The sequence below is a fragment of the Hippopotamus amphibius genome, chromosome 4 (assembly GCF_030028045.1).
Source record: "Hippopotamus amphibius kiboko isolate mHipAmp2 chromosome 4, mHipAmp2.hap2, whole genome shotgun sequence".
Classification (NCBI taxonomy): Eukaryota; Metazoa; Chordata; class Mammalia; order Artiodactyla; family Hippopotamidae; genus Hippopotamus; species Hippopotamus amphibius.
In genome coordinates this window covers 186,953,392-187,088,022 of record NC_080189.1, presented here as the reverse complement: position 1 = coordinate 187,088,022, position 134,631 = coordinate 186,953,392, and the positions used below count along the sequence as shown (strand labels likewise).

The 134,631-nt window shown below is 65.2% G+C and overlaps 5 protein-coding genes across 18 annotated transcripts; 1 reads left to right on the top strand and 4 right to left on the bottom strand.

Moving 5' to 3' along the window:
• Window positions 1-28,607: 28,607 nt before the first annotated feature.
• Window positions 28,608-32,727, bottom strand: ZBTB42 (zinc finger and BTB domain containing 42). Its single transcript, XM_057730386.1, has 2 exons — window positions 32,612-32,727; window positions 28,608-32,068 (listed from the first exon to the last, which is right to left on the bottom strand). The coding sequence occupies exon 2, from the start codon at window positions 32,049-32,051 to the stop codon at window positions 30,807-30,809; it is 1,245 nt and encodes a 414-aa protein (XP_057586369.1). The 5' UTR covers window positions 32,052-32,068; window positions 32,612-32,727; the 3' UTR covers window positions 28,608-30,806.
• Window positions 32,728-33,680: 953 nt separating this feature from the next.
• Window positions 33,681-60,130, top strand: AKT1 (AKT serine/threonine kinase 1). 8 transcript variants are annotated; one of them, XM_057732122.1, is made up of 14 exons: window positions 33,681-33,771; window positions 40,587-40,726; window positions 52,165-52,293; window positions 54,973-55,084; window positions 55,166-55,313; window positions 55,642-55,773; window positions 55,850-55,915; window positions 56,990-57,058; window positions 57,149-57,290; window positions 57,400-57,528; window positions 57,636-57,850; window positions 58,123-58,210; window positions 58,934-59,019; window positions 59,515-60,130. In XM_057732122.1, exons 1-13 carry the CDS (start codon window positions 33,728-33,730, stop codon window positions 58,993-58,995), a joined length of 1,476 nt encoding a protein of 491 aa, XP_057588105.1. In that variant the 5' UTR covers window positions 33,681-33,727; the 3' UTR covers window positions 58,996-59,019; window positions 59,515-60,130. The 8 variants fall into 8 exon arrangements, with proteins under 8 accessions (XP_057588105.1, XP_057588109.1, XP_057588102.1 ...); XM_057732126.1 differs by having other exon boundaries at window positions 33,713-33,771; window positions 57,165-57,290; window positions 59,199-60,130; XM_057732119.1 differs by having other exon boundaries at window positions 33,713-33,771; window positions 57,165-57,290; window positions 58,917-59,019.
• A 4,130-nt stretch (window positions 60,131-64,260) lies between these two features.
• Window positions 64,261-69,240, bottom strand: SIVA1 (SIVA1 apoptosis inducing factor). 2 transcript variants are annotated; one of them, XM_057733765.1, is made up of 4 exons: window positions 69,065-69,240; window positions 66,842-67,036; window positions 65,995-66,139; window positions 64,261-64,463 (listed from the first exon to the last, which is right to left on the bottom strand). In XM_057733765.1, exons 1-4 carry the CDS (start codon window positions 69,180-69,182, stop codon window positions 64,406-64,408), a joined length of 516 nt encoding a protein of 171 aa, XP_057589748.1. In that variant the 5' UTR covers window positions 69,183-69,240; the 3' UTR covers window positions 64,261-64,405. The 2 variants fall into 2 exon arrangements, with proteins under 2 accessions (XP_057589748.1, XP_057589749.1); XM_057733766.1 differs by having other exon boundaries at window positions 66,842-67,001; window positions 69,132-69,212.
• Window positions 69,241-74,645: 5,405 nt separating this feature from the next.
• Window positions 74,646-92,468, bottom strand: ADSS1 (adenylosuccinate synthase 1). 2 transcript variants are annotated; one of them, XM_057733759.1, is made up of 13 exons: window positions 92,210-92,468; window positions 86,153-86,255; window positions 82,422-82,484; window positions 81,607-81,657; window positions 81,312-81,378; window positions 80,587-80,694; window positions 80,411-80,492; window positions 79,756-79,882; window positions 79,148-79,302; window positions 78,293-78,417; window positions 76,428-76,525; window positions 75,093-75,242; window positions 74,646-75,023 (listed from the first exon to the last, which is right to left on the bottom strand). In XM_057733759.1, the coding sequence occupies exons 1-13, from the start codon at window positions 92,399-92,401 to the stop codon at window positions 74,971-74,973; spliced, it is 1,374 nt and encodes a 457-aa protein (XP_057589742.1). In that variant the 5' UTR covers window positions 92,402-92,468; the 3' UTR covers window positions 74,646-74,970. The 2 variants fall into 2 exon arrangements, with proteins under 2 accessions (XP_057589742.1, XP_057589743.1); XM_057733760.1 differs by having other exon boundaries at window positions 92,306-92,416.
• A 3,088-nt stretch (window positions 92,469-95,556) lies between these two features.
• INF2 (inverted formin 2) lies at window positions 95,557-130,402 on the bottom strand. 5 transcript variants are annotated; one of them, XM_057730971.1, is made up of 24 exons: window positions 130,386-130,402; window positions 127,168-127,267; window positions 111,143-111,542; window positions 109,796-109,911; window positions 109,569-109,728; window positions 109,081-109,114; window positions 108,029-108,170; window positions 107,202-107,343; window positions 106,377-107,039; window positions 105,782-105,927; window positions 105,645-105,706; window positions 104,907-105,009; window positions 104,693-104,778; window positions 104,042-104,142; window positions 103,448-103,518; window positions 103,250-103,357; window positions 102,863-102,933; window positions 102,075-102,195; window positions 101,504-101,668; window positions 101,319-101,424; window positions 101,044-101,205; window positions 99,816-100,448; window positions 99,324-99,383; window positions 95,557-96,469 (listed from the first exon to the last, which is right to left on the bottom strand). In XM_057730971.1, the coding sequence occupies exons 3-23, from the start codon at window positions 111,531-111,533 to the stop codon at window positions 99,325-99,327; spliced, it is 3,642 nt and encodes a 1,213-aa protein (XP_057586954.1). In that variant the 5' UTR covers window positions 111,534-111,542; window positions 127,168-127,267; window positions 130,386-130,402; the 3' UTR covers window positions 95,557-96,469; window position 99,324. The 5 variants fall into 5 exon arrangements, with proteins under 5 accessions (XP_057586954.1, XP_057586952.1, XP_057586950.1 ...); XM_057730969.1 differs by lacking the exons at window positions 127,168-127,267; window positions 130,386-130,402 and adding an exon at window positions 122,600-122,752; XM_057730967.1 differs by lacking the exons at window positions 127,168-127,267; window positions 130,386-130,402 and adding an exon at window positions 122,190-122,316.
• Between the last annotated feature and the right edge of the window lie 4,229 nt (window positions 130,403-134,631).

The window sequence follows — 134,631 nt, the reverse complement described above, 5'->3', positions numbered from 1 at the left end:
TTGCCCTGCAGGAACCCAGGCCGGGCAGTGAGCAAAGGCGGGGCGGGCAGCTGAAGGAGGAGCAGACCTCTGCTCTCTGCAGAGAACAGACAGTCTGAGTGCTGACTCTGTTCCGTCCCGTAGGGGACGGCGGGACCCCCTCCGCCGCAGCTGGTGACAGATGGCACAGAAAGGTAGCCATCCCACGGATGAGTGCAGAGGAGGGCGAGAGGGGCAGCGGAAACACTGGGAAGGGAGAACGAAAGGCCAGCTCTTGTGGAGGATGATGTGCTTGAACACCGGACAGTCTAAGAGACCAGTAAAAACTATTGACGGGGATGAAATAACCCGGTGAGCTGGCAGGAAGAGGAGAGCATGGAATAACGCATCATTCTTCCTATCCCAGGAATGAGCCTCTAGAAATGGGCGCTCTATTCCATTCCCTACAGTGACCAAAAAAAGCTATAAAATCTCATAGAGCTGTATCAAGCAAGATCTGAACAAAGGAGAGGAGTACCATGTAGAGCCCAGGAAGGTCTTTCCAATGGCTAAAATAATCTTAAAACTTATATGTGAGAATAAATGCCCAGGACAAAGTGAGAGAGTAGCATTGACCTATACACACAACCAACTGTAAAATAGAGAGCTAGTGGGAAGCGGCTGCATAACACAGGGAGATCCACTCAGTGATGGGTGATGACTTAGAGGGCTGGGATGGGGAGGTGGGAGGGAGTCGCGGGAGGGAGCGGACATGGGGATATGTGTATAAATACAGCTGATTCACTTTGGTGTACCTCAAAAACTGGTACAAGAGTGTAAAGCAATTATATTCCAATAAAGAGCTGAAAAAAAAAGAATAAATGCCTAATAACAGGCAAGACAAGACTGAGAAAGAGCAAGGGAGGATATGCCGTCCAAGACATGAGGCCAACCTCTAAAGCTACTAGTCCAATAAACATGGTATTGATCTAGGAACAGAAATGCTAGAAATAGTCACCATTTTGGGGGAGAATTTCATTGATGACGGAAGAGGAAGGTAAATTCAGTGGGCAAGGATGGGCTATTTACTAAGTGGTGCTGGCATGATAGATAACCATCTGTAAAAAAAATGTACGTAGTGTGTCAGTGTTACAGCCAGATTGATTAGGTAATAAATGCAGAGACCAAAAGAACTGGAAAAAACACATACATAATCAGCACATACATAATCGGAGGTCAAGAAGAATGTCTTACTCAAGCCAGGTACCCCAAAGCCATACGAGAAAGGTAAACGTATTTGACTTTGTAGAAATACTAAATTTTGTGTGGAAAAAGAAGCCACAAACAAACAATATAAAAATGATAAATTTGGAAAAATACGTATCTGTAAAGCAGACGACAGACAAAGGATATCTATAATAGACCGATGGCTCTTGGAAACTGACAAGAAACAGATTTTTAAGAACCCATAGAAAGAGGGACAAAGGATATAAATAAGCACTTCACAGAAGAACGATCCATCGACAGTCGGTCAGCAGACCCTGAAGACGTTCAAGTTCACGAGCCACCAGGGACATGCCAGCTAAGGCACCACGGACGCAGGGAGCCACCCTCAGGCTGCCGGACACTGAAAGCCGGCCTGGTGGTCCTGGGAGGGTAAGGGATGGGGGACCCTCGTATGCTGATGGCAGAAGTGAGAACCGTTACAGCACCTTGGAAAGCAGTCAGAAAACTGCTTTAATACGATTTCAGACAAGAGCACATCAATTCCCTAATGGAGAATTTCTGCCATAAAAGGAAAACCTCTTTGCAGGAAATATATGCTTACAGGTGTCTAGGGCAGCACTCTGTCGTTGCACAAGAAAAGAACTGTGGTAAACGAAGTGAATGCAGATATAGGCAAATGGCTCTGTTACTAGTGCTCTCAGCGGCTACCTACCCAACTGTGTGCCTGACACTGTTAAGATACCATGGCAATAAGCACATCCAAGCTCTAGCCCTTAGGGAAGTTTTATTCTTGTGAAGGAGATAGAAGATAAGCAATTACATATATATAAAATGTTGGGGGGGGGTACTTCCCTGGTGGCACAGTGGTTAAGAATCCACCTGCCAATGTAGGAGACACGGGTTTGGTCTCTGGTCCGGAAAGATCCCACGTGCCGTGGAGCAATGAAGCCCGTGCGCCACAACTACTGAGCCTGCATGCCACAACTACTGAAGCCAGCGCACCTAGAGCTCATGCTCCACAACGAAGAGTAGCCCCCACTCACCACAACTAGAGAAAGCCCACGTGCAGCAACGAAGACCTAATGCAGCCAAATAATTAAAAAAAGAAAAGAAAAAGCAATTCCATCTACAATAGCATCTAAAAGAATTACATACTGAGGAATAAATCTAACCTACTTGGTGAAAGCATTGCATGCTAAAAACTACAAAACGCTGCTGAAAGGAATTAAAGAAAAACTAAATAAATGGGAAGACATCCTGTGTTCACGGACAGGAAGACTGAACGCTGTTCAGATGTCAGCATGGCCCAAAGCCATCTGAAGACTCAGCACAGTCTCTGCGAAAAGGCCAGTAGCCTTTTCTCATAGAAGTAGAAAAGCCAACCCTCAAATTCACATGGGATTGCAAGGGGCCCCAAATAGCCAAAACAGTCTTGAAAAAGAATAAAGTAGGAGGATGCACACGTCCTGATTTCAAAAGTTACCACAAAGCTACAGTAATTAAAACAATACGGTACTGGCATAAGGACAGATGTATACACCAATGGAACAGCATAGAGAGCCCGGAAACAAACCCTCACGTGTATGCTCAAGTGATTTTTGACAAAGCTGCCCAGGCCATTTAACTGGGGAAAGGACAGTCTTTTCCACAAGTGGTGCTGGGAAGATTGGATATCTACATGCAAATGAATGAAGTTGGACCCCTACCTCACACCATATACTGTACAAAAATTAACTCAAAATGCATCAAAGAACTGATGCAAGAGCTAGAGCTACAAAACTCTAAGAAGAAAACATGGAGGTAAATATCCATGACCTTAGATTAGCCAGAGTTTTCTTAAATAGGACATCAAAAGCACAAGCCACAAAAGAAAAAAAAAATAGATAAATTTTACTTCCGAAAAATTAATGTTTGTTCTTCAAAGGACACTATCAAGAAAATTAAAAGACACCCCACAAAATGAGAGAAAATATCTGCAAATCTTGTATCTGATAAGTCTAATAACCAGAGTACATAAAGAACTCTTACAACTCGGCAATAATCAAATGACAAGAAACCTAATTAAAACATGGGCGAAGGATTCGAATAGACATTTCTCCAGTGAAGACACACAGATGGCCAAGGCATAGGTGCAGAGGGGATGAAATGTTCTGGAATTAGGTCTTAGTGATGGGTGATGCTTGCCCAATTCTGAATATACTGAAAACCACTGAATTATACACTTTAAAGGGGGTGAATTTCATGGTGTGTGAATTATATCTCAGTTTAAAGTTCTTAAAAAGAAAGAGAATGGAAAGAGGCATCAGAGACATTGTGTTATAGCCAATATTCTACAGGCATTTTGCAGCAGAGATCTGTGCCTGTCATTGTAAATTATACTGACTTATACTCTGACAAAAAATAAAGGAAAAAAACATAATAAAAGCAAAAAGTGTATGGCATACTCATTGATGAGATGCAAGAAGATTACATTTAATAGTAACCTATGGAAGGGAACATTTTAAAACTGAATCTGTGATCAATTAACACTGGAAATTAGAACTACAAAAAAATAAAGATGTGGTAAAAAATAGAGTCAGGGTAGAGTTATCTTTTAAAACATAGAAAGCTTGGAAATTACTTTAGCACCTCATTGGAACCTGTATCCAGATAAAGATCAGGTCTCAAAGGGAAAACAGATGAAGACTAAGTAGAAAAGTGAAAGCATTGACATTTGAGAAAAGATACCTGTTTATGAGGAGCTCTTAAAATTGGGGACTAGAGAACTACATGAAGGAGGCACGTTAAGTAGAGGCCTAAGGGAGTCCAAGTGTGAGAATCGCACGGTTATGAAAGAATAAGAGAGGAAATGGCTGTTGTTGAGAAGAAATATTAAGAAAACACCCTCTGTAAGTGGTCTTTCAATGCAAACATAAAATCTGACATTAAACTGTGATCAAAGCACAGGAAAGTCTCCATCTAACTGACAAATCAGTTATAAGTACATGAAAGACCTGCAAGTTTTTTTCCAAAACACGTGAAGAAGCTCAGCAAGGAAATTATGGACTTTGTGATCAGGAGATATAATTTGGTTTCAAATATGAGGGGCTCATCGAAATGGCTCAGATGAGGAGGATGACATAGTCGCACGCCCTCGAGGCCTCACGTTGCATACCTAGAACCCTGGAGGGTCTGCTGCTTGAAAGTCTATTTCCCAAACCTTATGAAAATGAGATTTCCTTTTTAAATGGGATATGGTTTGCATTTCCAATCCCTGGGAAGTCAGGACAGTTTATCTGCAGTCTGTTTGGTCAGTTAGGCTGTGAGCTTCTGGCGGCCCAGGATTTTGTGCTAAGGCCTCCTGTTTTCATGGCCATGTCAGTGAAACTTGCATTGGGCATTTTCTCAAAGTTTCATGAATGAATGAATAAAAATGGAGAGATTTGCAGTAAAATGAGTGAGAGTTAAGTTTAAAAAAATAAAAGGACAATAAGCACGTTTATATTCACCAAGAAAATGTACAAGAACGATGAGAGTGGCTTTATTCCTAATGAAAAACCCAAGTGTCCATGGACGCGACAGGAGAAACCAGCCACCGTCTGCGTAAATGGTGGACGCATCTCATGGACATATTACCGAGGGAAACAGAAAGGTTGGATGCAGAAGAGAATGTAGCCCGAGTCCACTTAGAGGAAGTTCAAAAACAGGCAAAGCTGGTGTGGTGTGAAGGCCAGAGAAGTGGTCCCTTTGGGGCCGCGCCGAGTGGGCACAAAGGTGTCCAGCGGATGTGTACAGGGATGTCTACACAAGTAAACATCACCTACCTGTCCACTTAAGATCTGGGCGGGTGCTGAGGGTGCAGAATACCTCAATAAAAACGCGTTACGTGAAGGAAGACACAGCATTTTAAAAAATTTTTTATCACACTGCTTCTCATGTAAGTTTGAAACACACACACAGGGAACAAGCTTCAACGTTTCTTTAACGGAGCAGCCGAGGCCGGGAGGGACCCCGGGAGGGGCCAGGGTAGAACGACGGCGGAGGCGGCTGCGGTGGGGACCCAGAGGCGCTGCCCCCGCGCGGCGGCCACGGAGGCCGGGTCGCCGCCCGTCGCTCCCCGGCCTGGCCCCGCGCACCCGCCCGGCCGACCCTCTTTCTCCCCAGGCTCACCAGGGCCCTGGACGCCCGTACCCGCCTCCGGCCTCCCCGGGTCCCCAGCCCGCTCGCTCCCGCGGCTGCGCCGGGGGCAGAGATGCGCGCGGTCCCCGCCCCGCCCCCCCAGGGCCCGGTCTCCGAAGAAGCTGCGGGCGGCTTCCCCCCGCGAGGGCGGCCGACGGGGCCTGGGGCACGCGGAGGAGCGGCTCCGGGGAGAAGGCCGCAGATGGGGGGGTCCCGCGGCGGCAGGAGGGGAGGCAGAGGCAGAGCGCGGGCTGGGTGCGGGCGCCGGCGCGTCCTTGAGGACCCCCGGCTCCCTAAGCCCCCCAACGGCCTTACACGACCCTTGCCCCGGCGCTCCTCCGGCCCAGCGCGGACGGACCCCGGGCGCCCCGGGTCTCCACCCCCTGACGCCGCGGGGCGGGAGCCCAGCTTCCCTGGCGCCGGCTGTGTTCAAAGGGCCGCGCGCGCCCACCGCGCCGCGCTCCGGGGGCCGCGGGCGTTTCCGCGGAGAAGCCCCTTCGCGGCGCGGAAAGAGGGGAGGCCCGCGACGGGCGCTATTGCGGCTCGGCGCCGCCAGGGGGCGCGCTGGCCAAGGGAACCAGGCCGGGCTGCGTCGGCCCGCGTCCCGGGAGGCCGAGAGCGCCCCGCCCCCCCACCCCACCCCCACCCCCGAGGCTGAGAGCCCTCCCTCCGCGATGCCCAGAGCGCCTGAGCGCCGCAGGAATGCGCCCCTCCACGCAGACACGCGGGTCCAGGCTGGCGCTCCGAGGCGGCCGCGCGGCCGGAGGATGACTGCGGACGCCCCGCCCAACTGTTTCAGTCCCCACAGCTTCCCAGATGGACCAAACCTTTCGCTCAGGAGCCCTCCTCTGGAAACTTTAAAGCGCTCAGTGAGTGAGCCGTGCCTCCCCCCCCAGGGGCGGTGCCCACCCAGGCCTGAGCACAAGAACGGGGTCCTCCAGCGTCGCCCACCCCCGCGCCCAGCCCTCCCTCCGGCATCCCCCCCGCACTGCTGTCCTCCGCTATCGCAGCGGCCTCCTCGCTGTCCCCTCCTCCTTCCGCCCTTGCCCTGTGTGCTGTCCACACAGCAGCCGGATGCAGTCAGAATCCAAGTCCGATCCTATCGCTCAGCGGATCGAATCCTCCAGCAGCTCCCACTCAAAGGAAAAATCGAAATCCCTACAACAGCCTCGAGGCCTGTGTGTCCGCCCCTGTCCCCCCTCCTCTCCTTCCCGCAGCTCCAGACACACTGGCCACACCCCATCTCTGCCTGGATCTTTCCCTCCTCTGCTCAAACGTCCAGGCCAGCCCTGCGCTTCCCACCCATGTGCCAGTCTGGCACCCCAAATACTTACTCTTCTATTTGCTTATTGGGCCAGGGGATTCTGCCTCCTGCCTTCATGAATCCCACCCAGAAAGGCCCTGGGGCCTTCTAGAATCATCTGGAGTGCCCAGGTGATCTTCCCCAGCGGACCCCAGACCATACCACAGATAAGAAAGAGGTGTACCTGCACCTCTTTCTTATATGTGCCTCACCTCTGCCCCTTACCCGGCCCAGGAGAAAGTTGCCCCCCTCCTGCCTTCTCGACCCACACAGCAGGTCACTCAGTCAGGGTTTCACTGACATAGGCAGAGGGTAGAGGGGAGCAGACAAGGTAGCAGAGTAATCCACTGGAGGACGTGATCGAGGTTTCTGAACCTCCCAGAGCTCTCGGGCAGCATCCCTTCTGATCCTGCATCCATCCAATCATCTTCCTGCCCACCCATCCATCCCAAACATGCATCCATCCATCCAATCTTGATTCATTCAACCATCCAAACATCTATCTGTCCATCCACCCGTCCACCCGATGGTTCACCTGTGCCAGTTCTTCTGAGCCATCTCAGCTCATTAGGGTGTAACGAGCTGTCTGTCCATCCCTGTGCTTTGTCCAATCCCCCCTTTCCCTCCCGTAATTACATCTTGGGCTCAGACAGAGTTCACAACATTTGGGCATCAAAACAGCCCAGTTCGTTGAAAATACCCATCTTCCCACTTTCAGTGCCCCCTTCCCTTGCTGATCCCTCCCCCCTGGCCACACCTGTGACTCACGGGGTCTACACTGGGGTGGGGTGGGGTCTGCTCCCGCTGCAGCACCTGGCTCTGAGGAGAAGCGCAGTGGATCTGCCTCTGGGACAGGCCTTTACCTGCCTCTCCGGGTCTTGGTCCTTCTCAGCTGGCGGCTAGAGGGGAGGTGGGGAGGCAAGGACCACGGTGGTGGGGACCCGTCCCTGCTCTTGCTCTGGCCCGGCCTTATCATCCCTACAGTTTGATGTCTCCACAGTAGTGGGGGTCATTCGTGGTTGTCCTGGGGCATGAGTCCGCTTCAGCCGGACCCCTCCATTGCTGCGCCCCCAGAGGGCAGCTGCGTGTCCCGTGGACCCCAGCAGCCGTCCTTGACTCCAGGCCCTTCTCCAAGGTGGCAGCCTCCAGTCAGCTGACCACCTGGGGGTCTCATTTCCTGGCCTCTCTTTAGCCCTCACTGGGAGCCTCTGCCTGGCTCTGTGCCCTGGGCAGCTGGCGCCTGTGGACTGCACCAGTGCGGCTCCCACGCCAGCTGGCTTCTGGCTGGTTCAGCCCGAGGGAGACACGAGCAAGTGACCGGGACAGGGAATTCTGTGGTAGTTTAGGTAATCTCTCCAAGCTCCTGCCCAGTGTTAGTGCCAAGTCTCTAGCAACAGTCACACCCCTCTGTGACGACAGCCCCTGGGCGTGGCCCAGCCGCCCCTCCATGGGTCCAGCTCCCTATGGGCTCCTCGTGGGAAACATTACCCCTTTCAGCTCGAAATCATGGTGATGGTTTCCTGATTTCAAGAGGCTCCAGGGCCTCGCCACCTCTCCTTTGCTTCCCATACCTCCAAAAATAGCGCCTTTTGTAAAGTTTCTGCACTCAAACTGTCTGGGACGAATACAGCTTCCTGACTGATCCTGTAACCAGCACTGGTTTTAGGAGTGTCCCCAGGAAGCAGACCTTCCAAATGGATCTCAGTACTGGTGAAAGCCAGAGCCCCCGTGAAGGGGCCGGGGGCAGCGGCGGCGGGGGCAGTGCTGAGACTCCGTGCACACAATGAGCTCAGTTGCTCCTGTCATCGCCAGCGGTGGGTAAGACGCAGCCGCGCTTCTGGAGAAGTGGGCCTGGCTTCCTGTGACCTCCCTTCAGTAACATCCCTGGGGTGGCCAGTCACCTGCTTCCCTGCCCAGCACGGCCGAGGGGACCACTGCAGATGTGGTCCAGGAGGAGCTAACGGGACACCAAGTGAGTGGCCAGAGCTGCCTAATTCCCATCTGCAGGAACTCTGGAATCATTCTGTCCATGAAAGGATGAGACCAAAGGGGTGAGGCCGGGGAGGGCAGGACGTGAGATTGGGTGGGGCCGCGTGCGCTCACGTGTGTGCGCAGACGGTGGGGATTTGTGGTTGCGGCCGCGTCGCTGGGAGAAGCACTAAGGGTTTGCTTGGTTGTTGGTTGAAGCAGAACCAGGTCGAGGATTCAGGACCCTCACCCAGCTCCCCAGTGTGAATCAGGCTGGAGACCCCAAGCGCCGTGACTGGAAGGGAGGTCGGGTCCCTCTGAGGGAGGGTGCTGCTGTGGGGTCACATGTGTCTGCCGCAAACCTTTCTCCAGGCCTGTCCCAGAGGACCGCGGCCACCAACCACACGAGCAGGGGATGGACAGCCACATCCTCTGGGAGTTGCTACATACTGGCTCTGAACTGGCCCCTCGGGCCTCCAAGTGCCGCCATGTCAGAGGGGAGTCTTAGGGAGGTCAAGGGATAGAAGAAATTTAACATCTCGCAGCGAGGCCACTGGGCCGCGGACTGCCCTGGTCGTTTCCCAGCTCCTGGATGTGTTGACCTTGGGCAGAGGTGGCACAGGAGTGATTTCCATATTGGCTCCCTCACCTGTGAAGTAAGAGCTGAGAAGCTGGTTTAAGGGAAACGCAATTCTCTCACGTGTGGGGGTTTTCCCACACCAGGCACTCCTCCGATTCTCAGCGGACACCCACTGGGTGCCCTACAACTCCACTCAATTCTGACCCTATCTGCCCGGAAATAGCACACATCCCACAGGGGAAGGGCTAGTCCCACAAGGTGGCCCCTCCACCGTACCATTCGCAAGTCCAGCTTGTCACCTGTGCTTTCCAGCTCAGAGGCTATAAGTTGGGGGTCCCATGATGCCCTCCTTGGGTTCAATAATTTGTAGAATGACTCACAAAGCTCAGGGCAATGCTTCTTACATTTACCAGCTTACTGTACAGGATACAGGAGCAGAGCCAGATGAGGCGGTCCAGAGGGGGAGGTCCAAAAGGGACTGGGGCGCGCCACCCTCCCAGCACCTGCGTGTGTTCCCAACCCAGACGTCCATCGCATCTTGTTGTTGGAGAGATTTCATAGAGCTTAACTGCAGCACTCCTCCCCCTTCCCGGGAGGTCAGTGGGTGGTGTGAGTGTTGCAGCCCTTTACCCCTGGGCCTTTCTGGTGACCAGCCCCATGCTGAGGTCATCTAGGGGCCCCAAGCCAAATCACCTCACTAGCATAAGGCGTTATCAAAAAGGGCTCCTTATGAAAATAAAAGACACTCCTTTCACTCAGAAAATCCCAAGGGTTTTAGGATCTCTGTGCTAGGAGTGGAGACAAAGACCAAATACATTTTCATTACACTGCGGGTAGGACGGGCCACGCAGAACATCCGGGCCTGCACGCCGGCCTCGCCCAAACCGTAATGCAAACCCACAGTACATCCCAGAGGGAGTTGAAATTAATGTCCCTGTGAAAGACTTGAAAACCACAGGGGTCGTGATTCTTTGAATAGCGGTCCCCTGAAGAGTCCATGTGCTAATCTACGGAACCCTGGAGCCGAGGCTATGGGACCTCATGTGGTAAAAGGGACTTTGCAGGAGTGATTGATGCAAGGATCTTGAGATGGGGAGATGCTTCTGGGGTTATCCAGGTGGCCCACTGTGATCGCAGGGTCCTTGCAAGAGGGGGGAGGGGTCGGAATCAGAAGACACGTGAAAGGGACCAGTGGTGAGAGGGCAGAGCCTTGAGGATGGAGAAGGGGCCTTGAGCCAGAGGATGCAGGCACCTCGAGAGGCTGGAAAAGGCAAGGGGACGGATCTTCCCTTCAGAGGCTGTGGGAGGGGGACAGCCCTGCTGACACCCTGATGGCAGACTTCTGCCCTCCAGTGCTGTGAGAGGAGAAATGTGGGCTGTGTGAAGCCCCTGAGTTTGTGGTGACTTGCTACAGCAGCAACAGGAAACTAACACACATCCTCACTCTGTGTGTGTGTTTCGCCTGTGCCTTTGCAGGCTGGGCGTGAAGAACAACAGGAGATGGCGATAATTTAATCAGGTGGCCACATCTGCAGCATCTCCGGATGTTGTGTCTTCATGGAGCAAACCACTGCCCCCCATGCACCCCGCGCGCAGCTAGTGACCTGGCTGGTGTTTTGTTTTGTTTTCCCCTCAATTGCGACTAATCTAGAAAATCAGAAGCCACCTGCTTTCACTTGGCAGGGGTATCAGTACACCCTGCTGGTCTCCTCATGGCGATGGGCCCCCCCACCCCTGCCCCGACCCCCGCCCCCCGGCTCTGTTGCGGCATGGCTCTGGGGGAGCTTGGTTACATTGGCGTCCTGCAGTTGATACCTTGCTCTGTGCTACTGCACTGACTGTCTTACACTAACTGGATCCAGTTATCAGGAAGTGGTGAGGACACCAGATGCCTTGGGAAGGCGAGTGTCAGAGGGCGGGAGGGGAGCCTCGTGGAAGTTCCAGTGGTGAGATTTCCAGGGTCCATGGAGGGTGGTGGTCAGCCCTCCCCACAAAGTGAAAGATGAGTTGCTGTCATTTGTGCCCACCTCAAAAATGGGCTGCCGTGCTTGGCGAGTCATTCTGGAACTTTTTTTTTTTGGCCGCACCGTGTGGCATGCAGGACCTTAGTTCCCCGACCAGGGACGGAACCTGTGCCCCCTGCAGCGCGAGCATGGAGTCCTGACCACTGGACCGCCAGGGACGTTCTGTGGTGAGCCATTTTGGATTTTGGAGGCATCACGTACTCTATTTGGATACGTTTCCCCAACATATTTACTGAGTGATGAGTGGGCTTCCTGGTTTGAGGGGCCCAGAGCAGGAGAGAGAGCTCTTGCGTGGGGCCAGGTGTGGTCCAGGCTGTCCTGCCATTTGGGACTTATCACCCATTGGTTAGTGCTGCTGAGGCGCCCGGAGAAGATGGGGTTCTGTGGGGAGCCTTGGGCAGCCCTACCAGGAGAATCACAGTGAAGACCCATAGATATTTGGAGTGAGGTCGTGTGCCCATCAGGTGACAGCTCTCTATGTGAGAGGCAGCTCCCGGCTGAGCTGCTGGACCCGGAGGTGAGACCACGGGCCGGGCCGTGAATGCCTGAGCTGCCCTTGCGCCCCGCTGATCCTCCATCCACGTAAAATTAAACACGCCCGCAGCATCCCCATCACTAACTGAGGACAGTGGACATGAGCCCAGGCCCACCAGGTCCAGAGGGCACAAGTGTTTGCCTGAGACCAGGGCCGCTGCTGAAACTCCTCCCTGCCGTGTGTTTATGGCCTCACGGAGTGCCCGTTTAATGGGCTAATGGAAGAGAGAAGAACAGAACGAGCTGACGTGGGGTCTGAGTGGGCAGTGGACCCCACAGCACACAGCCCTGCGCGGGGAGGCCCCGGAGGCAGTGGTGAGGCCATCAGGTGACAAGGACAGCCCGGGGCATAACTGCCCTGGTTCACGAGTTGTGGCTCACAGGTGGGGTGGCCGGCGGCGTGGAGGGCCGGGGAGGGTATTCTAAGGAGCCACCTGAAACGGGCAGAGACTGACAACACCTGTGTTCCATGGAAACGCCCCCAGAAGCATACTCTGGCCAGGAGACGCTCAACCATCAGGCCGACAGGATGGCCCCTTCTGTGGCGTTGGTCACCTCCTCACCAGGACACCGCAGACCTCGCACAGCGGCCTCAAGGCCGCAGGCAGAGTGGCCCCAGGCTCCGCACCCCGCTGGCCAGACCCCTCCAGCGGCCCTCGCTGCCAGGTGCCCACCTCACCGTCTCAGCTGCTGATGTGGCCCCGTCCCCGGGAAGGCCAGCTTCCTGGAAGCAGGGAGAATGCCACGGGCCCTCGCATCGGGGAGGAGCCAAGGCTCGTCGTGCCCCAGGGTTGTGTGTTTCCTACCTGGACCAGTCCCGCCGGCGTTGCCGTCGTGGGCTTGCAGGCTGCCTCATTCGCTGTCCTGGTGATGTGGCCTGAACGTCTGCGTCCTCCACATTCAGACACTGAAACCCAACCCCCAAGGTGATGCCTGAGGGGCCTCTGGGAGGCGATGAGGTCTGGAGGGTGTAGCCCCCACAAGTAGGGTTGGTGACCTTGTAAAACAGCCCCCGCAGAGCTCCCTGGCCCCTCCCACCACGTGAGGACACAGAGAGAAGACACATGAGGTCCGACTTCCAGCCTTGAACTGCGAGACATCAATTCCTGTTCTCTGTAAGCCATGCAGTCTGTGCATTTTGTTACAGCAGCCCGAATGGACTAAGACACTTGTAGTCCACAAACGGCACTTCTAATGAAGGGATTCATTTCAGAGGAAGGACGTGTGGCAGTGGCCTCGTGTCCATGAACTTCTCTGGGCTCGCCCCACACCCCTCACCCAGAGGCAGGTGGCCCAGCGATGCTGATGTCATCTGATAGGATGGGGCACGGTCTCACACCAGGGACCAAAGCACGAGGCGTCTGGGAACCAAGGGGCGGAGGCAGCAGGACCACTCACTGTGACATCGCATAACCTAGTGGAGGATCTTTTCCTTCCATCCTGGCCACGTGGGATCCACAGGACTGGAGGTCCCGGTCCCCCATCATCCAGGGAACGTGGGCTATTTCTGCACATGGAGCAGAGACTGCCCTCGGTCACTGCACGCCTCCTGCTGCTGGACTGACGGCTGGAGAAGGGGGCTAGTGTGCCTGCCCTTATTGCTAGGGAGCTGTGGGGTGGGAGAGAGCCCTGCACCAGGGACCCAGGGACTTGGGGGCCACATCAGCCTCCCAGGTGGTGATAAAGGGCTGTAGAAAATGAGGGTTTGGGTCCCACCATCTGGCAAAAATCTCATCCAGCTAAGTGCCAGCAGAGGGAAGAGGAAAGAGGCTGTGATGGGGTGAATTGTATCCCCAATTCATAGGGCGCAGTGCTGACCCCAGCACCTCAGCATGTGGCCTTGCTTGGGAGTAGGGTCCCTGCAGGGGAGGTTGGTTAAGACAAGATTCTGGGGCTTCCCGGGTGGTGCAGTGGTTGAGAATCCACCTGCTAATGCAGGGGACATGGGTTTCATCCCTGGTCCGGGAAGATCCCACATGCTGCAGAGCAGCTAAGCCCGTGCGCCACAACTCCTGAGCCTGTGCTCTAGAGCCCATGAGCCACAACTACTGAGCCCGTGTGCCACAGCTGCTGAAGCCTGCACACCTTGAGCCCATGCTCTGCAACAAAAGAAACCACCACAATGAGAAGCCCGTGCACCACAGTGAAGGGTAGCCCCTGCTCGCCGCAATTAGAGAAAGCCTGCGTGCAGCAACGAAGACGCAACACAGCCAAAATAAATAAATAAATAAAACTAAAAAAAAAAAAAGACAAGGACCTATTGGAGTGGGCAGCCCCTCATCCCACGTGACTGCATCCTTACAAAGCGGGAAATCGAACAAAGACACACATAGGGAGAAGACACGTGAAGATGGAGGCAGAGACCAGGGTGGTGCTTCTACCAGCCAAGGAAAACCAAAGATGCCTTGACCACCAGAATCTCAGAGGGGAGAGCGGCCCCCACGCAGCCTCAGAAGGAATCAGCCCTGCCGACAGCTTGACCTTGAAGTTCTGGCCTCGGGGACCGCAGGAGAATAAACCATAGTCCTAAGCCACGCAGGTCATAGCACTTTCTTACGACAGGCCGAGCGACCCGACAGAGACTGTTACCAGCAGTGGCCTCACGACCACCTTCTGAAGTGTGGGCAGCAGTGGACAGCATAGCCCTCAGGCCCGGAAGCTGTGGTCCCTCTGGGGCCACTCACGAGCGGCGCCTGCAGCCCGGGGGGCATGTGCCCCTCACAGCCCATCCCCCTTCTCGCCCGACCAGGCGCTGGTACTGGGGCCCCAGAATTCCTGTCCAGACGGCCCGAGCTGCTTCTCCGGTCCCCAGGCCCTTCTGCGGGTCTGGCCCGGGGCTCTGGTGTGTGAGGGCGTGACAGGCTGGGGTGCTGACACGCTTCCTGGGGGAGAGGCTCAGGGTGCAAGTTGGGACAAGGAGCTGGGCGCACTCGGTGGGACCTCCCATGTTTGCCCGGCCCTGCGCTCAGCAAACCTAGGACTGAGCCTGGCAGGACGCAGGCTTTAAGGCTAATCTGCTGTTTCTTGGACCCCTCCTTCCCCCGACATCCGAGGAGCGGGCAGTGGGGGCTGTCATTCCGCTGAGGGTCCAGTTGCACGTGCAGCCGTGCTGGCCTTGCCCTGAGACTCCGTTTCCTCCTGTGTGGTAGGGGGACGTCAGCCCAGCGAGGGGCGGGTGTGGTTGCGCAGGGCGGTGACATGCTGGGGCTCTGGCCCCCCCCTCCCGCCCCGGACCACCCCGCTGCCCGCTGCCTGCCTGGCCCCCCGCCGCTGGATTCCCACGGGGAGTGGCCAGTGGGCCTGGTGTGCACACGTTTCTGAGCTCTTCTTTAAGAAAAAAGGTTTTAATGTGTATAGAAAGAATATATAAAGATACAGTTTTAGTTATGGGATAAACTGTGTGTCCCGCAAATTGAAAAATTCATCACTGAAGCCCTAAACCCCAGCACCTCCAAATGTGAATGCATTTGGAAACAGGGTCTTTACACAGGTAATCAAGTTAAAAAGGGGTCACTAAGGTGGGCCCTGATCCCGTCTGGCTGGTGTCCTTTATTTATTTATTTATTTTGGCCACACGGCTTGCGGGATCTTAGTTCTCCACCAGGGATCGAAACTGGGCCCTCAGAAGTGACAGCACAGGGTCTTAATCACTGGACAACCAGGGAATTCCTAAGGCTGATGTCCTTATAAGAGGAGGAGATGAGGACCCAGACACGCACAGGGGGACGACCATGTGAGGACAGGAGAGAAGACAGCATCTCCACGCCACGGAGGGAGGCTTCAGGAGAAGCCACACCTGCCGACACCCTGAGCTCAGACTCCCAGTCTCCAGAGCAGGGCGACAACGGATTTCTGTTGTTTAAACCACCTAGTCTGTGGTACGTTGGCAGCCTAAGCATATATATATATATATTTTATATATAGTACACATACACACACACACATATCTTTCATATACATTTATGCTTATTTTTTATACAGCTTTTACAAATTTTCAAAAACATGTGACTATGCCAATGCAATTCTGGGGTCCCTCCCAAAGCCCTGGAAGGGTCGGTGGGGGTGAGGCCCGGAGGCTGGAACCCCACTGCCCTCAGAGCCCAGCAGCCTGGCTCCTCCGGCCCCTCCACAGAGGGGCATAAGACCTCCCCTGGTCTCTGGGCGTCCCCCACCCTGCCCTACTCCCCGCCTCTGCCCTCGCCTCTGTGAACAGCACCCCCCACTGCTGCCTCTGCGGCTGAACCGCAGAGTTAGCTGTTTTCTGCGGCCCCCAGGGCTCCCGAGAGGCAGCCAGGCCCATGTGTCACCCGTTGGGTGCCTGCTGCTCTAAGAGGCCTCTCGCTCTGGGAAGTACCTGGGGGAGGGGCACTGCGTCCCGGCGTGGGACAAGCCCAGCCCCCAAGGATGGCTCTGCTCCAACCGCGCGGGTGCGGGGGGATTCTACAGCTGGAGCGCGTGCCCGTCTCTGCCATGCAGGCATTTTGGACTTTGGAGCAGGCCCTCGCCTTGCTCCAGGGGTGGAGGAGGCGGGGACACTGCCTCTGCCTGAACGCTGCACGGCTCTGCCCTCCTTCCCAGTCCTCTCTGGGCTCGGGCAGGACAGGTCGGGGTGAGGGGAGTGGCAGGAGGCCGGCTGCCCTGGCTGGCCACGCTCAACAGAACTTGCTTTGAAAGCACAGGAGGGGAGTCTGGGCGGGCTGCTCCAGCTCTCTTCAGGGTGCGGGGGCCTCACCACCAAGCAGACCCCACCACTCGTATCTGGTTACACGTCCATCTGCTCCCCCCACCCCACCCCTGCGCCATTCCACTTGCCTGGATGCTGTTGTCTGGGGGATGGGCTGGGGTCCTCACCCATGACCTGGGGCTGCTGTAATGGAGCACCAAAAATCGGGGGGCTTAAAACCACAGAAGTGTATTCTGTCAGGCTCTGGAGGCCAGAATTCCAACATCAAGGTGTGGGCAGCACCGTGCTCCCTCTAAAGGCTGTACGGGAGGGTCCTCCCTGCTTCCTCCCACTTCTGGGGCTCCAAGCCACAGCCCCGCGATGTCTGCCTCTGCCATCATGTGGCCTTCTCACTGGGGTGTCTGTGTCCAAACTTCTGGCCTCTTATAAGGACACCAGCATGTGGGGGGACTTCCCTGGCAGCCCAGTGGTTAAGACTCTGTGCTGCCAATGCAGGGGGCACGGGTTCAATCTAAGATCCCACCCCCCACCCCCCAAAAAAGGACACGAGCACATTGGATTGAGGCCCACCCTGATAACCTCTTCGTAACCTGAATACATCTAAAGACCCTGTTTCCAAATAAGTCCCATTCACAGGTAGCGGTGGTACCAGGGATTAGGACTTCAACATAGCACTCGGGAAGACATAGTCCAACCCACAACAGTTGTGGATGAAGGAATCTGCTCTAGCTTGTTTGAGCAGATGTGGATGTATACAGAGCAGTGAGAGGGCTCGCGGATTTGGCTAAGCTTCCAGGAACAGTGCCCAGAACCCCTGCCAGGACTGGTCTGGGTACGGGCTCTGCTGCCCCCACCACGCCCAGAGCTGCTGTGTCTGCAGTAGGAGGAAGCTGACACCACTCCCGGCCCCAGAAATAAGCTGCCTTTGCTGGGACCAGTCCAGCAAAACCGTTGCCCCAGCAGCCCAGTGGGGTCCTGGTGCAGCCGCCCCCTCCCAGGTCAAGTCAGACACCTGCCCCTCGTGGTGAGGGGAGGCTCACCCACGTAACCCTTCCGGATTCCGATTGGCAGGAATAGGACTCACAACGTGGGGACTACCAAATTGCAGAGAAGATATTCAAAAAATGCTGGGTGGCCACAATGCCAGACGTCCGCCACAGTCATAACTCCACCCTCTTCATCCCTTCTCTCTGCCACTATAGACACTGGGTAACCTCAGTGCCCAATCCCCCAGCTGCAGTAGCACTGGTCATGTGACATAGCTCTGACCAGTGAGATGTTGCCGCTGGGAGCAGAATTTTGTTTCCATGATAAAAGAGATAGACATCCCTTTCACTATCCTTTCCCCTCTTTGTCCAGCCTGGAACATGGATGTGGTGTCTGGAGCTGTGGCAACCCTCTGTGAGCATGAGGGAAGCCCAGTATGATTGCTGAGATGCTAGTCTGACGTGACTGGGCTACTGAACTGATGCAGACTCGCCTGCCTCCAGGATTCTTGTTGTGGGAGAAAAATAAACCCCTATGGGTTCAAACCACTGCACACGTCATAATTTCTGCTACTTCAAGCTAAAAGTGCTTCTAACTGATATACTAGCTACCCATTCATTCAACTATCCATCCATGTATCTGTGAAAATTGATAACGGGAAGCCTCACTCAAATGGAGTCAGGAGGCCAGAAGGAGGAGCTCACAGGCACCACCCAATACATGTACCACAACAACACAGATTCCCACGGGAATCAAGCTACCTTCTTCCCCGGCAGGAAGTGGTATTGCTTTATTACCCGCAGGAGGAAGATTTTCTCCTCGCCTGGCAACAGCTCAGCCAATGAGAGACAGTCACAATTTGGCCAATGAAAACCCACTATTCTCTGATCTCCCAGTTTCCTCCAAGAGACCTTTTGTGTATAACAGCCCCTCCCAACTTCCCCTTCTCCTCTAGAAGAGAGCTTCCTCTCCTTTCCTTTGCCAGACTTTCATGTGGTTTGCCACAGTTGCAAGTCCTGAATTTCAATTCTTTACTGCTCCAGAACAAGCATGTTTTGCTGGTGAAAATAACTGGCTGTTTCGTTGTTTTTGGTTGACATATCCAACCATCCACCCATCTACGTAGAGTTAACAGTGGTTTTAAGGAAATGAGGGACAACGGCTTAAATTTACCCGAGAGACTTGGAGGAGACAGGAGGCACAGAAACCATCTGGAAGGCAGAGGTGGGAATGGAGATGGAGGTTATAAGTCCTCTGTAGCAGGTTGCTCACAGTTCGCAGTAGGATTAGGGAAATGGAAAGTACTGAAGGATTCCTAGATGCGTAGGGAACCAAGCCCTCCAGTGGGGACACCACTATGCACTACGGCCCTCTAATGCAGCGGAGGTTTTCCTCCTGGAGCTCACTTCTCTCAGGCTTTAGAGATGGGTCGGAATCCTCCTCCACCCCATTGCTGCCTCTAACGCTCCTCTGCCTCCTGCAGAGAAATCCACGTGCACGCCCACCCGAGCTTGGCGCCAGCTGGTGCCCGACTCCCCTGGGGAGCTGGGGCGAGCCCAGCTGGGGACAAAACCAAGACGTCTCCGCAAAGCTGGGCCCAGCCAGGCCATGGAAGGGTTCCTATCTAGAGAGGCTTGGACTTGGGAGTAAGAGATGCAGACCGCCTGGCTGAGGGTCAGGCCGGAGCTGCCCTGCCCCTGTGCCGCAGGGCTGAGCGCGGACCACCGGGACCACACGTCGCTGCTCATCTGTGGGACTGGGGCTGCACACGGGAAGCAGGAGGGCTCCACGGGGGCGTGAGGCCTGGGCAAAGCGCTGGACGCAGTAGACCCCGCCCGTGGGCAGGCTTTCGGCCTGTCCTGCTGTCACCCAGGCCGGGCACTGGCCGGTCCCTTGCCGTCCTGCTGTCCCACCGGGCGGCCGCAGCCTGCGTGCGGATAACGCGCCTACCGCGTCTCCTGACTCACGCCTGCAGCGTGAGCTGACCGCGCCGGGCGCCGATGTACAGGCCGGGCAAGGCCGGCCACTGCCCGCTCGGCCGGCGCCTTCCCTCCTGCAGCCGCGCACAACGAGCTTGCGGGCCGTGCCGGGCACGGCGGGAGCCCTGCGGACGGCGGCGCTCAGACCACACACCGCGGCACGCGGCGCCGTGGACGGTCCACGAGCAACGCGTACCTCACCGCCCGGCGCGGCCGGCCGGAACCCGCCGCGCCGCGGCTCGCGTTTCCGGGGGGGACTTTCCAGAGCGGCCCGCGCGCCGTCCCACGTGACGCGCGAGCGCGGGGTGGGGGTGAGGGAGCGAGCATGCGCAGCCTGCGCGGGTCACTTCCGGGCGGGCTGCGGGAGCCGGCGCGGGGGCGCGGGGGCGCGGGGCCCCCCGGCCCGCCAGGGTCCCCCGGTCCGCTGTCCTCGTCTGGACGTGTCAGGGCGCCTTCTCAAGCCGCCCGCCTGGCTGCCGGGTGCGTTCGGGGAGGGGGCGTGGCGAGCTGTCCCCTCTCGGACCTCCGCAGGTGGCCGCGGAGGGCAGGCGGGCCGTTGGTCGTGGAGAGCGAGGAGGCAGCGGGTACCGTGGGCCCTGGGGGCGAGGAGGATCGGTCCCCGCGGGCCTTCGAACCCCAGGCCCCGAATCCCAGCCCCCGGACCCCGGCCGCCCCGCGAGCCGCTGTGAGTTCCGCCTTCCCCGCCGGAAAAAACCCGGCGGGCGGGGAAGCAGCCCGCACGCCGGGGACCTGGGCCTGGGCTGCGCCCGGCCTCAGAGAGGAAAGGCTCGGGGGTGCTGGGAAGTGAGGTCAGGGGGAGGGCAGGGGCCGGGCGCCGGGGGAGGGAGGAGACTGGCTGTCTCTGCCGGTGCGGAGGCGCCGGTGGGGGGTTCTGAGGCCCTGGGGTAATTGTGTGGAGGGTGTTTGCGCCCGGACGCGGGCGTCGGCAGTGGAGGTGCAGGGGTTGGACGTCTCCTCCGCAGACGGGCTTCAGAGCTTGCTGTGGGCCGCGGGGAGGGAGGCAGAGGAAGGGCGCAGGGGTGACATCCAGGCTCCCAGCTGAACAGCAGGCTCCCTGGTGCTCCTGTATACAGAACGCGGGCAGCCGGGTGAGGAGCGGGTGTGTGGGGGGAAGTTCCAGGTTTCGTTTTGTGTTTCTGGAAGGCACTCAGGAGATGTGTGCGTGTCGCATATGTGACTGGGGTCAGAGGGGAGCTCCTGTCGGGCAGCGTCCGTGAGGAGGCCCCAGCAAGCAGGGTGGGACAGGAGGAGATTCCCTAGGGAGGGGGCACTGACAGGAGGAGTGGGGGGGCGGGTGCGGAAGTGAGGATGGAGAGCAGCCAGTGAGGTAGAAAGGAGACTGGGAGGTGCTGGGGAAGAGGTCAGCCGGGCACCTGCTGCTGAGCACGGTGACAGCAGGGCCTCTGACTTGGCAACCTGGAGTTTTGGTGGCGTGTGGGGAGAGAAGCCGATTGGAGAGGATTGAGAGCAGAGAGCAGCTCTTCCCCTTGAACTAGATGTGCTGAGGCTAGAGTTCACATGGAAAATGGACAAGCAAACACAGCCCCCCCTTCCCCCCCCCCAAAAAAAGAGAAACGAGAGCGGCTTGCCCGGCCAAGATCAAAACGTGTCAAGACGGCCATTCAGTCCAGCCGCGGAGCTCGGCTGCGGGGACCGTGGGAGAGCAGCAGGAGGGGACAGACCTGGACGCACGTGGGGCTCTGTGGAGGGGCGGCTCTCCCGTCAGCGAAGGGGGAGGTGGGCCATGTAGTGAAGTGTTGCTTATCCACATAGGGAGAGACCTAGATCCTCAGCGTGACCAGGTACCAATTAAAGCGGAAACAGTGATTAAAGGTGTAGATGTAAAAGAAGTGAAACTGTAAAAACTGCTAGAAAGAACTGGGTGAATTCCTTAGCATTGGAGTGGAAATGCCTGTGGGAAAGTGGGTCCAGGGCATGAGCACAGGAAAGGAGGGAACCTCACACGTAACAGGAGAAATGCAAATAAAACGAGAGGGACTTCCCTAGTGGTGCAGTGGTTAAGAATCCGCCTGCCAGTGCAGGAGACATGGGTTTGAGCCCCGGTCTGGGAAGATCCCACATGCCGTGAAGCAACGAAGCCCGTGTGCCACAACTACTGAGCCTGCTCACCTTGAGCCTGTGCTCCGCAACAAGAGAAGCCACCGCAATGAAGAGTAGCCCCCACTTGCCACAACTGGAGAAAGCCTGCACACAGCAACGAAGACCCAACACAGCCAAATTTAATTAATTAATTTAAAAAATAAAATGAGAAAGAGAGACTGTTTTTCAACTGTCGGATTTTTTTAAATCCAAGAATTTGCTACCACGCTGGGTTGGCAAGGTGGCAGGGAAGCAGGTGCAGGGGGTGAGGGTAGGCGCAGCCACTGGGGAGGCAGTTTGGCCCCTGATGGGATCGTAGGTTCTTTTACCCACTGGGAATGTACCCCGAATACCCCCTGTGCAGGAGGATGCACGATCAAGGTTATTAGCTGAAGCACTGTAACAGCAGAGGCTTGGAAACCACCCAGGTGTCCATCTCTAGGAGACCAAATAAATGACAGTACAGCCCTACCGGGAACACCGTGCAGCCTCTGACAAATAAAAGGGTCCGGGAAGTTTTCATGTGGTGACGTGGGGAGATTGCTGTGGTCTTTTTTTAAAGTGGAAGGAAAAAAAAGCAACATGCAGAACAGCATATATAGTATTCCACCTTTTTGGGGTGATAAGGGGGGAAAGAACATTTGCCTGCATTTAAAAAAGAAACGTTGGAGAACATACAAGTAGCGAGTAATGGTGGTGACGTGAAGATGGGGATACACAGAGCGGGCAGGGAAGATAGGTTAGTGGGGGCATTCCAGTGTATGTCTTTCAGTGACAAGGAAGGAAGATTAAAACATAGTACTTAGGGAAAAGAGGAAACAGAAGGTACACAGAACTAAGCAGTCATGTGAAAAGTTGCTGGGAACAGCGGGAACGTGGAAGGAGATGTGGGTAAAGATGTTCATATTTTAATTAACATTTGATCTGGGAACTGATGATTGATAACGTGATGCAAAATCTAAAAAGGTCCCCTGCTGCCTCCACCAGCCGCCAGTTTCCCTCCCATAAGTGACCTAAGTGTTCGACTTAGCTCTTTCTTTAGCATCCTTCCAGAGACGTTTTATGCCTACGCGAATTACATGCATGTGCCCTGTTTTTACACGGGGAGACTGGCACACCACCACACACTGCACTTCTAGCTTCACTTCACAGCGTGGAGATCACCCTGCCCCACGCAGGGAGCCTCCACACCCGTGGCTGTAGAGTATTCCGTTCAGTGTGTGGACCGTGGCGTCACTTGGCCGGTCCCCTGCCCCTGGACACACTCTGATAAACACTCTTACACGTAAGTCCTTTGGAGCGAGTATGAGCTTATCTGTAGGATAGCTTCCTAGGATTCCTCGGTCCAAGCCTTTGTGCGGTTGTGACATGGACAGCAGTTGTCAAGCTGCCTCCACACCAGATGCGTGCCAGCCTGTACCCTGCCTCTCGTGCGCCCACCTCCCCAAGAAACGGCGGTACCAGGCTGTTATCTTCGCCAGGCCGATGCAAAATGTGTGTGTGTGTGTGTGTTACCCTAACATGTATTATGGAAAGATTCAAATACTGAGGTGTCTGTTAAGTACAATAAACTCTCTGTACCTTTCACCAATTTCAGCGACCACCCTCTGCACCATTCTCGTTGAGTCTAGACCTCCATCTGCTCTTGTCCTCCCGCGACTGTTTTATAGTCTTGACAGCACGTGCGTTGAAACGCACAAAGCTTAATTGTAAATCTCGACAAATGACTACGCCTGCATAGCACACCCCCTATGAAACTCTAGAAATGTCTGTCACCCCCCAACTGTCGCTTGTCTCCTGCACAGTCAGTCCTTCTCCGCCCAGAGGCAGCTGCTGTTCTGCTGTCTCCTCCTTGGACGGCTGCGCCTGCCCTCAAGCTGCCTGCAGTCAGTGTGCGTGGCCGGCCACCTTCTCCCCTCTGAGCGGCGACATTTGCCCACGTCGCGCCTCACCTGCTGGATCCCTTCGGGTCTGTTCTACGCCATGGTGTGAGTGTGCAGTGGCCGCGTTCACGGACATTTAGGCCATTTCCACGGATAGTTTCCGGGTAACAGGGAAAAGCCACAGTGAGCATTTGAGTGGGGTCCCTTTGTGCACACGTGCGTCAGTCCTCCTGGGCCGCACCCTGGAGCGGAGCTGCTGGGTCCAGTGATGGGTGTGTGTTGACCTCGGAGAGAAATGCCATCCCTTTCCCACGCGGCGTGGGAGTGTTCAGGCCGCTCCACTCTGCCAACCACGCTCGGTGGTATCGGTCGTCGAGGTTCAGGATGGGGTGTGGTGACGGCTCGCTGTGGTTTTATCTCACACTCTCCCATGTGCCTCTCGGCCATTTATGTAACTTCCCTTGGGACCTGTCTACCGACCCTGCGGCCACAAACGCACACATCTGTCTGGTTGCAGTTTCTGTTTCTCAAGGACTGGCTCCTGTCCAGCTCCTGCCTGCATTACTCCCTCTCTGGTGCCTTCAAATTGTTATTTAAAACATATCTTCTGTGTCCAGCATTTCTCACTGTCGTCCACGGGGGTGCGCGGCCGTCCAGCCGCACTCCCTGAGCATCACAGACTCCGTGAGGTTCGTCGGCATTTCTCTCTGTTGTGACACAGGTATGAAGGAGGTCGGGCAGGTGGTGGCCCCTGTGGGCAGAATGGGGCTGGGCTTGCAGGCCCCTGAGCAGGGCGATGTCCCCAGAGCTGTGGCTCTGAGTGGGAGGTGGCCCACGGCCCGTGGGTTAGAGGGCAAAGATGGAAATACCGACAGACGTCGCCGACAAGAAAACTGCAGTGGCTTGTCTGGATCTGGACAGAGCCAGGCTGGGATCTGGGCTTCCTGGCCCTTCTGAAACCCCAAAGGTGTGGGTTGCACTGTGTGCCCCAAATTCACACATTGAAGCCCTGACCCCCAGAACCTCAGAATGTAACTGTATTTGGAGATGGGGCTCTAAAGAGGTGATTGGGTAAACTGGGGTGTCGAGGCTGGGCCCTAACCCAGCCTGACAGGGGCCCTCATCAGAGGACGAGATTAGGATGGAGACGCGCCCATGAGGCGACCACGTGAGGACACGGAGACGGTGTCTACACGCCATGGACACGGGCCTCAGGAGGAGCCAGCCCTGCCCTCCTGGACCTGGGATCCCAGCCTCCAGTGGGACAGTGGTGTCTGCTGTCCAAGCCCCTGCCTGTGGTGGTGTGTGAAGGCAGCCCTAGCAAACTAGTACCACCAATGAAGAAACCAGTGACAAGCTGTGATATTATGATTTATAATAAGAAATGCAGGGAATTCCCTGGCGGGCAAGTGGTTAAGACTCTGTGCTTTCACTGCCAAGGGCCTGGGTTTGATCCCTGATCAGGGAACTAAGATCCCACAAGCTGTGCGGCATGGCCAAAATAAAACAAACAAAAAATACACATTCGGTCTTCGTCCCCATCTCCGGCACAGAAACCCGCGCGTTTCCTAAGCGAAGAGCGTGGCCAAGGTGTCTTCTGTTGTGTGAACGAGGGGACTGCGGAAGCAGCTGCGGGTGGGGGCTGGTGTCCAGGAGGACCAACCACGTGATGACAGGGCCAGAACTTTCAGTCCCCCCACCCCCACCCTGACTTCTGGGGGGGCGCGTGGGCTGGAGGTGGAGTCAACCATCCGGGGCCCATGATCTCATCACCCGCACCCACGCATGAAGCCTCCAGGAGACCCCGAAAGGACGAGGTTGGAGGGCTTCCTGGCTGGAGAACCCGTGGAGATTCGGGGAGAGTGGCTCCTTCGGAGCCCCGGGCAGCTTGTCCACTGGTGTTCCTCCAATCTATAGCCCATGAGTCAGGAGCACAGGTGACAACTTGGTATCTCAACTGGGGGGGGGTCTTGTCGGACTGAACCCTTAATTGTGGGATCCGAGCTCCGTCTGGATAGACTGTCGGGAGCTGAATCGTAGAACACGCAGCTGGCGTTAGGGAGTTGCCTGTTGGAGGGATGGGAACGCCGCTCCCAACGCGCACGCACACACGCATGCACACACACACACACACACGCACACACAGTGGAACTGGGTCCAGATCCTAATTTTCAAGGCCTCAGCCGTCCGCTGAAGAAGGCAAGGGAACGGGTTTCTCTTTACACAGACTTCTGTTCAAATTGGTGAAAACAAACCCATTTGGGTCCAACTCAGGGAGGCGAGCCCTGGCTCCCTCAGACACCTGACTTCTCTGCGGGGCTACCTGCTGGCCTGGCTGGAGTCAGCGTGGGGGGCCTGGAAACGAAGTCAGCCCAGCCGGGTTCCTCTCTGAACTGCCCCCACCGGGCCCCAGCCCACCCGCCAGCCATCCTGGACACCTCGGTGGCTGCCGGGGTGCGCCCGCCGCCCCCACCCTCCGGAGGCCCCCCGGGGCTGCAGGGACGGCTGCGGGAGGAAGGATGCGGGGTGGCCCAGGAGGGCCCTCCCGCCACACACGACCCGGCGCGGCCGGCACGCGGGGGCGGGCTTGCCTGCTCCACGGGGCACGTGGCCAGGCCCTCCGCCCGCTGCCCCGGGAGGCGGGAGCATCGCCAGCACCGGTGCTGCCCGTGTGCCCGCTGGACGGTGCCCGGGGCTCCCTTCAGCAGCTGTCTGCCGTGGTGGCTGCTCTACAAGTAAGGACACCGAGGCGGGGGGACCTGGGGACGGGGACCCAAGAGGGCTCCTCTCCAGGCTGCTGGGAGGCCAGGCGGCCTGGGTGGGGGGGAGGCACAGACATCTTCCCTTCTGAGCGGGTAGTGGGGAGGGGTGGGGGGAGGGGGAGGGGGAGGGAGGGGAGGAGGAGCAGACTGAGAAGGTCCTGGAACTTGAGGGCACAGGAGAGGGGGACAGCTTCTGCAGTGCCACCTCTCAGCTCGCAGACGGTCCAGCACCGGCCCTCAACGGGAAACCGGCCCCGATGAGGGTCCGTTCCTGTGGGGACCTGCCACAAGGTGGTGGTGGTGGAGGCGACCGTGGACGTGGAGGAGGGGAGAGGTACAGGGACAATGACAGTGACAACGGCTGAGCAGGGTCGGGGCTGTTGAGAAGGGCACCACGGGGCCAGGGTGGGAAGGGGAGCGCCAGGGGACCAGGCGGAAGCTGGTAGGCAGGGCCGGAGCCGCACCCGAAGACCGTGCGTCTGTCCTGGGGTGTCTGAGGATGAGCCCCCTGACCTGCGGATGTGAATACGGGGAGGGGCCTGACCAGGGGTGGGTGGGCAGCGGGCTGAGCCCGGGGCGAGGGGCAGAGGAAGCTGGGGCGGGAGGCCTGAGGCCGGCCAGATCTGCCTCGGCCTCTCCCTGCCTCATAGCGGGCGGCTTCTCCGGGGCGCCCGGGCCACCACACCCCTGCACCTGCTCACACGCGACCCCTCGCTCTGACACGGCTGCGGCAGCGGCCGTCGGCCTGGCGCGCCCGTCTCCGCGTCCACCGGGAGGGTCCCGCGTGCTCATCCTGCCGGGGGCCTTGGGGACCGCTCTCGCCCCAGGGTCCAGCCCTCTGCACGCCCTGTGGGCTCCTCCTTACTGCCCCGAGTGCCGCTGTGCCCAGGGGTGGTGGCCACGTCCAGCAATGCCTGGGCTGCAGCCTGCGTTCCTGAAGTTTGTGGAAGGAGGGCCTGGCTTTACCACCCACTGGCTTTGGGGCTGCGGCCAGCGGGGCCCTCCACATGCCTCCGTTACTATCCCGCCCAGGGGCCAGGCTGGCTGGCCTCCCCACCCCCACCCGCCCCACCTACCCCAGGAGTGGGGGCCACAGCCTCGGTGACGGGTGTGGCAGTGCGCAGAGTGTGAGCGCAGCTGGGCAGAGCTGGGCTGGCAGCAGGGGTCCTGGAAGCCCCCTCCCTAGTCAGCTCTGCCCCCGGGCACCTTTTGACCTCCCTCCTCCCCTGCCCGGTTGGCATGGCAACAGCCTCCTCTGGGGTTCTGAGAAGGCCCGGGCTGAGTCATGGGCCCGACTGGGAACATGACAGGGCCTCCCTGCAGGACAGTGGCTCGAGTCCAGGAGGAATCCCGTGGGAGTCAGGCTGGGCAGGGGGGAGGGACGGTGCCAGGTACCACCTCCCAGAAGCAAGAACTTGCACTTGGGGTCAGGACGGGGAAGGCCTCAAAGGTTGGCCCAAGAACCCGCAGCCCTTCTGGCACCAGTTCAGCTTGGGACAACTTCCGGGGACCTCTCGGCAAACGAGGTCCCCCCACCCTGCCCCGCCCCGCCCCTGTGGTCTGTCTCTGCTCTTCCTGGAGGGGTGCTCTGGCCAGCACGAGGCTTGGACACCCATAAGGCCACCGGCCCACCTGCCCCGGGCCTGTTGAGGAAGGCACAGGAGGCTCAGAGAACCACCCGCTTCGAGGCCCTGCGCGAGGCCCCGGGGCTGAGGGGAGGGGGAGGGGGGTCTGGAATGCCCACACGCACCGCCCGTCAGCCCTGACACCAGCTGGGCGTGGCTCAGGGGTCCTAGAACCTCCAGGCGGCCAGGCCTGCCCAGCCACCCACCCAGCCTGACCCCACTGGGCCCTGCAGACACCCACCTGGGCTCCACGGGGCTGGGGGCGGGGGCGGCAGGCACACAACCCCCTCCCAGCCCTGCCCCTCTCCTGTGAGGGCCCGCCCCGCCCAGAGGAGGTGGGGGTGCAAGTGAGGCGAGGAGGGGCGGGGGAGGGCTCGGGGAGGGGAGGGTAGGCAAGTGGGGGTTTCCTCTGCAAGCAGGGGGACAGGAAGGCCCAGCACCACAGGACTGGGAGCCTTGGATCTGAGCCCCAGGGCCTGCGGCTGCCCAGAAGGCGCCCCCACCGCAAGCAAGAAGCCACGAGGCCTCTCACCAGGTCCCAACCTGCATCCTATTCCCCGGGATCCCCCTCCCCCAATTGACGGGGGGTGGGGGGCGGGAGGGAGCTGCAAGGCTGGGGAGAGAGGGACTGTCACCTGTCCACAGCCCTGCCCCAGCCCACCCCAGCCACGACGCACAGCCCTCTGCATCCCAGAGTGCCCACGGCCCACCTGGGCCCCCCAAGACCAGCAGCACCCCCAATTCCCACACGCGCTCCTGTGCCCAGGAATAATCACGGCCGTGTCCACCTGTGGGGCTTTATTACCACTGTCACTGAGACCACGATGCGAACACGGGAACACAGCACTGATTTCCAGCAGGCCGGCGGCGCACACAAGACCTCCCGCCACGTGCTGAGCGCCGACCGCTGTCCTCTGGGCGCCCGGAGCCGCCCCCCAGGGGCATGGAGGCACAGCAGTGGTGGCCGAGGGGCAGAGGCTGGGCCGCCCGGGAGGACCCCACACAGCAGGCTCCACCCAAAAGGCGTCTACACACGCTGCTGCTACAGGATCCCACATGATTAGTCTTAAATATATGTGTGTATATATATATATTTTAACCTGAACTGTGTCAGTTACTAAGTGTAAAGCTGACCACGTCTCTGCACATTAACTTCACAGTAACGTTTGCAAAAGACAGGGACTCCAGTGTTGATAACGCAGGGCAGGCTTCCTGCCCCAGGAAAATAAATCCCTTCCCCGGCAGAAACCCTGTGGGGAAAACCAGGGCCGATGCTTCATCTCCCGGCTGCCTGCTGGGGGGGGGTGGGCACGGCTGCTGGTCTGGCTCAGCCCTGCCTGTGTTGGACACACGTGCCCACACAGTCAGACACACACACACACACACACACACACACACACGGAAATCTGATCGTGGAGCACATCATGCTAAGCGTGAGGTCCCACCAGCCCTTCCAGAGGTGGAGGGCCGGGGGCCAGGACAACCAGAAGTGGGGTCCCCTTCCCCCAGCCCTCTCTCTGGTCGGCAGGCCAGTTGCCCACACACCGGGAGAGCCGAGGGCCTGCAGGAGACGGCCCCCGCCTGTCCACCTGCTGCAAAGGCCAACGGTCTTCTCACTCCAGACCAGGGAGACAAATAAATACGACATCAAGTGTTGTCAGGAGCTGAGAAAATAATTTAAACTTGAACTCTGACCTCGGCACCACCTCCAGTCACAGCAGAAAGAGCCCACACAGTCTGGGGAAACCAAGAGTCCACGCAGCTCTGCCACCTGCAGGACCCCCAGAAGCTGGGGTAGTCCCACCCTGCCCACCCCCTTGGGTTCCAGCAGCAAGACCTGCCCTGGGAGCAGGCAGGCGCGGCAGGGTGCCCCCACCAAGCACGGACGCGGCAGCCTTTCGCTTTCTAGGAGCATCAGGCTCCCCGGGCTGTGTGCAGCGGGGCCTGTGACCCAGCCTGGACCACCTGCCTTCCCCCCGCCCCTGCTTTCACCCAGGCCCCACCATAGGGAAGGGAAACCCTGCAAACACGGCTCCTGGTAAAGACAGCAGCTTCGGGCCCCCTGCTCAGTGTCCTGGAAATGACCAGCAGCTCCAGGGAGACCCCGAGCAGGCGGGCAAGTGACCTTCAGGGTCGGGCTTACCACTGACCTGTGATACTCGAGGCCGGGGGCTGCGTTCCCAGCCCCCTCGGCCCTATGGGGCGGGGGGCTCAGAGGCGCCCGCAGGGGAGCAGCACAGCCCATCACCCACAGGCAGACATCTGGCAACCTCCGGAGGCTCCTTCTGTATCTGAAGAGAATCGTTTCCAAACCCCCACTTTCTCTGCCCTGCGTCACGGTGCGGTCAGGATCCAGGATCGAAAGCTCCGGAGGGCCTACCTCCCCCGCCAGTGCCTGTAACTTAACTCCGGAGCTACTCAGCTTCTGGCTGCTTCTGCTCCTGCCGCCCTGTGGTCCCTGCCGGGGGCCCACACCCTGTCACACCAGCTGTGCCCCGATGGCCCCTGCTGGCTCTCCCTGTGCCCAGGGCCTCCCCCGCAGGGGCTCCCGCTGCCACCCACCAGGAGGAGCCTGCTCCGTCAGAGCTCCCCACTGGGGACTCACACTGACAGCATCTGTGAGCAGGCATCCTTCACCGAGCGTGGTACCAGGCGCACAGGGTACCCCGAGCCTGCCGGTGAGGGGGTCGGGGAAGCCCCGGGGAGGATCAAGGCTGGGGAGCCTGGGCCCACGCTCGGCGTCCCTTGGGACACTCCTCAGGACTGGCTGGAGGGGATGGACAGGAGGACGGGGTCTGGTCGGGGCACGTCCAGGAGCAGGAGTGAGCTGGTGGAGAGGCAAGGCTGTCCGTGTGGCTTCCTGGCAGCACAAGTCTGAGGCCACGTTCCCGTTTCCGGGGGCAACGGGTTCTTTACTCCAGGGTGGGGCCCCGCCTCAGGGGCTTCACGGGCTGAGCTCCGGCCCCTCACACTCCATCCGCCCCTCCCTCCACCCTCACCCCTGCAGCGATGGTCACACCAGCAGGGACTTAACCAGGCCACAGTGGAACTTGCGGACATGGCGGTAGAGGTCCCCTGACTGCGTGAAGCGGCGCTCGCACCAGCGGCAGGCGTGCGGCTTCTCGCGTGTGTGCACCACGGCGTGGCGGCTCAGGTTGTGCGAGTACTGGAAGCTCTTGCCGCACTGCACGCACGTGTAGGGCTTCTCGCCCGAGTGCGTGCGCTCGTGCCTCTTCAGCGTGTACGTGCAGGAGAAGGTCTTTCTGCAGAGTGGGCAGGTGGGCGCCATGCCGTCGGGAGAGAGCCGGGCGCGGCTGCCATCCCGCTCGCGGAAGTGGGTGCCGAGGTGCAGCCGCAGCACGTGGGCGCTGGGGAACAGCTTGCCGCACAGCGGGCAGAGGCAGAGGCGCCCACCTGGCCGCAGCGCATCCTCGATCGCCCCCCGCTCTGCCTCCAGCTCCAGCTCCCCACTGCGCACCTGGCGCTCGCGCTCGGCTGCAGGAACACAGGGTGCCTGAGGGGGCCTGTGGGGGCTCCGAGGGCTGCTGCCGTCCTCTTGCTCCGACAGTGAATCTGGCTCGTCCTTCACGACCGGCCGGGCCCCTGGCTGCACCTGGCTGCAAGGGGGTGTCCGGAGGACGCAGGGTGGGTGGACTGGCTCCAGCCTCGGGCCAGGCTTCAGCGACAGGTCCAGGGCCCGGTCCGACTCTCCAGAGGCCTGCCAGGGGGGAGGCCCCAGTGCCGGTAGAGCGCAGGCGGCCTTGACTCCAGCAGCAGGGAGCCTGGGCTTCTGGGCGGCCGGACAGAGCACAGAGGCCCAGGCAGACAGGGGGCCTGGGGGCGCGCCAGGCAGCTCTGCCCCAGGGGAGGGCGTCTCTGGGGGCAGCGCGCGCTCCTTCTCGCGGAGCCTGTTCTTGCAGACCTTGACGATGTCGTACATGTGCAGGTAGCTAGCCGCGGCCAGGACGTCCTCGACGGGCAGGCTGCGCAGGTCCAGGCGGCCCTCGTACATGAAGTCCAGCAGACGGCCGAAGGCGGGCGCCGTGACGATGTCGCCGTTGAGCCGCACCGTGTCGCGGCTGCCCGCGGGCCGGTCCCTGTAGAAGAGATGGAAGTAGACGCTGCACGCGGCCAGCACGGCGCGGTGGGCCGGGAAGCGCGCGTCGCCCACCAGCACGGTGCAGTCGCACAGGAAGCCCAGCTCGCGCTGCTGCCTCAGGCGGCCCAGCAGCCGCCCGCCGTGCTCCGGGAACTCCATGCCGCCGCGGTCATCACCTGGGCACAAACGGGACGCCCGTGAGCGCGCCTGGAGACGCCGCGGCCGCCGTCCGCCCCCGGCCGCCCGGCCGGCCCTTCCCGGCAGCGGGCAGCGGGCAGCGCGCGGCGAGGGAGCGGGGCGCCGCGCGCAACTGCCCGCCCGGAGCCGCCCTGGGCACCTGCCCGGAGCAGGAAAAACCCGCTCGAAAGTAAACAGGGGCCGCTCCGCCGCGGGGGCGGGTCCCGGGGAGCGGGCGGAGGGGGCCGGGGCCGCGCGAACCTGCGCGCGTCCCCGCCCGGGGCGCCCCTCGCCGCCCGGGCGCCCCTGAACTTCACGCCCGGGCGGCCGCCTGCCGCGTCCCCCGACGCCCGGGTCGCCGCGCCCCGCCGCCGCCCCCGGCCCGCCACTCCGCGCCGCCTCCGGCAGCCGCCCGGCCAGCCAGATGCCGCCGCCGCCGCCGCCGCCGCCGCCGCCGCGGGCCCCATTTATGGCAGCGCGGCCGCGGGGAGCGGGCCGGCGGGCGGGGCGGGCAGAGCCCGGCGCCCGCCCCCCGCGCTCACCTCCAACGCCCCGAGCTCCTCTCCGGCCGCTGCCCGCGCCGCGCGCCCTCCCCGGTGCCGCCCCGGCGCGTGCGGAGCTGCGGGCAGAGCGCCCCGGCGGGGAGGGCGCGGGGACGGGGAGGGCGCCGGGCGGGGCGCGCTCCAACTTGGCTGGCCGGGCAGCACCCGCCGCTCGCCTCGCCCCGCCCCGGAGGGAGCGAAGCTCGGGGCGGGGGCTGGAGGGGGCGGGCCGAGGCGACTTCCCGGAGCGACGGAACCGCTGAGGTCACCCACGCCGCCCCTTCCCTGTCCGCCCCGCCCGGCCGGGCCCCGCGCGCCGCCATCTGGGGCGCCGGGGTGGGAGGGGACGCGGGGCGCGGCGGGGGAGGGGGACCTCTCGCGATACTTGCCGCCTCGTCCTCTGGGTCCCCCCCATGGGGTCCCCCCCATGGGGTCCCAACTGCGCCCGTCTGTTAAGGGACCTCTTCCGAGGACCAGCTTCCCTCCCGGCCAGCGCTGGAGCAAGTTCCCCGAAGGCACAGCCGGGACGCGGCCTTTTGCCACCTCGTGGGGCGCCTGACTTGGGATGGAGGGGTGGGGGGGGAGTGGGGAGCCGTAAATATTGAAAAGATAACACCCCCTTTTCGTTGAAAGCCTCGTTTTGAATTTAAGTTAATTTAGCTGGGACTCTCTTCCGAACAGTCAGGCGGGTTCTCAACCTTGGAGTCCAGAACAGGGAACTCTCATCCCCTCAGCGGAGCCAGCGCAACGCACACCCACTGAGCTTCGTGTCCAGAAAGCCTTGGGGGCTGGGCACCTCCCGGGAGCGGTGCCGGGGTGAGGTGACCAAAGTGGAGATGGAGAGAGAGGGAAGCACACCCAGAGCCCAAAGCCCCGGCAGGAAAGTGTTCAAGGAGAGGAGACACCTTGGACGGGCTGGGTTGGGTTTGGTATCCTGGGGGCTTGGTGATTCAGGTACAAGGGCTTGGTGAAGGTGTAAGGGGACACTCAGGTCTTCTGCGTGAAGGAAAGAGCCGGAGAAAAATAGAAAGCAATGATTTTGGAGAGATTGGGGCCCCTGGGGTGGGGTGTACTGTTGGCCGGGAGTCTTTTCTCAGCGGCCCTGGACAGAGCAGGATGGAGGCACTGTGGACCACTGCTCAGCTCTCCACAACAGTCCCGTTAGTTAGGTGCTCTGATTAGCACACCCGTTTAGATGGCGTGAGGTAAGGTGCCCAGGGCCACACAGCAGGCAGTAAGTTGTTGCACCAGGATTCAGATCTGGCAGTGTCCTTCTGAATTCTCACCTGCATAGCCTAGCAGCCTCGGAGATGGAGAATAGGTGGGGGTGGGGTTCAGAGGAGGAGTAGAAAGGAGGCCTTGACTAGAAGTGGGGGTGGTATTGGGGGAGGGGCTGGATTGCAAAGGCTGGGACTCCAGCCGGCCAGGTATACAAGGACAGAGGAAGCAGCGAGAGGTGTAGGGAGCCCTCCAGCCATGCTCCTGGGAGGCTGGGGCCCCTGGGAGGAGAGGATTCCTGTCTGTGAGATGGGGGGGCCCCCAGGGGTCCTACTTAAACCCTGGTAGGTTGGGGGCCTGAGGAGTGGCCAGAGGCCCGGGACCCACCGTAGTTAGGACCTGAAGTCTGTGAGAAGGAAAGCCACATTCTTACACTAGAATACTACTCCTTGTTTATCTGAAATGCAAATTTGACTGGACAGCCGGCATTTTTATTTCCTGTATTCAGTAGCCTCAGCTTGCAGCCCTGTACTCACATTGCACTCAGAGCCACGGAGACCACCCTGGCTCCCATGGCCCAGGGACTCTGCTGATCCCTTCCCCAGGAGGGCCGACCCCCTCCTCCACCCCCATGCGGATGTCACGTCAGGTGAGAGTAAACCCGGAGGGGCTGCTTCCTGGGGTCTTGCCTGCCCCCGCCCCCTCCCAGCCTTGGGCATGACCCTTAACCTCTTCAACCCTTAACATTCTCCTCTGTAAAATGGGTAGATGAACCGCAGGGCCTGGCACACAGCAAGACCCCAGGGCCTTTCATGGCCAGTCCTCCGGTTCCACATGTTTCTCCCTGGAGAGCCCTTCCTGGCTCCCCCCCCAATCCTGTCACTGCTCCAGCAGCACCCCTGGGAGTGGTCCTTCCTGATCACTCCTGCTCAGGTGCCCCCAAAACCACGATCTCCTCTTGTGGCCTTAGCCTTCTCCAGAGCACTCCCCATGTCATGTGCCCTTGCCACCCCGCACCCTCTGCTGTGTATCCTTGCTGCTAAGATGCTGGTGTGGCGCAAAGCGGGGGTGCAGCTGTGTCTCTTGAGTGAAGGCAAGGCGGCAGCGCCTGTGCGGGATAGCCACGGGTGGCACCATCCTAATCCTGACTGCTCTGTTGTCGTGCCTACCTGCCCAGCCCTGGCGCACAGCTCCCCAGCCAGGCCGGCAGTGAGGCCCTGGGGCGGGCAGAGTGTCCTGGCCTGCCCTGCCTGGCTGATGGGACAAAGGGCTCCTCGGGGCCCTGACAGAGGTTATGGGGCACGGAGCGGGGTCGACGCAGCAGCAGGGGACGCTGCCAGCAAGAGGCTGTGCTGTGCTGTGCTGGGTAGGGATGGCTGATGGAGCAGGGACCTCACTGGAGGGAGGGGACCAGGGAGAGAGGCCCCTGCATTTTTCTGGTCGGGAGGTCTTACGTCTTCCTGGAGTTAAGTCTTCCTTAAGGCCCAGGAGGGGCCATCCCAGGCAGCCCCGAGATGGCACTCGGCAGCGAGCAGCCCGTTGGCCCTCGGATCCCTTCTTTGGCCTGGTATGGTCTTGGGCACAAGGGTGACAGGAGGCTGTCGCAATGGTGGGGGCAGAGCTTCCCTGAACGCGGCCAGCCAGGCCACCATCTGGCCTGGGAGCTGCCTCGAGGCCCCGCCCTGCAGCTGCTGCGGAGACGCGGCAGCGCGGGGCTCCGGCCCCTGAGTCCTGTCTGCCGGCCGGCAGCTGCGGAAGGTGACAGGGCTGGAGGACCCTGTGCTCCAGGAGGGGCAGGTGGCCATCCTCCCCGGGGGCCGGTGCGGCAGTTTTTGTTGCACACATCTGCCTAAGGGGCTCCTCAGCGGCCCGGCCTCAGCCTGGGCGGCAGGTGGGGCTGGGTCCTGGCCTTGACACTCTGTCTGGGGGGCAGGCGGGAGGTGTTCTAGAGGGGAGGGGCTCTGCTTTCCCTCCAGAGGCCGGAGGCAGGCGCTGGCCCTGACCGCAGAGAAGCCCCTGCCTGGGGCCGGCTCACAGGCGTGCTGCTCGGAGCGGGTGTGGGGCTCCGCTCGCCACAGGTCAGGGGCCCTTGGCGGGCGGACCAAGCAGGGAGATGGGCCAGCGGTGAGGAAGCCAGGAGGTTTTGGACCCCTGCGATGACACCTCTGGCCGAGATGCTGTCTTCAGATGGCCAGCAGGCCCGAGGACGGCCTGGGGAGTCACCACCTTATCCAGGAGAGCACGCCTCCCAGGCCCCGAGTGGCCCCTGGAGGCCACGGGGCCTTCTCTGCCTTCTCCTCAGCACTGCCAGCCCAGGCCGGGGGGTGGGTGCGGAAACCCCTCCTGGGAGAACAGTGAGTGAGTGGGATGGTGCCCTGGGGGCCAAGGGGAGGGTTTGGTGGGTGAGTGACGGTCAAGTGTCCCAGCAGCACAGCGGGTCCGGCAGGGCCTGGGGGCGCACATTCAGAGCTGGGGCAGCTCGCCGGGTGGGAGCGTGGGGGTGCCGAGGGGAGAGGCCCAGAGTTGGGCCTCCTCTCGAGGAGGAGCGGGTGTCCCCCGAGCGGTGGAGACAGTGCTTCCCTGAGGAGTGTCCTCTCAGTCAGCCCCAAGAGGAAGGGACGGAGCCCCAGTGTCAGCTGCGGACACCCGCCTGGGCGCTCAGATGGTTCTGCCTCTGACCCAGATGAAGTGTCTATACCCCCCAGGCGGAACGCTGACCCTGGACGAAAACAGAAATGTCCTCCTTCCCCCGAACACACAGCAACTCCAGGGAGGCAGCCCACAAGTCTTCCTTTTACAGAAGGATCGCCAGCAACCTGGAGGCCTCGGGGTTGGGGGGAGGGGCAGCTAGAGAAACTGCGGTCAACAGGGGCCAGGGAGAGGTCCGGGTGGGGAGCTATCTGCAGTGTCCTGCTGGCCCCTTAGCTGTCCCCCCCCCCCCCGCCCCCCGTGGGCTGCGACTGCCTGGGGCCCAACCGGACATGGGGGAGGATTCTGGGCGGCCTCAGCGGTCACAGCCCTTCCCTGGAGCCTGCCCCTCCAGCACCCACGCTGGGTGTCTGCGCCCGGACTCAGGACGGTCATTCCAGGCCAGGTGTGCTGAAGGAAGCCGTGCCAGTTGGATGTCCCTCCACGGGCCCCTGTGGCCCTCTTCTCCCTTTGTCACCACATGAAGTCCCCAGGCACTTCTGCAGCTGCCAGGTGTCAGTATCTTCCTCCTGGGGGAGGGGAGCTCCTGGAAAACCCCCACCAGGGACAAGGGCTCGGACTCCCTGTCACTCCAGGGCCCAGCCCGGGGCCAAAGCCACAGTAGGCCTTCAGCACAGAGACAGATGACCGACTGCCCACCTTCCGGCCAGCCTCCGGCACGCCCCCAGGGGACCTGCACGAGGCAGCGTCCTCCCGCTGAGTCTTTTAGGACCATCACGGTCCCCGGAGCCCCCACCTGGGGCCCATTCTAAAAGTCAGGCTAACCTACACCCCAACCCCAGCCCGGCCCGACGGAGGCAGAAGCCCGGGAGTCGTCCCGGACGAACGGGGCCGCGAAGCGCGGGCTCCCCGGACAAGCTGGGAAACCCAGGCCAGCGGGGACGTGGCCTGGCGACAGGCCCCGCGGCGGGGCGGCGGGGCCCGGCGAGCGGCCCGGCCCCCAGGGTTCGGGGAGCCCGCCGCGCGCCCCCGCGCCCGGCGCCGCGCCCTCGCCCGGCCCGCGGAGGGGGCGCCCCCGGCGGCGGCGGAGGCGGATGTGGGCGGGCGGCCGGGCGGGCGGGCGCGGGGCGGGGAGAGGGCGGGCCGGCGGGACCGAGCGCGGCGGGCGGGCGGGCGGCCGGCCCAGCGCAGCGGCGCAGCCAGCGCAGCCCCGAGGAGCGAGCCGGCGGCCGCGCACGAGCTCCGGGTCCGGCGGCGCGCGAGGCCCGCCCCGAGCAGCGTCCGCCGCGGCCTCCAGCCCGGCCCCGGCCGGCCCGCGGGGATGCGGAGCGGCGGGCGCCGGAGGCCGCGGCCCGGCTAGGCCCGCGCTCGCGCCGGACGCGGCGCCCGGTGAGTCCCCGCCCGCCCGCCCGCCCGCCGCCCGCCGCCGGGGCCCGGATTTCCTCCCCGCGGCCCGGCCGCTTTGTTCGCGGCCGCCGGGGCCGGGGCGCGGGCCGCGCGCGGCCGGAATGGAGGCGCGGGAGCAGGAAGTGGCCGAGCGCGGCCTGGGCGGGGAGGGCGCGGGCCGGGCCGGCGCTGGGGGTGCGGGCCTCCGGCCCCGGCCTCCCGCATGACCTTGGGGAAGCGGCTCCGCCGGGCGAGGCCCGGGCCGGGGCGGCGGGGGGCCGGGGCCGGGGCGCCGTGGCGACCGGGGGCTCCCCGGGCGGCCGGCCAGCAGGGCCCCGGCGCACGGTGGGTGCTCCGGGGGCGAGGAGAAGGCTCTGCCCGGCCCTCGTTCAAGTTTGTGGGTGGGCCCTTGGAAGGGACCTCATTTTCCCATAGACAAAAAGTTGTCCGTGGTGGCTGGGTGCCCAGGCCCTCCCACAGAGGACTCCAGCCCTCCTGGGCCCCGAGGCTGGTTCCTGAGCTGGGTGGGTTCTCGAGGGGCTGCCCACCCATCCCAGAGGCTGGGGCCTGGCGAGCAGCTGAGGCCCGCACCTCCGGTTGGGGGGCCCCAGGGCAGCTGGTGAACTTGGTGGGTGGGATTGGTTCCTGAGTATGGCGGTGGTGGACAGAGTGGGGGCCTTGGGCCTGTGCTCCGGGGCCACAGGGCCCGAGCATTCACTCCTGGCCCCCTCCCACCTTCCTCCGGCTGCCCCTCACTGCCCTGAGCCTCTGGTCCAAGTGAAGGGCGGGGTACGTTGGTGGGGCACGTTAGTGGGGCTTGGTTCCCTGACCCACCAGTTGAGCATCCAGTTCAGAAACCACTGTTTTGGAGGCAGAGGGAGGGGCCTCTTCAGAGCAGAGATTATTATTTTTTTCAGGTTGTGACTTAAATAATAATAGCAGTAATTCACCTTTGTGGTGAAGACACTCACAGGCCAGAAGCAGCGGGAAGCGGAGGTCCCCTCGGTGCCGACAGCCCTGTGCCCAGAGGCAGCCCGGGCCCGGCTCGATGTGTACGTTTCTGTGCACGTGCACACCGCCCTGTGTGTGTGCAGATATATTTTTACACATGGGGCCCTGGACAGCTGTCTGACTCTGTCAGCAGCAGGCCTCTCAGGCCCCAGTGGGGGTGGGGGCACACCCAGAGGTCTTTGAGTGCGGCCCTCTGCCTCCAGGCCACGCGCACTCAAGTGTCACCAGAGCCCCCCGCCCTGTGCCTGCCCGGCAGGGCTCAGAGCCCTGTCCTTGGTGGTATCTCCTCCAGCCTCACTTGCCACCCCTGCCTGTGGGCCTGCTGAGTGCGTTGGGCACTTTCTTTCCTGGGCACAGAGCGTCTTCCCTGTCCTTGTATCAGACACAAGGCAGTGAGTGGGTCTTCCTGCCCTTCCGAATTTAGCCCAAGACCGTCAGTGCAAAGCGGCCTTCTCTGGGTGCGCAGCCCATGCCACAGGAGACCAGTAAGTGGGCTGCGAGAGAGTGTCTAGGTTGCTACAGGAAGACCCATGTTGGAGGTACTCAGGGATCTCTGCCTGGCCTGGGGGGTCCCAGAGAGGAGTCTTTCCTGGCCTGTCCTCACTAGTGCCTGACTGGAAGGGCAGCAGAGGACTGCTCACGGGGAGAGTGCCCTTTCCCAGGATGTCCAGAACCGGTGATGTGGGAACTGGGTTTTGAGGGATGCCTAGGAGTTCATCCAGCAGGGAGCAATGGGGTGGGCCACGCAGGATCAATGGCCAAAGTGTCTGCGCAAGAGAAGGCTGCTGGTGGGCCTCCAGTGGGCGGATGCCAGGGCCTCTGTGTGTCTACAGTCCCCCCGCCCCCCATCTGTTGCCTCCTGAATGCTGTAATTATGGGTCTGTAACCACCCTGGACTGGGTGCTCCTTACAGACAGGACTCCTCTGAACCTCTCTTTGTCCCCAGTGTCCAGCGCTGAGCCTGGCAAAACCAGAGATGCCTGGTACATGTTGGCTGAATGAATGAACCAGATTCAGACCAGCGGGGGCGCTGTGGTTTAGGAGGGGCTTGGGGTTTCCCTGGGATGGGCGTGTGGGGGGGTTTCATGTCACCCTGGAGGGCTCTGGGCTCTCATTTGCACCAGCGGCCTGCACTCCTGGCCCTGCCTTCTCACATTTGAATTTCTCTCCTTTCTCAGTCTGGGCTGGGGAGGGGGAGCCCTGGGTTCTGCCCGGGAACCCCAACCTCTGGGCAGGAACACCATATTCAGGGAGCACCGGGCACCCTCACTGGGGGATTGGGGAGGCCGAGTGGTGTGGTCTGAAGCAGTCAGAGGGGCTGCCTGGAAGAGGTGGCCACTGCTGGGTTGGCAGGTTAGGGAGGCTGGGATATACCAGGAGGGCCTTTTGGGGATGGGAGTGATTTGTACAAAGGTCAGGTGGGAATGGGGTTCGTAAGGGGGTCCGGGAGGAGGGGTAGCAGGGGCTTGAAGCCCAGGTGGAGGGGACGCCTAGGCCTAGGGAGCAGCGTGAGTGACTGTGGATCCGGTGTTGCGGTGGGAAGGCAGTGTGGGGGGCGGCGGTGGCTCTGAAGGCCAAGAGGGGACAGGTCGTGTGGGAAGGCACGCCCAGGCTGAGACCCCAGGCTCTGCGGGCCCCCTGGGCTCTCCTCGGGGTCCGAGGAGTGTCCCCAAGCCCAACCCAGCCTCACACTTCCCTTTGCTTCTTCCAGAGGCTGTTGGTGGCCCACGGGGCTGGGGGAGGACCCTGCTGAGAGGTGCGCCGGCGAGGTCTGGGCTGTACCGGCCCACGGGAGCCCCAGCACCATGAATGACGTGGCCATCGTGAAGGAGGGCTGGCTGCACAAACGAGGTCAGTGCCCGCGGGGTCGCCCGGGCTGAGGGTCCCAGGTGGGCCGGTGGCTTCTCAGGGGCCATGGGCAGCCTGGGCCATGGCTGCTGGGCGGGTGGGGCCTCCCCGGGCTCCTGGACCCTCCTGGACCAGCCCGGGTGCACTGGGTACACTTCGGGGCCCAACGTCCCTGTGGCCTGAAGGGCACGGCCTCGCAGGACCTCCTGGGCGGGGATGTGTGCCCCGGGGCCAGCATGCAGCCTGTGGAGTGGCCGCCTGGCTGGGGCCGTAGGCGGAGAGAACCGCCCGCTTTCCTGGAAGGCAGTGAGGACACTGGGGCCGGTCCAAGGCCTGGCATGCTGGCGGCCCGAGGCGCTGCCCGAGGGCTCCTGAGGGCAGGGCAGGGCTGCTTGGCCTGGCCCAGTGCCGGCCTTGGGCCTGGCCGTTGCGGGGAGGGGCTCCGCACCACCCAGGGGCCTGGCTCGGGGCGGGTTTGCGCTGGAGCTGCCCAGCCTCCTCTCTGCTCGCTCACGTGGCCCCGTGCCTAGGGAGGGGCTCAGCCTGGAGCCGGTGGGACGGGAGCTTGGGCCTGGGCCCCTCACCTTGCTGCCCTGCCTGGCCCACTGCCCTCTGTGGCTTAGGGGCTGGCAGTGGGGGGCGGGATAGGCCCCATGTCCAGGTCCCTGGGCAAGTCACTCCCTCCTGCTCCAGGGTGGGGGTTGGCCAGTCACCACCTGCTCCCCCAACTTCCTCTTCCTCCAGACCTGTTCCCTCCCAAAGCTCTGGTGCTCCCACGCTAGCTAGCCACGAGCCACGCCACTCCTCACGCATGCCCTCTGGTGAGGGTGTCCCCTTCCCACCCCAGGATCCCACAGGCCGCTGGGAGGGGGAGCCTCAGACACAGGTGGAACACACAGGGAGGCACAGTGAAAGTGGGTGTCCCGAGACCGGGTTTTGTGGGATGCATAGGAGCTGCCCAGCAGAGCAGGCCGAGAAGCTGCAGGAGCTGTGGTGGGGAGCACAGGAGTGATGGAGACAAGACCTCGGGGGGCTGCAGAGGGTGCGAAACAGGAGGTCGAGGATGTGGTCAGCTGTGTGTTTTCAGAGCTCACTCAGGCAGCTGCAGGGAGGACAGTGCACTGGGCCTCGAGACAGAGGTGAGGTGGCCACAGGGGCCTGTGGTCAGTGGCGAGCCCCTCCGAGGCTTCCTGCACCCGCTGGCCTTCTGGATCCCCTCCCCCAGTGCTTACGCTCCCTGATCCCCAGGAGTACTGCTTCTTGTGCCTGGACCCCCCCGCATCCCCACCCCTGTCAGGCTCTGCGCTGTCTGCCTCACCTCGCGGCCCTCTTTAGTGGTGAGGACCCCCTCCCTGATCCCGGTCCCCGTCCTCCCCTCTGTGTCTGGTGGCAGCAGCAGAACACACCTAGGACTGGTACCTCTTAATCCTTGGCAAACATTTGTTGACTGACTGTTCGATTCAGAACTGACCGAGGCGGCCCCCGGGCCTCAGGGCTGCTAGGGCCCCCGTCCCAGTTACCGGGGTGTCTGCTGGCCAGCCAGGCTCGGGTACGAGTGCTGCTCTGATGCCTGGGTGAATTTTGGAGTGCCACTCAGGGTGCGTGCCTTCTGAAGGGGCTGGGGGCACGGGGTGTTGGGCCCAGGGGCATCCAGGAAGCTGGGTTTTAACCTGGTTTGGCTGTCCCGTCACTGTGTTCTCCTCCAAGGGCAAGTCTGGACTCCTCGTCGCTCGGGAGGTGGGCGCCCCGTGTGCCACCTCCACTGCCTGCCCTCGAGGGCACCCCCCATCCCCCCCACGCTGGCTCTTCCCCGTGACGCTGCGGCGACTCCTGTATGTTGCAGACTCGCTGTGCTGCCGCCATGGCGGTCTTGGTCTCTCCGTCCTCTTGTCCATCTCTCCGTGCGTCGGTTCCTTCCCGTGAATGTGGGCTCCTCCTGTGTGCTCGCCTTTGGGGTGATGGGGCAGAGGGGCAGAGGTCACGTGGAGGAGGGTGGAAAGTGGGTGGGTTTGGGCGAGACGTTGGGGGGATCAAGGATGACCCCGATTTGGGGCTGGAGGGACTCGCGTTTGCTTCTGGGTGGGGAGCGCGTCCTGGCCTTGGTCTGTGGGCGGGTGGACGTGCGGGTCGAGCTCTGCGTCGCAGGCAGGAGGGTGGACGGTTTGAAGAGGCTTCTGTGCACGTGCTCCCTCCAGAAGCCTCCCTCACCTGCAGTGCCCCCCCCACCCCCAGGACAGGCTGGACGAGCGAGCCAGGCCTCCTGTCAGGGGCCCTCGGCCGGGAGTGGGCAGAGGGCACCGCCTGCAGCACGGGTGGGAGGTGTCCCCCCGTCCCCGCCCCCAGCTGGGCCACATGGGCCTGGCGCCTTCCCCAGCCAGGGCTCCGATGCTGGAGGCGGGGGTGGGGAGCTCTCGCAGACCCCTAGGCCCCGTCCTGCCACTCCTGGTCACGCAGGTCGGGGGCTGCTGTGGGACGAGGGCCTGCGTGGTCCGCTGTGCCCCGTCTGCCCTGCATCCAGCCCAGGGCCTGCACGCAAGGGGCGAAGTGGGTGTCGAGTTGAGAGTTGAGGGGCGGGTGGCTGGGGTCGGTGCAGGACAGACCCCCGGCCCCAGCCCCTCCTGGCCCTTAGGGACGTGGCTCCCATCTCTGGGGAGGGCCCCGGGCTACCGCCCCGGTGTCCTTACATGTGTGCTCTGGGCCGGAGTCACCGAGGGGGCAGAGGAGAGCCCGGCCTGGCCGCCGACGCCGCAGCTCGAGTCCCAGCCCTGCCCGCCCTGCGGCACCCAGGCAAGCCCTCTGGGCCCCAGGAGAGTGGGGTCAAGTGGCTAAAGACTCAGAAAGCGGGGAGGGGGAGGGCTGGGCCGGGCGGGGCTGCAGGGGCCACGGGCAGATGTCCCGCGAGACGGGTGGCCATCCGGAGCTGTGAGTGGGTGTCCCCAGAGGTGGGCAGACGTCCCGAGCAAAGCGGCCGTCCCGAGTGACGGGCGGGCACCCATGTGCTGGGCAGGTGCCCGAGCTCTGGGCGGGCCCCCCGCGGCGGGCAGCGGCTGTTCCGCTCCGGCTGCTGTGCCGGGACCCGTGGGCTCGGTGGGCTCCGCGAGTGGCTTTTGCAAAGGTTTGGCCTGGTGTGTGTGTGCTCTCCTGATCTTGGAAGGTCGGCAGTTTAAAAAACCGACCCTCCTTGGGCATGCAGGTCTGGCTGCACGTGGCCTGTGGCCTCCGGTTTTGTCTTCAGATGATGTGCTGCGTGCAAGGCCACAGGCCTGCGTCTCTTCAGCTGCTCTGAGACGTGTCCCCAGGGCCCTGTCGTCCCTGCCCACTTGCCTGGGTGCCCGCCGGCCTGTGCACCACCTCGGCCGCAGCCCAGCCCCGCAGAGAGCTGCTTCGGCAGAGCCGCATTGCGGGGCCACTCTCGGAGCCCGTGGCATGGGCTGTGTCTGTGGGTGTCCTCCTGGTCGTCTGCAACCCACGAGTGGGCTAGGCGGGCCAGGAGAAGGGAAGAGGGCAGCCTGATGCTGGCCATGGGGTGGAGGAAGGGGCTGTGGGCCTGGGCGGGGCTGGGGTGCTGGCCCTGGGCACCCCTGGGCTCCCGCGGGCCAGCTGCTGGCCTGGCCGGGAGGGACCCGCAGAGGAGCCACCATGCCGCAGCCTGGCAGGCTAGGGCTGGGGGTGGGGTGGAGGAGAGCCGGCCTGTGGGCGTGGGACCCCCCGCCCGCGACCCTGCCTGTGGGGGTGCTCTGCCCGCCACACGCACACGTGGGAGGCGCGCGGCTGTGCCTCCGCGTAACTCCCGCCCCCCACCTGGGAGCGCGGGCCTGGGGGTCCCCGTGTTCACGGGGCGGGGTGGGGCCGGTCCCTGGCGCATCTCAAGCCTGGCTGTGCCCGTCCCCTCCCCCCGCCAAGCCCATACCTGGCCCGGACCCCAGGCCGGTTCCAGGCCCCTGCCACCCCGCTGAGCTGGCCCCAGGCGTCCTGGGGGGCGTGGGCTTCTGCACCGTGGTGGCTCCCCCCCCTTCTCCCTGGGTCCCGGCCGGGTCCTGCTTCCGGCCGTGGCCCTGGGCTTTGCCTGCCCCGCCTCGGGTGGCTCTGAGCCGGGGAGACACCACCGGCTGACACAGACGCCCACCCATCCTCAGTCTCGGGCTTCCCGTGGGGCGGGGCCGGGGCTGGGGGCAGGGGGTGCAGCCCGGCCCCCTCTAGAGGGAGCGGCGGCCCTGCTGAGTGGACAGCAGGGGCCGAGTCCTGTGGGGCTGGTTGGACCCACCGCCGAGCACGCCTGCCTGCGGGCCCCTCGGGGTGCGTCGTCTGCGGGCAGGCCCCGCTCTGCTGGGGCGAGGGGCCCGCAGGGGCCAACCGGGGGAGGGAGACTGCTCCCTTGGCCCCGTGCCCCGGGCTGGAGGGGGGGCTGTCCTGGGCCCCCGTGCCTCAGGGTCCCTGGCTCAGGCGCCGGATGCCCGGGTCCCCTCCAGGTCTCGCCGTGGTGGCCGCGGCTTTGGTCCGCGGAGGGAGCTCACCCATCACCGCCCCGGGACAGGTCCGTGCCGGCGGCCAGCCAGGGCGGGGGAGCGGGTGCTGGGGCTTCTGCTGCGAAGGATGGTGCCTGGGAGGGGGGCCTGTTCCTGGAGGGGTGCCCCCGAGCCCCTGGGCGGTGGCACGCGGCCGTGGCGTGTGGCTGAGGCTGAGGCCGAGGCCGTCCGGCCGGCGTGGGGCTGAGTTTCCTGTTTTGTGAGCGGGTTGAGTTTTCCCTTCAAAACAAACAACAAAAGAGGAAGCTTGGGCGTCCTTGTCCTGGGGAGTGAGGGGTCACTGCCGCCCCAGCCCCGGGTCCCCAGCCCCCGGGCAGAGGGGCCCCCGGGCGGTGCTCCTGCCTGCAGGGGAGGGAGAGGGGAGAGGGCCAGGGCCCTGGGAGCGGAGGGTGTGCCCTGCTCCCGGTGGGGAGGGGGCCCTGGGCCCGGCCCCTGCCCACCGCCAGCCTGGGGGGAGAGAGGCCCGGGCCGGGTCGCGTCAGGCCAGTTCCTAGAAGTGCCGCGGAGGGCGGGGACGCGGGCGGGCGCACCGGGCCGGGCTGGCCGCCAGCGCCCTCCCCGCCGGCCCTCCTGTAACTGGAGCCGGAGGCCGCCTCTGCTCCGCGGGCCTGGGGCTGAGCCGGTGCGCCCCTCTCGGCCACGCCCGCCCGCCCGCCCGCCCTTCCTCCTGCGCCAGGGCACGGCGGCTCCTGAACCGGCAGAGCAGACTGGTGTCTCAGGAATGTGGGAATCGACTGGGGGGAGTTCTCTGGTGCCACTTCTGCTGCCCCTGGGGGCTCTGGGGTAGGGTCTCCTGAGCAGGCCCGGGACCGCCGCTCCCTGGCCCCCGGGCTCCTCCGAGTGGGTCCTGCCTGCCCGGAGGCCTCGGCGGGTGGTCCCCAGCGCGGGTGGGACCCCACGCTGGGCCGGCCTCGTGGGGGAGGCCCCTGGCGCTGGAGCCCGGGTGGGGAGGTGGGGCAGCCGGCCCTGTGTGGGGTGGGAGGTGTGCCGTGAGCCGGAGTCTGGGGCTGGGATGAGCTCGGGGCGGGGGGGGGGGCTGTGCCAGCACCGCGAGGTGACAGGGCTGGGGGCTGGGAGGGTGCAGCCCGCCGCCGTGTCACAGAGGAGGGGGCGGGGGGAGGGAGCGTGTCCCCGGCCAGGCCTTGCTGTCCCTGTGGCTGTCCCGCCACGTCACGTTGGGGAACGGCAGAGAAGAGGCGGGCGGCTGGGAGGCGGAAGGCCCGTTCTCCCCAGGGCCCCCCGACCTCTCCCTCTTCCCCTCGCCCCCTCGGCGGTGCAGGTGCTGCTCTTTCCTGGGGGAGATCGGGGCTTAGAGCTCCTTGACCCCGGGGAGGGCCTTGCTCGGGAGGGAGGCTGGGGGTCACGCAGACGCCAGGGTCTTGCCTCTGTCGGCTGCGAGCGTCTGCTGGGAGTGGGTCTGGGCAGGGCCGCTGCCCACGGGGCTGTTCTCTCCCGCAGCTGTGTCTGCAGGGAGGCCTCGGCCGCCACCCCGCCCGCTCTCCCGGGAGCCGGTGCTGCCCGTCTGCTCACCCCATGCCCTCCCCGTCCTCTCCTCTGCCCTGCCTGGGGAGCCCTGGCACCTTCCTTGGTTTGGTTGGCTCCATCCTGGGCTCTTGGCACAGGAGTGAGCAGCGTGTCCCTAGGGGAACGTTCTGGAAATCCAGAACGTGCGAGCCATGTGGCTTTGGGCAGGCCCTGCCTGAGGGCCCGGGCCAGGACCCACGGTGTCAGGAGTCTCCTCTCCCAGGGCCTGTGACCCAAGGGGCCAGCAGGTGGGGGGAGGCTGGTGGACTGACAGGCCTGGGGGCCTGGGGCCCCGCCCCCCCGCCCCCCCGGACATTGTAGGCCCCCCGATGCCCCTGCAGGCAGAGGTGTGGCTGTGGCTGCCCCTGAACCCTGGACCCAGCCCAGGTCTTTCAAACCCAGCTGCCGTGGATCCTGCAGTAGTGAGGCCAGGTCCGCATCTGGCGGAGAGGGCGGGGGGCGCGCAGCCGGGTGGGCTGGGGGAGGTGCCCGCGCGGACCTGGGGTGGCTGGATGAAGCCCGTGGGGCCTGGTGTAGGGAGAACGAGTGGTACGGCGGTTGGCACCTGGGCAGTGGGACTGGCTGTGCGGGCAGGGGAGGTCTCTGAATAAACAGGGATATGGGTGAGGGTCCTCGGGCCGCCGGGGGCAGGGAGATGAGAGGTGAGGCGCTGGGCGCAGGCAGGAGGCCCAGGGTGCCAGGTAGGGGCTCTGGGACGAGCCACCTGAGCAGATCTAAGGGGGAACTGGGCACAGCGCGGGTGGGCCCGGCAGTGGCTGGGTGTGTGGCGGCTGGGGTCGGGTGGCCCCATTTTCCGTCCTGTGCAGCAGGTGACGTGTGGTGCCCAAGGAGGAGGCGGGGTTTTCAGAGAAGATGGCCAGGTGGGTGGGACGTCCAGGCGCAGGGGAGGTGCAGCAGGGAGGGGGCCGTCCGTTGTAGCTGGTGAGAGGCCCCGAAGCCGGCGCTGTCCCGGGGCAGCGGGAGGGGGCCGGGAACCCCCAGGGCCGTCTGCTGCACCGGACGGTGGGGACCGCGTCCCTCCCTCCCACCCGCCCACCCCCCCCCCCCCCCCCCACCGTTCCTCGCGCATCTGCGGGGGCTGAGGCCTTGGGGCCCTGCCTGCCTGATGGGAGAGCCAAAGACCTGCAGACGTTCTCGGTTTGTGTCGAGGGGTGAGGCCAGCCTGGGCAGCAGGACCTTGGACTCCGGCCACCATCTGCCTCTCTGCGCCTCCCTCGGGCCTTGGCTTCCCCAGGGAGCAACCGGGCACAGGGATCCTACCTCCTCTGCCCGCCAGGCAGCCCGGGGACGCCCAGCCAGGCTTGGGGGCCGTGTAGGGGAGGACCCGTCCTCCATGTCTTCCCCCGCTGGGCCAGGCGTGGCCGCTCTCCTCTCCTCTTGTCCACACTGGCCGTGCGTGTCCCCGTGGGGACCCCGGGAGCACGGCCCTCGGAGAGGCCGTGTCCCCAGGCGCAGGGAGCAGGCGGTGTGGCTCGCCCGCCAGACCTGGGCTCTGCCCGAGTGGGGTGTGCCCCCTCCCCGGCACTGCGTCTCAGGCTTTTGCTGACTGCCCGTGGCCGAGCGTCCTGCCGGTGGGATGGGGACACGGGGACGTGGGGACACGAGAGCAGCCGGGCCCGCGCCCACCCTGCCCGCTCGCGGTGCCGGAGGAGGCGATGGATGTGGTGGCGGCGGGGGGCCGCGCGGTGGCCGCTGTCAGCTGGCGCCTGCTCCCCGGGCCTGCTGGGGCTCGCTTCGCTGTGGAGAAACGGCTCGGTGCCGCCTGGCGCGCTGCCAGCCGCCGCCGCCGCCACCGCCACCGCCGCCGCCGCGGCGGCAACGCGTTTATCCAGCAGTTTCCCTGAGAGCTGGGGACTCAGCCCACTCACAGGGCTCAGGGTGCGGCTCGGGTGCTTGGAGGGGCCCAGATGCCTGGCAGGGGAGCACGTGTGTGTGGCGGGCCTGGGACCCGGGGAGCCTGCACGCTGCACCCCTGAGCCCCGCCACAGCCCAGGTCCTGGCCTCCGGGTCGTCTGCCTGGGGCACCCTGACCCCTGACGTGGCCTGGGATCTGTGCTGGTAGACGTGGGGGGCAAGCCCTCGGCCTGCGGCCGTCCTGTCCCCGAGCCTGGCTGTGTGGCCCCGTTAGGGTGCTGTGGGCCGTAGGAGACCGGTGGTGCTCGTGAGGCATTCCCCTCCCCTGGGGGTCCTGCAGCCCCTTCCTGGGGATGAGCTGCGATGCTGGAAGGGCCCTCCTGGTGGATGACCCACGGGGATGCCGAGGGCGCCTGCGCTGGGGGCTGGGGGGCCCCAGGTGGCAGGAGGACGAGGGGAGCCCTGCCCTGGGCACGGGAGCCTGGCTAGCCTGGGCGTCCCCCGACCCCCACCCCACCCAGGGCCACTGGCTCCTCACCTGGAGCCTTCGATGCAGGTGGGCGGGCCCGGGCAGTCAGGGTTCAGAGCGCGTGGGTCCTCTTTGCGCGTGGCTGGACAGGATGACAGCGTCATGGCGGGGTGGCTGTGGTGCCTCTGAGAGAACCCCCGGGGTGTGGTGGGCGCTGAGGATGGACCCTCCAGCTGGGGGTGGGCACCAGGCCACAGGTGCCTCCCCGTGCCCGCCCCCAGCTCTGGTTTCCTAGCGGCAGGTGCGGGGTCCTCCCATCTGAGGTGCTGTCCTGCCCCGCGTGGAGGGGTCTGAGCCAACGGTGACGTGGGGCTCCAGGGCCCTGGTCTGACGTGTTCGCTCAGGAGGGGTGGAGTGCAGGTCTGGGCTTGGGCGGCCGTGGCAGGGACGGAGGGGACGCGATCCGGGCCCAGGTGCAGGCCAGTCCTTGCTGAGCCCTAACGTGGCCCTGCTGGGAGGCCACCCTGGTGGTGGGCGGGCATCTGGCCCCGGGGACCAGGGGACCCCTGTTTAGGGAGCGATATCCTGAGCAGACGGGGGCTTCCCTGTCCGTCCCCAGCGTGGGCCGTGTGCGTCTGTCCTGCCTTACCCCCTCGCCGGCCCACGGGTGTCAGAGCCAAGAGGACGGGCCCGGGGCGGCCAGCCCCTCCCCTCACCCCCTCCTGTGTTACCCGCATCCCTGGGGCCCCGTCTGCCTGGGCCGGCCGCCCACCCGGCGTCCCGCCTGAGCTGGACTCATTCAGAGGCGGGCCACGGCCCAGGTCGCAGCTGGCGGCCCCCAAGGGACCGCCTGGCTGGACGTCTGCGGGCGGGCGTGTCCCAGAGGCCGAAGAAAGGGGTCTGTGTATCTCAGAGCCTTGGCCCTTGCCTCCCAACCCCTCCCCCCTTCCCGCTGCAGGGCTCGCACTCCCTGCAGGGGTCTGCGTGTCGGCCGCTGAGGACCGAGGGCCCAGCGAGGCCGCCTGCTCCAGCCGCCGCTTCCGCCCGGGTGTGGCGGGCTCCTGCTGCCGGGCCCTACGCCCGTGCCCTGGGCCTGGGGGCTGGCGGGGGGCCCAGCGGGCTTGCGGCCCATCCCCCCGGACCCCTCCCCGCAGGCGCGACAGCGCTGGGCGCGTGCCCCTCAGCCTCTTTGCGTCCAGTGCCCCCCCCCCCCCGCCCCGCCCCTGTTCTGGGCCCCAGAACCTTCCCAGCCCTGGGGGTGGGGCGAAATCGGGTGGAGGTCCGGCGCAGGGTCACCCACGGCGGCGTCTGGGGCCCAGGCTGGGCGCGGGTCCTGCCGCGCACGGACGCCTCTGCGGGCACACACGTGCTGCCCGCCCGTGTGGGGTGGGGCGCTGGGGGGCCGTGCCGGGCGTGGGGGGCCGGCAGCAGGTGGCGCGTCGAGATGGATGTTCGGGGCTGCCCGGGCAAGGCGCTCATCCCTCTCCCTGCGCGCTCAGCGTCCCGGGGAGCGGCAGCTGGCGGGCTGGGAGGCACTCCATCAGGGGCCGACAGCTCCAGACGGGCGCGCAGGCGGGTGGGAGCGCACGGCGGGCGGCCGGGATGGTGAGGGCGGGCGGGCGGCGGGCCCCCGCGCAGCCCCCAGAGCCAGCTCTGCTCTGCCCCGGCCCCCTCCCCTGCACCGGTGGGGAGGGGGTGCCTGGGAGGCCGGGTGAGACCGGTGGCCGTGGGGGGGGGGTCCCCCAGGCTCAGGAGAGGAGGCCGTATCCAGAGGTGGCCTCACCACAGCCTCCCCAGCCGACATCCCCAAGGGCTTGGGGCGCTTAGCTGGGCGGAGGCCTTGCTACGTGTTGTTGGGGGCGGGGGCAGGTTACTGGCCAAATCCTGGGTCCTCGCGGGGCTGGTGGTGTCTGGGCCTGATGGGGGACCCCAGCCTGAGCTCCCTGGGGAAGGGTGCTGGGCGTGGCCGCAGGCCCCACTGCCCCGCACCCGCCAGAGGCCCCGGGTCACGCAGAGCCAGGGCTGGGCAGGGGCGGCGGGGAGGAGCAGACCGAGCGGCGGGGGTCTGGGCCTCTGCGCGCCCTCCAGGTGGCTGTGTCTGGGACTCAGCTCATCCGGGAAGGCCCGGCCCCCGCCCCACCCGCTGCCTGGTGGCCCTCTGCTGAAGCGGGTGCCTAATTAGTAAGTTCTCCGGTGTCGCTCAAACTCCTTGCTCGGCAAAATGTAAATGAAACGTTTTTTCTGGGTGTCAGTATGAAAAATGGCAGTCGCTGGAACGTCACAGAGGACATCTGCTCTGATTCTTGAGAGCGAGCGCCTGTTCACGGCTGATGCTGCAGAACTTCGGGGAGAACTTTCCCGGGGACCTGGGTGACCCGTGGGTGGGACGTGGGGCCCCGGACGGCGGTCCCAGCCCGAGGAGCCCACAACCACCCTCTGGGTTTGGCTTCGTACAGTGCTGTGGGCCGCTGGACAGCGAGTGCCGTCCCACGGGCGGAGGGGCCTCTGTCCCGAGTGCCCGCTGGGGACGGGCTGCAGGTAGGCTTGTGTCTGGTAGGCAGGCCCCGGAGTCTCACTCTGGGGGTGGTGCTGGCTCCTCACAGCGGGATGCCAGGCTCCATCCTCTTGGAAGGGGCCGGTGGTGGTGGCAGCCCAGTTGCCACTGTCACTGCAGTAACTAGCAGGGCCCGGGGTGGGTCGGGAGATCTTTCAGCGCTGAAGCCCCTGGCGGCTGGCTGTAGCGGGTGCGCTGTTGCTGGAGACCCGCTGGCTTTGGCCTTCAGGAAGGCCCTCTGGGTTGGGCCGGCCTCGCATCCGTCGTCCCCCGTCCCCCAGGTCCAGGTGCCCACCTGGCCCCCTTTCCAGCACAGGTGGGGGTGGGCGCTTCATCACAGGTGGGCGCTTTCCCACGGCGCGCTCCGCCTTCCTGGGCAGTCTGTCCCGGCACAACCAGCTGTGACGTGTCCTGGGCCCGCGGTGTGTGGGGGGACAGGAGCGTGGCCTGCCGGGTGCAGCCGCTCACTGTCCACCCGCCCGCGTGTCCTCAGGAGAGTACATCAAAACCTGGCGGCCCCGGTACTTCCTCCTGAAGAACGACGGCACCTTCATCGGCTACAAGGAGCGGCCGCAGGACGTGGAGCAGCGCGAGTCGCCCCTCAACAACTTCTCCGTGGCGCGTAAGTGCGCTGGTGGCGCCCCAGGTCGGCGCGTGGGTGCCGGGCCCGTGGGCGGGGCGGAGAGAGCCCTCTGCCCAGCAGCCCCCACGCGGGGCCCCCCGGCCTCTGTGTCTGGGGCCGCAGCCCTCTGGGGACCAGGCCGGGCCCGCCGGCTGCCCGGGGTCTGCGAGCCGAGGCCCGAGGTTGTTCGGGAAGGAGCGCTCTCGCTTTGGAGCCGGAGGGCCTGGCCGGGGGCCCTCCCTCCAGCGGGGCCGGACGAGCCCACCGGGGGCTCTTTCCCCGAAGCCCCGGGGCAGGAGGCAGGAAGAGAGGGCAGGGGGCACCCAGCTTCCGGGGGCCTCCGTTGCGCCAGCACTAGCGCCTAGCACAGGGTCTCAGAGGCCCCGGCGCCCCGTGGGGGTGCGTTTGCTCCTCCCTTCAGCTGGGGTGCCGGGTGGGTGGGTGCGGCGCTGCTGGCCGGGGATGTCTCAGGATGCTGAACAGACTGGCCGAGTGCTCCTGTGGCCTGGCGGCGTACCTGCAGGGGCATGGCAGGTGTGACCCTACCCACCGTGGGGGGGACCCAGACCCAGGGATGGGTGGGTGGATGGGATGCTCGGCTCGGCGGCCCTGCCAGCCTGGTCCCCGTGCCCAGTGCTCTGCCTGGCGCTGGCCCAGGCGGGCGGGTGGGTGAGGGGTGGGCTCGTTAACGGGCAGGCCCCACCCTGGGGTCCGCCTGGCTGCTGTCTGGGGTGCAGAGCACGGCCCCAGCTCCATCCCAGGCTCCTCCTTCACACGCCCCCGACCCTGCAGCGGGCTCCGCCCTCCCAGGCTCCCCTACCCTCCGCCGGGCCGCAGGTCCTGGTCCAGGGTTTCAGGAGGGGGCGTAGCGCAGGGGCCACCCTCGGCGGACGGGGCAGGGCTCCCAGCCTCTGCGCCTGCACATTTTCCGAGGTGGGGGCGTCCTGGTACCTCGGTTGTCCTGCCCCCCTCGCGGCGTGCCCGGGCCCGTGCTGCGGGCTTCTCACGGGAGGAGCAGAGGCACCGCCCCCCAAGGCCTCAGGCTGGGGGCTCCCTCGGAGGCGCTGTACCGGGGCCTAGTTCCTGTGAGCCCTGAGCCCCCTCCCGGGCTCCCCGTCTCCACAAGGCAGCGGACAGAACAGAGGCCTGGGGGTGAGGGGCGGCCGGGGAGGCCCAGCCCTGTGCCGGCGGCCCCGTGGCTGTGCGGGAGCGTCGCCGTAGCACGTCCGGGCTCCCCGCGGGGCCTCCTGGGTCGGGCTGGGGGGCTTCGGGGCTTGGGAAAGAGGCTCGGCTGGGGGGAGGAGGCCCCTCAGGAGCGTTCCCCGGGCTGAACGCAGGGACACGTGGGGGGCTCTCAGGAAGCCCGTGGGAGGCGGGCGCCACGCAGAGGGGCTTCCTGAGCAGTGGGTGGGAGGCCAGCAGCCCGGTGGGTGCGGGTCTTGAACTGGGCATTAGGCCAGCAGGAGCTCCGGCCGAGGAGCAGAGCCCTGCGGGAGGGGCGGGCGGCTCTGCAGGGGCCTCTGCCTCGGGGGCTCCCCCTTGGGGATGGAGTCCGGGGGTGGGGGGACGAGAAATCAGGCCCCGGGTGAGCGTCAGGTGCCTGGGTCCTGGGGGCTCGAGGTGGTCTCCGATGGGCCGAGCGCGTGGGAGGGGGGACGTGGGGACCCCGAAGGCTGGCCGCACAGGTTTTCCTCGCTTCCCTGCCCCGTGTAGACACAGGCTGCCCTCCGCGTGAGGCTGGGTCTCCAGCGTCCTCCCGGGCCCCCGGCCGGCAGGCCGTTCCTCGCTCCCTCGCACTCAGCGGAGCCCGGCCGGGGCCCCTCGTGGTTGCCAGGGCCTGGGCGCTGGAATGTTGGAGGCCCCTGCGCTGGCCCCACGGCTCCTCCTGCCTCATACAGGCTGGGCTGGAATCTGGCCCCTCTCCAGGCCTGGGGCTCCCCCACGGTTCCTCGGCTGCAGGTGTGTGTGCTCCAGGCGTGTGTGCTCCAGGTGCGTGCACTCCAGGTGTGTGTGTGCTCCAGCTGTGTGAGCTCCAGGTGTGTATGCTCCAGCTGTGCGTGCTCCAGGCGTGCGTGCGCTCCAGGCGTGCGTGCGCTCCAGGCGTGCGTGCGCTCCAGGTGTGTGTGCTCTAGGTGTGCGTGTGCTCCCGGGCTTGCTAGCCTGTTTCTGCTGCGTGCGCCCGGGGGCGTGGGCCGCAGCGTGGGGAGGGTGCAGCCTAGGTGGCCTCCAGGGTGGACAGGCAGCCTCTCTGGCGGGTGAGTCACTACCAGCCCCTGTCCTGGAACTGGCCCTGTGCTGAGACGGGGCAGGTGGACCGCTGGTCATCGTGTGCTTGGGAAGTGGGGGGATGTTCCTGCTGGGGTGGCGTGGGCTGCTCTCCAAAGGAGGCCTGCTCCCTGCCGGCCCCTCCCCAGGACCCCCGAACCCCTCACCCTCTGGCTGGATGAGGGCCGTGTCCTGGCTGGCAGGGAGGCTCAGAGACCAAAGGAAGGACTGAGGCGGGTTGACTGACCCAGTTCAGACACCCCCCCCCGGGGACAACGCGCAGCTCTGGGCAGAGTCCCAGCTGGAGCAGGGGTCCCAGCCCCCTTTTACAGGGCGGGAGACGGAGGCTTGGAGAGGGCCGGGCTGTGGCGGGTGGGCTGGGCGCGCGGCGGATGGGTGCTCGTGTGCCCCCAGAGTGCCAGCTGATGAAGACGGAGCGGCCGCGGCCCAACACGTTCATCATCCGCTGTCTGCAGTGGACCACGGTCATCGAGCGCACGTTCCACGTGGAGACCCCCGAGGAGCGGTACGCGCCCGAGCCCGGGGGCGGCGGGGGGCACGGCCTGAGCCCGGGTGGGGCTGGGGGCCTCACCTGACTGCCCTGCAGGGAGGAGTGGACGACTGCCATCCAGACGGTGGCCGATGGGCTCAAGAGGCAGGAGGAGGAGATGATGGACTTCGGGTCCGGCTCGCCCGGCGAGAACGCGGGGGCCGAGGAGATGGAGGTGTCGCTGGCCAAGCCCAAGCACCGCGTGGTGAGGCCCGGGCCTGCCCGCGGGGCCCTTGGCCGGGGGTCCTTGGCCCTCCTGGCGCCTGCACAGGAGCGAGGGAGGGATGCCGGGTTTGCGCAGGCCTGGGCGCTGTCGCTCCCACCGTTCTCTGGACCCTAGGGCTCCGCAGCAGGGTGCACGGCCCCGTGACCTCCTTGGAGCCCTGGACCCTCTCGGACCCCCAGGGCCCCTGCCGCGCTCGGTTCCGAGGCCGGCTGCGGTGGCTCCGGGCCGCTGTCCCCCCTCACTGCTCTCGGGCCTCCGGCCGTCACTGTGCTGCCCCCTGACCCTGGCGTCTGCCCACTGCCCTCAGACCATGAGCGAGTTCGAGTACCTGAAGCTGCTGGGTAAGGGCACCTTTGGGAAGGTGATCCTGGTGAAGGAGAAGGCCACGGGCCGCTACTACGCCATGAAGATCCTGAAGAAGGAGGTCATCGTGGCCAAGGTGGGGGCCGGGCCAGGGCTGGGGGCCGGGCTGGGGCGGGGGCGGGGCGGGCGGCTCAGCGGGTCCTGTTTTCCAGGACGAGGTGGCCCACACCCTCACGGAGAACCGCGTCCTGCAGAACTCCCGGCACCCCTTCCTGACGGTGAGTCCCTCTGCGCCCCGGGCGGAGGAGCGCAGGCGCCAGGTGCTGGAGTCGGGCAGTCCCTCGCACCAGCCCGGCCTGCCCCGTGGATCCGGCAGCCTCAGAGCCTGGCCGACGGCGGGCTGGGCTGCCGCTGGTGCCCGAGGAGGGCAGGAGGCCCGGCCTTCCCCCTGCCCCGCTGAGAGCCTGGGAGGCCGCACTCCCCGTGCCCACCCTTCCGCACGGCCTCCGCGGCTTCCCCTCTGAGGCCACGCTGGGAGGTCCCTGTCCCGGGGCAGCTCGGCCAGGAGGGCTGTGTGGAAAATCCTTAGCCTTTGGGAGCAACAAGGCAGTGGCTGGAGTGCGTCGGCCAGGCCCGGGCAGCTCCGCTGCTGGGAGGGCAGCAGGCCGGTGGGTGGGGGTCAGGACTCAGGCCGCGGGCAACCCGGGGCCAGCCTCCGGGGTCTTGTCCCCAGGACCACCGCGGGCCTGTCCCCTCTGTTCAGCATAGTGACCTCGGGGGCAGAGCAGAGGAGCGGTCAGACGTCCGGCGATTTTGTCCCTAAGATGTTTTCTTATGAGAAACACCAGACGTTGGGAGCAGACGTCGCGTTTGTTCACGCAGGCTTACTCGTTGTCCTGGCTTTGCCTCACCTGCTCCGCTCTGCACTTCCCCCGCTGTCTGGTGGGAGGATGGTGAGGAAGAGGCCAGGCTGTGTCCTGCTCTCTGCCCTCCAGCGGTCCCCGTACCAGACGCACGTGGCATTCTGCAGAGACTCCCGGGTCCACGCAGCCTGCGGGGCCGCGTCCGCTCTCGTGCCGGGTCTCCGTGGGGATGGGGCGTGGGAGCCAGCCCGGCGCAGGGGAGGGTCTCCCATCCGTGTTTCTGTGAGCCCGCCGGTCACGAGCAGGCCTTCTTTTTTTAAAGCAAGGCCGCCCCGCGGTTCGAGGTGTGAGGGCGGCAGGGCCGGCCGTGCAGGGAGCCTCCGCGTGGTCGCTGGACCAGCAGCTGCTCGTCCTCGGGCCCGGCCTGCGGGCGGCGGGGCCGACCCCCTGCCCGGCGCGGGCCAGGTTCCAGCTCTGCTTCCCTTGCAGGCCCTGAAGTACTCCTTCCAGACCCACGACCGCCTGTGCTTCGTCATGGAGTACGCCAACGGGGGCGAGGTAGGGCTCGTGTCCCGGGCCGCCCCACGCTCCCCGCAGGGGTGGGGTCTCCGCCCTGTGGCCCTGGCCGAGGTCGCGGTCCCCGCTCAGGCTCCCTGTCCCGCAGCTCTTCTTCCACCTGTCCCGGGAGCGGGTGTTCCCCGAGGACCGGGCCCGGTTCTATGGTGCCGAGATCGTGTCGGCCCTGGACTACCTGCACTCGGAGAAGAATGTGGTGTACCGGGACCTCAAGGTGGGCGGGGCCGGGGAGGCGGTGGGGGCGGGCCGGGGACTGGGGGCGGGGAGCTGGGGTGCTGGGCCGTGGCAGGGAGGCGGGCTGACCCGGAGGCCGCCTCCTGCAGCTGGAGAACCTCATGCTGGACAAGGATGGGCACATCAAAATCACCGACTTCGGGCTGTGCAAAGAGGGCATCAAGGACGGCGCCACCATGAAGACGTTCTGCGGGACGCCCGAGTACCTGGCCCCCGAGGTGCGCGCCTCCCGCGTCCTGAGTCCCCGTGTCCCCCCACTCCCTCCTCCCGGCCCCCGAGTCCCGCTGTCTCGGGTGCCCTCTGAGCCTGTGCCCTGCAACCCCAGGTGCTGGAGGACAACGACTACGGCCGGGCGGTGGACTGGTGGGGGCTGGGCGTGGTCATGTACGAAATGATGTGCGGCCGCCTGCCCTTCTACAACCAGGACCACGAGAAGCTCTTCGAGCTCATCCTCATGGAGGAGATCCGCTTCCCGCGCACCCTCAGCCCCGAGGCCAAGTCCCTGCTCTCAGGGCTGCTCAAGAAGGACCCCAAGCAGCGGTGAGCCCCGCCCTGGGCTGCCCCCCGGCCGCCTGTTCCCCCAAACAGGCGGTGAGTCCCCCAGGGAATGCCTGACAGGCTGTGCTGGTGGCCGTGTGTGATGTCCTGGGCCTGGGCTGGCCCAGGCAGAGGGCCTGCCCACACCTGCTCGGGAAGACCCTGCCCTGCTGGCAGCTCCTGCCCCCCCAGCACCCTGCGCCAGCCTGTGGGAGGAGGGGCCGGGCCCGGGGCCCCGCAGCTGGCGGCTGTCACCGTGGCCCGTCTCCCCCCAGGCTCGGCGGGGGCTCCGAGGACGCCAAGGAGATCATGCAGCACCGCTTCTTCGCCAGCATTGTGTGGCAGGACGTGTACGAGAAGAAGGTGCGTGGGGCCCGTGTGTGCCTTCCCCCGCACACACCTGCGTACACTCCCCTGCTCGCACCGCCCGCAGACACACGTGAGGAGGCCTCTGAGGGGCACGGCAGCTGCTTCCTGCACAGATGCCTCTGCCCTCTGCCCTCTGCCCTCTGCCCTCCAAGGGACCTGGGAGCCCCAGGCCCTGGCCCACGCTGGCGGGGTGGCCTGCAGGCTCAGGAAAGCTGTCCCTAGGCTTGCGGGGCACCTGTCCCCACGCATGGCCGCGCACGGCCGCCTGGGCCTCTGTCCCTGCGAGACAGGGCTCCCCCACCACCGCTGCGCTCCAGCCGGGGCCCTGCCACCTTCTGGGCCTGCCCTCCGAGGGCTCTCGCGCTAGTCCCTGCTCGTTCCCAGGCAGCCCCGTCCTGGGCCAGGGGCGGGGGGCGTGGGGTCCTTGCTTCCTCCCTCCGGCTGTCCCTCTACAGTTGCCCTTGCGTCCCGTGTCGTGGTGCGTCCTCTGCTGCCTGGCGCTGCGGGGCCGCTCTGCTGTCCAGGGGCCGCGCGCGAGACGGGCGGCCCTGCACGTGGATCTGTGAGGGGCACGGCCGCAGAGGGGGCGCGGGCAGAGGAAGGCCCGGCCCCGGCCCCGGCCCCGGGGCAGGCAGCTGGGCCCGGGTCCCGGCGCGCGGGACAGTGCAGAGCGAGGTCGGTAATGCGCCCCTTCCTGCAGCTCAGCCCGCCCTTCAGGCCCCAGGTGGCGTCCGAGACGGACACGCGCTACTTCGATGAGGAGTTCACGGCCCAGATGATCACCATCACGCCGCCCGGCCAAGGTGGGCACCCTGCCGCCTCCCCCGCCCCGGCCAGAGCGCCGCGCAGCATCTCCTGGGAGGGCTCCCCGCGGAGGGCGGCCCTTGGGGCGGGAGGGCCCAGGGCTGTGAGGGCAGGGGGCCCCGGGGTCTGCCTGGCTTTCCCCGGTGCCCGGGGGCTGAGCTGCTCCTGCCGCCCGCAGACGACAGCATGGAGGGCGTGGACAGCGCACGGAGGCCCCACTTCCCCCAGTTCTCCTACTCCGCCAGCGGCACGGCCTGAGGGGCCAGCCTGGCTCTCGCGTGGCTTCGAAGGATCAGGAGGGAGCCTTGCACATGTGACCTGTATCTAATGTTTATTGTTTCTGGATGCGTTGGGGCGGAACCGTGCCATGCTCCGACGTGGATGGGAAGGCGCCTCGTGCTGTGGGCAGGGCCGCCCGTCTGGGGGCAGTGTCCCTCTGTCTGGCCAGCTCCGGAGGAAGACATCCTACGGTTTTTCTTAATTTATTCATCCAGTGCTCCAGAGGTGGCCTCGGCCTTCAGAATGATTAGATTCACGTAGGGAAACGTGGAGGACGTCTGCAGCCACGTGCACTCGGGCCCGGGGGGCCCCGCCCGCGGCCCCTCCGTCCCTCTTGCTGGCTGCCCCTGGCTGCACGTGTCTCGGCCCAGCCGGGGGCCCCAGGAGCCACCTGGCCGCCGTGGGCTGGCCCGGCCCCCTTCTGCTCGGGGCGGGGTGTGCGGCGGCCCCAGCGCTGAGGCAGGAGGCAAGTGGCCCCTGTGACGTGGCCAGGCCGGACTCACTGGCGAGAGAGAGGAGCCAGGTGACATCTGCTGCTGTGCGCTGCGCTGTTCACGTGCACCCTGGGGTCTCTAGTCTCAGAAGAACGCCCTCCTCCCGCCCCCTTTCCCACTGGGACCGTCTCAGCGGATGGCCTTCCCGGTAGCACTTGCCTTATAGACGCTCCACCCTCCTGCCGCGCCCGACGCCCTGCGCAGGGGCTGCCGCTGCGCCCGCCACACCTCCTGGCCAGACGCTGCGCTGCACCATGGCGTTTTTTATATTCAACGTTAGTATTTTTACTATTATGAGACTTTCCCTCCAAATTCTTCAATAAAAGTCGCTTTTCCATCTGTGGCTTATTCTGCTGGGTGGCGGGCGAGGGAGCGCGTGGCTGGCTGGCTCCCAGGGAGCACCCTGTCCCTCCTGCCTGGCCTGCACCCGGGGTCGGCCTGCCTCGAGGCCCCAGGGACGACCTCTGAGGGACGACGTCCCCCAGCCCCGCTCCAGCAGGACTCACGGACGGGGGGATGCCCTGGCCATCCCTGTCCCCACCTGGCTTCACCCCAGCCCCACGCCCCAAGGAGGCCACCCAGACGGCACGGCTGTCTGCTCACAGCTCTGCCCGTGCGGTAGACCCTGACCACCAGGAAGGGCCGGGACCCTGCAGGGCCCGCTGCCCGGCCCTGGGACCTGAGGAGCCTGTGCGGGGTCACACCGCAAGCCTGGGACAGCCGGGAGGAGCCTGAGCAGGCCGGCGGGACGTGCCGCAGGCGCCACCTGGTGGGCGCGGAGGGGAGCGGCTGCCTGGCACCCACCAGAGAGCGGTGGGCGGAGCCTCAGCGCCTCCTCTCACATGGACTCAACCCCGCAGGTGTGGCAGGAACAGGGCTGGACGGTCACGGGAACTGGTGCCTGGCCTGGGGGCAGGTGATCCCGAAAAGACACTCCTTGGGGTGGGGTGGCTGTCCCCTTCTGTTGAAGGGGGTGCCTGTGAGGAGCATGGGGTGGGGGTGGGGTCCAGGCCTGGGGGTGCCTCTGGAGCAGCCCAGTTCTCTTCTGGGTGGTCCCTTATCGCTCAGTTTTGACGGGCTCTCAACGATTTCACTTCAGTACACAGCTTTTTTTTTTGAAACCACAAACATATGAAATGTTACCTATTAAATGATGCTTTGGATCCAGATTTCAGATAGAGAAACGTGCTTCAAATTGGAAGCCTGTGCATGGTTGGTGGGAATGGAAAATAGCACAGCCTCTGGAAAACAGTATGGAGGTTCCTCAAAAAAATAAAAAATAGAAAAAAAAAATAGAGATGCCATATGACCCAGCAACTCCACTCCTGGGCATATATATACCCCAAAGAGCTGAAAGAGTCTTGAAGATATTGAAGAGATGTGTATTTTAACACAAGAAAAAAAGGGGGAAAATGTATATTGTAGAAACCAGGAAATACAGCAGTACCTTTCCATGATCCTCGACCTTTGAGCAAATGGCACCCCAAAGAGGCGGACATGGTGTGGAAAACCGGGAGATGCTTTTGAAGTTGGAGCTGGGGCATTACGGGGGCCCAGCTGACCAGGTGGAGAGGCACGAGCTGCTCCTTCCCACAGGACCCCCTTGGACGATGACTGGGGGATGGCCTCAGGGGCGTTCCTCGGCCTGAGACAGGCTTCAAGGTCATGGGCAGGGACACAAGCACAGCCTGATCGTGTGTCCCACTCAGGTGGGTGGGGCCGAGAGGGAGTGGGCCAAGGGCGGAGACCCCAGAACGCCCTGACCTTCCAGGAGTTGGGGCTGTGCAGGCACCTCCTGCGGCATCACCCAGGCAGAGTAGTGGGGGTGCACGGGAACTGGCACCTTGGGGAGAAACGGGGGGTCATCCTGTCCTGGCCGGCAAGGCCAAGGCCAACCTGGAGGGGCCTGGTGCGTCGTGGCCTGGGGCAGTGAGGATCCGCCTGCGGGGGGTGGGTTCCACAGCCTGGCCTGTGGGGAGGCCGTAACGCCCTCCCACGTCCCACCTGGCCCTGCCCAGCACCAGGCCGGCCTCTGAAGGATCAGAAAGACAGAAACAGAAGTGCCTTTAGCACTTGGAGTGCCCACATCTCAGCAGGCGTGACTGGGTGCTGCAGACAAGGCCCTGGGGGCTGCAGGCCGGGCGGGCTGGGGCGTCAGGATGGCATAGGGGCGGGGCCTGCCCCCCAGGAGATGCAACCGGGCATGTCTGCTCAAAGACGGTGGGTAGTTCAACAGATACTCAGCCCACCCGTTCACGTTCACTTTCACTTTGCTTGTGTCCTCTCCGTTTCTAGCAGACAACAGAGTTAGCTGGGTCTTGCTGTTGTTCAGACAACCTGAGGGCCTCCTCCCCTCACGGGGCGCTCAGACCACCCAGGGGAGTGGGCCCTGGACGTGGCTGAGCTGAGACACCATCCTGCTGCTCCTCTGGGCACCCGTGCCTCCCCCCCCCCCCCCATCTTGGATTAAACGGCTACTTTCTAACACCCCATCGTCTGGCTTTTATTGGCTTCTTTCAATTTCATCAGCTTTCCCACGGACGCTCCTCTTCTGCCCCAGGATCCAGCCCAGCATCCCATGCGGAATTCAGAACAAATCCCTTCTGGAGGAACGATGGTAGCCGCGGCCTGGCAGCCCCCGCGTGTCCGTCTATAACTTACCCGTCAGTCTGCCTTCGAGTGAAATTCAGCACTTCACACACACAGTCCTCAGGACACACACCTGCTCTTCTTGTCTCTGTGCTGTGCTCACAACTTTTGTTTCCACGTGTTCAAAATCCCCAACATACATTATTAGTTTTGCTTTCAACGATTTTCTTTTCACATTTTAAATGTTCTTAATTTGGTAAAATATATGTAAAATTTACCACTTTAACCATTTTTAAGTGACCAGTTCAGTGGCGTTAAACGCACTCACGTGACTGTGCCACCAACACCACCGTCTCCAGAAGTTTCCAGCTTCATGAACAAAAACACGGCTCCTGTTCAACACCCCTCCCCCCCCAGCCCCCACCCTTGCACTGTCTGTGAATCCCACTGCTCTGGGGACCTCCTGTGAGTAGAAATGCACAGGACCTGCCCTTTCGTGCTGGCCTGTGTCACTCAGCATGACGACTTTAAGGTCCATCCGTGCTGGCATCTGTCAGGAGTGCCTTCCTTTTTAAGGCCGAATCATATTCCGTTGTACGGATGGACCACGGCTTGCTTATCCACTCACCCTGACAGACACTTGGTTTGTTTCCACACTTGCACTTTTTAATATTTATTTGGTTGCGCTGGGTCTCAGTTGCAGCAGATGGGCTTCTTCGTTGCGGCTTGTGGGCTCCTTAGTTGCGGCATGCAGGATCGCGTTCCCTGACCAGGGATCGAACCTGGCCCCCTGGAACTGGGAGCGTGGAGTCTCATCCACTGTGCCACCAGGGACGTCCCCACATGGGCCCTCTTGTGAGTGACGCTGCTATGAACGTGGGTGTGCAGATACCTGCATGCGTCCCTGCTGGGCATCTGCCAGAAGCAGGGTTCCTGGGCCATGGGGGCTCTTCTGTTAATCTTCTGAGCAGCCGCCAGGCCGCCCGCGGCAGTGCACAGGGCTCCCGCGTCTGCAGCCCTGCCAGCACGCGCCTCCTGTCCCACAGCACACAGCAGCTGTCCTGACGCGTGTGAGGCAGCAGCGTCTCCCGTGACCCCGAGCTGCGCTTCCCTAGTGATGAGCGAGGCTGTGCGTCTCCTCCTCTGCTCGCTGGGGCCGTGGGCCCCAGGTGGACTCGAGGACGCAGGCCCAGGGCCTCTGCAGGAAGCCAGGTGAGAGGAGCCGACGCACACCCGTCAGGACACGACTGGGGGCACCCTCTGAATGTTTCTGGTTCAGGAAACCCAGGGACTCACTTGTAACACCTCCCCTGTCCCTGCGTCAGCGCTCCTAGGCCCCGCCCATGGGGGCAAACCCCACCCCGGTCCAGCCCCTTCTAAGAATCAACGTCCGCTGACCTTCCAACTGGCCAGCGCCCCCGCTGCCCACAGGACGCCACCCTACACCCTGCCCCGAAGAACCTCTCCTTTCCCCCAGGGGTCCTCGGAGGGGCTGGAACTGACTGCCCATGGACTCACTGCAGGGGGCTGAGGTGGCCCTGCAGGGACACTCGTGTGTGGGAACCAGGACCCCAGAGCCAGGTGAGGAGGCCCCACGCGTGGCCAGCCGCTGGTCAGAGATCCTGCCTCCCGGCACACGAGCTGCACCCCTCAGACGGCGCTGTGTCACTGTTATGGTGGCATTTCTGGGAGAGCGGGGGATACAGCCCCACCCCCGAGGGGCACCGGAGCCCCACCTGGGCTCACACGCTCTGGCCCTCAGTGTCCCCACCTGTCAACGGGGAGACGGGGGGCACCTCACACGGGGCTCAGGGCACTGCTGGCTGGAAGCTGGGCAGGTCAGGGGCCCAGGGGTGCCGACAAGTGAGTCCTCGCGTCCAAATATAAAGGCTTTATTCTCTTCTGTCGTCAGGAGCACAAAATACAAAATAAAAAGGCGTCCGCCCCCCCCCCCCCCACAGTTCCTCAGCATCGATGGTGGAGAGGTGAGGTCATCCAGGCAAGGCTGCCGTCCCTCCCGGCCTCAGGATTCGAACATGGCGCAGCTGGCGCACAGCACTTTCTCGTGAAGGTCACTGCAGCTGGGACACCCCGAGGGTGAGGAGGGGAGAGGAGCTGGCATTAGGGCTGCCTTCCACGTGAGCTGCCGACCCCCTCCGGCCCCTGGACTTTGTCTGGAGGGTGGGGCGCCCAGAGCAGACCCGCCTGGGCCTCCCCAGAACCAGCCTCCCCCGCCCCCAACGGCCGTCCACCTGCGGAGCCCAAAGGTAAATGCCTGGGGGGCTCGCTGGAGCCGCCCCTGCCGCCCCACAGCCAAGGAGCCCCTGGGGCTCCGCCCGGGGCTCACGTTGGCCTGAGGCCCAGGGAAACCTCCCAGGTGTGCGGCAGGGTCAACGGGCCCCCAGCGGTGCACACAGGAAGCAGCTCACACAGGTAGGGCAGGGACAAGGCAACTCAGCGAATGCAGGGAAACGTGTCGGGAGAGATGCGGAAAGGACTGGAGACGGCAGCACGCCCGAGGTGCAGTGGCAAAGGGTCCGTGTTCAGGGCCAGGAGCCTGCGCCCTGCCTGGCCCCGGGGACGGGGGGACCCCCAGGGTCGGGCAGGGTGCCGGCTTCCAGGGCCGCCCGAGGCCTGGCCCCCAGGGGGCACCCGGAGCAAGTCACCTGTTTATCAACCAGGACAGAGAGCCCCGCCCGCGAGGCAGAGAGAAACAGGGCGTGTGTCGCGGGCTCTGTGGGTGTTTAGGGACCAGGCAGCAGAGAGCAGGGGCGGGAGGAGGTGCGCACGGGAGTCCCCAAGGGCGAGGACGGCCCAGGGGAGGGAGGCAGCTGCCAGCAGGCAGGGCTCCCCGCTGCCCCTCAGCCGGCCCCTGGGCTGTGCTCAGCTCCCCCCCCAGGGAGGAACCACTGGTCACTGGCGAGGCCCTGCCCTTCTCAGTTTGCGCATAAATAAGAAGAGAAGAACTGAGTTGGCAGGAAAGAGTATTCCACAGTCACAACTCGCCCAGCACCTGACCTCCAGACTGGCCAGCATGGGAGTCCCGCTCCTGGCCTCAGTCCTTCTGCCCAGTGCACCCAGCCCCACCCCAACTGGGGAGCAACCTGCCTCCCGGCAGGGGTATTTTCAACTTTCCACGGTTGGGGTTGGTTTTAAAGGCGACTGGGACTAAGCTGGCGTGAGGTCTGCAGGACCTTTCTTACGGGGCACTGCCCACCCCCACCCGTCAGCTGGGAGTGGCTGCTGGATCGGGCCAGTAGCCAGCATCTTCCAGGCGGGGACGGGGTCCACCAGCTGCAGCGGACAGACTAGCTCAAGTCACAGACAAACGCTCGCTTCCCGCCCCCACCCGTCAGGTGTCCTCCGCTCACAGGCCACTACACAGAAAGGCCACGTGAGGCTTCCTGACACCAGGGCTCCAAGGACCAGAGCACGAGTGGTCTGGGCCAGAGCACAGACAGCGCAGAGCGGACCCATGAGGTCTAGACGGCCTCCAGGAAGGGTCCTGAGGTCTTAGGGCACAACTCAAGCCGGGCAAAGCATTTACCATCATTGCATTGTCCCACTGGGCAATGCGGGATGGGCCCACCCCCCGACAGGGCCCGCACTCACTCCACGAGGGCGCACAGGGCGCAGGCCACTGCCCCACAGCCGCAGCAGGTGCGCACGCAGTGCCCGCACAGGGCCCGCTCACACTGGCTGCACGCCGCCTTGCCGTCCACGGCCCGCACGCACGACGAGCAGGCTCCGGCCGGGTCTGTGGGGGAGAAACGCCGTCAGCCCAAAGGGGGCCTGCAGCACTGGGGCTGGGGGCCGCCCCTCCTCCGCGCCTGACCGGCCACTAGGTCCTCAGGCAACCTGTGTAGCACAGCAGCCAGGCCCGTACGGCAGGGAGAGATCCCAGCTGGCCTCTGTGACTCCCACCTACAACTCCCACCGCGCAGAGGTCAACACCCAAGGGTGAGCCCTTCCCCTGGCGGCCCGCACCATCAGAACTTGCTGGGCCTTCGCCCTGTGTGCCTCACAGCTGCGTCTCAAAGCATGGTCCCTGCATCACAGGTTAACACAGGGGCCCTTGGGCCCCACCCAGACCCGGAGGTGGGAGAGGTTTTAACCAGAGACACAGGTGACAGTCTTGAGACGCACACCACGCTGCACAGGGACCTGAATAGGCTTTTCCCACCCAGCATGGGACTCTGTGGGAGAGCTGCAGGTGGAGAGCAGGTGGGACACCCCGGAGGGTCACCCAGAGGGGCCTCTGCTCCTTCTGAGCCGGCAGTCAGAAGCTGTTCACAGCTCCCAGGCATGGACGTCGGTGAGGGCAGAGCTTCCTAACGTCAGGAGCCTTTAGGTGTTTGCCCCGTTTGTACCGTCAGGCTCCGGCCCGGCTCCCACCGGCCCAGGTAAGACAAGCCCCTGGCACACCCCGTCCTTAGCGCCCGCTGTCGGCCCCACTCACCCGCCTCGGAGGCCTGGGCTCGACTCCTGGTCAGGCGGCCGTCGGGCCCGATCAGCATCTGCCCACGCGCGGCCCGCGGGGCCTCTGCGGCGCCAGGCGTCGGGGACTCGGGTGCGACGACGACGGCGCAGCCTTCCTCCCACGCAGGGTCCATGCAGGCCTGCGCCCCGCGGAACAGAAGCCGCGTGGTCTTCTCTGCGGAGGACAGCCACGTCTCCGCCTGTACTGCCGCAGCGCGGGAGCCCCTGCTCGGCCGCCTGGTCCCTCGAGCCGTGCGTGGCCGGGCCTCCTCTGAGCCGTCACCCAGCCACCCCGGACCACACTGCTCCCTGGCGAGCTGGGCCCCGCCCCGTGCTCCCGCCTGGGCTCAGCGGCCACCTCCTCCAGGAAGGTTCTGGACCCTGCAGCTCCACCTGGGCTCAGTGTCCCGTAACTCTGGCCTCACCTCCTCGCCAGCACCCTCAAGCCGGCTTCATCCGGAAGAGTAAGCTCTGCGCTGCGGAGCGCTAACGAACGCACAGCCAGAGACCCAGAGCCGAGCCCACGACTCCAGGCCAGCACGCAGCGCTTCACCTGCCGCGGAGCCGCTGGCAAAAGGCACAGCTGCAACCGGCTCCTGACAAGGCACCCCAGAACTTTCCAGACCTCTGTGGGCCCTGGACACCCCCCCCACCCCCGGCCCCGGTGCTGAGGTGGTCTCTCAGCACCCGGAGCAGAGGCTTTCCGTCAGGGTACCAGGGCTTTCACAAGGCCAAACGCCTGGCGCCAGCCCCAGAGACGCTTTATGGTTTTCCGCCCAGTCCCAGCAGAGCCAGGGTGGGGACCTGAGAAGCTGCCGGTGCTGCGTGGCATGGACAGGAACACAGTCGGGTAGCACCGAGGGAGGGGCTGATGACAGCCCTGCCACACCTGGCTGCCCCTCCAGTCCCCCGCCCCCCTTATCAGAGAATGGGATGGGGGGGGAGGTCATGCGATGAGGCTAATATTTGTCTTCAAGGGCCTGTGGTCCGCTCAAGATAAGGAGAGGAGGATTCAGGCTTGGAATTCACCACCCACGAGTTCACACTGGCCTGGCTATGTCCCCATGCTTAGGCAATGTCCAGGGAGCCCAGCATGCCCTCTCTGACGGGCCCTGGGAGGGACAAGCTCCTGCAAATGCTCCAGGACATGGTGGTCAAGAGCTAGACTGACCGAGCCCCCATTTATTTGTCATTCTTCTCTCTGTCTGCAGTGTTTACAGTTTCTGAGTGTCCTGATGGGGATAAGATGTGCCGTTCAGCCACAGTACCCACAGCCTCACTTATTTCTATCACCTGCATGGCCTTGGAAAGCATCTGCATTTGCACCCGTGAGTATGCAGGGGAAGCAGAGGCAGGGCAGCTGCGGAGGGGGCAGCGGAGGGGAGCAGCAGGAGGAAGAGAAGCAGGGTCTCCCCAGGCCAGGCTCTTCTCCGCATCCCTACGCACAGCAGCACCACTCACCCACAAACACCCAGGCCCCCATCTAACTGCTCTACAGGCACAGACCCTGTGCCCGCAGCCACTGGCTAAGACAAACTCCCCTCTGTAGCCACCCCTGGGTGTTAACCAGCCCAGAGGGACGATAAAGAGTACCAGCGCACCCAAAAATCCACATGAGGAAGCCAGAGGAGAAGTCCTCCTAGGTCGGTGTCCTCACCGCTCTGGAACTGGGCACGCCAGCCACACTGAGCCGGACAGCACTCTCCTGCTTCCTTTCCCTCCGCCTGGACTCCCCTTCCCCTCTCTCTCTGCCCGCCTAACCCTGCAGGACGCGGCTTCCACTCTGTCCCTCCACGAGACCTCGGACCGCCTGCAGGTGGTCCCGCGGCGACCCGCACCTGCCCTGAGGACCTCTGCAGAGTCCTCCCCCGGCCGGCCCCCAAGTAAACCGGGAGGCAGGGTCTCCCGCCGCCGCGGCGCCTGGCAAGGAAGGCGCGCTCCACAAACGCCGCTCGCGTAGGAACGGGCGTGTCTGCCGGCTTGCTCCCCCGGGACATCCCACCGCCGGCCCCTCGCCGGGCCGGGCAGCCCAGGGCTGGCTGCTGCGCGCGCCCAGCGCCCCCGCGGGACAGAGCCCCGGCTCCGCCCAGCGTGGAGGCCGCCGGTCCCGGGCAGGTGCCCCACTCGCTGCTCCCGCGTCCCGCCGGGCGGCTGGCCCGGGCCCCCGGCTCGGGCGGGCGCGGCCCCGCTTCCCCGCACTCACCGAAGATCTCCCGCGTGAGGCGCTCGGCGCACACGCCGCGACTCAGCTCCCTCCGGCCCACACGCACCTTAAGCTGCAGCGGGGCCGCGTCCGCGAAGGGGCAGCCCCGCTTGGGCATGGCCGCGGCCCGGAGCGCCGCAGCTCGGCGGCCGCGCCTCGCCTGCCCGTGATGTCAGAGCCGCGCGCCAACCTCCGCGCGGGGCAGGGGCGGGGCTAGTGCTTGGCGCGATGCGGGATAGGCCCGGGGAGAGGGAAGGGGCGGGGCTCGTGCGCCGGGAGGCGGGACTCGGAGGCGCGGGAGAGTCCGCGAGAGGTCAAGGGTCGGAGTGAGCGCGCCGGGGGCGGGGAAGCGTGAAGGAGGTGTGGTGCGCACGCGCCGCGGGATAGGCTAGGGGCGACGCCGGGGGCGGGACTCGTGCGAGACGCGGCCCGTGATTGGCCGGGGACGACGTCGGGGGCGGGACTCGTGTGAGGAGGTGCGGAAAAGGCGGGCGTCTGGGCTGTTTCGCTTTGTTTGTTTTGGTCCGCAAACAGCGCTAGGAACTGGTTCCATTGCTTCGTTTCAATCACCAGCAGCTCGAGGGTGACTCGCTTTTCCGTGATTCCTCATTAGGAGGCCTGCCCCGCCCTCGCGGGGGGAGAGAGCCGCAGGCGCGCCCGGGCGCACGTCACCGGCCGCCGTCGGGCCCTACTGTGTCGTGCGGCGCGGGCCTGACGTGACGTCGGGCTCCGTGAGGCTCCGGCCCCGCCTCGGCCTCTGCCGCCCGCTGCCCTCGGGGTCGTCCAGCCGGCTCCTCTGTCGTCGGGTTGTCTAGGGACGACGCCGAGGGCGCCGTCGTACAGGTCACGCGCCCCCTGACGCACCGCTCACGGGGCGCCCCCTCACGCGGCACGGCACGTGGCGGCCCGGGACCCCGCCCCCCCGTCCGCGTGCGCCTTCCCACCCCGCCCGGGATCGCGGTCCTCCGTCTGTCGTCGCCGTGACGAAAGATGCTGGATTGGTTTTATCCCGGAAGTAGATGCCGTTCCCAGGAGTGCTGCTTTTAATCTTACCGGGCTTGGGAATGTTGAAAGATCTCGTTGCATTCAGATTTGAAACTGCCTTAGGCTCGTTTAAGACACAGTAGATGCAGAACATTGTGACTAAAAGAGACTCTCAGCCCTTCTATTTCAACCTGATGTTAGACTGAGAAATATTTGTCAGGGCCCAGTCAGTGTCGGATTAATTTTCTGGAGGTGCGGTAACAAAGGGCTCCCACGGGGGCCTCAAACCATGGACGTTTCTTCTCTTCCAGTTCTGGAGGTGGAAGTCTGAGGTCAAGGTGTGTGCTGAGCTGGCTTCTCCTGAGGCCGCTCTCCTTGGCTTGCAGACGCCGCCTCCTCCCAGGGTCCTCCGTCGTCGGCCCTCTGTGGCTGTCTGTCCTCATCTCCTCTTCTTAGCAGGGCTCCAGTCAGACTGGATTAAGGCCAACCCATATGACCTCTTTAGAACTTAGTCACCTCCTGGTTCCTCCGAAAGCTGAAAATAGAACTACCGTGTGACCTAGCAATGCCTCTTCTGTGTATACAAAGGAATTGAAAGCCATCTCTTGAAGAGCTATCTGCACCTCCATGTTCGCCGCAGCATTTTTACAGTAGCCAAGACGTGGAAACAACCTAAGTGTTCATCTGTGGCTGAGTGGATAAAGAAGATGTGGTGCTTGGGATATACATGTAACGAAATATTACTCAGCCACAAAGAAGAAGGCCATCCTGCCAGTTGCAATAACATGAATGAACCTTGAGGACGTTTTGCTAATTGAAATTAGTCGGAGAGAGACAGATACGGAACTACATGATCTCACGTATATGTGGAATCTGAAATCACCAGTCTCATGGAAACAGAGTAGATGGTGGTTGCCAGGGGGTGGGGTTGGGGGAAATGGGGAGCTGCTGGTCAAAGGGTACACACTTCCAGTCGTAAGATGGGTAAGTTCCAGGGATCTAATGTACAGCACGGTGACTGTAGTTAATTAACAAGTATTGTATACTTGAAAGTTGCTGTGAGAATAGATCTTAAATGTTCTCACCATAACACAACAAAATGGTGATTATATGAGGTGAAGGATGCATTATCTAACTTTATTATGGTTTGCAATATGTTTGTGTATGAAATCATCACATTGTACACCTTAATGTTGTAAAAGTTAAGAAACAGAAACCTCATTTAAAATGGAGTCAGAGGGAATTCCCTGGCAGTTAGGACTGGTTAGAACTCTGCACTTTCACTGCGGAGGGCCTGGGTTGAGTCCCTGAATGGGAAACTAAGATCCTGCAAGCCACATGGTGTGGCAAAAAAAAAAAAAAAAAAAAAAGAGGCCAGAAAAGGGAGCACGTATGCCCTAGTGCACATTAATTGCAGACCCAATAGGACGAGAGCAACGTGCATCTCCAAAGATGATTACTACTTTACTACCTAGCAGGAAGAAGGAAGAATTTCTGCTTGCCTGACAACAGCCCAGCCAATGAGAGACTGTCACACTTCAGCCAATGAAAGACCACTTATGTGTCCAAATCCCAGGTTGCACCAGTGGATTCTTCGCTTAGACGAGCCCCTTCCAGCTCCCCCTTATCCTCTGTAGAAGAGTTTCCTCTTCTTTTCTCTCCAGACTCGCCTGTGGTTCACCACAGATTGCATGTCCTAAATGCAATTCTTTGCTGTTCCTAAATAAACCCATTTTACTGGTCTTTTTTTTTTTTTTTTATCGTTTTAGGTCAACAGTGTACAATTAAGATGTCCCCTATATGTCAATTATGTGTTCTGTATTAACTATATCTAAATATATGTCCGTCATACCTCAATAAAGCTTTGGAAGAAATGACCTCCTCAAAGTCCCTGCCTCCAGACACAGTCACTGGGAGGTACTGGGAGTTGAGGTGTCAACATGTGAATTTTAGGGGGACACAATTCAGCCCGTAGCTCTGAGCTAGGCCCTTGGGGGGGGTGCTGAGCAGAGCCAGTGGGGTCCCTGCCCTCTGGTGGGACAAATGACACGAAAGGGGCGGTACTGGGGGCTGTGGAGGCAGAGTCAGGAGACCTGCCTTGCCCAGGGCGGGGGGATGCCCCAGGAAAACAGGCTGGCCGGGAGCCACACTCAGAGCGTTCCGGAACGGCATAATTTGACCTCAGAAAGCTGGATGTTCTGGAAGTGAGTATGCGTCAGATGAGGAAGGAGGATGCTTTCTGTGTTCCCACGAGGAGTGCAGCAAACGTCCCCTCCAACAAACATGGAGAGGGTAAGGCCAGCAGAAAACGTATTCATTCCATGTTCAATCAAAGTTGCCTCGAGGCCCTGCAGTTCTGAGTGGTTAGGGTCTCAGCTGTGTCACGTGGTTGTATCACTTTGCGTAGCTTTTAGACGGGGGCTTGATTCACTTGGAGTGCAGCTGTGTGTCGCCTCCCCACGCCCGGCCGGAGCGACTGCTGCTCTGCTCTCATCCCTGCAGCAGGCGCGTGGTCCTCCCGGAGTCTCGCAGGCTCGGGCTCACGCTGCACGTGCACCTTTGTGTCCGGCTTTTCCCCTCAGTCTGCTGACGCGGAAACCGTCCACCGTCCCGCATCCCTCAGCGGTCCGCTCCTCCTGTTGCTGAGTGAATTCCACATGTGGATGTACCACAGTTTGTTTACCTGTCGACGGACACCTGGGCTGTGCCAGGTTTCGGCTCTGACGAGGGTAGCTGCTCTGAACACCCTTGTCTAAGACTTTTTCTGTACACGTGTGGTCATTTGTTGTGGGTCAGTGACTAGGAGTGGATTGACGGTAGGGTAGATGAATGTTAAACTTCTGAGCAAACCGGCAGTTTTCCAAAGTGGTTGGAAAAACAACCCCCCCCCCCCCAGCCCATTTTTTTCTTTTTTTGGCCATGTACTGCAGCATGTGGGATCTACGTTCCCTGACCAGGGATTGGACCCGCACCCCCTGCATTGGAAGCACAGAGTCTTAACCACTGGACCGCCAGGGAAGTCCCTGGAAAAACACATTTTATCAAACAACATTACCAAATCACTTACTTGTCTTTTACCCACATATTGAACTGAGATCACTGTGAGCTTGTCTACACTGGGGCTGTGTTATTGGTGCAAAGAAGAGAGAGCACCTTATTATAATTACTCAGACCCTCACAACATCTGATGGTGAGAAAAAGGGGGCTGTCTGTCATAACCCACCCCAGAGGACAGAGCCTCCCATCCCTGGGCCACACGAGAGTGAGGTAGCTGGTGCCAGGGAAGAATGATTTCTCTTCTAAGTTGGTGTCTTTTCACCCCGTAAAACATCTGCAGATACTCAAAGACATGGCTTGGGGCTGCCTCCCCAAGATTTTGTCCAGAGGTCAAAGGAAAGAACAACTTGTATTCGAGTGGAGGATTTAGCAGCCACTACAGAATATAGTAGTTTTTTGCAGCTTTGTAATTTAAATTGCAGGTTGACCTTGCAATGCCAGGCAGGCAGCTTTTTATGCAGAATGAAATTATTTCTTTCTTTGGAAAATGCCTACTCTGGTAGACTGCCCAAAGCGTGCATCCCTCTGTTGCAGCAGGATGGGACAAGATGGCCATCTGGTCAGGAGAAGCACAGCTCCCCCCGGGGGCAGGGTGGAGAGCTGGGGTCCACCTCCTCTTTCCTTAAGAACTCACCCTGCCGGGGGCTCTCTCCTCTCATGCCTCTCGCTCTGTCGGGAAGGAAATAATTCTCGGGAAACCAAGGTCAGTTTCTGCCAGTGCTTCTCACCTGTAGCCTTGTTGCTGGAGGAAACCGGTCCACACACGTGTTCCTGACGTCCTTCAGATCGCTGAAGGCTGTTCTCGGCACTGTTTGGAAGAGTGCGCTGGCACGTGTGAAGCCACACATCCAGTATGTGGCCCGTTCACCCGATATGCTATCACATGTGTTCAGGACTCCATGGTGCGAGCCAGAGACACCGGACCCTGTGGAACCTCCCGGGGCCAGCGGGGTCCACAGGGAAGCAAGCCAAGTTGGCACCGGCTTGATGTCAGTGAACCCAGCTGGCATCCTCAGCTCTAAAAAGCTAGAATTGAAGCCTGGTGGACTTTGGGTCTCTCCATATGTATAATTCCTTCCCTCTCTGAAATGATACCAGAAGATCAGTTATTTTTCTAAACTTATCTCAAACACTGAAGAGCTGTTTAAGGAGGCTACTTAGCTTCTGGCTGAGCGCAGACCACAGTAGGCTCTTTGCAGCTCTGGCTGGTTGAGAAGTGGCTTCCTAGCCCAGGGGACTCCCAGGGACAGGGGCAGAGGGGGTCCCACTGAGATGGAGGGGGCTGCTGGGGTGGGGAAGCGCTCAGGGCTCTAGGGTGAATCTGTTGAAACGTTTAGTTTTGGAAAACGTGTTTAATGCCCGTGGTCTCTCTTTCCCGGGCTGGTTCCACTTTGTTGTCTGAGCAAACAAACGGCTTGGCTTCGCGACAGAAAAACGTGTGTCACCCAGACTGCAGACGCTGCACAGTGGTGCCTTTCGGTGTTTAAAAGTCAAAACAACGAGGACAAAGTCAGAACAAAACATGCACTGATCACTACTGTTCAGCGGCTATTGGATTTGTTTATTACTAAACGGCTCCAGCCGGACATACAACCACGTGACAACTCACGTGCCGTGAAAGTTCTCTGTTTTGAGCGCTGCAGGATTTTTAAAGATGTACACAGCACTGCTTTCTGGATGTTTCAAGTTGTTGTATAAATCAGTGGGTTGAGCTGAAGGCTTAAAGAGAAGTATAAAAGTACAGACAAGAGTTTTCAAATCTCTCTGTTTACGGCGTTGGTTCTGCTGGCCGAGGAAGGAACGCGACTGTGGCTGCTGGCGTGGATGGGCCCGCCGTGGCCTGCTGGGATCAGCTCTGTCTTGGTCTAAAACAGCTGGATCATCGAATCTCTGGATTTGCCGACACCAACCCATTTCACTGAAAGGAAAAGAGGAGGTTCAGCCTGGGGCACGGTGGGCAGGGGCGGCTGAGGCGCAGGGCACCCACCTGCCACTCCGACGTGGTTCTCCACAAACCGGATGTAGCTCTGGGCCTGCGGGGGCAGGTCCTCCCACTTCCTGGCACCCGTGGTGTCCGCCTTCCACCCGGGCAGTGTCTCATACTCCACCTCCACCTTCTGCAGAATCTCCTGGTTGGCTGGGGACACACAGGGTAGGGGTGAACCACATGCTGTGGACGTTTGCTAGGCCGTGGGCCCCGGGACCCCCAGGCCGGGGTCTGCCTGCCCCGGGGCTTGGAGGTGGGGAAGGCAAGCCGCCCTGCTCAGTTTTCTCAGGGCGAGGGGTGGTTCTCCGCCACGGGCTGTACCCCTTCCAGCCCAGGGGACGTGCCACCCTGGACATGGATTCACGACTCGCCTTGCTGCAACGTCCATGGAGACTCAGCCCAGGAGCTCCGAGGCTCCTGCTTGCACATTCTAAGGTGATCTGCAGTCCTGAAGTGTTAAGAGGTGCTGAAGGATCTATATCCCCCTCCCAGGGCAGGGACCCCGCTTGGCCAGGACTCCGGAGCGCACAGCAGACGCCAACCACCCCTTACTGTCAGAAGATGCTGGAAGGAGCCGCCCACTGCAAGAGGCCTGCACGTGCTCTGGGTCTGCATGCTCCCTGGGGTCGCAGCACACTCCTGCTGCGCCCTCTCCAAGCTCAGGGTCAGTAGGGCTTGGGGACACTGGCCGAGAGGACGCACGGCGCTCCCACAGCCCCTGGCGCTGGCGGGTGTACACACGTGCTGGGGGTGGGGCAGCGGGGGTCAGCTCGCCCACGGCCGCCTGCGGGAGTGGGGTCAGACATGACCCCCGTCCACATGCACAAGTGACTGTGAAACCAGGAAAACAGTGCTGCCTTTATGCTTTTTAAAAGAAGGGATGCTTGCTTGGTTGCAGAAACTCCAGTTAGGACCTTAAAGAGTCTGACCAAAAATGTATGTTTTCTTAGCTCAAAGTCGTCTTCCGATTTGCCCAGAGCTCTGAGCATCCAAAGCTCACGTCTGCTATTTCAGGTGAGTCCCCAGCTCCTGGAAGGTGGGCCTTGACTCCAGATGCCTGAGGGTCCCCCATGGTACCGGGGTCAGGCTGGTCCCTCCAAGTCCCCCTGAGCCCTTCCCAGACTGTGGACGCCCAGCAGCTGCCCCGAGGCCCGGCCAGGCCTCCCGTCGGGGTGAGAACCTGCCACGGACGGAAGCGGGATGCGTCTTCCAGACACTCGCTTACCCCATGTGTTCAATGCACACACCCTGTCCCCTCGCCCTGGAAACCCGGGTCACGTCTGTTCCCAGGTCCCGTGAGACGGGCCAAGGACAGGAAAGCCACTGCACTTGCACCTGGGAAGTAGGGGATCCGCTTGCCGCCGAGCTTGTACGCGATGCCGACTTTGATCTCATCCAGGGCATCCAGGATGTCAAGCTTCGTTAAGGCCAGCCTGTCGGGAAGCACAGCGAGAAGCCGAGGCGCGGTTGCTACGCCGCCCTTCTCCTGTCGGGGCTCCACCCCTCGCTTCTCCTCTATTTGCCGGGAATACGAAAGGAGGACGGAAAAGGCCACCGACGGCGGGAGCCCAGCTGCAGCCACCTCGCTCGCCTGGCCCTAAGCATCCTGTGGGGACCCTGATCCAGAGGAACTGCCCTTTCTGCCCTTCTTGCGGCCGCGTTGAGGGTCTGGGCACGTGAGCCTCGTGCCCATTCACTCCCCTTTGCCCCGGGAGACCCCAAGACTGAGCCGAGACCACCGGTGCCCACGACGGCGTCCACCCCTGCAGGCCTCCTGGCACCGCCCGCCCAGGGCTGGGGAGCCTGGGCTTCCTGTAAGTTTCTCCCCTTCCTTTTCCTGTCTCTGCATGGCCAGGCCTCAAGGGCCTACGGGTGGGTGTCCCTGCGTCTCCCCAGCCCGTGTGGGCCGGCGTGCGCGGCACCACCGTCCTCTCCTGGACTTGGCCGTCACCCTCAGGACCTTGAGAGGCTGTGTCTCCCCGTTTTGCACACAAGGACGGAGGGTCGGGGAGCTCGGACGCCGCGTCCTCAGCCACTTCATCCCTGAGCCTCCAGCTGATGGACGGCCCCCCACGCCAAGCGCGCGCAGCTGCGGTTAACTCGTGGGCCGCACCCCGTGACAAGCGTGCACCTCGCACCCTGGCCTGTCCTTCTGGGGAGGAAGCAGCAAGGCCCCCATTCACACGAAGCGCCTCACTCCCGAGGGGAAGGTCTGAATCGCCAGAACCATGGCCGTCCCCAAGAGCAGCCCGGCTGCCTGGTCAGTCTTGGAGGTGCTGTGGGGGCCCTCCCCGCCTCCCCGGGGAGGGGGTGCTGCTTCAGCCGTTCCCGCGGACACGCGGCGGGGCTCTTGCCCCCAGCACCCTCGGAGGCCTCTTCCTCTCCACAGCCACGCGGACCGGGGCTCCAGAGCCGGGGGACCCGAGGAGGCCACAGAGGGGCTGTACGCCCGGCCCGCCGTTCTCCAGGACCGGCCCAGCCTGCAGCCCCACCGCTGCCACTCTGTGGGGTCTCAGGAGCTTCAAGGGTGGCCTCTCCCACCAGGGGTTCGTTCTGCTCCCTTCTCCCAAGCCCAGTGTGACCCTGGGAGTTCGGGGGAAACGAGATGATGGTGTTTGCTGCTGGTCCAGCTCGCAGGGTGAAGGCCCCGCTCGGGGCTCTGGGCTCTGGGAGCTCCGCGGGGCCTTCTTCAGCACTAGGCCGCGCTCTGTGTTGGGACGGTCTCCCCTCCCCACCCTGCGGCCCCAGCCCCCCACCCTAGCAGAAGAGAGGTCTGGACAGCAGGTTTGGCCAAGCCCAGCCCAGGCCCACTCCGCAGAGGGCGCTGGGCCCATCAGGACCAGGGCAGGCCCTCTGTTCCGGGTTCCCTCCCTGGCGCCACGGGAGCTATTTTAACATCTTCTAGCAGCCAAGGTGCCTGTGGCCTCATGACGTCGCCTTCCCTGCCTGTGCTCAGGAGCCCTGGACTGGCCTGCGTGTCACCCCACGGCGGCCTCGCCGTGCAGAAGGGTCTCCCTCGGGTGACAGCACCCCGCGCGGGGAGGCTGTGGCCCTGAGCCCTGATGCCCAGCTCCCCTGCTCCGTGGTATCTGGGGATGCAGGGACGGGCCCCGGCGTGGACAGGCGCCAGGGGGACAGGCCCGGGGTGGGAGCGGCGGCGCGGGGGGTGCAGTGGCGCACGTGCCGGAAGCACCACTTACGCAGTGAATCCATTGACCATGTGGGCATATCTCAGGATCATGAGGTCCAGCCAGCCGCAGCGCCGCTTCCTGCCCGTGGTCACGCCCCACTCGTGGCCGCGGCTCTGCAGCAGGTCCCCGATCTCCTGCGCGGGGACAGAGAGGGCCCTGGTGCCGCGGGAAAGAGAGCCTGTGCCCGGCTGCCCGGCGCTCAGAACCTCCTCTGCCCGGCCCCCACCCTCCCGCTGCAGCTGACGACCACCCCCTCCTCACACATACTTCCCTGGTCCTGGCGCACCTGCCCCAGCTGAGGCCCCCACGGGCAGGGCCACGCTGACCAGCGCTTCCTTCCGGGCCTCGTGGGCAGGCGGCGGGGATGGACCTGGCCCTGCCGCTGAGCCTCGGGCCGGCGTGTGTTTATTTCTCAGGGGGCCTCTCCCTTTCCCTGCATCCCGTGCAAACCCCTTCCTGCTCCGGCCCTCACACACCCGCCCGGGACAACAGTCTTGTGTCCTCACCGGCCTCGAGGGCACAAGGCCAGGTGAGAGGGAGGCTGGCGGTGTCCTGAGCGTCCAGAAACACCCATGAGGCTGGAAAGCAGTTTGCCGAGTGAGGCAGGGGCGCTGCTTCTGGCCTCGTTCTAGCTTGCCCAAGACCAAAACCCAGGCTGGCTCAGGCCCGCAAGGATGAAGGTGGCCTGTGGCCCCAAGAATGGAGCAGAGAGATGGCTCTCAGTGTCCTTCCTTAGCCCAGGGGCTCTGCCATGTAGGCCACGTGGTGGGACGGGGCTGCAGCAGGCAGCCCCCAGCACCTCCTCAGCCTCCCCCGTCCCCTCCACCAGGTGCCCCCCACGGCCCCGACGGGCTGCGGACTCACGTTGATCTGCTCGGTAGGGAAGGCACCGATGCCCACGCGTGTGGTGTAGGCCTTCACCACGCCGTAGACCTCGCCTATGTTCTGGGGGGGGATGCCCAGGCCGGTGCACACACCGCCCACCGTGCAGTTGGATGATGTCACAAAGGGGTAGGTCCCTGTGAGACAGAGCTGGTCGGCTGCCACCCTGCAGATCACCCCGGCCCAAGGGTCCCCCTCGGTGGGGGTCTCCAGGGCCTCTGGTCCAAGGGACCATCATGGGGGAGGGTGCCTTGTGTATGAGCTGGCGTGGGGAGGGAGGGAGAGGGTCGCTCAGGCTTGGAAGGTGGGTGCCTCCCCGCCTGTGCCAGGCGGCCTCAGTGCGACTGTGTTCCTGGACGGGGGCAGGGTGGACAGCGGCCCGCGTGGGGCAGTCGAGGCTCCTTCCCTCCCTCCCTCACCTCCAGCCCAGCCTCCCCTCTCTCCCCTCCCGGCTGAAGTTAGGGAAACGAGGGCAGAACCACCACTTCCTGGGCACGGCTGGCAGTGTGGCTGTGGAGGCAGCCCCGCCGCACCTGCCTCCCCGGCAGACACGAAAGGCTGGGTTTGTGGGGATCTGGCCGGGAACGTACCGAAGTCAATGTCGAGGAGGGCTGCGTTGGCGCCTTCTACGAGGATTTTCTTGGGGGGGCCATGGAGCGCCTCGTACATGAAGTAAACGCCGTCTCGGACCATGGGTCGGATGCGCTCGGAGAAGCTCTGGGAGAAAGGGGAGGATGCGGGAACTGGGGTGTCCACAGCTCCAGCCTCCCCCCCAGACAGACTCTTTTCCAGCAAATTCCAGCCCAGCGAGGGGCTCGGTCTGCAAATATCCCCGGTGGTCCAGCCCTGTCCATGTTTACAGCCCCAGAGAAGGCTGGAGGAGCTGGGGCCCCAGCCCTGGAAACTTCCAGAAGGGCTCTGCGCTGACATCCCGTTTCCCACCCGCTCTGGGAGCTGGGGCACCTTTACTTCCTGCCCGAGACAGACAGGGTCGGCCTCCGACCCCCAGCACATCTGGGGCAGTTTCCTCAGAGAGGATGCGAGGGGCCAGGTCAGCAGGTGAGCCCCTGACCTCCTGAGACCACCCTAACCCTAACCCTAACCCTAGCCAGCTGGGGACCCACACAGGAGGCCGGCAGTCCCCGAGCCCAGCCACCTGCCACGACGCCCCGAGATGCGTGCACTGCCTGACTGCATGGACACTGGACGGAACGCGGACCCTGACACCGGGGTGCCCAGCTCTACCTTGAGCCTTTTGAGTTGACCTTCAATGTCTATTTCCAAAGTGGGGAACATGGACTGGTGCTGGTGGGCCAGGTTCTTGAACCTGCGGAAGCAACAGTGATGTGACCCCGTCCCCCCGGAGCCCTGCACCCGCCTCCCCGGCCAGGCTCCCCGGGGGCCGTGGACGGGTCGGGTACCGGGTGGAGAATTCGTCAAAGTCCGACAGGAGGTCGCAGATGCGGAGGCCCGTGCGGGCTGCTTTGGACGAGTAGGCCGGCCCAATCCCCTTCCTGGTGGTGCCAATGCTGAAAGACAGGCCTCGGGCTGTGACGTCAGGACGCCCAGGAGAGCCTGCCCGGAGCCCGGGGGAGGCGTCTGGGAACCCGGGGTCCCAGGCAGCCCCCCAGCCCTCCATTTCCACCCCCATAAATCAAGGGCACGCTCGGTGACATCTCAGGGTCCGTCCCGGCAGCAGCACCAGGAGGCCAGGACGGCGGTGAGGACCGCCTGGCGCCTCATGCGGCCAGCTTCCCACGACCCGGGGGCTGCGGTGGTGGCACACGGGTCTCAGCCCCAGCCCTGACCCTCCCTGCCCCCTTCGGAGGCCCAGGGCACTCTAGTAAACATCTCTGGAGGACCCGTGACTGGCCATCAAGAGCTGTGGTCGAGGCTGACTTAGGATCCCCGTGGGAACGGTGGGCGTGGCAGGTGACAGCACGGGCACTGCTCAGGGTGGCCGCCAGGGGGACGGCCTCGCCCTGGGGAGACGTGGCTCACGCGGGCTTCGGGGCCGGGGAGGCCCAGGATGAACCGACAGGTACCGTCCTCAGGGGATTCAGGTGGACGCACGCTCCCCCCCGCCACGCCCCCAGCTCTCCGGCCGTGGGCTCGAGGACACAGGCCGGGCACACACGCTACTCACTTCTTGCCCTCCTGGGCCTGCCTCTGCACCTCCTGCAGGCTGTCCACCGCCTGGTGAAAATCGAACACTGCCAGCCGGGCCGGCGGGGGCGCCGAGAGCGGGGGAGACAGACAGTTGTGGGGCCTCTGGGGACACGCTGGGGCCCCCTCGGGCCTCAGTCTCCCCGTCTGCTGGTGGGGGCAGTGGTCCCGACCCAGGAAGCCCTTGGAGAAGGCCTGGGGGAGCCCCGGGCCACGGGGGGCATGGGGCTGTCCCTTGTCCACGGGCGGGTGGGCGGGGAGGACCTGAGACTCACCAAGGTGGGCGCGGTCAGAGATGACGAGCCTCTTCTCCCAGTCCTTCAGGCCTGCAGACATGGCACACGGTCGGCGACGGGCCACAAAGTCACCTCTAATTTGTGGTGGGCCCTCTCCCTTGTGGCCTCTCTATGGGGGGTCCCGGGCCCTCCCTGCTGGGGACATCCACCCACATCCCCATGGGGAGACCTGTCTCCCCATGGGGCCTCCGTCCCAGCACCTCCTGGTGCCCACGTGCCAGGGCCAGGGTCCCACTTGCTCTTTTCATGCCTGTGCTGAGCCCTGAGGCCGAGGCTCTGCTTCCTGCACGGAGTCTCAGGGCTGCCTGTGGTCAGCGTGCCTCTAGACAACCATCAGAGTCCCGCCTGCCCAGATGCCTGGCTGGTGGCCTCGGTCACTGCCTGTCCACCTCCTGCCCCCGAGCAGCCCCCAGGGACCACATCCTTCCCTGCAGGCATGGTCGGCCCAATGGTCCCCAGTCTCAACCGAACATGGAGGTCAAATTCCAGGCTCCGGGGCTCCCTCCTGGACAGCCTGAGTTTGTATCTCCTGGTGTTACCTGTCCCCAGCGTCATGAAAGCTCCCCTGCGACATGGAGGCTGTGGCCTGAAGCCAGAGTCTGGGGCCCCTGGACTGCCCGCCCCCAGCTTCCTGCACAGGCAGAGCCAGCAGGTCCAGGTGGGGGCCGGCCACGGAAGCCGCCCCATCTGCCCACCTGCCGCCGCCCTCGGGAGAAAGCACACGGCGAGACACCCGCCAGCTCGGCCACTGGGAACGCACAGGAGTCCTGGGCAAGGCGGGGACACGGACCTACCTTTCTTCTCATTCTTTTCTGCCTCTTCAAACAAGCCTGGTAGGTGGACAACCACCCCATTGCCTGCAACACACGGAAACGAGACCGGATTGTATCATGGACGGGAGGGACGTGCGTTTAAAACAGCGTCAAATTCCTGCCCCCAAGCTCATAACAGCGTCGCTCACAACAGCTCAGATGCGAAGCAACCCAGGCTCCATCAGAGGACGGATGGGTAAAGACAATGAGGTCCGTCCACAGGAGGGGAGAGGAACCAGCCTTAAAAAGGAAGCAGAGGCTGGCCCAGGCTGCACAGGGATGGGTGCGAGACTCTATACAGTAAAGTGGGATAAGCCAGACACTAAAGGACACGTTCTGTACCATCCACTCGAATGTGGTCCCTAGAGGAGTCAAACTCACAGAGACAGAAAGTAGGACGCTGGGGCCAGGGGCTGGGGGAGGGGAAGGGGGGCGAGTGTTTAATGTGGAGAGAATTTCTGTTTAGGGAGATGACAAAGTTCTGAAGATGACGGTGGTGATGGCTGCACAACAGTGTGAATGTACTCAAGGCTACCGAACTGTACAGTTAAAAGTGGCTAAGATGGTAAATTTATATTATGTATATTTTATCACAATAGAAAAATGGTCAGGGACGTCCCTGGTGGCGCAGTGGTTAAGAATCGCCTGTCAATTACTCAGCCATAAAAAGGAATGAAGTTGAGTTATTTGTAGTGAGGTGGATGGACCTAGAGTCTGTCATACAGAGCGAAGTAAGCCAGAAAGAGAAAAACAAATACCGTATGCTAACGCATACATATGGAATCTAAAAAAACGGTACTGATGAACCCAGTGGCAGGGCAAGAATAAAGATGCAGATGTAGAGAACAGACTTGGGGACACGGGGCGGGGGTGGGGCGAAGGGGAAGCTGGGACGAAGTGAGAGAGTAGCATTGACATATATACACGACCAAATGTAAAATAGATAGCTCGTGGGAAGCTGCTGCAGAGCACAGGGAGATCCACTCGATGATGGGTGATGACTTAGAGGGCTGGGACAGGGAGGGTGAGGGAGTCACAGGAGGGAGGGGATATGGGGATACATGTATACATACAGCTGATTCACTTTGTTGTACAGCAGAAACTGGCACAACAGTGTAAAGCAATTATATTCCAATAAAGAGCTCAGGTAAAAAAAAAAAAAAGAATCTGCCTGCTAATGCAGGGAACACAGGTTCGATCCCTGGTCCAGGAAAATCCCACATGCAGTGGAGCAAATAAGCCTGTGTGCCACAGCTGCTGAGCCCATGTGCCGCAACTACTGAAGCCCGCGTGCCTAGAGCCCATGCTCTGCAACAAGAGAAGCCACAGCAATGAGAAACCTGCGCACCACAACAAAGAGTCGCCCCCACTTGTCACCACTAGAGAAAGCCCACACCCAGCAATGAAGACCCAATGCAGCCAAAAAAAAAAAAAAAAGGTCAAAACAAAACAAAAGCTGTCGTGAAGGATTTATAGAGACAGCAGGTCAGCAGTGGGGTGGGTGAGAATGTGCTAGAACTGAGCTGTGACGGACATACAATCGTACCCTCCCAGGAGTGACCTTTACGGTATATAAATTATACTTCCATAAAGCTGTTATGTTTTATTTAAATGGCATGAAAACAGGAAAACAGGAGGAGAAATGCAGCCTCCAACAGCTCCCAGGACCCGAGCAGGGCCTCCAGGAAACCACGCTTCCCCATCCAAGTAAAACTGAAGTAGCGTCTACAGAGATGTTCTGCACGGGCAGAGTCCGAGGCCGGGGAACGAGGGGGCTCGTCAAGGTCACGAGGTCACCGTGGGCCAGGCTAAAGCCAACGCTGGCCCCTTCCTCTAAGACCAAAACCAGCCAAGCGGGGTCCCCACTGCTTTCCCGGGAGGAGCCCGTCCCCTTGGCACCAGGATTGGCCGAGGGAGACGGGACACTGGTCCAGACGGGAGTGCCTTAGAGGTGACGCAAGCCACACTGAGCACAAAAGGTCACCTAAATGCCACGAGTCCTGATGTGACCACGTGGCGGGGCCTGGGGGAGGGACGCGGGCTGGGGGGCAGCTGTGTGAGCGCCGGCTTGTTCCGGCCTTGCTAAGGGGGCTTTGCATCGCAGTCTGGCTGAGCTGAACCCTCGCCCGTGCTCCCTGGAGACCCCTGGCCCCGACACACGCCCAGCCCCTCGGAGACCCGGCACAGCCCGCCCGGTTGAGGGGCGCCTCCCCGGCCTCGCTTCCCGCTGCAGAGCCCCAGCCCGGGGCGCAGGGTCCCGGGGAGCTGGGGCGCTCGCTGCCCGTCCCCGCCCACTGTCTGCGCCCACGGAGGGGGCTCCGGGCGACCCTCGCCCCCGGCTCAGCCTCACTGCCCACCGCCCTGTGGCCCCTCAGCCGCCGTGTCCCTGGGCTCACACGCAGGGCCAGACCCTGAGCCACCTCCGGGCGCACCTGCTGGGCGGGGAGTGGGCAGGGCCGACCAGTCACCAGTGTGGCCCTGCTAAGTCCCGTAAGGAGCCAGAAGCAGGAGCACCAGGGGCTCCCAGGGCGTGTTCCACAGGGGAGTGGGCAGCGGAAGGGCCGGGGGAGGGGCTGCAGGACGGCCCGGAGCAGCTTCCCTGCCACAGCCACCGCCAGCCACGTGGCAAGGGGCCAGGCCCGCCCACCCGCACACCCACTGAAGGGCACGCACAAGAGCACACACATGCACACAACACTCGCACGCACGCACACGCATACAACACCCGCACGCACGCACACACACACAACACTGCACGCACACACACACAACACCCGCACGCATACTCACACACTCACACGACACCCATACGCATGCGCACACATGCGCACACTCACACAATACCTGCACGCATGCTCACACACACAACACCCGCACGCATGCACACGCACACACTCACACAACACCTGCATGTATGCTCACACACGCACACAACACCTGCACGCACACACGCACACAAACACCCGCATGCACACGCACACACTCACACAACACCTGCATGCACATGCACACACACGCACACAACACCTGCACGCATGCTCACACACGCACACAACACCTGCATGCATGCACACAACACCCACATGCATGCACACACACAACACCGCACGCACGCACACGCACACACTCACACAACACCTGCATGTATGCTCACACACGCACACAACACCTGCACGCACACAAGCACACAAACACCCGCACGCACACACACACACTCACACAACACCTGCATGCACATGCACACACATGCACACAACACCTGCATGCATGCTCACACACGCACACAACACCTGCATGCACACACGCATGAATGCACACACACAGACTCACACACACGCACGCAGGCTTGCACACGCACACTGGGGGAGTCTGAGCACTCGGTGGAGCCGCTGGCACCCTCCCTCCCTCTGGCCCAGGCTGGGTGGGGTCCTGGCTGTGAGGACAGGGCTGGGATCAGGGGCCTCTGTGAGGGCTCCCGCCTGGGGCGGGGACTTGAACCTCTGGGCCCAGGGCCAAGGCCCCGGCTGAGCAGGTTATCCCCTCCCGGCCAGAGCACCTGCTCCTCACGCTGGCAAGGGCAGGTGGGGCCGGGGTCCAGCCCAGCTCTCCGGCTGTGTCCAGCCTGCACATCGGGCCCCTGGGCTGGATGACATCCCGGGGCTCTCCCGCTCGCACACTGGGGATGCCCGGGGCGGGGCGGGGCGGGCACTCACCGATGAAGGACACGGCCTTGGTGTTGATGATGCCGCTGGGCAGCAGGTGGAAGGCATACTCCTGGCCGTCCACCACCACGGTGTGGCCAGCATTGTTGCCCCCCTGGGAACAGAAACCGGCTCAGTGTCCAGGGGCCCTGGGCTTGGACCCACCCTGGGAGGGCCTGCCGGGTGCCAGGCCTCCCCCCGGGCAGCTCTAAATGCAGGTGCTCAGGAGCCCCCTCTGGGCTGCCAGGGGTGGCGTGAGATGCAGTCCATGCTTGGACTTGGGGATTCTGGTCCAGTGGTCGGCTCCCACGCGTGTCTGGGGTGCTGGGTTAGGGCCCTGCTCCTGGGATGGAGTGCAGGGGCCTGGCCAGGGGACTGGGTACCAGAGAGGGGCTGTGCCAGGCTGGTCCTCACACCCGGACCGTCTCCTGCTGATACACCCGGGGGGGACGGCTCAGTGCAGCCCCCGGAGCTGAGGACACACTCAGAGCCCTGCCTGCCCTGCCCACAGCCCCTCTGGGGGTCCCTCTTCCGATGCAGGGATGAGGGGGCCCAACCGTTCCAGGAAGCACAGACTCAGGCCCCCGTGGCCCTCGCTGCCACACAGCCCACACTCGGAGGTAGCACAGGGTGGGGCTGGGGGAGGGGACCGGATGCCGGCACGGGCCCAGCATCCCTCACCCCCGCAGCAGGGACCCTCCCTGGGGCCTGCGCCTCCCATCCGAGAATAAAGAGGGAAGAATCACGCGGAGGCCGGTGGGGTGAAGGGGGCGGCCAGGGCAAGGCCCCGCCCTTGAGGGACGCGGCCTCCCGTCCCACTTCCGGCCACTAGAGGACACGGCGGGCCCCAGCATGACGGTCCCCACAGCCAGCGGGCGGAGACGCGCACTCTGGCTGGTGCCCAGGGCTGTGGGCCTAACCTAGGGCCGCTCTGGCCCCAGAGCCTTGGCGCCCAGCCCAGCCCCCCTTTTCCGCCCGAATCTCCTGCAGAAACACACGCTTATCCGTGGGGCCTCTTCGGGGCTGGGCCTCCGCCCCCACCCCGCACGGTCCCCTGGCCTCGTGGTGGGGCGGCGGCTGCTGGCTGTGAGGCTTCGGCTCCCCTGCCGCAGGGCCCAGCAGGGTGGGGCTCCCCCCACACGTGGCCGCTCCCTGGCGCATCCAGGCAGGGCTGAACGCGGGCGGCCTCCTCGCACCAGGAGCCGCCGCAGGTGTCCAGAGACCTGGCCAGGGTCTCTCTCTCTCGGATCTCACGCCACACTCGGGTGAATTTAAGAAGCGGGGCCGGAGCCTGACGTCCCCCGCAACGCCCCTTCCGCCCCGGGCTGAGCCCCGTGATCTGTACCAGCCGCCCCGAGGTCCCTGCTAGAAGCCCATTCCGTGGGGTCCCCAGACACCCACGCGTTCCTCTTGTCACATGCACGTGTGCAGGTCTGTCTGACCTGACACGGGGGTTGCAGGACTGGGGTGGGTCTGCCTCTGACGGAAGCCTGGGGGTGCCGAGGTCCCGCCGTGCACCCGGCGGCCCTGCTGCCGCGTCCCACAGCTCAGGCCGAAGGCCGGCCTGCGCCTCCCCAGGTGCCCCGAGCCGGATGCTTGGTTGTGGGAACTGACCCAGCCTCGGAGCAGGTGACGGGGAAGCAGCAGCACAAAGTGCACGGAGGGGCCTGGGGGCCAAGGAGGCGGTGCCCTGCGAGCGAAGGTGGGCAGGTGGCGTCGGGCCACGGGGGGCTCAGGGTGACGGTGCTGGAGGGTGACCCGGGTGGGCCTCCACGGAGGGAGACACGGAAGGGACCCCAGGGACTGCCGGGGAGAAGGGAGGGAGGGAGCTGATACTGACGAGGTGGTGGGGGGAGCGGAGGCCACGGGCTCAGGCTTGAACATCTGAGTTGCCGTGACTGGCGGGCCCTGGGTTTTGGGGTCACTGTGCCTCCCCAGAGACCGCCGGCCTTGCTCTGCCCTCGCCTCGGTACACGTGCAGTGACTCCCCTCACACAAGGTTCTCTGTGCGTTCACACCCATGGTCACACTTGCCACCGTGGATGGGGCCGCATGGGGGGCGTGGCCTCCTTGCAGCAGAGCCCAGGCTAGACCAGATGGCAGGCGGAGGGCCTCCCCGCAGCCGTCCTCCGTGAACGCCACCCCCCTGCCAGCCTTATCCTGCCTGCCGTGGCGGCGGGGCCCAGACAGCCCGCCGCCCTGCCCAGTGCCAACCCCAGCTGGCCCGAGCACACCCCAGCTTTGTCTGGGGTAAACACCAGCGCCTGGGAACAGGCACAGGCCGCCCTGGGCCCGTGGGGGCAGACGACCGCTACTGGCTGCCGGGCCCAGGCATCAGGTCACAGTCTGCTCGCAGGGGCGTGAGCCAGCCCTGGCCATGGTGAAGCCGCTGCCGGGCCCCTGGGTGTGGCCGTGGGTGGGGGAGGCGGCTTCGGGCCGGTGGCAGCGGGTTTGGGTTTTATCACGGCACACAGCAGCAAGGGGCCGGCTCTCAGGGCGGAGACCCTTGTGAACTGCCCTCCACCCCCAGCATGGTTCTGGGTGAAACCGTGCAGTTCACCCGCCAAGGCCATCCTCACCTCCTTTTGTGTGTCTGCTCTGCTGGCAGGCTCCTACCATTCATTCATTCATTCATCCCAAACAGAGCTACTCTGCTCCGTGAGGCACTGGGCTGAGGCCTGCAGCAAGGAGTGCGTGGGCCCCAGGTGGGCGCACAGGTCCCTCCTGCCCAGGGCAGGTGTTCCCACAGCCACGAGGGGCTGGGTGACCCTGGGGAGGCCCTCCCTCTGCTGGGGGAACAGGGTCATGGGGGTGCACACGTGGAGGGGAGGCTGCTTCTGGAAGCAACACCGGGTATTTCACCCCCAACACCCGCCACCAGGGAGGCCCCTGCGTCAGCCTGGGGTTCCAGGGGAAGCATTTTCCAGTCCCCCTCCCGGGGAGAGAAGCTGCAGAGCGCCAACAAGCTGCGGGACAGGCCCCTCAGTGAGACCACCGTGCCCATCGCCACAGCTCCCGGGAGCTGAGGGCGCGCCCCTGGGGAAGCCCGCCCTGTGCCCTTGTGCTGAGCCGTCTCGCTGCCCTTGGAAGGTGGGGAGTCGTAAATCCTGCCCAGTGCGCGCCGAGGCCTCGGGGTCCTGGGTGGAGGCCCAAAGCCCGACGAAGGTACCTCTGGGAGTGCAAGGAGGGCTGGCACCGTGGCCTGCGGACAGGGCCCAGTGGCGGGGGCGGGGGGAAGGGGAGCACTACGGCCCCAACGGCCAGGCCAGGTGTGTGGGCTCTTAGGCTCCTACCAGGGCCACGGAGGAGGGGGCTGTCAAACAGCAGGAAGGACGCGGGGCAGACACGGGAAGCGAGGGCCCGGCGGAGGTGCAGGGACCCCGGGGGAGTGGGCAGAGCGCGCGGCCCAAGCGGCTGTGCAAAGAGCAGAGAGAGTGTGGGGCGCCTGCGCGGGGAGGCCACTATGGGGGTCTGGGTTCGCTGTCGCGTGGCTGCGGCAGAAAGAGGAAAGGGGGAGGCTGCACGGATCCCTGAGCCCAGAGTGAGGCGAGAAGGGAGAGGCTGGGGGCTGCTGATGGTGAGCGGCAGGCGCGCGCCCTCCATGCGGGGAGAGGGGAGGCGGCAGGCAGAAGGTCCTAGAGGCAAAGGAAACAGCAGCAGCGGCCGAAGGCTTGAGTCTCTGGACCATGAAGAAGGTCTTGGGGGTCTTGGGGTGCACGCTGACCACAGGCCCCAAACCACCTAGGTGGGAAGAAACGAGGATGGCTGCTGGGCCGCGGGTGGGTCTGGCCCCAGGCCGCCTCTGGGCAGGTGGAAGGTGAGTCCGGGTGAGCCAGGCGGCCGCAGGTCACCAAACGGCTTCCCGAGTGTATCGAAGCCGTGACAGAAGACAGGCCTGCTGGTGGCGGAGGGTCAGCAGAGACAAGACCAGAGCCAGGGGTCAGGGCAGCCGCGGGGTCGCGGCTGCCACTCAGGGCGGCCCCAGGCCCAGGTGACTGGCCAGGCGGCCCGTCTGGTCACGGGGGCGGCTGGCTTCAGCCCTTGTAGGCAGCCACCCAGACGGCACTCGGGCCCTAGCTCGCCCCGCCCACAGCAAGCGACTCCCCAGGGCCGCGCTGGCCCCTTGCTCACGAGCTCGGCCCAGCTCCCGGGGCCAAGGTGCGGTGTGAAGGCCGTGACTCTGGGCGTCACACGTCCACGCTCTAAGTAAAAGCAGCCTTCCCGGGGCGTGGGCTGGACACCCCCCGTGCCAGCCTGAGGTCCAGCAGCATCATCACGTGGGCGCGGCACACATGAGGGCGCACACGTGCCGCTTATTCCAACCGCGCACCCTCCCCGGGCCCGTTTCCCCGCCTCACCAGCCTGTTTGGAGGCTGGAGGGGAGAAGCCATGGTGGGATCCCAGGACAGCCTGGAATTACTCTCACCACGTTGGAGAGCAGAGGCCTGCAGGTGGAGATGTATTTGATCTCAGTTGGAGAAGCTGGGTGGGGGAGAGGGTGCCGAGGGGGTTGGCCGGGGGGTTCCAGCCTGCTCTGCCCTTGGTTGGTCGTGTCCAGTGATGGCCGTGGGCAGGGCCTGGCCTGCTGACCCAGGCGGCAGAGCAGGGAGGCCTCATTCCAGAACCATCTCCACCGCGGCAGCTTCAAGATAAGGGCTCTCACAGGTACCTGTAAAGCCCCGAGGTCACTTCGAGGAGGGGAGACGGCCATAGACGGGGCGGTGACACTGACCAGAGCTGGGAGATCACAGGGAGGGCCCCGGGCATCACTGGAGCAGACAGGCCCCAGAAGGGGCTGCCCTGAGCTGGGGAGGGAGGGGAGTGGGCACAGACCGTGCGCCCAGCTGCAGGGTCCAGGGGAGAGGAATGGACTCGCTTGCTGTGGCTTAGGGCAGAGAGAGGGTGGGAGCCCTCCTCCACCCCAGGAAGCACCTTCCAGGAACCCACTGTCTGTGTCGGGCAGGAGTGGTCCACATGGCCGTGTTTTCCCCAGGCCGGGCACGTGGGGCTCCTCTGGGGGCGCCGGAGCCCCAGGCCGCCTGGCGGGAGCTCAGGGATGAGGCCGCAGAGCCAGGGAGGAGCTCAGAGGGCATCCCTCCCTCATTTTTGGCAGCATTCCTGCACGTGGCTGCAAACCCTGGCAGCGCCAATGCACGCACCCCAAAGCTGACCCCTCCGCACCCCGCACTGTCGGTCCGAAGCAGCAAGCATGGCACGGGGCCCCGAGGGACTGCCTGCCGGCGGCCGGGACAGCCGGGGTGCGGAGAGCAGCCCGCGGCCGGCAGAGGCCCCGCCACGGGTCCTTAGGGGACGCAGCTCTTGTCTGGCCTCCTCAGCGGCTCCGCCAGCCACTGGCTCACCCTGGCCAGAGCCCGGGGCTCCTCCCTCTCCTCCTTGTCCCCGCCCTGCCCGCCTTCGGGTCCTGGCCCGCGGTCCTGCCCTCGCCGCTGCCCCCGCTTGGCGGACCCTCCAGGCCACCCCCTTGCTCACTCCCACTCTGGGGCTGCGGGCACTCGGCCTCCGGAGCGCACACCCACCCCTGGTGGTCCGCCAGCCCCGCCCCAGGCCCAGACAGAATGAGGAAGGGAGGGTGTCTCGGGGACCCTCAGACCGCAGAGCAGCTGGGCTTCCCCCCCCCCCCCGAGGGCCCAGCGTCACACGCATGGCCCACCCCGCCCCTGAGGATCGGGTGTCCCCAACTCAGCGACTTGCATTTATAGCTCTGCCCCGGCCCACGGCCCTGGGGGGTGGGGCTGGTGGGGCTGGTGGGGCAGGCGGGGTCCCCGGGGCAGGCGGTGCGGGAGGGGAGTGTGAGCGCCCAGGAGCGCAGGGGCTTGGGAGCGGACGGTGAGTGCGCGCCAGTGGGTGGGGGTGGCGGCTGGCAAGGCCGTCCCGGGAGGGGAGGCGTCCAAGAGGCGTGTCGCGGGAGGGCCGGAGGGCAGGGAGGACAGGGTCCGTCTGGGTCCGGGGGGGAGGGGCTCGCTGGGCGGGGGGGGAGGGGAGGGGCTCGCTGGGCGGGGGGGGAGGGGGGGCTCGCTGGGCGGGGGGGCCCCGGCGCCCGGCCCGCACCTGACAGCGGCTGATGACGTCGGCGTCCGTGGCCAGCAGGTCCACCACCTTGCCTTTGCCCTCGTCCCCCCACTGCGCGCCCAGCACCACGGTCACCCGGGAGCCGGTGGTCGCCGCCTCGTGCTGCAGCCGCCCCCGCTTGACGCCGCCCGCGCCGGGGGGCCGGTCGTTGGAGGCTCGGGTCCCCGACATGCCGGCTCGGCTCGTCCGCTGCGCTGGGCCGCCCGAGAGCCCGCCGCGCCCGCGCGCCGCGCCATTAAAAGGAGCCGGCCCGGGGCGGGGGGCGGGGCCGGGGGCGGGCACTCGGGCCCCGGGTCCCGCCCCCGCCCCCGCCGCCCGCCGCCCGCCGGGAGCGGGGGGCGCGGCCGGCCCGGCCGGGGGGCGCACGCGCGGGCGGCGCGCTCCCGGGCCCCTGCCGCGCGGCCAGGCCGGGGGCGCCCGGGGGATGCTCTTGGGGGCGGGCGCGCTCGCCCTCCCCGAGGCGGGGCCTGGACGCCGCGAACCCGCGCCGCCGGCCGCGCGGGGGCCCAGAAACCGCGGGGGTCCCCTCCGGGCCGCGAGTGCGGTCTGCCGAGGCGGAGCTGCGTCTCTGCGGCCCCCTCGGGGCGTTCGGGGTGCGCACCTGCCCCGCGGCGACCCCGGGCCCCCCGGCCTGGCGCGGGCGCCCTCTGGTGGCCGCAGAGAAAGAAAGGGCAGCGTGTCCTCCTCCACGTCCCCCCTCCCCTCGCCTCTGCGCACCCACATGGGCAGCGGCCCCGGAGTCTGGCATTGGGCACCCTGGTATCAGCAGACGGGCTCCATCCAGGACCCGGAGCTGCCCTTGGTTCTCAGGGCCCTGAGTGCAGGGAGAAGGGCCGGTGCTGTCAGGTCACCCGGCTGGACACGGGAGCAGCCAGGGATGCTCCAAGAGGCCCCACATCGGACTTCCTTCCTGCCCCAGCCTGTGCAGGGACTGGGGGCCCAGAGCGGGTGCACCACGGTCTGCTGGGCTCCTGTGTTCCCAGCTGAGTGCACGCCTGCTCTACCCTGCCACAGGCACACAAGTGGACTTGGGCTTGGACATGACTGGCCCTACGGGTCAGAGAAGGGGCCAGGGATGGGCCCCTGGGGGTAGGAGTGTCCTATTAGGCCCCTGTCCCAGGGCTGGGAGCCAGGGCCCCTCATTCCTTTCCTGGGGGAACTCTAGGTGCAGAGGGGCCCGGAGCCTGCCCACTGGCGTCTCCCCAGGGCTCAGAGAGCAACTGAGCTCCCTGGGCTCTCAGGCCAGAGGCAGGGAGACCAGACACTCCTCGGGAGGAAGGGAGTGGGCACTGGGCTGGTCACACACTCGTGGAGAGTTAGTGATTCATGCCCCAGCAGAGGGCTGCCTGCCCCACCAGGCCCTCCACCCCCCCTCCCCCGACCCCCCATCCTCCATCCCCCTGGGCTCCTGGCCAGAGCCCTGGCTCCGACCCTAGGCAGGTCGCTTGGCCCCTCTGTGGCCCAGTCCCTCTTCTCTCATATGGGGACACCATGGGTTACAAGTAGGGTGCAAGGCCTCCCTGATGACAGCGACGGGGTGGGCAGCATCCTCCCACCACTTCTGTGGGCCACCGGCCCTGGAGATCGGCTGGAGCAGGGGCAGGAGGCCAGGGCGCGAGGCTCTGAAGCCACCGAAGGCTGAGAAGGCTGGGGTGAACCGTGGGCTGGCAACTGAGGGGGCCGTGGCCAGGGCGATGGAGGGTTTCAGGGAGCGAGGGCGCGGGCAGCCGGCTGTGTCAACCAGGACGAGGACGAGGCGGGACTGTAGCAGCACGGACGACGAGGGTCACGGCTGCCCACCAGGAGCCTGGGGAGGTGTTTGCTGGAGTCACGTCTGCTGGGGAGGAGGTGCTTCCCTGTCCACCACTGGGTGGTGCTGAAGGCCCTGGGTGGGGGCTGCTGGCTCCGAGCCCTTCCTGGGGGGGGGGACCCGGGGCTCTGGGCCCGCAGGTGTGAGATGGGGGCCCAGGGACATCACGGAGGCTCTGCAGGGCCGGACGCTGGCTGGGTCACCAACTCCCCCAGGCCAGGTCTATAAATAGCCCGCAGGCCTGGGTGGGGGAGCAGGGAGTCCGGCTCTTCTATAAACAGCCCTGTCCAGACCCAGCAGCTGGGGCCCTGCCAGTCACACGGCCTGGCCCGAATTAGAACAGCCCCCTGCAGTGGCCCTGCGCACAGCGGGGCTGTCACCAAGGTGGGGGCGGTGCAAGTCTCGGAGCTTGGGGGCCTCACCGTGTGACCTTGGTGGGCCATGGGGAGCACGCCGGCTTGGCCGCCCCGGGTTCCCACTCTCCGGGGGCCACGCCTCACGGGACCGCCCCTCACATGGTACATGGAGCCCCAGGACACGTCGACTTGAACGTGAAACAGTGCACCAGCAGGAATGAAAACTGGTGCAGCTGCTTTGGAAAAGTTTGGCAATTTCTTAAAAAGCTGAACATAAACTTGGCACACGACCCAACCATTCTCGTCCTGGGCATCTATTCCTGAGAAATGAGCACACACGCAGCACGGAGGTGTTCCAGCGGCGCTGCTCACAGGGCCTCACGTGACCACCTGGGCGTCCACAGAAGGTGAACGCACCAACAAAACGTGGCCCGCCCACAGACAGGAACATTACTCAGCCACATGAAGGAAGGGAGTCCCGACACAGCTCAGCTGAATCTCAGATACGCTGAGTGAAAGACACTGGTCACAAAAGGCCACGTGTTGTCTGATTTCATGTACATGAAACGTCCACGGAAAGCCAGTCCCTGGCCAGAAGGCACTTTAGTGGTTGTGGGGCTGCGGAAGGGGGGACGGGGGGCGGCTGCCATGGGGAATGTGGGGACTTTGGGGGGTGATGGAAATATTCTAGAAGTGGATTATGGTGATGACTGCACAGCCTGGTCAACCTGCTGGAAGGTAGCTGAGGTCTGTACACTCACGACAGGTGAGGTTTCTGTGTACACGGTGGCCCCACAGAGCTGTGCACATCTCACCACTGTGCTGGGGTCTTTTTACCATCTGCCCTGCTCCTATTGCAGGTGCTCTGTGGGGGCAGGCAGGGCTCCTCAGGCCCACCCTTCCCGCTCTCTCTCCCTCCCTCCCCCATCCATCCACCTGTCCACCCACCCATGCGGCTACCTACCTGCTAGTGTAGCCACCTACCCATCTACCCATTCATCCACCTGTCTCTCATTCCCCACACTCGTCTGCCCCTCCCCTCTTCCATCCACCTGTCTGTCCATCCATCCATCCATCCCTCCACCCCCCTCACCATCACCACAGCCACTGTGATCACACCACATTCACCCACAGCTTCTGAACACAATGTAGTCACATGCTGGGCCAGCTCCGCTCTTTATTGGCCTAAGTCCGTCCAATCTCAGCAGCACACACTGGGGGCTGGGGGGTGCGGTGCAGGGGGCCCCCGGGGGCAGAAAGCGGAGGCGGCAGCCCTGCTGGCGGGATCCTGGCCTCCCCTCAGCCCAGCGGGGTCTGGAGGCGGAAGCAGCAGCTGCAGGGCGGGTCGTGTGGCCGACGCGGTGCCCACGTCCCGGCTGTGGCCGCAAGGGCAGAGCCCTCCTCACCTCAGAGCGGGACCCCTGGGATGGGTCCCCCTCTGCTGAGCAGAGGGAGCCTGGCCCGCCCGTGCACCGCCAGACAAGCCTGCCCCGACCCGAAGTCTCGGGGGTCCTCTCCCCCACCTACCTATCCCCAGCTCCGCCACCACAGAACGGGAGAAACGCACAGATTATCCCATTTCAGTTAAACACGGCGGCTTCGGCACAACTGAGTGGGCTGGGGGGCAGAGCTGCAGGGCAGGGGCCCCGGCACTCCCCGGCTCCCACAGCTTCGGGGGAGGGGTCTGCACAGGATCTGGGTGCCAGGCCACACGCTCAGCCGCGCCGGGAGACACAGCCGCCTGACCCGCCCCCTGCAGGTGGCGGGGCGGGCACCGTGGTGCATGCGGCGTGGGGTCGGGGTCGGGCTTTGGCATTTAGAGAGCAGATGGCGAGGGGCTGGGGGTGTGCAGGCGGGCCAGGAGGGCGCCAGGTGGGCTGGGCCCCGGTGCCTGTGGCGGTCTCGGCCACCACTCCTCAGGGACCCGGGCGGCCTCGGCACTGGCTGCGTAAGGCACGGAGTGTTGGCTTCCCAGGGGCTGGTCCCAGCCTGGCCCGGAGGGATGAGCTCGGCAGCACATCCAGGGGCCCCGCTGCGGGTCCTCTCACTTGGCTCTGGGCCGGGGCCTGAGGCCTGTGGGGAAGGAGGAGAAATGACCTGGTCAGGAGCGGCCTTGCTGGGGCAGTGGCAGGGGGCCCACGTCAGGGTCCCCAGGCTCCTGCTGTCCTCTTGTCACCGCTGCCTGCTGGGCTGCACCACGTGTCCCCAGGTCCACTCTGGCCGCAGGTCCTTTCTCTGGAGCTGCAAGGCTCACCCAGGAGGCAGGTACCCGCTGACCCCCAGCAAGCTGGCTCCCATCCACCTGTCCAGGCCGGGCTTCGCAAGGCACATCTTGTCACCTCGGAGACGCGCAGGCGGGGTCTCCTCGGTTTTACTCTCCCGGAGTCCCGCTCTGTCTACACTGTCACCAGCTCTCCCTGGGGCTCCCTCTGTCACTCCCCCACGGGCCCCTCGCGTGGATGCCTCCTGCGGTGTCTTTCTGCAGCTCCATCCTCAGGGCACCAGGCCCCACACCTATGGCTCCTGCCACCTGCCAGCCCCCTGCAGGCTCTCTGCCCACCCAGCACCCTCAGAACTCTCTAGTCCAAGGGCCCTCGCCTGGCTGTTTCCCCCAAATGTCCTGCCCCCAGGGCCACCCTGGAGCCAAGAGGCATGGGGCTTGGGGACCACTGCTTGAAAGACACAGGCCACGGAAACGAGCGGGGCAGAAGCAGAGGGCACAGGCGCTCCCACTGGGGCTCCAGTCCCGGCCCCACTGGATCCGTCAGACGGCCAGATGGGGCCCAGGCCAGGGGTGGGGTGGGGCTGCGCCTAAGAAAGGACTGGGGGGGGCAGGAGGAGGCAGCTGACGCCACTCATCCTGTGGCCACGGGAGCATCGCGGCAGAGAATGGAACAGGCCACCCACAACTGAAAGTGGGCAGAAGGAAAGTTTGTGGAAGGCACGACGGAACAGAAATCCCAGTGCAGACTGGGAGCCGTCAGCCCGGTCATCGCCCCTGGCTCCTCCCTGATCACAGTGAAAATGGTGCCTGTGCCGCGGGGGGTCTGCCGAAATCACCCCCGGGATACGTGGCGTCCGTGCCGCCGACCACGGGGCAAACGGGCCCCCGAGCCCCTCCCACGGTGCTCCGGGGAGGACTCACGTCACGGGTGTCGAGCTCCTGCCCCACACGCAGCCTGGACCCAGCTGGGGGACAAACAGGACACCCCCAAAGTGATTCTGTGCCTTCAGTGTCACACAAGACAGAAGAGGCTGGATGTGTGGTCCTGGGCAGGACCTTGTTTCCAGAAAAGCAAAGCCATGACTATGACAGGTAGATCGGGACCAGGGGCCACCCCAGCCGGGGCTGCAGGTGACGCCAGCGGGGCGTCCTGCGTGTGGGAGAATGGCCCTGGCCTGGGGGGCCCGGGGACAAACCCAGGGACGGAGTGTCCTGAGGGTATAAACAACCAAGTTTCGGGGCGTCTGGCGGGGGGGGGCAATGCTGCAGGTGCTACCAGTTTTCCTGTCTTTTGCACATGTTTGCAATTTCAGGGTGAAGAGTAGATGGCATTCATTGGGACCTCCTTGCAAATTCTCCTTCAAGTTGAAGTTTTTCTCCAAATAAGAAATTGGGGAGACAAGGAGGGTGGGGGTCCTTCCTCCCGTCCTAACACTGGGATGACGGGACCCACGAGCCTGCAGACTAGGAGCCGTGGGCCTGGCCGGGGGTGGGTGGGGGGATCTCAGGGGAGTGCAGACCCCTCACTGGGCACAGGGATCTCGCACCAGACAGTGGCCACACGTGGTACCTGTCCCCGAACCCACAGACCGCACACCCCGATGTCCCCCACACCCTGGGCCTGCAGCTCGGGCTGCGTGGCCAAGTCCTGGCCCCACGGGACGCGCGGGTGCCGCTGTGGAAGTGAACGCTGGTGTTGGAGAGCAGAGAGCCCAGCTCAGCACCCCGACCTCGCTCCCCCACCCCCCCTCGCCGCCAGGGGCAAAGCCCGGAGCGGAGGGTGAAGGCTGCACCCGGCAGCGAGGATGAACTGCGGTCAGAGCCGCCCTGGACCGCACCCCGGCCCTGGCCTCCGGCACCAGCCCACCGCACCTTGGCGCCCTGTCTAAGCCCCGGCTTTGGGCGGGGGGGTGCGTGGAGAACAGAGGACGCCCCCACAGCGGAGCTCCTGACCAGGCCGGGCTCTGGGTCCCTGCACCAGGTCACGGTCCACAGCGCAGGCCGGGACGCCACGGGGACCCAGGCCCGTTGCTCTGGTCGCACCTGAGCCTCGTCAAAGACCCTGACTGTCCCGCCCACTCTCGGGGCTCCCAGGAGGCCCAGAGCCGCTCACCTGGGAGGCGCCCACAGACCCACTCGCTGCCTCCAGGGAGAGGAGGCCAGTGCACGCCCTGCAGGGGCTGGCGGCCTGTCTGTCCCTGGCAGCGGCCCCTGGGGTCTTCCCTGTCCCTCACTGGCTCCCCGGGGACACATGAGGCCGGCAGCACGGACAGAGGAGGGCCAGGGTGCCCTGCAGACAGACTTGCGGGAAGGGGCCGAGTTGGGGGCCAGGAGTTAGCCAGACGCTCAGGCAGGGCGACCTCAGCCTGCCTGGCCGGGCCGCGGGCCACGTGCCCCCACCCTCAGGGCCCTGCAGCCCTGCTCCCCGAGGGTGCCCTGGCTGGCCCTGTCCACCCTGTCTGCCCAGTGGAGGCACGGAGGCCGCACCTGCCCCAGCAGAAGAGACACCAGCTAAGCAAGGCACGGCTCCCGGCCTCCCCCGAGAGAGAGAAGCCGGGCGCCAGGAGGGTCCCACCACCATGGCCGGGAGAGCGGGGACGCTGGCTGGAGAGCTGGGGGAAGCTGGGTTAGTGTCCAGGAGGGGCCGGCGCGGGCCCTGTCTCCATCGCCACCGTTAGTGCCGAGCGCCAGGCTGGTACGTACCTCACTGGACCACACAGGACCTTTTTGTTTTATTATCGTCAGGGTCGGGGGCAACTGCTGCTTCCAAATAAAAGAAACACACTCAGCAGCTGGTCCCTCGTGAGCGACCCTGAACTCAGAGCCAGGGCTGGGGCTGCACGGACGCTCAGCCAAGACGCAGCCGTGCCCCAGCCCCCCACCGCGCCCTGCTGGAGGGGGCGTCCTCAGGCAGGAGCTCGCAGGTTAGAGGTGCAGCGACCAGGTGGTGCCCCCCAAAGCTGCCCCTCCCGGCGCAGAGGTGCCGCCGCCTCCTCTCCGGCAGGACACAGGGGTGCCCTGGGAACCGCCAACGCTCCGAGGGACGGGGAGGCCGCGGCCGGCCGCAGGGAGAGGCCAGGGCCCTGGCGTCGGACGGGTGAGCTCCAACCACAGGCCGGCGCCCCGGCGCCGCCGACCCGGCCGCCCAGCCACCCTGCTGGAGAGGACGAGGCGGGACGGGTCGTCCCGAGTTACCTTCCTGACTCCTGGAGGGGCGCTTCTTCCTCCGCTTGCCTGTGCCCTTCGATGCCCGGCCCTGGGCCCGGGGGAGGGCGCCGGACCCTGACGAGTCAGTCACGGCGTCCTCGGAGAAGGACCTGTCCAGGGAGGTGTCCAGCGCGGAGTCTGGGGCCGTGTGCTCCTCGTCCTCGTCCCCGTCCCCACTGGGGCCTGCCGCAGGGAGGCCGGGGCTGCGGCCGTGGGCAGCTGCGTCCTCCGGACCCTCGTCCCTGCCGTCGGCCCCGACCCGGCAGGCACCCGGAGAGGCTGCAGGTTCCTCGCTGTCTTGGCTCAAACCCATAGCTTTGGGGGGCTTGTCACTGGAGAAGCTGAGGGGCTTCAGGGCCTGAGTGTCTCCCAGCACCACTGCAGAGGGCTGGGGGCCCTGGGGGCCCTCGGTGGCCAGGAAATCACTGGCGTCCATGTACCAGGAGGAGCGTCTCTCCAGGGCCCCAGGACCACCGTTCTGGGATGCGTCTCCCGCGGGCTGGGGGCTGGTGGGGGCGGCACCCGCGAGGTCCCAGCCCCGGGGCTCCTTGGCCGCTGCAGCGTCAAGACTAGGCTCCGAGGTGGGGAGGCTGGGGCCTCCCACGAGGGCCCGGGGGGCCGCTGTGGATGGAGTACACATCAGTGGAGGGCAGGGGCCCCCAGGGCCTACGCGGGGCCTGCCCGGGTCAAACGCCACGCGCCCTGCAAAGCCCCTCCCCGGGAAGCCTTCCCTGGTGGCCGCGCGTGGGTTCCCACAGGGCAGGCCCAGTGTCCCCGGTCTGTACCCAGCATGGGAGGGTAGGGGACGCTGGGCCCCAAGGCAACGTCACACGCCACCCCCGCCCCCAGAATCCCCAAGGAGTTCCAGGCAGCCTCCCCAAGAGGGGAGATTCCCACCCCAGGGCCTCATGTCTGCCTCCCCCCACCTCAGAGCCCCAGGACATCTGTCAACGGGCCCACTGGCCCGGCTCTCCTGCCCGCCTGGGGGCTGGACGGACAGCGGTCACACAGCCCGGGAGGCCTCCGCTGCAGCGGACGTGCAGAGGCGTCACGGGGGTGAGCTGTCCTTTACTCCGGGGCAGCAGGGGAGCGGCGCGGGCTCTCCTGTGAGGTCAAGGGGGGCTTCCTGGAGGAAGGGGGGTGCTGGGTTGCAAGGATGGCACAGCGTGGGGATGGTGGGACGCCCACGGCGACGGGAGGTGGGGGAGGGTCTCACCGGGCGCCTTGCTCCTCGGGGGCTCTGCGGCAGCTGCCCTGCTGGCCGCCTCGGCGTCCCCTCGGCCGCGGGCGGTCTTGCGCAGCTGGAAGCCCTTCCTGATGTCGGCCAGCAGGGCGTCGACGACACACACCTCCTCCTGCTTCCCGCCTCCCCTCCTGACTGAGAGGCCGGAGACGCCGCTCAGAGGGGCCCCGGAGCCCACGCGGGGCCTCAGCCCGCACGCGCTGCCCCCCGCCGGCGGCCCGCCCCGGCCCCCCCGGCCCCGGCCTCACCAGCCTTCCCGTCCTCGCCCCGCAGCCTCCGGGCCTCCTCCTCCTGCGCCAGCTGCTGCTTCCGCCTCTCGGCCTTGGCCGCCTGCTCCCTGCGCTCCTTGTTCTCCTGCGGGACAGGCGTGGCCCGTCAGCCCGGCCCCGGCGGCCCGGTTCCGCCCGCCCTGCCTGCGGATGGCGGGGCCCACCTTCAGGGCACGGGTGAAGAGGTCCCGGAAGGCCTTCATGGTGCTGAACGTGTCCTCCAGGGACAGCTGCTGGGCGTCCTCGCACAGGTAGCCGGCCAGCTCCAGCTGCTTCTGCTCGATGGCCTGGAACACCTCCTCTAGCGCCTGGGAGGCCGCGATGCTGGCCTGGGGGCAGGGTCCAGGGTCACGGCCCTGGGGGGGGCCCCGCGGGGCACCACCCGCTGTCGCAGGGAGACCCCGGGCTGGAGCCCCGGGGAGGGCGGGGTGGGATCCACGCCGCAGGGGGGCGGCCACCAGCACAGGCCCTGGAGGCAGCGTGGTCCCCGAGCAGGACGGAGGGACGGAGCCCTTCAGACCCAGGATCGGGGCCGGGAACCCAGGGCCGCCCTCCCGCCTGCGGGGGTCCCTCACCCTGGCTCTCTCCTTCCCATGCTCACCTGCCCTGCCCGACCTGCTCGCCCCCCCTTACGGACCCCAGACCCCGCAGACTCCCCGCCTCAGGAGGGGCCCGCCGCCCCGGAGACCACCAGGCAGCCGCTCCCTGCCCAGGGCCCACCCGCCCGGCGCTTGCCTGGAGGCGTTGGGAGTACTGTTCCTGCACCTCTGGGATGCAGGAGGACACCTTCCGTTCCATCTCCAGAAGCTTCTTCAGGTTGTTGCTGGACTCGGAGTGGATGATCTCAAGGTTGATCCTGAAGGCGCCAGAGGGCCAGGGGGTCAGGTGACAGCTGGTGTCCAGGCTTGCTGGGACAGCGGGGACCCCTGGCCTGCTCACCCTCAGGGACAGCGGGGTCCCCCGACTGCACACCCACGTCAGAGCTCTCGGCGGGCTGAGCGGTGGGAGGTGAGCACCCAGCCTAGCAGGTGCTGGGCTGGTGGTGCTCGGACAGTGACCCCAACGTTTCAGTCTGTCCTCCTTGCCTGACTCTCTGCAAGGCTCAGCATCCCCAGGACCAGAGAACCTGGATGGCCCGGGCTGCCCTCCCAGAGCTGCCCCTGGGCGACGGGACCCTATGGACCTGGCCCTGCTGCCCCAGGCCTTCGTTTCCCTGCCTGGACGATGGGCGTGGCATGACCTTATCATGAAGGCAAGCCTCGTAAAGAGGCCACGCTAGACCAGCCCCTGGCGTGACCATGGCCAGGTCACTCCCCGTCCCCCTAGGTCTCAGTTTCTTCCTCTAGGTCACACGGGGACAGGCCACGGTGGACACGAGGTCCTACCCCACAGTGGGAACGAGTGCCCACCGGTCAGCAGATCCTGGGGGCCCAGAATTGTGCCGCAGCGTGAGGCCCAGCCTCGTCCCGCCTCCCTGCTGGCCGGGGAGCGGGCGGGGGGGAGGGGAGGCAGGGGGCACCTACCCTGCCGCGCGGGAGGGCAGCTCCAGGTCCTGGGGCAGCTGCAGGAGGTCAGGGTGGCTCTCCTCCACTTCCTGCAACACAGCGCATCCGGTGAGACTGGCTGAGGCCACGCAGTGGTCCTGGGCACACCCAAGGCCTCCTGCGACCCCCCACCCGCAGCAGCTGGGCACCCTGGGCCTCCGAGGCCCTCCCGCGGGCCCGGCTGGGATTCTGCCAGTTTTGCTGTCTCTGGGGTCTGGGGAGGACGGAGGCCGGTCAGAGCGGGTGCGGGCCGCAGGGAGGAGCCGTGGGGTGAAGGGGTGACCGGGGGCTCGAGTGGGGCTCCCGGGGGCGCCGGCGCAGAGCGGGGCGTGGGCTGCTTCCTGAAGGCCCCCGGCCCGCGGGCACCTCCAGCACGTGGTGCAGCAGCGTGACGCGGCTCTGCTGGGCCTTCGTCTCCGTGAGCTTCAGCAGGGTGCTCATCTTGAAGCCGTCGGCGTCCCCGGTGTGGCTCCCCTGTGGTGGCGGGGAGCGAGTCGCTTGGCCCGGGGCCGGGGGCCGGGGGCGCGGTCGGGGAGCAAGGGCGGGCTGCGTGCTGCCACTCACGTAGTTGAGGAAGTTCCCGATTTTCAGGATCAGCTGGCAGAAGACGGGCAGCCGGTGGCTGGTGAGCAGGCCTGCGGGACAGGGTCCCTTCACTGCCTCCCCTCCAGGCTCCGGGGCACGAGGCGGGGGGCGGGCAGGGCAGCGGAACCCTGACCGCAAACGAGCTTGGGGGCTCCGGAAGCAGGCGCCCCGCCATCAGCGCTCACGGAAACTCGCACCCCTGGGCGGCAGGGGACCGCTGCCTATTCTGTGGGCGAGGATGCTGGGGGGAACCTTCTGGAACCTGCGGCTGCCCTGGCTCTCAGCTCTGTGGCCAAGATGACGGGACGCCCCGGCGTGCCTCCCCAGCGGAACCGAGCCGTGCCTTGGCGGTCAGGCCCATCCGTGTCCCCGCCGGTGACTGTGCTACCTCCCTGACCACTGCTCAGGGAAGGCGGTGTGACTGTGTGTGTGCGCGCACGTGGCGGCGTGCGCACGCGACTGCGTGCACGGCACAGGCTCAGGATGGGCGCAGTGGTCTACAGGGAGGGCAAGGTCAGCACGCCCAGGCGCCCCCTGTGGCCGGCCCGCCCCCAGCTCGGCGGCCCCACTCACTCTCGCAGGCGGCGAGCAGCAGCTGGGCCTTGGGCCGCACCATGTCCAGCACGACGGCCGTGCCCTCGCACATCAGCATGCACTCGACCCGGAGCTGGTAGCTGCGGCGGCACAGCAGGGCCTCAGGGGCTGGGCCCCGCCCTCCCGCCCTCCCGCCCTGGGCCCGCCGGGTCCTCTCAGCCCAGAGCTGGGACGGTGTGGGATGGGTTCCGTGACCCGGCCCTGGGCGGCACGCACCTTCCCAGGCCAGGCTCCAGAAGGGATTGGACAGGACTGGGGTGGGCCCAGGAAGGGTGCTTCGGACAAGCCCCTGGGTGCCGAGGAGGAGGGCAGTTGCCCCTCTGGGGCATCCCTCCCTCCCAGGACAGGGGCCTTCCAGGGGGTCTCACAGGAGGGCCTGGGCCGGCCTGCAGGAGGCCACAGAGTCCTGCGCATCGCCCACCCCCACGCCATCGCTGGCCTGGAGGACGGCTGGGCCCCCACGGCTGGGGGCTGCACCAGTGTTGTCTCCCCTGCTCTTCACAGAACCCCGGAGAGGGGTCTGCACACCCCTGCTCTCTCCTCTGGGTCTGGGTCCAGTTCCCGCCCTCCATCCCCGTCCCCCCCCCCCTCCATGGGCAGGCCCGGGGGGTCCGGGGCTGCCCAGCTCACCAGGGGATGTCCAGCAGGAGAAGGTAGAACTGGTCGGCGCTGGCTAGCCTGGCCCGATCCTCTGTGAAGGAGCGCAGGTTTTCGATCTGCGGGAGGAGGCCACACGCGCTCACCCAGGAGGCCTGCGGCTGCTCCCGGCAGCGCCCGCTCAGCGGGCACAGCTCCGCGTGGAGCTGGAGGCCCGGGCCCTGGCACCCCTCCCGTGCCCGCTCACCTCGTGCTTCTCGGGAAGGAGCTTGAGGAGCTGCTTGAGGACCTCCACGTCAAACCTGGCAGTGTCTCCAGCCCGGATCATGGCGGTGACCTCCTCGTTGGAGCTGAGGGGACGAGAGGATGGGGGTGGTTGGGGGAGGCGTGAGTCACCCCGCATGGCCTCCCCGGGAGCCTCCCAGCCTGGGACGGCCCTCGGCCCACGGCACCTCTGCTGGCCACGCCAGGGTCTCCTCCCACACCTAGGGGGTTGCAGGGGCCGGGGCTGTGGGGGCACAGAGAAGGCGAGCCACCCACCCGGGGTCACACAGTAATGAGGCTGGGGGCTGACTGACACACTCCCGTCTGCCAGAGCACCCTCTGCTTCCTGCTTCCAGGGGGCTGCCCAGGACGCAGGCGGGCTCGCTCAGCGGCACCCAGGCAGCTCCCGCGCAGGGCACCTGCCACAGGGAAGACTCGGGGTCTGGGAGGCAGGGCCAGGTCATTGGCCTGGCCTGGCCTGGCCACTGCCTGCCTGTGGCTTCAGGGGGTCCCTGCCACTCTCTGGGTCTCCTTTTCCCCAGGGAGGCTGGACTGGTGGTCTCCAGAGCCCCCAGCTGGGGTCGTCTATGTCTATTACCCCTGCTGTCTGGAGTCCCAGGGATGGGATTGCACGTCCCCAGGCGGCCTGCAGAGGGCACTGCCGAGCCCAAGATGGGAGGGCGGGCGGAGGCTGGGAGTGGGACTGGTCCCCGCTGCTCACCATTTAAACTGCTTCAGGAAGATGTTGAGGTTCAGGCTCTTCTTGGAGTCCAGAAAAGTGACCTGGCAAACAGCCCCGGCCCATCAGCACCTACAGGCGGCCACGGAGCCCTGTCCAAGCCCTGGCCCCGTCCCTACCTCCTTGGGCTCCTTCCTGGCTGGGGCCACTGCCTGCTCCTTGGGCTTGGCCGTGGGGAAGGAGAAGAGCCGCTCGATGCTGGAGAAGTCAGGCTCCACCACCTCGGCATCGGGGCTGCTCAGCGTCGCCCACATGGAGCTGTGCTCTGCAGGGAGGCGCCGGCAGTCAGCATCACGCCTGCCCTGGGAGCCCCGCGGGCAGGTGGCCCGGGCCTTGGAGGGCTGGCAGGGCCGCCCTGCCCGGGGCCCAGCCCAAGGCAAGCACACAGCAGGCATTTAATAAACGCCTGGCAACGCAAGCCCTCCAGCTGCTGTCGTGCCGGGTGTGTGGTACCCTGGGTGTGGGCGTCCAGGCCGGCAGGTGACCCAGCCTCTGGCCAGCCTTGGCCTCGACCTTCTCCGAGCATCAGCACCCCTGCCCCCGGGGCCTGGGTGGTGCAGGGGCTGCGGCATCCGAGACACACACCGGCCCACAGGGGAGCGTGTGGGAGGCAGAGCCTCAGAGGGGACCTCGGACCTGCCCCTGCCCTGGCTGCCCCCCGCCGCGGCAGCCGAGCCCCCGCCCTACGGGAAGCCACGGGGCGCCCGGCCTCACCTCGGGCCACGCTGGGCGGCAGCTTCTGCCAGTTCAGCTTCTTCATGCGCAGCGTGGGGGGGTTCACCCGCCGGTGGCTGGGCACCCAGGCGGAGCCCAGGCTGTGGCCCACCTGGGCCACGATGCTCTCCTCCACGCCGCCCACCGCAGGGGGCCCGGAGGTGCCCGGCAGGGGCGGGGGCGGGGGCGGACACCCCAGGCCTGGGAGTGGAGGTGGGGGGGGTACGGTCCCACCAGACCCAGGGAGTGGGGGTGGCGGGGGCGGTGGGGGTGAGAGGAATGCAGCCCCCAGGCCTGGCAGGGGTGGGGGGGGCGGCGGGGGAGGGGGCGGCGGGGGAGGGGGCGGGGGCGCGGTCGTGGTGCCAGGGAGGGGGGGTGCAGGCGGGGGCGGGGTGGGCTCCGGCTGCTCCGGGGCTGTGGGCTGCGGTGCCACCCTGCCACGCTCGCTCTGGACGCCGGCAACGTGCTGGCCGGCGAGGGCCGCTGGCTGCTGGTCCTGCACGCCCGCCATCGGGGCACCCGTGTTTTGCGGGGAGTTGCCCCTTCGACTCTGGCCGAGGTCGACCTGGACGCTCTTGTGGGCCTTGTCCAGGGAGCACGGGCGGGGCCGCCCCTTGATAGACAGCAGCCGCTCGACCACCTCCTCCGGCGTGCACTCCTGGGCTGGGGTGGGGACGCCCAGGTCAGGACGGGGGTGCATCGGGAAAGGCGCGGCCCTCTCCCCCCACAGGCTAAGAACCCGGTGTCTGCCCACCGGGGGGGGGTCGGGGGGACGTGGGCCGGGGCTGCAGGCACGGTGCCCCCTCCCCCGGGCCGCCCACTCACGGTCACTGGCCAGGAGCACGGCCCGGTTGACCAGGCTCTCCAGGGCCTCCCAGAGCAGCTGGCTGGAGCGGAGGGTGGGCTCCAGGTGCAGGAGGCCCTGCAGCATGCACAGCAGGTGGGCGGACACCGGGGAGCTGCTCACCTGGGCGGGGAACACGGGCACGTGGGTCAGTGGCCGTCACCTCCCTGGGGCGGGCCGACAACCACCGGCCTCCCTGGTAGCGTCCACCCCGTCACCCCTCTACGCCCCGCGGGGGCCCGAGCGATGAGCCCGAGTCAGGGTTCCCCGACGGGCGTGCTGTGACACCTGGGGCCGGGTCACCGTGTGCGTGCCGCCTGCGCACGACGGGACATTCAGCAGCGTCCCTGGTTTCCGCCCACTCGAGGCCAGGAGCACCCCTGCCCAGGCGTGCCAACCCCAGATGTCCCCAGAGGGTTCTGGGTGCCCCTGGGGGCACTGGCCCCTGGCAGAGAGCCGCTGGGTTTGGTGAACGGAGGGCCTGAGCTGGACCAGAACTCAGCCTCCTGGCCTCTCGCCGGTCCTGCGGTCCCCAGTCCATCTCACAGGGGCCGGTCTGCTGGGCCCAGGACAGCGCAGCCACCCTGTCCTCCCAGGTCCTGTGGCCCCGCTCTGTCCGGGGACAGCCCCGACCCGGCCCGGAGGCCCGGCAGCCCGCTGCAGGCTCCGCCTCTCGCCACCCCCCTCCCCTCTCGTCACCCCCCCCCCCGCCCCCCGGCCCCAGCAGGGCCAGGTGTGGCCGGGGCAGGACAGGCGGCCACTTCTGGGCCCTGAGCCCACCGCCATCCCCCCAAACAGCCCGGCCCACCTTGTGGAAGAGGGAGGAGAAGACCTCCTGGTGGCTGTTGATGTTGAAGCCCCCGAAGACCCGCAGCAGCTCCTCCTCGTCCTCGGCCTTGGCCTCCCTGAAGGCCTCCAGCTGGATCAGCAGGTCCTCGTCCTCCAGGTCTCTGGGGTGGGGGCGGGAGGGGCCGGGCGGTTCAGCTGGCTGCTTCTCCCCCCCCCCGGCCCCCCCCTCCCTGGACAGACGGCAGACGGCACTGAGCAGGGCCTGTAGCTGGGGGCCGCGTGCTGTCGGGCCGGCGTCTCCGGTCAGCTCTGCGCTCCTCGCCCCTCGAAGGGAAGGGCGACTTCTCACACGCGCAGGGAGAGATGGAGGGGCCGTGCTGCGGGGGGTGCAGCAAGGAGGGCAGGCCTCCCCTGAGGGTCCCGCCCGGCCTCTGTGAGCAGGCGCGGGGCTCTGGACCGAGCGGGGGAGCGGCACGTTCACGGAGCCTGGTGCCGGCCCGTCCTCAGCCCGGCCCACGCGCTGCACCCTCCGCACCCAGCAGGCCTCCGCCCGAGGCCCGTTCAGCACCGGTCCCACCCGCGGGGCTCCTCCTCCTGGGGTCGCCCCCTGCCCACCTCCCCGGGGGCACGGGCCCCACCCTGGACCAGAGTGGTCCTGACAGAGCCCGGCGTAGGGTTCCAGCTCCGTGGGGTCCTGGGCAGCCCTTCACATGTGGGTTTCAGATAAACGCTGAGTGGTGTTGGGCATAAGTCTGCCCCGCACGCTATCTGGGACGTACTTACGCTAACAAAACCGCCTGCTGGGCCTACGGTCCAACTTAACTGGGCGTCCTGTGCTGCACCTGCTTACCCTGGTCTCTCGGGGCAGCGGCCGAGCCCCTGGCGGGAGGTCTGCGGAATGGCCCGTGCGGCGGCGCTGGGGCCGGCAAGCAGGGTCCTCCCTGGGACTTGGCCCCAGGAGGGGCGGGCCTGCCACGGCTCCTCCACGAAGCCCCTTCCCTGTCCACCTGGGGGTGCTGCTTGGGGCCTGGGGGAGGGGGCCCGGCTCTGGGAGCAGCCGGGGGGACTCACCGCAGCCGCGTCAGGACGTCCAGCAGCTGCAGCCCTGGGGAGGGGCAGGCGGGCTCAGCCTCGGAGGCTGCCTGGGCTGCCCGCCCCGTCCCCTGCACCTCGGCCCTTTCCCTGGGCTCACTCCCACCCCCAGAGCACCGGCCTGCTCCCCCGGGACACCGCGGACACGGGGCTCTGGGGGGAGGCCACACGGGGGGCGCGGTGGTGCCCGGTAAGGGGTCCCCGCCACAGCGGGCGGGGACGTCAGACGCCCCGCCTCCCGCCGCCGGGTGGCAGCCTGGCACCGAGAGCCCTCCAGCGCCGACGCGTGCCAGGGCTCCTGAGGCCCCGGGGCCACCAGAGGGCGCGGGCCGGGGCGGGAGGCTTCCCAGGCCCACGGAGAGCCTGCCTCTGGGGCCCTGGAGCAGGGGCTGCGGGGCGTCTCCCCAGAAGGGGGCAGCAGGGCCGGGCGGCCAGGGGCCCAGCGGCGGAGGTCCGGGCGGGGTTACCGATGAATTCGCTGCGCAGCTGGGCGCGCGCGCGGACGTCCTCGGGGCCCAGGATGATGGCGTTGACCACGCTGAGCAGGGTGGCCACGTAGGGCACGTTGTCACTGTCTGAGAGCTCGTTCACGATGACGCTGAAGCGGTACCGCTGGCCGCACACCGTCTGCAGGGTGGGCAGGGGTCAGTGCGCCCCCCGGCCCCACCCAGGCGCCAGCCAGGCCCCAGCTCACCTTGTAATGGTCCAGGGCGTCCAGGGTCAGGGCGTGGCCTTCGGGCGAGTAGATGCACAGGGCGGCGAGCAGCTCAAACACCTGCTTCTTGACCATCACGTTGGACGTGTCCAGAGCTGCCGAGGGCGGGGAGCCTCTCAGAGGGGCCCGCTGATCCCCGGCCCGGGCTCCCCCTCCTCCCAGGCCCACCCTTCCCCCACCTGTGCCCACGGCCCGGCCTGAGCTCCCACGCTTTAGCTGCCCAAGTGCCCAGCTGGCAGAGGCCACGGGGCGTTCCGCACTGGCCCACCGCCCACATCAGGTGCTGGCCTCCCCGGATGCGCTGGCCGCCCCAGGGCCACAGGGAGGGGTGCGGAGGCAGGCGCAGCCCCAGTCACCCGGGGTCTACTCCCGCTGGTCCTCTGTTCTAAGCGGGGGGGGGGGGCCCTGCAGGCTCTGGGCCCAAGGCCCACGTTGGCACCCCCCCAGGGCTGAGCCGTGTTTTCTCCAAACGTAGCACAAACTGTTTACAACAAACAGCCTGCGATGCCTCCTTGTCCCCTTGTCCCCCTGCCTCCCACCGCATTCCTGCAGCTGGGCAAGTTTTGGGGGTGTCCCTTGGCTGACCCTGCTGAGACGAAGGCACAAAGGACTCCACAGACAGAGCCAGCCAGGCCTGGGCTGGGTGGTCTCTGGTTCGCTCACCCACACGGGCCCTGCCCGTCCCAGAGCCCCACGCGCCCGTGGGCGCAGCACAGCCTGGCGGGCAAAGAACGCAGTGACCACTGCCCACCAAGGGCCATCTGGGGTCTCTCCCACATGCCGAGGACTAAGTCTGGCCGCAGTCTGGGGAGACTTTCTAAAAGAGGTGATGGTGAGCCAGAGCTTGAAGGATGGGCAGGACTTGGCAGGCACTCCAGGGCACAGCGGCCTGAGCGGGGAGGTGGAGGCTGGGGGCCGGCAGCTGGGGAAGGAGACGCCCCCAGGTGGCCAGAGCAGGGGCCAGGGGCAGGGCAGGGGGGTGGAGGTGGAGGATGATGTCATTGGCGGGGGCCGCAGACCTGAGGGCTGAGGCCCAGCTAAGGCTGAGGAGCTCGGAGCCAGGTGGAGCGGAAGCGGGGCCCCTCGGGTGGAAGTGTGTTTCTGACCCAGGGACTCCAGCGGCCTCGGTAAGGGCTGGACGGGGGCCCGGAGGCCAGAGACCGGGGAGGGGGGTGGGGCCTGAACTAGCCCAGGGCTGGGTGGAAAAGCAGGGCAAAGCCACAGAACAGAGTGGGCAACCAGGGGCAGCTGGGAAACTGGCTCCTCTTCCAGGAAGCCCTCCTTGGCTGCCGGGCCGAGCGCCGCCCCTCAGGACCCGAGCCTCACCCTGGGAGAGCTGGCGCACGTGCGCCTGGTTGCTGAGGATATAGCGGATGCCCTCCTGGGAGTTCATGACCGCTCGCACGCAGCTGACGCAGGTGAGCTGCAGCAGGGCGTCGGCGATGCGGGCCACACCGCGGCCCGACAGGCGCGCCAGGGCCTCGAGCAGCAGGTCCAGGCCGCTCTGCTCCAGGAACTGCACCATCCAGCCACCGTCGCTGCCCTCCAGCCGCTTGCGCAGCCCCGAGTAGTTGACCACGGAGGGCATCTGCAGGAGCCGGATGCAGAGCTCGGGCTCCGCGCTCTCCAGGTTGGCCTCCGTGGGGTCCGCGTCCTGCGGCCCCAGCCTCTCCTTCAGCGCCGCCCACTTGCGCTGCGCGCCCTCCTTCACCGACATCTTGCTGAACTGCGAGGCCAGAGGAGAGGGGCGTCGGCCTGAAGCCCGCACGCGGGCCCGGAGGGGACCCACGGCCCAGCGTGGCCCCCGGCCGGCCCGCGGAGGCAGCGTCCCCTGCTCCGAGCCTCCGCCGGCCCATCGGGGACACCGTGCTTCCTGCTGACGCCCGGCCTGCCAGGGGGACACGTGCTGGCAAACCCCCGTCCCGCTGGGGCTGCCCGGGCCCAGGCTTCCCCTGCGCCGGGCCGGGCGCTGCCAACACCCCGTCCCGTCTTGATCGTCACAGCAGCCAAGGAGGCAGCAGCACTGCCCTCACCGCGGGCACAGCACCCGGGAGGCTACACTGGCGGGAACACCACTGACCCCGTGGGGATCAGGCAGCAAAGATGGCGCCTCTGGGGCTCCCCCACCCGGCCCCGGGTGCGTCCCCTGCCCAGTGGAGAGAGTCAGATGGAGACGATGGGGTGGGCGGGGACAATCCCTGACCCTGGGCACGGCCAGGCTGCCCACAGCGTCAGGAATGCGGCTGCGGAGGGGGGCTGACTCGAGGGTCACGTCCACCGCCCGCCCAATTCTGGGCAAGACCAAGGCCCCGCGGGCAGCAGCCCTGCCGGGTCTCAGCTTCCGCGGGCCTCCCTGTGTCAGCCTGTGTGCAGTGGAGGACCCGTGTCCCCCGGCCCGCGGCTCTCGGAGACGGACCCAGACTCAGCTGCAGGAAGCAGGATCGCTGCCCAGAGAACATCTCCCAGAGGCTGAGGGGCTGCCGCAGCCCAGGACGCCCCCGGACGCACCCTTCCCAACACGGACCCGCGGGACAGGCGGGCTGGGCCCCCGGGTCGTCACCACAGCCACCGAGCCCCTCCCTGGAGCCCTGGGCTGTGACGCTGTCCCCGACCACAGCCCCTGGGACTGGCCCCAGCTGTCAGGGGCAGCTCCGGCTCTTCTAGAACCATGTATGGCTCAGGTCTTATATTTAGCGTGTGAGAGGGGCTGTGTGGAGCCGCTGGGAGGGAGGCCCGAGGGGCCGGGCACGGCGACCGCACTGCGCCCCATGCCCAGGGCCTGGTGCCAGCAGTGCCCGCCCCGACCCTTGGCCTCCCACCACCCCGCAGGTGGGCACAGTACACCCCCACTCCACAGGAGGAGAAACGGCGCCCAGGGAAGCTAGGTCACATTCCCGCGGCCCTAAGGATGCCCGTGGCAGAGCCAAGGCTGGACCCCCGGGGGCGGCCGGGGGTCCTCCAGATGCTGGACGTCCAGCGCAGCGTCACCCTGAGGGCTGCTGGCCCTAGCAAGTCAGAGGGGAGACCCCAGGGGCCTCCTGGGGACACGCAGGAGACAGGCCAAGGGGGGCCAAGGGCCCAGGTGCCTGTCCCCAGTGGGGCGCGGGCTCCCCAGCACGCGCTGCTGTCACTCCTGGAGGTCCTGCTCCCCCTCTGCCTGGCTGAGGGTCTTGGACACCCTCCCTTGAGCTTCTGGGGCCGCCCCGCAGCCTGCTGGGGGCACAGGGACAGGCGAGGCCTCTGCCTGCAGTGGGTCCGCGGTGGGGGTCCAGCACCCCTCCCCCCCACCCCTCCCCCACCCCCTGGCCTGCAGGACCCACGGGGGCCTCCCGGGAGGCAGCCTGGCTGGAGGGGGGCAGGGCTCTGACCCGCGAGTGCCCCCGGCGCTGGCCCCCCCAGCAGACCCTGGCCGAGCCTCCGTTTCCCCACGTGCACCCGCGTCGGGCTGCGGGCAGCGCCGAGGGGTGGGCGGCGAGGGGCCTGCAGGGTGCTCCCCAGCTGTCCCCCAGGGGCCCCCACGGCCCGGGTCCTGTGCTGGGCCTGGCCGGGTGGAGAGCCTGGCGCCCTCCCCACGACGGCGCCCTCCCAGGCCTGGCCGCCTGGGACCCCCAGGGGCTCACCCAGACGCGCAGGACCTTCCGGCTGCCGCGGCCCAGCCACTCTGGGCCCTGCCTTGGGCCGACCCGCACCCTCTCCTGGCTTCTCATCGCTGCCGACCGCCGAACTGCCCAGCACCAGCCGTGGCCCCGGTCCCGCCCGGGCAGCCTCTCCGTGGGCGGGAGGGGCCGCTCCACCAGCACCGGGAAGAGCACGGCAGATGGACCTCCACACACACGGCCACCCGCCGGGGGTGCTGCTACTTAAGGAGGACCCAGAGCTGACCCTCCCTCCCCGCCCCCGCCCCCGCCGGCCTGAGTCCCTGGCTGCTTGGCATGGGCTGAGCAGACAGAGCACGAACTCTCCCAGGCCAGCACTCTGGCATCCAAACGCCCTCCCCAGCCCAGAGCCCCAGGGGTCCCTGATGCAGAAAAACAACTTCTCAGAGACAGCCCGCGTCACCAGAACCGGCCCTCCTGGTGCCGCCCGGTCGTCCCTGTACACGCCCAATTCCTGGGGCCACGGGCTCGCTGCCCCGAGAGACCCCATTATGGGAGCCCCTGGGTCTGCGGGGGGGGGGGGGGGGAAGGACAGCAGGTGACCAGCCCTGCCCATGAAGGAGCCTACGCCATGTGCCCTGGCACTGAGCTCCGTGTCCTGCAGCCGAGCTGCCCAGGCTGGGCTGCCCCACAGGCGCTGTGCAGGGCAGCAAGGGTGCCCACGGCGTGCCTGGCCGCTCGGTGAGCACGGGGCATCCAGCTGGGAGAGCACGCTTGCTAGGGACCCAGAGGCTGAGGCGGGGGTGGCTCTTCCCCCTCTGTGAGGCCCAGCAGGCTGCCCAACCTCCTCCAGGGCCCACCTGGTCAGGCCCTGGGCCAAGGACATCTTCCTAGAAATGCTCCGACTGTTTCTCAGGATAAAGACTGAATATATAAATGGACCATGGCCAGACCTTACATAAATATAGAACTCCGACCCACAGCTGCAGCCACCATCACGGGAACCAGCCCAGGAAGCGGCCTGCTCCCTCCTCGCCAGACTTGCAGGAAGTCAGACCTCTATCTCTAGAGACAGCCCAGGAGGCCCTACGGTCGCCCTGCGACAACCCCCACGGCCGGGACTGCATCAATACCCCAGGGCTTCCGTGGTCTTTGTCCTCACTTCTGACTGAGGACCCACCGGAGAAAACAGGACGTTCCCGCAGCTGCCACCCAGGCGCCCACGTCCCGTTGGCCGTCCAGCTCCCCCAGCGCCCATCAGGACCCCTGAGGCTCCCTTTTTCCTTTAAATAAGATTTCTACACACAGAAAATATTTTCATCTGTTGACATATTACATAACGTGTACACAGACACGTATGTGAACGTCAGGTTCTGTCTCCAGAAACCGGCCCGCGGTTGCAGCGGCGAGGAGTAAGCGGCCTCCGCCTGCTCCTTTCCGGGCGGTGGCTGCGCGTCTCTGCACGGAGCGCCGGAGGGAGCGCAGGCCGAGGGGCACGGCCCTTCCTGACAACACCCGGGACCCCGCGCGGGAGGCGGCGAGCCTCCTTCCTGGGCTCGCCGCTGGGCGCCCCGGGACGTCACTCTGCCCCTCTGGTCTCCATCTGAGTCTTAGAGCGCGGCAGTGGGTTCGCAGAAGCGGGACCCGCTGCGCACGGAGCGACTGCGCAGGGCTCTGGCGGCTGCTGTCCTCCAGCCCGTGGCTGCCAGGCTCTCTGCCCGCGGGCCCTGCTCAGCACCCCCCCCCCCCCCGCCCCCGCCCCCGCCCCCGCCGCAGCCAGGCCTGGCGGGGCCGCAGGGACCACCCCCATCCCGAGGGGGCGGGGCCCCAAGCTCAGGAATGTGTTCCCGCTTCTCAGGGCTCCCCCAGACGAGGGGCGTGGCCTGCCCGCCCGCCCAGGGCAGGGCCTGCCCAGGAATTTGGAATCTCAGAGCTTTTTTTTGCGGCCGGCCAGCTCCAGCTCCGCAGGCTGAAGAACAGCAGGACCACCTGGGGCTCCCAGGGTCCAAGTTCAAGTGGCTCAGGCCAGACCCCGTCCCTTGGGCAGCTGAAGGGTCGGGGCGCTTCAGCACCCCCACCTGTCCTCCAAGCAGTCCGCCTCACCCCCGCACCAAAACTGCGGCAGGCAGGGACCCTCTGTAGAGACAGACCCTGAGGCTCTGACATGACTGGGATGTTACCCGTGGATCTCTACTGGTCATCTTGTCTCTTCCATTAGCATGCGGTGTCCACTAGGACGGGGACTCGGGAAGACAGGGTCTCCCTCTGAGCTTTCCTGGGGTCAGCGCACTGATCTGGGTGTCCTGCTCACGGACACTCACCCAGCCGCACAGGTGCCACCTCCTCAGACACCCATCTGGCTCCCCTCCTGCACCTGGCCCGCCTGGCACAGTGAGGCGGGCACCCCACGGGGCGCCCTCACGCCTAGGCAGCTGTGCAGACTCACCGGAAGCCGCCGCCCCTGCCTGGCAGTCCGTCCGTCAGAGAGTATGTGTATCGTGGGGGCAGGGTCAAAGCTGGCCTCCCGGACCCCCGAGACCAGCCCCTGCAGCTGGAGAAACTGAGCCCGAGAGGCCGAGCCTGTCCCGGCAGGCGCCGGGCACTGAGCTGTGTCCTTGACACGGCTGCCGGGAGGCCCCGCTCGGCTCCAGCGGGCTGCGCGCCGCGTGGCGGGGTGGGGAAGCCCGGACGCGGGACGGAGCGCCTGGCCCCCGCGGAGGCGGGTGAGGCCTCCGGTCCTCGATCCCCGCAAGGGCAGGCGGAGGGGCTCGGGGCCGGGGCCAGGGCAGGAGCCTGTGAGGGGGACCGGCGGCCCGAGGCCGGGGAGGCAGCGTCGGGGTGGCCCTGCCAGGATCAGCACAGCGGCTGGGGTGCTTCCCGGCCCAGAGCCAGAGCGGGCGGGGGCAGGTGCCAGGAGGGAGCCTGTCTCCCCCGGGGGAGCGTGAAGCGGCAGGAGCGGGTTCCGGAACGGGGAGGCAGGGGCTGCCACTCTGTATTTTTAGCTCCTACAAGAACCCAAATTTTTCCACCGCCTGCCGACGCTTGGATTCGATCCTTGGCACCTCCTCGGAGCCCAGGGGCAGCCCAGGCCCTGCCGGGGCGGGGGCGGGGGGGGGGGAGCCGAGGCTGCCCTGCCGTGACCCCTGTCACCCTCCTTTCCAGAATCTCAGCTCTTCTGGGTCATCTTCACCAGGCCCCGCGCCTCAGGAGGCCTCAGCTGACCTGTGTGGGTCGCCTGCCGTGGGCTCACGCCGGGTAGAGGGTCCTGTGCTCAGTGGGCCTTGGGGAAGGACCTGAGTGTCTGCCCATCGCCTGCCCGTCCCACCCCCCGCCGCCCCCAGGGCGTAGAGTGCGCAGGGTCCTCAGGGTTCCCTGGCCTGTCTCCCGTCCAAGGAGCCCTCCTGCCGGCCGCCACCTGCCGTCTCCAGGATGGGTTGCGAGGCCCCTGCCTGCCCAGCCCTCCCTGCGTCCAGCAGCGGGACAGAGGGGCCCGCTGGGAGCTGGGTGGGCGCCACGACCGCGGCAGTGCCGAATCAGAAAACAGGGATGACGACCAGGGCGCCCGTCGCACTGTGTGGGATTCCAACCACATGAAACGTGACGTGTCGCACAGGACCCAGGCCGCACACGGAGACGCTGCATCCAGGGTGAATACGGTCATTTTCATAATTAGAAAGAAAATGACAGAAGGGGACCAGCAGCGTCTCATGGAGGGAGCTGGGCGCGCAGCAGGTCCGCCCCCGGCTCAGGTCACCAGAGGTGACAGGGAAGCGCTGGGAGCTGGGTCTCCTGCACAGTTAGTTAGCGGAGAAGGGCTGGGGGCCCACGCGGGCCAGCGCCGAGAGCCAGGGGACACCAGTGGCCAGCAGAGCCGCGCCAGGGCTCGGGGATCCTGGAGTGATGACTGGCACGGCCGGCTCACACCCCCTCTGTGAGTAGAATCTGCCGGGAGCCGCACAGGGCGGCGGGGCAGGGACTGACTTGGGTGAACAGGAAACGCCTGCTGAGGGGGGAGGCGGTGCCTCCCCGGCCCCGGGCTCGCTGGGAGGAGGGTCCCCGCATGGCAGCCCTGAGCTGTGCACCGGGGGTGTCTGGGTTTCCGGGCGTGGGCTGGGGGTGACCTGGGAGCCCCATCCCCCAGAACGGGCTGGCTCGGGTGCAGGGGGAGGGCAGGAAGGGCGGGGGCACCCACGCCAGGAAGCCAGGCTTTCGCTTCCACCTGCCCCGCGGGCTCATGGGGACCGGGTCTGTCCTCACCTCCCGCTGTCACCTTGCCTCTGGGCCTCGGCCTCCCCAGCCGCCTAACAAGCAGAGCCAACGGGGAGCTCCCAGAGGGCCCGGCCACCTCTGCCAGTCCCAGGGTTCTGGTCTAGGTTCTGGGGGTCCCAGGCCGGGAGGGAGGGGAACGGCTCAGGGGCCGATGGCGACAGAGGCCACCGCCGCCTTCTGGGGCTGAATCAGCTCTCACAGGGAACCCTTGAGGGAAGTGATGTGTGCAGAGCTGCGGTTAGGGGGTGAGGGAGGGCGAGGAACTTGGTGGCCCCACAGGTGCAAGGTGGCGTCTGGCCACAGCTTCCACCTGTAGGGCTCCGCTGGGTTGCACACAGACGTCAGGCTCGCCGCCAGCGTCCCCTCTGCCTGGGTTCTCTCCCCCAAGACCAGACATAGCTCAGAGCAGCCTCCTCCAGGAAGTCTCCGGCCTCTCCCAGTGGGGAGGACCCTCGGTGTCCAGGGAAGGGAAGGGGTAGGCCAGCTTCAGGCCCTGACCGCTCTGTGCTTGTCTAAGCCTCAGGGCCTTGGGGTGGGACATGAAGGCCGCCCACTGGCTGCCGCAGGGGCCCCCCATCCCCCTGCCTGTCCTGTGTGCCCGCTCCAGGCTGCCTGGCCAGAGTAGAAAGAACAAAGCAGCAGATTGGGGGCGGGGAGGGGCCCAGCCAGCACAGCCTGGCACTGCCAGGGGCGGTGGCCAGGGCCGGGGGGACAGCTCAGGCTCTAGCTGAGACCAGGCTCTGCTGCTGACTGGCCACGTCCCTTGTCCCCGCAGCCCTCCTGGGCGCTGGCGCCCATCCTCACCTGGGGATGAGCAGGTTGGTGGATCCCCCGCCAGGCTGCTGGCAGATCCACGGATGCCACCTGCAAAGCGGGCCCGTAACTGCCAGAAAGTGCTGTGCCCTGCTGCCCGCAGCGCACGATGCCCGCCGTCTCCGCCAGGCTGCCGTGGCCGACATCGAGCAGGTGCCTCCCCAGCCCCTACTCGGCATCCCTGGGCCCCCTGCCCCAGGCAGCGGTGCCAGGAGCCTGGCCCGACCAGGCGAGTGGGATCCTCCACATCGGGCACCAGATGCTGCGTGCCGTCCTTGCCCGGCACCCTTGGAGTCAGGCCCATCCTGGACTTGCTTTTCTCATCTGTAAAATGGCCTGGATGTTGTCCAGGGACCCTGGGTTGGCTGGGCTAGTACCACCTGCACAGGCACCGGGCCTGCCCGGCCAGCAAGGCCACTCCTGGGCAGCTCCCCTCCTCCTCTCCTCTTCTAGGTCCCACCTCTGGGCCTCTGTCCCTGCCGGCCCACCCTCCCATCACTCTGTTACCGTCCACAAGCAGCCCCCTGACCCCTCTGCCTCATCTGGATGGCCTGGCCCAGCTCCTGGGGGGACAGCCCGGAAACAGCGGGCAGGGGCCGTGGATGTCCCCAGAGTGGGTAGCACCCGACCTGGGGCTGGTGTTCTCAGGCCACTCACGCCTGTGCCAGTGGGGGGGCAGAGCCAGGCCGGGAAGGGGGACGGGCGGCCCCCCTCCACCCGCCCCGGGGCTGGGTGAAGCGCAGATGTCTGCTTCCCGGCTGTGGCACGCAGGCGGCAGTGCCGAGCCGTACGTACCTGGAACAGAAACGGGGACGCGGGCACGGGGACATGGATGGTGGGGGAGGCAGGCCGCACACTGAGGCCACAGCCCAGGGCCCCAGAGGACCCGGGACCAGGCCGAACGGGGGCACTGAGGCCCTCTCACCCAGCTGGGCGGGGCCCACGCGGGTATCCACGCCCACCCCGACCGGCACTCGGCAAAGACCGAGGTCAAGCTCAGGGACGCACCAGAACCAAGCTCAGCTGGGTCTGCTGGGACTGTGTGTGTGTGGGTCGGGGAGCCGGCACTGCCCGGGCACAGCGGGGGCTGCCTCTGCTCACGCGGCGGGCAGGGGCCTCGCAGGGAGCGCGGGAACCCAGCACCCAGGGCTGTGCACGCAGCCAGACTGCGACTCCCAGCCCGGGTCCTCCTCCCGGACCCGCCTCGCCCTGCATTAGCTGCCGGGCTCGGCCGTGACGTCAGGCCTCGGTGGCACCATCTGCCAAATGGGAAGCAGAGACCGCCGCCACCTCCCCAAGTGTGTTTTCTGGCTGGCCTCCCATCCACGGAGGGCTTCGCTCCACGGCCCCGGTTGCCCGGGCCTCCAGCAGAGCTGGCCATGCCCCCCTGCCCAGGGAGACCTCCGCCTGCCCTGTGGGGTGGGCCCAGGCACAGCCTCATGGGAGCCAGCGGTCCTCCCGTCTGCCCTCCCGCCCTCCCTCCCCCTCCCTTCCCACTCGGGCCCCAGGGTGCTCAAACGTGGGCCCAGCTCACAAGAGGGGGTGGCGGAGGGTGCTGTGGCAGCCCGTGAGCAGGGGTCCCCGGCCGGGGCACTCGAGGTGCAGCTGGGGACGCTGCAGGGGTGAGGGAGGGGCCGGGTGGGGGGGCTGCGATGGGGTGGGACCGGCAGGGGGAAGAGGACAACGGCCTTGGTCTTTGCCCTTGGCCCTTCCGTCCTCAGACGGCTCAGGGAGAGGCGCCTTTCCATCAGTCGCCCACCGGCAACGGCTACCCCCACCGCCACCGCCGCCGCCGGAAGGGTCCGCCGCCTCGACGGACCACGGCAGCTGTCTGTCTGTATGGGCTGCTCTGCTCTGGAGTCCCTCGGGTGGGTGCCTTGAGGCTGGGCCGGCACCTGCCCCCCCATCCCACTGGAGGCCCGGGGCAGGGAGCATGGCTTGGCCAGGACAAAGCTCTCCTAACCTGCAGAGCGTCGGGGCCGGGACCTTGGGGCTGCTGCACCCACATGTGCTGTTCCCGTGGGGACTGCAGCGGTGACGAGGGACTGGGGACAGTCCCAGCCTCAAGGTACTCCCTGGGGGTCGGCCAGTCCCTCCCAGCCCCAGGGCAGCGCCTTCCGCATGCCCCGCACAGTGGACGCCACGCTCTGGCCACCGCGGCGGCGAGGTGGGCACGAAGGCTGACGCGCATAGCAGGGGCTTTATAGATACCTCTTGCCAAGACGGCCACACTGGCTCTGTCACCCAACCACCCCACATGGCAGTCTCCTATTTTGTGAAACAGACAAGAATCGCGGGACCCACCCTTCCCCTGGGTCTTGAGGGTCAGAGACCACGGTGGTAACGTGGCAGGTGGCTCCCTGCCGCCTCCTCTCTTTCATTCATGCGGCCCACAGACCCTCAGACCATGGGGGGACGTTGCCCCTGGGTTCCTCCTCTGGGGGCCCTCAAAAGCCAGGGGTCTGAGCTCACCTCAGAGAACACGCGCCTGCCCAGGGCCAGGCCAGGCCAGGTCCCGCCTGCACCCAGGGCAGGCCCGATCACCATCGGTCACCAGCCACCCCTCCCGCCACCTTCATAGACCAGCCAACTGTTCCAACCTGCAAAACACCTGCACTTTGATGAAAGGTGAACGGAGTCTATTTGGGGTACAGCTTCCAGGTCCCGAATGTGAGACGTGTGCAATTAGCTCGACAGCCTGTCAGCACCTCCACAAAGCGGGGGCCTCACCTGCCAGTTAACTCTTTGCTGCAAAGAAGCAGAGCCTTCCGTGGCCCTGCCACCCGGATGGATCATGGGACGGCAGCCCCATCTGGTCACCTGGGTTCACACCCCCCCCCCCACCCTGGCAGCACCCCCTCCGCCTGCCCACCTGCCCTGAGGACCTGTCAGCCCCGAGCTGGGGGCCGGGGGCTCTTGTGGAGGAGACGGGAGGGTGGGCCTGGGCAGGGGTCGGGTGGGGTCTACCACACCAGCCCGGCTCTTGGAGAGGGAAGCTGATGCTGGCCTGGAGAGGGGTGGGGACAGGGTGCGGTCTCAGACGCCACACCTGGAACTGAATGCCCGTCGACAGCTGCTACATGCGGGCTGCGGCATGCACTGTCCAGAGCCCCCGCCCCGGCTGGCACCGTGAGGGGGTCTGGGGCTTTGCTCCACTGCCGGACGACAGAGAAGGTCCATGCCTGAGCCCCTGTCCCCACCCTTCAGGGTGCACATGGGGAAACTGAGGCCCAAAGAAGGGCAGAGTGCTGGCCAGTTTCTGCTGCCAGAGGGAGAAGGGGGTGGGGCTTGTGGGGAGGGGACAGCACAGCTCCTGCATGGGTGTGCCTGACCTCCCGCCTTGTTCCTGATTCCTGGCTGGGGCAGGGTCACGGCCATCTTAGGCGCTCTGACTCCTGGTGTGTCCGGCTAGGGTAGGACACTAAAGCTGTGGTCGCGACCGAGCCTCAGGGGGCCAGGCAGACCAGCTGCCTGCGTGTGCTCTCCCGGAGCAGCCGGGGCTGGTGCAGGCAGGATTCCCTCCCGGGGCTGTGGTCACTCCCAAGGTCCCTCCCCAGGAAAGGGGTCCGGGGTGGGGCCGGAGGAGCACAGGGCCAGACTACCAGCCCCACTGGGGAGAGAAGCTGAGAGCCGTGATGGAGGCTCGCTCCCCCAAGGCCTGCCCGCGGGGGTGCCAGGGCCCCGTGTGCGCCCACCTGCATCCAGGCAGCTACAGACCCAGCAGCCCAGGCGGGGCCGCAGGCCGCTGCACGCCTTGCGGTGCCACCGGGGCGGCGGACCCGAAGTTGAAGTTTATTCTCCCAACTGTGGCTGATTCACGGTCAGGACGTGGCAGCCGCCAGGCGGAGATATTCTGCCGGCGCGCGGCAGGGCGGAGGCCCGGCCGACCCTCTGCCCGCCACCCGCGGGCGGCGCGCGCTCGGGCGGCGTCTCCGCGTCTCGGCGCCGCGGGGTCCACGCCCGGGAGCCGGGAGCCGGGAGCCCGCCGCCCTGCGCCGCGGGGCCGCCGGCCGCTCCCCAGCCCCATGCCCCGGCCCCAAGCGCCCCCGCGGCCCGGCCTCAGTTTCCCCGCGGCTCCTGGCCGGCGCAGGGCGCGCGGACTTACCGGGCGGGGACGGCGGCGGAGCGCGGGGCCGTGGCCGGCGCTCGGGCCGGGTGGGTCAGCAGCCGCGGGCTGTCGGCCCGCCGCGGGGCTCCGCACGGCTCGGGCTCGGGCTCGGGCTCCGCGGGGCGCGCGGGAGGAAGCGGAGGTGCCGCCCGGCGCCGCCCAGCCCCGCCCGCCGGCGGCCACGTGGGGAGCGGGCGCGGGCCGGGGGCGGAGTCTGCGGGGGTCCCGGGGAGGCCCCGCCCACCCCTGCCCGGCGGCCTGTGGGTACCGCAGCCGCCGCCGCCGCCGGCGCTCCACCCCGGCCCGGCCCGGCCGGCTTCGCTGTTCGTGGCCGAGGGGAGCGCCGGGGAGTGAGACCCACGGAGCGGGCAGCGGGAGGGGGGTCCTGGGGGACATCTGGACGCGGCCTCCCCACCTCAGCCCTCACGGTCAGCCCCCCTCCCTGGGCTCCACTGCTCCCCCCCCACGAACCTCCTGCAGGGCCACCCGCGCTGGCGGCGCGCCAGGTGACCGGCTCGCGGTCAAAACCCGGCGGCAGGTGGCACCGGCTTCCACGCTTCGCTCACTGCGCCCTGCGTGGGAGCGCCCGTGGGCCAGCTGATCCCACGTGCTGGCGTCCCCATCCCCGGGGCCAGCCGGTGCGGCCTGCTTCCAGCAGCCCTCCCTGACCCTCAGCAGAGACGGGGGCTGGGGGGTCTCTGGGCAGCCTGGACCCTGCTGGGTGGCGCAGGCAGCAGGCCCCTGGAAGCCGCCCTGGCCCGGCGGTGGCAGTGCCGCCCTCTGTTCCTGTCCTGCTTCATGACCCCTGCAGACCGGGAGGACCCCACCCCGCCGTGACCCCCACATGCCCCAGCGTGAGGCCTGCTCTTGGGGAGTGGCCAGGAGGTGGGGGGGCCTCCCTCCAGCCCCAGTCAGATGGAGGAGACACCGCCCTGCCCTGAGGGTCCTGCACGGTCAGCGTGACCTCAGGCTGGGGCCTGCCGTGCTCTGTGGAGCCACAGTTTCCCCATCTGTAGAACCGATTGACAGTTATGCCTGAAGGTTCCCGGGGAGCTGAGCACATGCGGGTGAAGTGTCTCCACTGTTGGTGTTGTCTCGCCACGTCCCTGCCGAGACTGGCCCCGTTTGGACCGTGGTGGGCAGGTGGGGAGAAGGGTGGGGGAGGAGGGCTCGTGAAGGGCCGCTCAGGGCTGAGGGAAGGGCGCTGGGTCCAGGTGGCTTCACAGCCTTGCTGCAGCCTCCCCCTGGGGCCAACCACACACCCCTTGGTGCCCAGCGTGGCCCTGTCTGGGGAGGATAAGACCGGCACGTGCTGCCCCTGTCTGGCCCAGCGGCCCAGCCCCGGAAGTCTCCTTGGCCCAGCCCCTGCGGGAGCAGCTTCTGGCAACAGCCCAGGTGGAATGAGGGCCCCTGAGTGCTGGGCACGCCCAGGTGAGCTGCCAAGGAGGGTGCGCTGGCTCCTGGACACCTTCCAGCCAGAGGACGTGTGAATGTAGGGCCGCTCCCGGACAGGGACTCTGCCATTCTTGGAATGCGCCAGTCCGTGCTCCGTAGGCAAGCCGCTGCCTGGGGGCTGGCCAGCACCCCCACCAGGCTCTGCCCCTTTCCTTGCCCAGTGTGGCTTTCTCCTGGAAGCCTCCCCCCACCGCCCCGAGCGGGGTTTCGGGCTCTCCATGCCCTCCTGCATCCCAGCAGTTGGCACCTCCTGTGGGTGGGGGTGGGGGCCCCAGCTGCTGCCTCATGGCTTCCCCAGCCTGGCTCGAGGGCTGTGGTCAGTGGCTGTGTCTGTGATCCAGGCAGAGGAGTGCAGGGGAGGAAGGTGGGGAGCGACCCTCCGCCTTCAGCCTGGGCAGCAGGGGATGACCCAGCTGGGAGAACAGCGTCAAGCAGGGCCTTCCGTGCCCCAGACCCCCAGTTCTTATCCACCTGGGGTGGGGAGCAGGCGGAATCCTGGGCCTCCCCCAGAAGCTGACGTGGGAGGCCGGGCGTTGGCTGCGGTCTGTGGCTCGGCCACCGGGTCAGCCCTTCTGCACACAGTCAGGCATGAGGACCCCTCCCCTGATGGAGGGGAAGGAGGCTGGCGCCCCAGGGCTGGCTCCCGCGCAGGGCTTTCCCCCTTGTGCTGCAGCCTGGCTCTCATGGTCTAGCCTGTGTCCTGGACGGCACGGTGGAGGACGTCCCCGAGGGTCGGGTCAGTTCACTGCGTGCTGCCGCCTCCAGCACCCCCATGGGCACGCGCCCAGGCCTGAGACGGACCCGCAAAGAGCACGCAGCCACGCCTTGCTCGGGTCACAGCCAGCCTGTGGACAGCCTGTCACTGCCTCCGGCTGGGACGCAGGAAGCGGAGATGGGGCAGGGGGGCCGTGGCTTTGGGTGCTGCCGCATGAGTGCTCCGGGGAGCAGCCAGGCAGGCACGGGCCTTTCTCAGAGAGAGAGAGGCCTTCCAGCTGGACGTTTGAGGCCAAGCCAGCCCTGAGTGTAGTCGGTGGGCACTTGCAGGCCCAGGGGGGAGACTGGGGCCCACCTGGGGACCCCAGGCAGCCACCTAGCTTTGGGTTTCACTTCCTGCATCAGTTCAGCACCAAGAATGCTTTTTACCATGTGCCTTTCGAAACGTTTTTCCTTTTTTATCCTGCTGGGGTGCCCTGATGTGACCCCTGATGCTGCTACAGAATGAAGTCAGCAAAAGCACACCCCCCCATCCATTCACCCCCACCCATCTACCTATTCACACATCCACCTACCCACCCATCCATGCATCTACTCACCCAACATCCACCCATCCACCCACTACACCCACCCACCCATCTACCCATACTTCCTTCCACCCATCCTTCCATCTTTCCATCCATCCATCCATCCATCCATCCGTCCATCCGTCCAGCCAGCCAGCCACCCACACATCCACTGCAGGACTCGGTCTACCTGGTGAGTGAGAACTGGGGCACCAGAGCAGCGATGGCACCTCGGGCAGCCATTCTGCCTCTGTGCTTGTGGACAGGGACCTGACCACTCTGGTTACCTCCAGAAAGGTGGGCTGCAGTGGGGCAGCAGCTGCAGGCTCTGGCCCTGAACCCTGCTCCTCCCAGCATCCCTGCCTCTCCCTCAGCATGTTTCCTCTGTAGCCTGGCGGCTTTGGCCGCTGTAGCCTCAACACCCCCTCATGACAGGAGGTGGACGTCAGTCAGGGCCCATCCCTGGTCTGGGGAGGGGAGGTGGGGTCCGGGACCAGATTCTCAGAGGGGACAGTGGGCGGGTCGGTCAGTCAGAGGCTTGCATGGGTCAGTGACCTCTAGCCTCTTCCTCTGGGTATCAGTCACACACTCAGGAGAGTCTCATCATTTGCAGATTCTGTATCTGGGGACTTGCCTCCTCGCTAAAATCTATTTGTGACCCTAAAATCAGTACTTGTTTTGCAGTCATTTGCTGACATGTGTAGATGCTCTGTGACTTCTTGTTTAACCTCAAGCTGCAAACATGGCCAATTTAGCGCTGAGTTTTCCACATTTTTGTGCTTGTTTCGGGAGATTTCCCTGTTTTAAGTGGCCCCCAGCATAGCCCGGAAGTGCATCCAGTGTCCCTTAGCACAGGGAGGCTGGACGTGCCTCACAGAGAAAACACGTGTGTCCGAGGAGCATCCTGTCCGCGTGAGTCACAGGGCAGCTGCCTGGGTTCAGTTCTCCCAAACCAACAATACGATATGTGCCAAATATGGCATCTTTAAACTGCAATGCATGTAGGACAAGGTCATGTATTGATTGACTGAAAGCATGTGGCTGGAGGCTGGTGGGACCCTGACCCTGGGCTCCCCCTGGGCGATGGCTCAGTTCTCGATGACTTGGTGTTTGTGGCGACTCTACAGACCAGACTGCTGCACCCTGGGTCTGGCTGAGACAGAGTGCAGATCCTGCGTCGGCTTGAGAGGCCCCGGGGCTCCCATTCCCGCACTGACCTCCCTGCGTCTGCAGGCCCGTCCAGCCGAGCCGCACGGCGGAGGGGCGGGGGTGTTGGCAGAGCTTGGCCTGCCTCCGCTCTGGTACCTCTCTGAGCAGCTGGGCCAGTGGTCCCGCAGTCCCCTAGGTGGTGGGTGGCCGGCCCTGGGGAGTGCTGGGTCCACGCCTGGAGATGCAGCCTACAGAGCAGAGAGGGGCTGGCCTGGGGCCTCTGCTGACCCAGCGAGACTTGGACTGTCCCTCGCCTCCTGAACTCCCTTGGTGGCCGCAGTTACGCAGGATGGTCTAGCCGGGACAGTGGTTTTCTCCCTGGTTCTGCACAGATAACCCAGTGTGAGGGAGGCAGACAGCAGCTCCACATCGACTGCTTTATGTGGGAGGTGGGGGGTGTCATCTTCAGCTCAGAATAAAGGTTCTGCAGGGAAAGAGGCAAGAAACCACTGGGCCTTGCAGCCCCGGTTCTGGGAACGTTGAAGGGGTGGGGGATGTTGCTGGGGGGGACCAGGGATGGAATCCCAGGGGCCTCCTTAGGGCATTGAGGATGAAGAGGTGCCTGAGACCCACCCTGCCCCAAACCCAGTGTCTACATCCATGTAGCAGTTTTCTACTCACCCTGCTCTTGGCCTTGAAGCTGCAGAGTCTGAGGGCCGGTCTTCCCTCTCCCCTCTAGAGAGGCAGGGCTGGGCGCAGGGGGCTGAGTGGCAGAGCTGAGCTGGGGGGAAGGGGGGGACAGGGCATTAAGGCAGAAGAATTGGGCCCCCCTCTGGGTCTGCAGAGAGATGGAGGTCAAGGCTGGGCTCTGACCTCTGGGCTGTGCTTCTCAGAGGCACAGCGCCAAGCCTGGGCCGCACAGGTCTCGGAGCTTTCACCCGGGCCCAGCGGCCTCACTGCCTCCCAGCCCTCCCAGCTCCGCCTCCGGACCTCCCCACGCTGCAGCCCCTGCTGCAGCTCCTCCCGGAGGAACTGGCTCCATCTGGCTCCCAGCCGTCCTCAAATTAGGCTCTGAGCCTCTTCTGTGTGGAAGAGAATCCGCTGGCATCTGAGCTTTCCATGGAGAAAGAGTTTACAGATTTGGGGGGGCGCTGTGGGGGATGGGGGTTGGAGGAAGGGGCTCCTTGTGCCCCACGCCCAGGGCCCCAGGACAGCTCCCTGCCTCAGCCCCTCCCGCCCCCACCCCACCCTTGCTGTCTCCTGCTGAGTGTCTTCCTGGCCCCGTCACAGCTCTCCTTCGCTCCTCCAGAGCAGTGGGGAGGTTTAAGGGTTGAAAAACCCACCAGGGACGTCCCTGGTGGTCCAGTGGTTAATAATCTGCCTTCCCATGCAGGGGACGTGGGTTCCATCCCTGGTTGGGGAACTGAGATCCCACGTGCCATGGGGCAACTGAGGCCACGTGCGGCACCTACAGAGCCCATGCCCTCAAGTAGAGAGCCCTCCCGTTCTGGAGCCCCTGCACCGCAACTAGAGAGAAGCTCCCCACCCCCAACTAAGACCCGATGCGGCCAAAAATAAATAAATAAATATTAAAGAAACAAAACAAAACTGCCAAACCAAAACCCCTGTATGGTTCTTCTGTAAACACCCACCTGGCTTGTCAATTCCTAGTCTAGACCTCGCTGTCCTTCCCGCCCCGCTGCGCCGGCCGCGGGCTCTGCACCCGACGGGCTGCCCCCCGCTGCCCTCGTCTCCCACCCCCACACCCACTCCCCGGGAACTCCCCCTGGCCCTTCACAAGGACCCCCTCCACGGGGACTCTCCGCCGGGACTCTCCACCGCTCCACGCCCTTCCCGCCCCGGAGGAATCACCGTGTTCCCCTTTCTCCCAGGAAACTTTGACCTCGCTCTCCTTGCACAGGCCTGTGTGGGTGTCACGCGTCTCCCTGTCTGGACTGTGAGTTCCAGGTGAGGTGTGGCTGAGGGTCAGGGTGCCAGCAGCCCCGGAGTGCCGGGCGTCTGGGGAGGGTGTGTGGGGACGGGAGGTATGAGGACGCTCCAGCCCCCACCGCACCCCCAGCTCCCCCGGCCCTGCCTCTGCGGGGTGCCTCGAACGCCCCCAGACTGTCTCCACCCCCAGCCCTGACCCTCTCCGAGCCCTGTGCCTCTCCCTGTGCCTCCTCCGGCTCAGTGCACCGCCCTTCCCTCTGTGGTTGCCGCGGCTGGCGTCACCCGTTTCCTTTCATCCATCAGTTCCTTATTACCTTGGCCATATTTTTGAAATTAACTAGAAATCCAGTTCTAATTTGACGAGGGTCGCGGGGACGGAGCACCGCCTCTAGCGGGTGGTAACCCCACCGCTGTTAGGGATGGCGGATTGTTCAGTGAGCGCCCTCGGGTGGGAGGCTCCCTGGGCATGCACGTGGGGGCGCGCGGAGTGCCGGGTGCTGAGTCAGGGCCCCTCTACGGTGAGTCCTACCCCGACCCTCCTCAGGCCGCGCGAACCCAGCTGGGATGCGACCAGCACGACGTCTGGCGCCATGGAAGCGAGGGACAGGCTTTCCCTTGACTGCTGTTAAGGAGTGTTCTTTTTAAGTTTTTCTCATTTGAAATTATCGAACACTGAATGCATTCTTAAGATCCAGATTCAGCAGCCTGTGTGTGTGTGTGGGGGGCGGTGAGGCAGCGAGATGCCCCCGCCCAGCTTTAGTTTCTGGGGGGCCCTTAGCCCCAGTGCCACTCCTTCTCCCGCCCCGTCTGCGGAGTCCCCACCACCTTGGTGTCCCCCACCCCCCAGGCCCGCACCCCCCCAGGCCCAGCTCCGTTTGCTCATTTGCTCCTGTGCCCAGCACGAGGCCTGGCCCCAGGCCTGGCTCGGAGGACTCTGGGCAGTGGGAGGGAGCTGGGTATGGGGTGGGGGGCCCGTGGGTGGTGAGCCCAGCAAGCTCCGCCCCAGGAGACCCCAGCTCACTGCCTCCGGTTCCCCTTCCAGGGGCTGGGCGGTGGTGGGTCTGGCCGCCCACTGCCCCGGGGTGGGCTTTGTGTGTGTCCGTTTTCCCGGGGGGAGGGCTCCAGGGCTCCGGGAACAGGCCACGGTGGGCCTGGTCCAGTCCCGGCCAGGGGTCACTGCTCAGCCCAGCTGACAGAGCCCCGGCCTCTCTGGTTCCACCCCCCACCCTCCCACACCGTGTGCTGGCAGAGAAGTGGCCACGTCCTTCTCCCGAAGCCGCTGACTCAGGCCCGCGTCATCTGGAACAGCCGCTGACGGGGGAGGGGCGGTTCGGGGGGAGGGGCGGGCTCTGGGTGGGTTGGGGGGCGTGCAGAAGCCCTGGGGGACGGGTGCAGCCTGACCACCGCCCAGCAGGGCCCTGTGCCGCCAGGCTGTGCCGCCCACGGGCCGGATTCCAGAGCTCTGAACTTGTCCCGGCCTGTGTGGGCAGGGCCCTGCTGCAGGCCAGGTGCACCCCTGTGGACAGGGGGCCGTGTGGCCCCGTCGTCCAGCCCAGGGGCCCTCTAGCCGGACAGCTGGGGCCCAGATCCTGTTTCTGCTGCTTGGAGCTGGGGGCCCCTGTCGAGTGGGGCCGGCAGTGACATTCCTGCCTGGGGCCACGGAGGGTTGAACGGGGTCCTCTGAGTGGTCCCCCCGCCATCTGCGCGTGGAGCCGGGTGTGAGGAGCTGTGGGTGGAGATGAGGCACAGCTGCCGGCAGCCCTCCAGTGACCTGGCCGGAGCCCAGGGCTGGGGGTGCTGGGCCACTTTGGTGGGGGCAGGGAAAGGGCCTTCGGACACACCAAGGGGACGGAGGGGCGGGGAGAGTAGGTTTTACTCTCGGATCGGGGGGAGGAGTCGAAGCGGGTTAAGCGGGGCTGGGGGTGGGGGCCCCGAATTACGGGACTTACCGCGTGAAAGATCCCCGGCAGGGACTGACGGTGGAGGCGGGGCCAGGTGAGGCTGTGATGGGCGCCGCGCCCGCAGCTCAGCTGGTGGCTGGAGACGTGCACACGTCGGGGCGTGTCGGGAGGTCAGCTTTCCTCTCTGCGAGGGGAGAGGGGCCACCCGCCCAGGGCTGGGACGACTGGGGTGGGGGCGGGACGCGGGTGAAGGTGGCCAGACCCCTGACATTCGCTGAGGATGAGGTAAGCTTAGGCCTGTGGGGACAGCTGACAACTTACCAAGACTGGGGACCTCGGGAGCCTGTCTTGACTACGGAGCTGCTTTCGTTGGGGGCCTCAGTCCCCACTCAGCCGGTGACCGCCCAGAACCCAGAGCCCCTGCAGGGGTGGCCGGCTCTGCCACAGCGCTTGGCAGGTCCTGGACTTAAAACCATCAGGGGGACAGAGACACACCGGGCCCAGGACCCTGGGAGCTGGGTTTTTCTCTGACTTTCTCCAGGTGGCTCAGCGTGGTCTGGCTTCCTGGTTCACCTCATTGACAGATGTGGGCCGGTGCCCAGGGCCCCAGAACATGCAGCGGGCAGCCAGGTGGGCACATGAGACGAGGAGGTCCAGCCCTGCCCTGGAAGGGCCCTGAGCACGGGACGCAGGATACCTGCTGACACTCGGCTGTTTGAACGTCACCCGGCTCTGCCCGGCAGATGTCACCTGCTGACGGACGGGGTCCACGATGCTAAGGGCTCGCTCGCTCGCGGCCACGCAGAGAGCAGGTGCCGTGGCTGGGCTTGGAGCCCACGGCCTCCTGTCTCTGCTGGCAGCAGCTCCGCCTTGGGGTGGGCGTCTCCCGCCCTGGAGAGGACAACCCCCCTCCCCCAGGCCCCCTCCCCGGCTGTACTTCTTCCCCTCCCCCTGGCGCCTTCACATCCGCAGCCCCACTTCCTTCCCCCCAGAGGCTGGGTTGGGACCTGGGGTGGGGTCTTGTTATCCCTGACCTACAGATGCAGAAACTGAGGCTCAGTCGGGGAGCAGGCCAGTCAGGGAGGCCTGGGAGGAACCCAAGGACGGTGCTGGAGGCGGCCAGCCAGGTGCAGGCAGGCCTCTGGCACAGCTGTCAGGGGCCCCAGGGTGCGGGAGGGCCCAGGGACCCAGCTGGACACATGGGCACTGGCGTCCCCGGCTGCGAGGCGGCCCTCAGGTCCGGCACGGAGCCCTCCCAGCGGGAGGCCTCACCTGGGCTGGCCCGGCCTGGGGCCTGGGCACCCGCGCAGGCCCCACCAGAGGGGGTGTTCCCGTGGAGGGCACGTGCTCCCGTCGGGGGTCTAGGGCAGGGTGAGGTCACCTCCCTGAGCCGCAGTGTCTGCCGCTGTCCGCTGGGGCTGGGGGAGGGGGTGGGTGGGGGCCAGGGTGGCGCTATGGGAAGAGGGCCTCTGACAACAGAATTCTGTTCCCGGGGCCCTGGCGGCTTAGACAGGTGTGCTTGCGTCTGTGCACGTGTGTGTGTCCGCGTCCCGGGGGCAGCTCAGGGGCCATGGCCAGTCAGGGGAGAGAGAGAGAGGAGCTGGCGGGGGTCCCGGAGGTGGCCCAGAGGAGGTTTCTGGGCTCCCACCCAAGAGTGTCTGTGGGGGCTTCCAGGGGGAGGTCTTGGTGGTGGGAGGGGGACGCTGTCTCAAGTGCAGAGCAGGTCGTGTCCCCAGGGCGATTCCTGGGTGACGTCTACGCCTCTGGCCCACGTGCTCCTGGGAGGAGGCGGGTCTGGACCTGCTGCATGGACCACCGAGGGTCAGACCTCCCGTGTAAGCGAACTTCTCTAGTCCTCCTCCCTTGGGACTCCCCGCTGGTCCCCGCACCCCGGTCCCCGGGCCAGGGCAGTGTCCCCGAGGAGCTCAGCCCAGGCAAGGGTCTGGGCCCCTCCAGTGCCCCACTGCCCATGCCTCTCCCCACCCCGGACACCTAGGGGGGCCCGGAACATGCCGGTCTCCCTACTGCCTGGGCGTCGGGTGCTGCTGCCAGCAGGGGGGTGGGGTGGGGTGGGAGAGGCCCCCACAGGGTCAGCCCAGGCCGGGGAGACTGGCAGCCATGCCCCCCTCCGGCCTGGGGTGGAGGTCCTGGCAGAGGTCTTCCAGCTCCTCCACTCTACGCGCCCCACATGGAGTCTGGGGGGCCCTGGGAGCCCCGGGCCCCTGCTGGGTGGGGGAGGGCAGGCTGCGGGCTGCTGTGTGGGGCTGTGCAGGCAGCTGCATCTGAGTCATGCTCCGGAAAATGAAGGAGGACGCTTCCACCGCCATCTGTCTCCTTGGAAAGAGAAGGAGGAGGAGGAGGGGGTGGGGAGAGGAGAGCCAGGAGGGCAGGGCTGCAGCGGAAGGGGCCACACCTCGGCCCTTCTTCCCTGTCTCTCTCTGGGGCTGACTGAGGTGGAGGTGGGGGGCTCTTTCCCAAAGAAGCTCTGCCTCCGCCCCCACAGGGACCCCACAAGTCAACAGGGAGGGGCGCGTGGTGCTCCGCCTGGCAGACCCCGGCCACACCAGGTGCTCCAGCAAAGGGCATTTATGGGGACTCCCTTAGCCCATTTCGGGGACCCCGGAGCCTGCAGGGTGCCAAGTGCCCTGCTGCCACCTCTGACCAGAGGCCCCCTGTCCCCGGGACTGGGAGCCTTGGCTCAGAGCCTTTGAGCAGCTCCAAGCCTCCCATTCAACACATCGCCGAGACCGCCGCCCTGGACAGCTGTGGGTGGGGCGCCTCTGCAGCCCCTCCTCTTACGGCAGTGTCAGCCCCTCCCCCCGGGCCGGGTGGGTGGAGGGGCGCCCTGTCTGGCTGGGGCAGCCCCGCAGGCTGCACTGCCTTCCCACCTTCCCGGAATCACGACACATTCCCCACGTCATGTTATGTGCAGATGCGGCAACTGAGGCCTGAGAGGGGAAGGGGCTCCTGGACCCCCGGTCGCCCTGCAGGTGTCTCCCCAGCTGCAAAAGCGGGAGCTGGGCTGGGTCCGTGGGTTCTAAGGTGTGGGGTATTCGGCATAGTTTAGCAGTGAAACCTGCTGCCAGTGAGAGCTTCTACAGATGCTGACGGCTGAGAGCTGTTTCAGCCTGCTGTGCGCCCCCTGGAGCAGACACGATGGGGGCCACCTTCCTAGACGTAGTCACCGCTCAGGGCTTCAGGTTTCCTGTCTGGAATGGGGCCGGTGGGGCAGAGCACGTCCACAGGGATCCTCGCTGCCCCTGACGCGGGTCAGAGCCAGCAGGAAGCCACCAGACGGCGGGAATGGCATCCCGGACCCCAGAGGCCGGTGGAGGCGCCGCTGGGCTGGGCCCAGTCCCGGTGAGGGGCAGCCCCGGGGACCACGCGTGGCTCCTGTCCAGGGAGGCGGAAGTAGTCAAGAGCCTTTTGGTTGCCGGGGTCAGAACCCCAACCTGCTGGAGGAGAGAAAGAGGAATTGACGGACGCAGCCACGAGGCGAGGTGAGGGGCGGCGGGGCGAGGAGGGCGGGGAGGGCAGGCCAGCAGGGCGTCTCCATGCCCTGGCTCAGCTTTGCCCCGTCAGTGTCATCCTCCCCCAGGCTGGCGCCATGTCCTCCCGCAATTGCCCCCCACTGCTCCTTGCCTGGGGCCCTCGGGAGAAGGATCCTGGGGACGGACTCTCTGGACAGTCTGGGTCCCACGCCCCACCTTGGGCGGTCTGGGGGGGCTGGGGGGAGGGGAGATGACGTGCGGTGAACGGCAGACCTTTTCCTCGATGCCTGGTTCACCGGGGGCATCTCTCCAAAGGAGGGGAGGCGGAGCTGGGTAGCAAGATGTGCCTGGCACGGGCCCTTCCCGACAGGTGGAGGTGGGTCTCTCTGGAAAGACTGCGGTCCCCTGGCTCCCGACCCCCCGGCGGGAGAGGTGTGTCCACCTGGATACCGGGACTGAGGAGGCCCGTGAAGGGCTGCTGGGCCACACTAGCGGGCTTGGCCTTGGCCATGGGGGTGGTCGGCTGTCTGAGAGCAGCTCCTTGATCCTGGGCGCCTTTGTGTGAAGGTCGAGGCTGGAAGTCAGGGACTCCAGCAGGGCTTTGAAGCCTGCTGGCCAGTCATGTCACCACCTCCCCACGTCGGGAACATGCAGCCTGTCCCCGCACACTGGCCTTCCTCTTGTCTGGGGTGTGACAGAGCCTCCCGATTTACACGTACAGAATCTGAAAAGGATGGCCCCAGAGATAGTGAGATGTGTGAAAGCTGGGGGTCTTCCCGTCAGCAGGCACCTCCTTTGCCTCT

What these genes read in the sequence shown, in the direction of transcription:
- ZBTB42 (XM_057730386.1), bottom strand. Translation starts at nt 32,051, where the DNA reads ATGGAGTTCCCGGAGCACGGCGGGCGGCTGCTGGGCCGCCTGAGGCAG.
- AKT1 (XM_057732118.1), top strand. Translation starts at nt 33,728, where the DNA reads ATGGAGGCACTGTGGACCACTGCTCAGCTCTCCACAACAGTCCC. An exon ending in CAGCTCTCCACAACAGTCCC is followed by an intron (nt 33,772 to 40,586) that starts GTTAGTTAGGTG and finishes TGCTTCTTCCAG; the next exon opens with AGGCTGTTGGTGGCCCACGG. An exon ending in GTGGAGACCCCCGAGGAGCG is followed by an intron (nt 55,085 to 55,165) that starts GTACGCGCCCGA and finishes ACTGCCCTGCAG; the next exon opens with GGAGGAGTGGACGACTGCCA.
- SIVA1 (XM_057733765.1), bottom strand. Translation starts at nt 69,182, where the DNA reads ATGCCCAAGCGGGGCTGCCCCTTCGCGGACGCGGCCCCGCTGCAGCTT. An exon ending in CCTCACGCGGGAGATCTTCG is followed by an intron (nt 67,037 to 69,064) that starts GTGAGTGCGGGG and finishes TGTCCTCCGCAG; the next exon opens with AGAAGACCACGCGGCTTCTG. An exon ending in GCCCTGTGCGCCCTCGTGGA is followed by an intron (nt 64,464 to 65,994) that starts GTGAGTGCGGGC and finishes GGGGTGTCCCAG; the next exon opens with CTGCAGTGACCTTCACGAGA.
- ADSS1 (XM_057733759.1), bottom strand. Translation starts at nt 92,401, where the DNA reads ATGTCGGGGACCCGAGCCTCCAACGACCGGCCCCCCGGCGCGGGCGGC. An exon ending in ACGTCATCAGCCGCTGTCAG is followed by an intron (nt 86,256 to 92,209) that starts GTGCGGGCCGGG and finishes TTCTGTTCCCAG; the next exon opens with GGGGGCAACAATGCTGGCCA. An exon ending in GAACCACGTCGGAGTGGCAG is followed by an intron (nt 75,024 to 75,092) that starts GTGGGTGCCCTG and finishes TTTTCCTTTCAG; the next exon opens with TGAAATGGGTTGGTGTCGGC.
- INF2 (XM_057730967.1), bottom strand. An exon ending in GGGCGAGGACGGGAAGGCTG is followed by an intron (nt 101,206 to 101,318) that starts GTGAGGCCGGGG and finishes CCGGCCTCTCAG; the next exon opens with TCAGGAGGGGAGGCGGGAAG. An exon ending in CCCGAGGAGCAAGGCGCCCG is followed by an intron (nt 100,449 to 101,043) that starts GTGAGACCCTCC and finishes CTCCATCCACAG; the next exon opens with CGGCCCCCCGGGCCCTCGTG.